This window comes from Furipterus horrens, unplaced genomic scaffold (assembly GCF_987537825.1).
Source record: "Furipterus horrens unplaced genomic scaffold, mFurHor1.1.pri manual_scaffold_8, whole genome shotgun sequence".
In the NCBI taxonomy this organism is placed as follows: domain Eukaryota; kingdom Metazoa; phylum Chordata; class Mammalia; order Chiroptera; family Furipteridae; genus Furipterus; species Furipterus horrens.
In genome coordinates this window covers 57,244,739-57,366,634 of record NW_028327178.1, presented here as the reverse complement: position 1 = coordinate 57,366,634, position 121,896 = coordinate 57,244,739, and the positions used below count along the sequence as shown (strand labels likewise).

At 38.5% G+C, this 121,896-nt stretch overlaps 1 protein-coding gene across 6 annotated transcripts; it reads left to right on the top strand.

Annotated features, from left to right (window-relative positions):
- Positions 1-362: 362 nt before the first annotated feature.
- On the top strand, positions 363-95,335 carry TXNRD3 (thioredoxin reductase 3). 6 transcript variants are annotated; one of them, XM_090285890.1, is made up of 17 exons: positions 363-729; positions 33,396-33,456; positions 34,211-34,234; positions 34,601-34,710; positions 36,529-36,633; positions 36,875-36,947; positions 38,315-38,434; positions 64,784-64,926; positions 66,285-66,400; positions 67,390-67,615; positions 68,823-68,915; positions 74,665-74,738; positions 75,304-75,460; positions 77,025-77,132; positions 91,037-91,132; positions 94,155-94,284; positions 94,499-95,335. In XM_090285890.1, exons 1-17 carry the CDS (start codon positions 574-576, stop codon positions 94,645-94,647), a joined length of 1,941 nt encoding a protein of 646 aa, XP_090142016.1. In that variant the 5' UTR covers positions 363-573; the 3' UTR covers positions 94,648-95,335. The 6 variants fall into 6 exon arrangements, with proteins under 6 accessions (XP_090142016.1, XP_090142017.1, XP_090142013.1 ...); XM_090285887.1 differs by having other exon boundaries at positions 508-729; positions 94,155-94,289; positions 94,499-94,633; XM_090285891.1 differs by lacking the exon at positions 34,211-34,234 and having other exon boundaries at positions 364-729; positions 94,155-94,289; positions 94,499-94,633.
- The last annotated feature ends 26,561 nt before the right edge of the window (positions 95,336-121,896 follow it).

Genomic DNA, 121,896 nt, shown 5'->3' with positions numbered 1-121,896 from the left:
TTCCAAAAGATTCAGACATTCAACCTCATTGAAGAATATATATTTTTAAAGTGGCTTGAGGGGCTGGTAGAGATTACAAGCCGTGGAAAATCCTCTACAGAGGCCACCCCTGGGTGGCATCACGGAGACTGTGAGGTCCCGGGAAGTGAACACAAAGCCGTGATAACGACGGTATGCAAGGTGAAGGTATGCACGTTTTGCACCCACATCAGCCTATTCGCCTACGAGGCGGTGGGGCAGGAACGCAGGAGTGGGCGGCACCGCCGGACGCGGCTGCACCGGAGGGCGGGGCTGCGACGGAGGCAGGGCTACACTGGGGGGCGGGGCGAGCGGCGGGCCGGGGATTTGTGGCTGGTGTGGAGGGTGGGCGGTGTTTGCGGTGCCGCCTTCCAACCTCAGCCCTGGGCGCTCCGCGGGATTAGCCGGCTTTCTGAGCAGGCCGGTTCCTGTCCGGCCGGGAGCCACACTGACGCCCTGGCGCAGCGGCAGGCGCAGCCGCCGCCGCCGCCGCCGCCATCGCGGGCGCAGACATCGCCGGGGCCGGTGAAGGTGGGCGGCGTCCACGGCGTGCCCATGGCGCTGCCCGGGCGCCGGGCCCGCCTGTCTTCCCCCGGGACCAGTCGCCAGTCCTCAGAGACGCGCGAAGAGCTGTGGCGCCGTCTGTTGGGCCTCATCGAGGGCAACCGAGTGCTCATCTTCAGCAAGAGCTACTGCCCCCACAGCACGCGGGTAGGCGCGGCGGGGCGGGGCCTGTTTGGGAAATACAGTGAGAGCCTGGGGGAGACCGGGTCGTCTGGAACCCCGCTGGTCCTTCCTTCTGCTCCCCCGGACCTCGGACCGGAGCGATGCCCGTTCCACTCTCGGAAGGATCCCGACGAGGCCCAGCGATAGCTGGGCGGGACAGAACTCGGCCCCTGTGTTCCGGGGTGGTTTACATGAAGCCAGTATCAGGACCTTTTGCTCTGTGGGAGAGGCGGCCACGCGAGCCGGGCTCCCGGAGCTACCGCAACCGCCTAGACAACGCAGAATTGTTCTGGGACCGCGGCCTGAGGGGTTAACCGCTTGTCCTTCCCCTCTGGTCGTTAGCCTGATGTGGGCTTACTTATCAACTGTTTATCCAGAAGAATAAAATATTTCTAAAAAGCGTACAACTAGAGGCCACGACTTGGGAATACGTAGTAGACTAGAGCTGAGGGCAGATCCAATTTCCTAACTGCTTGACCTTGACGAGGTTACGGAACTGCGCAGCCTTCGTTTACACATTTTGTAAAATGAACGCGAGGAAGGGCGGCACGAAGTGATGTGATTTCAGCTGTATTTCATAATACTTAGGGCTAACTGGGAATCAGCATTTTTATGGACAAATTTGTTCTGAGTTTTGAAAGTAACCCACTTAGAAATGAGCCTTCGGAAGACCATCTGAATAATAGGGACTTTTAATATTTTTAATTATACTTCTCATTATCAGAAAGTTGAAATGGAATATGAAAAAGCATAAACTATAGGGTAGTTTCATGAAATTATAGGCTTTTCAAATTTATTTTTAAGTTCCCATTGCTTTACATATTGCTTCATAAACCATGCATATACATCTTAAAGAATAAAGAAACTAGTACTCTGCAAGCCTCCTTGGATGTCTCTTCCTAATTATATTCTCTCTCCTTAGAGTGAACCACTATCCAAAATTTCTTGCTTTTCTTTGCATTTTTACCAAATACACATATACTCCTGAAAATATTTTTTTCCTTTTGACCTGTTTTCTACTTTATGTAAGTAGAATCATACCACATCTTATTGATTCTGCTGTTTCTAGAAAAAAAAGCAATACAGCTATGCCTATTCTTACACACATCTTTCAGTGCATATGTAACACTTTAGAATAAATATCTTGAAGCTGAATTGCTGCACCACAGAGTATACATGATTCTATCTTAACTAGGTGATGCCAAACTGTTTTACACAGCAGTTTTAGCAATTTACTCTCCCATTGGCAGGGGGTAACAGTTCTCCTTTGCTTCATGTTCTTGTCAACAGTTGATATATTTAATTATTGCCTGCATTCTGGCAATTATGAAATACTTCATTGTGGCTTTAGTTTTATATTAACTGATGAAGTTGAACATCTTTTCATGTGTTTATGGGTCATTTGCGGTTCCTCTTCTATAAACTTTCGGGCCTTTTGCTTTTTCCTCAGGTTTTTTTATTTTTGTACTGATTTGTACATATTTATATTTTGGACATTAATCCTTTGGTTATATGAATTGGGATATCTCCCAGATTTTTTTTTCCATACTCTTATGGGATCTTTTGGTTCACTGAAGTTTGCAGGTTTAATGTAGTTGAATCTATTACTCTTTTCCTTTAAGGTTTGTTAAAGGAGAAAACCTTTAAGGTTTTTTGTGTCTTATTTCAGAAACCTCTTTCTACTCTGAGGTCACTAGGATAGTGCTTTTCACACTCATCTTCTTTATTCTTCCTGAACTTGATGCTGACAATGAGTGTGGATCCTTTTCATTTTTTTCTTTTATGACTTATCAGTTCTCTCTGCTTCATTTATTGGGGAGTCCATGTTAATATGAATGCTCTCACATATGCATTGGTCTTTTTCCAGGCTTTGTCTCCTACCTCCATTTTTTTTTTTTTAATTAATTTTTTTTCCATTTTTTAATTGTTCTATTACAGTTGTCCCATCTTTCCTGCATTGGTTTTCCCTACCCCACCAACCTCACCCCTCTCCCACAGTCAGTCCCCACCCTGATGTCCCTGTCCATGGGTCATTTACATTAGTTCCTTGACTAGACCCTTCCCTTTCTTTCCCCCCTTTACCCCCTTCCTCCTCCTCTCTGATCACTGTTAGTCGGCTCCTTGTTTCCATGCCTCTGGTTCTATTTTGCTCATTTGTTTTGTTCATTAGATTCCTGTATTAGGTGAGATCATATGGTATTTTTCATTCGCCGCCTGGCTTATTTCACTAAGCATAATACTCTCTAGTTCCATCCATGTTGTCCCAAAAGGTGGAGTTCCTTCTTTCTTTCTGCTGCATAGAATTCCATCATGTAAATGTAGCACAGTTTTTTGATCCACTCATCCACTGATGGGCACTTAGGCTGTTTCCAGCATTTGGCTATTGTAAATAGTGCTGCTATGAGCTTAGCGCTGCTAAGTTCTTTTGAATTGGTATTTTAGGGTTCTTTGGGTATAATCCTAGTAATGGAATAACTGGTTCAAAAGGCAGTTCCATTTTTAGTTTTTTGAGGAAATTCCATACTGTTTTCCATAGTGGCTGCACCAGTCTGCATTCCCACCAACAGTGCAGTGGGGTTCCTGTTTCTCCATATCCTTGTCAGCACTTGTTGTTAGTTGATTTGTTAATGATAGTCATTCTCATGGGTGTGATGTGATAGCTCATTGTGGTTTTAATTTGCATTTCTCTGATGATTAGTGATGTTGAGCATCTTTTCATATGTCTGTTGGCCATCTGTATATCCTCTTTGGCCAAATGTCTATTCAGATCCTTTGCCCATTTTTTAAATTGGGTTGTTTGGTTTTTTTTTTTTTTTTTTGGTGTTGAGTTCTGTAAATTCTTTATAAATTTTGGATATTAACCCCTTATCAGACATATAGGTGGATATGTTCTCCCATCCTGTGGGTTATCTTTTTATTTTGTGATGTTTTCCTTTGCTGTACAAAACCTTTTTAGTTTGATGTAATCCCATTTGTTTATTTTTTTCTTTTGTTTCCCTTGCCTGGGAACATATATCCCATAAAATATTGCTACAAGCAATGTTCGAGATTTTGCTGCCTATGTTTTTTCTACAGTTTTTATGGTTTGGGATCTAAAATTTAGTATTTGAACCATTTTGAATTTGTTTATGTGTGTGGTGTAAGAAGGTGGTCTAGTTTCATTTTTCAGCACGTATGTGTTCGATTTTTCCAACCCCGTTATTGAATAAACTTATATGTGCTTGCTTCCTCTGTTGAATATTGATTGTCTATAAAGGTGTGGGTATATTTCTGGGCTTTCCATTCTGTCCACTGATCTGTTTGTTCTTATGTCAGTACCATGCAATTTTGATTACTATGGCCTTATAGTATAGTTCCATTTTAGGTAGTGTGATTCCTCCAACTTTGATCTTCTTTCTCAGGATCACTGTTGCTCTGTGGGGTCTTCCGTGATTCTAAATAAATTTTTTAAATGTTTGTTCTAATTTTGTGAAATACACCATTGAGATCTTGATAGGAATTGCATTGAATCTATTGATTGCTTTGGGAAATATGGACATTTTAATGATCTTAATTCTTCCCATTTATGAGCATGTTATGTGCTTCCACTTATTTGTAACCTTTCTGTTTCTTTCTACAGTGTCTTATAATTTTCCGAGTATAGGACTTTTACATCCTTGGTTAGGTTTATTCCTAGGTATTTTATTCTTTTTGAAGCACTTGTGAATGGAATTGTTTTCTTAAATTCCCCATTAGTTCGTTATTGGCATATAAAAATGCAACTGATTTCTGGATATTAATTTTGTATCTTGCTACTTTGCTGAATTAATTTTTCAGTTCTAGTAGTTTCTTGGTGGAATCTTTGGGGTTTTCAATGTACAGTATCTTGTCATCTGCAAATAATGACAGTTTTACTTCTTCCTTTCCAATGTGGATGCCTTTGTTTCTTCCTATCTCATTGCTGTGGCTAGCACCTCCAGTTCTATGTTGAATAAGAGAAGTGAAAGCGGACACCCCTGTCTTCTTTTGAATCTTAAGAGGACCGCTTGTAATTTTTCTCATTGAGTATCATGCTGACAGTGGGTTTGACATATATGGCCTTTATTATGTTTTATATGTTCTCTCTAATCTGACTTTGCTGAGAGGTTTTTTAATCATAAATCATGCTAGATTTTATCAAATGCTTTATCTGCATCTATTGATAAAATCATGTAGTTTTTTATATCCTTCACTTTGTTTATGTGGTGAATTGTATTTATTGACTTTGCAAATGTTGTACCAACCTTGCATTTTCAGAATAAATCCCACTTGATCATGGTGTATGATCTTTTTGATACATTGCTATATTCGGTTAGTTGATATTTTGTTGAGGATTTTGGCATCTATGTTCAGCAGGGATATTAGCCTATAATTTTCTTTCTTTGTAGTGTCTTTATCTGGTTTTGGAATTAGGATAATGCTGACCTTGTACAATGAGTTTGGGAGCCTTACCTTGTCTTGAATTTTATGAAATATTTTGAAAGAGAGAGGTGTTAGTTCTCCTCAGAATGTTTGGAAAAACTTACCTGTGAAGCCATCTGGTCCACAGTTTTGTTTGTTGGGAGTATTTTTTGTTACTGCTTCAATTCAGCAAGTGTAATCTGCCTATTCAGATTCTCCTGATTTCATTTAGAAAGATTGTATTGTGGGCAACCATTCCTCATGGTTTAAGGAATTGTAGACCCGGCCTGAGCATGACGAGCCGCTAGCTTTCTGGCCGCACTTGTCTGTAAGTCTCAACATAAGGCTGCGTGCGGAACATGACTGTTAACCACTCAGAGGGTTGCCAGGGGAATTAGATCAAAAAGCGCTTATTAAGCTCATTGTGCTTTAAAACTTACTCTGCTTTCCTTATCAGCAATGTAGTGTAAGCTATCTTTAGCAGGGAGTGTATGGAACCCTGCACCTGGTCCGAATGTTTTATAGACCTTGACTCTAATCAGTCAGTGTGACTCCTGAATTAGTGTATGTTATCTGTTACTGTAAAACACCTGAATATAATAGACAGTTTATGAATTTTAACCTTGTATCTCTCGTATGTATCCTCCTCAATAAAAGACATGAGGAATGAAGGTTTGGCTGCTGGTCTCCACTAGAGAGACAGTCACCTTCCTTCCCCCAGACGTAACAAAGTGTCCTGGGTAAAAGTTTGTTCCGCCGTGGTCACGAAACCTCTGCTGGGTAGAGCAACTTCCATCTGAGCCTAGGGTGTGTGTGGCACCTCCACCATATTGTATGTTTTTAGGAATTTATCCATTTCATCCAGTTTGTCCAGTTTGTTGGCAGATGGTTGTTCTTAATATTTTCTTACAATCCTTTGTGTTTCTTTGGTGGCAGTTGTTATTTCTCTTTCATTTCCTCTCTTTTTCCTTGATGAGTCTGGTTAAAGGTTTGTCAATCTTAATCTGTTCCAAGAACAAATGCTTAGATTCATTGATCTTTGGCATTGTTTTTTTAGACTATTTCATTTATTTCTGCTCTGATCTTTATTATTCCTTCCTTCTACTCACTTTGGCCTTTTTTGTTCTTTTTCAAGTTCCTTTAAGTGTAAAGTTAGATTGTTTATTTGGGCTTTTTCTTGTTTTTTTGAGATAGGCCTGTAATGCTATAAATTTCCCTTTTAGGATTGCTTTCCCAGTGTTTCACAAGTTTTGGATTCTTGTGTCCTCATTTTCTTTTGTTTCAAGGTGTCTTTTGATTGTTGTTGACCCATTCATTGTTTAATAATGTTATTTAGCTTCCATGTATTTGTGTATTTACCAGTATTCTCCTTGTGATTGATTTCTAATTTCATAGCATTGTGGTCAAAGAAGATGCTTGATATGATTTCAGTCTTCTTAAGTTGTTGAGACTTGTTTTGTATCCTAATGTGGTCTATCCTAGAAATATCCCATGTGCACTTGAAATGTATGTATATATTCTGCTGCTTTGGGGTGACATGCTCTGAAGATATCAGTTAAATCCATTTGATCTAGTGTGTCGTTTAAGACCACTCTCTTGTTGATTTCTCTCTGGAAGATCTATTAATTGAAGTCAACAGGGTGTTAAAATCCCTGACTATGACTGTATTTCTGTCAATCTCTCCCTTTCTGTCCATCAAGATTTTCTTCACTTATTTAGATGCTCCTATGTTGGATGCGTAAATGTTTACTAGGGTTATGTCCTCTTGTTGGATCTTCCTTTTATCATTATGTAGTGTCCTTCTTTGTCTCTTACTATAGCCTTGGTTTCAGATTGTTCGTTGTGGGATATAAGTACTGCTACCCCACCGCAGCTTTTTTTCCATTCTATTTGCATAAAAAAATCTTTTTAATTCCCTTTAGTTTTAGTCTGTGTGCATCTTTTGATCTGAGATGTGTCTCTTGGAGGCAAAATTTATATTGGTCTTGTTTTCTTACTCATTCAGTTACCCTATGTCTTGGTTGGAGTGTTTAAGTGATTTACATTTAAGATGATTATTTATTTTATTTTATTTTTTAGGAGGGGACCCCTGCTCTGTAACAATTTCCCTCTCTCAGACTTAAGATCCTTTATAATCTTATAAAGGACAATGGGCAAAGGTCTTGTGCTCCTCTACCTGCTTCAAGCTGGACATGGTCATATCCTACCTACTCTTGGGTCTAGAAATCCATAATAAGAGTGGGAGTGTGGAGGGGAGGGTGGCCTTCCCACATGGGGAAGAATCTTGCAAAGTCCAGGTCAGTTGGCTGTCCCAGGGCAAAGGCACGCTTGGTTTAACAAACTGGCATCCTTCTTGTATTCTGGGGGCAACAGGTTTGGCAACAGGGTTAAAAGGCATCATTAAAACCATAACCACTAGATGACAAAAGGCAGGGATTAATTTTTCAATGCCCCAGGTTAGGAAAAAACAGGCTTCTTTGGAGGAAGATGTGCAAGGCACATCACACCTGTCCAAAGCCCTTTGCCCACTATACTTAGTTTGGGCTGAGGGGAATATTTTAGGATTTCCCCCTTATCAGACCCATGGGCCCTTTATGTCCAAGACATTAGGACAGAAAAGAGAAACCAGTTTTAAAGTGAAGCCCACAGACCACCTCATACTTTACCTGCCCAACCACTTAGTTCAGCCAAACCATTGAGTCTCAGGAGGCAGCAATGCAGAAAGGATTAAGTGAGGCCTATACTTAGAGACAATCAGTCTGGTAATGAGATCATAGGCTTATGCCCTATGAAAACAGAACACACATGTTAATTTATGCAATATAACTCATAAACCAGTCTCTAAATCTGCGAGACTGCCTTACTGGTAAGACATCCAGTTGCAGGCATTTGACATTCTTCCTGTCTGTAAATTAAGCATCTTTGATGATGTCACAGACCTAGTTCAACTTTTAAATGAAAACAAACTTGAAATGAAAATAAACTTTAAAGACAGTTGGCTGCACTAGTTTATAGTCTTACCACAGAACAATGTGATTTTCCTTGAATCACGATTTTTCTCCTTAAGATTACCCTCCTTGTCATTAAAGGGACTGCATTAAGTCCAGTTTTAATTTATTTTGTTCATTTGCATAAGCACACAAGAGCAGCAAATGATCACATATGATCTTTAAGTCTGCTTTGCTGGAACTTACACGAGGAACCTTTAGGTTGACTTTCAGTCTGCCCTTCAGGGCATAGAAGCTGAGCCACATACCTGCCATCTGGCCTTGCCTGTAAAACTCATGCTTTTCCAGGTCTTTCAGGTTTTCTATAGTGCCTTAAGGTTCCTTCTAGCCATCTTTCAGGAAAGCAACTTGTGTTCCTGCCCCGGAAACACTGCCATGAACTGCACAACCAACCAAGGTACCTGACCTTTTCCCTCATGGGCTTTTATTACCTTTGAAAGTAAATCCCAGTTCCTCAGCGCTTTTTGGTAACAACAAGAGCCCAGGCATGCCTCATTTAGGCATGACATCCAGTCAAAATCATGGTTAACAAAACCTCTATTAACAACTGGTCTTGTTAGTTTTATGCAGAGAACCTTATGTCATTACTTACTTCTTCAGAATGCCAAATTCTGGAGGGATCTGGTAGGGAGAAAAATGTACCGTGTGAAGGAAAATCCGTGTCCTTCAAATATTCACTAAAATTGCATTTCCATACTTTACACCTTCTTTTGTCCACTCTCCTACAAGTGAAGTTTTTTTGGCCTGGGGCATGGGGTGGCATTTGCTGGTTTGCTTATTTATTTATTTATTTATTTATTTATTTATTTGCTTTTATTTTTATTTTTCTCCCCACTAAAAATTTTTGCTTATTTGTTTTCCTATTGCAATTGTCCCACTTTTTCCCCATTGCTTCCCCCCGCCCTGCCCACCCCTTCTCCCACAGTCAGTCTCCACCCTCTTGTCCATGTCCATGGGTCATTTATACATGTTCTTTGACTAGACCCTTCCTCTTCTTATCCCCCTTTTCTCCCTCCCCCCCTTATCAGTGTTAGTCTACTCCTTGTTTACATGCCTGTGGTTCAATTTGCTCATTTCTTTTTGTTGTTCATTAGTTTCCTATACTAAGTGATATCATATGGTGTTTGTCTTTTGTTGCCTGGCTAATTTCGCTAAGCAAAATTATCTCCAGTTCCATCCATGTTGTCGCAAATGGTAGGAGTTCCTTCTTTTTTTCTGCGACATAGTACTCCATTGTGTAAATGTACCACCTTTTTTTGATCCACTTATCTACAGATGGACATGTAAGATTGTTTCCCGCACTTGGCTATTATAAATAGCACTGCTTTGAATATAGGGGTACTAGATTCTTTTGAATACATGTTTCAGATTCTTCCAGTATAATCCTAGCAATGGAATTGTGGGTTCAAACGGCAGTTCCATTTTTAGTTTTTTGAGGAAATTCCATACTGTTTTCCACAGTGGCTTCACCAGTCTGCATTCTCACCAGGGTTCCCTTTCTCCACATCCTTGCCAGCACATGTTATTTGTGGATTTGTTGATTCGTCGTCGGCAGCCGTCCGTCTCGAGAGACGATGGTGTAGCTTCTTAAGAGTCTATCTGCACCGCCGAGAATGGCTGTGCAGTTCGACTTGGGAGTGACATGGTATCTGTCTCCTCCCGTGTTAAATCGACATATTGCAATGATGCTGGAGTGTCCTCTCCAGTGAAGCTGAAGCTACAGAGCCTGGGCAGGGTGATATGGAGGGTCTGCTGTTGCCCATGCCCGTCCATCTCGAGAGACGATGGTGTAGCTTCTTAAAAGTCTATCTGCACCGCCGAGAATGGCTGTGCAGTCCGACTCGGGAGTGACACGGTATCTGTCTCCTCCCATGTTGAATCGACATCTTATGATGACGCTGGAGTGTCCTCTCCAGTGAAGCTGAAGCTACAGAGCCTGGGCAGGGTGATATGGAGGGTCTGCTGTTGCCCATGCAGCAGACCCCCCCTCTCTTCGCAGCTGAAGGGTCCAAGGGAAAGACGGAGTCAATACAGCTTGGCTTCAGGTGCGCCGCAGGAGTTGCTGGTGTTGACTACAACGTCAAACCGCCTTAGGGACTCCGGCTCCGGATTTTCTGTTGGGGTTTACTCCCTTAGCCTTTCCCCTGAAGAGGTATGCCGCAAGGCAGCGGGGATTTGTTGATTATGGCCATGCTAACCAATGTGAGGTTGGTATCTCATTATGGTTTTTATTTGCATCTTTCTGTTGGCTAGTGATGTTGAGCATTCTTTCATATGTCTGTGGACCCTCTGTATGTCCTTTCTGGGGAAGTGTTTGTTCAGTTCCTTTGCCCATTTTTTTATTGGGTTGTCTGTCTTTTTGGTGTTGAGTCATATACATTCTTTATATATTTTAGAAATCATTTCCTTCTCTGAGGTATCACTGGCAAATATATTTTCCCATATGGTTGGTTCCCTATTTATCTTGCTGAAATGTTTTCTTTTGCTGAACAGAAACTCTTTAGTGTGATGTAATCCCCTTTGTTTATTCTTTCCTTTATTTCCCTTGCCTTAGGAGATATATTGTTGAAAATATTGCTACATGGGATATCTGAAACTTTCCTGCCTGTGTTTTCCTATAGGACTTTTATGGTATCACTCCTTATATTTAAGTCCTTTATCCATCTTGAGTTTATTCTGGTGTATGGTGTAAATTGGTGGTCTAGTTTCATTTTTTTACATGTCCCTGTCCAGTTTTCCCAGCACCATTTGTTGAACAGGCTCTTTTCACTTCATTTTATGTTCCTTCCCCTTTTTTTTCAAATATTGTTAGCCATATAGACCTGGGTTTATTTCCAGGGTCTCTATTCTGTTCCATTGATCTATATGTCTATTCTTATGCTAATAGCAAACTGTTTTGATTACAGTCGCTTTGTACTGTACATCGTTTGATGTCAGGTATTGTGATTCCTCCTGCCGTGTTCCTCTTTCTCAAGATTGCTGTGACTCTTTGGGGACTTTTTTGGTTCCATATAAATTTTTGAAGTATTTGTTCTAGGTATGTGAAATATGTTGTTGATATTTTAATCGAGATTGTGTTGAATGTATAAATTGCTTTGGGTAGTATGGACATTTTAATGATGTTGATTCTTCCCATCCATGAATATGGTATATGCTTCCATTTATTTGTATCTTCCTTAATTTCTTTCTTCAGTGTTATGCAGTTTTTTAAGTGCAGGGCTTTTACCTCCTTGGTTAAGTTTATTTCTGGTACTTTATTTTTCTTGTTGCTATAGTAAATGGGATTTTTTTCTAGTTTCTATCTGTGATATGTTATTGTCGGTGTACAGAAATGCCTTTGATTTCTTAATATTGACCTTGTACCCTGGTATTTTTCCGGATTCACTTCTTATGTTGAGTAGTTTTTTTGTGGAGTCTCGGGTTTTCTATGTACACTATCATGTCATCTTCAAATAAAAACAGTTTTACTTCTTCTTTTCCAATTTGGATGGCTTTTATTTTTTTTTCTTTTCTGATTGCTGTGGCTAGAACTTCTAAGAGTATGTTGAATAGGAGTGCAGAGAGTGGATATCCTTGTCTTTTCCTGATCTTAGGGGGAATGCTTTCAGTTTCTGTCCATTGAGTATGATGTTGGCTTCAGGTTTCTCGTATACAGTAGTCTCTCTCTATATAGCATTTCTCTTATTGTGGCCTCACTGTATTGTGGGATTTTAAAAATATTATATTTAATTATTATATTTAATTATTTATCGCGGATTTTTCACTATATCATGGGATTTTGCAGTACTGTTAGAGTTACATAGATTTAGAGTGTAGAATATGTTTAAGAACATAAGTAGTGTTTATAAAAGTGTGGAAAAGGTTAATAAGGATGTGGGAAAGGTTAATAAGGGACTGGGAATGGTTTATAATTGTGTGGGAAGGGTTTATAAAGCCTTAAAATATATATAAATACTGAAATAAATGTAAAGTTCCTACTTCGCGAATTTTCACCTATCACGGGGGCATCTAGAACTTAATGCCTGCGATAAGTGAGGGAATACTGTAAGACCTTTATTATGTTGAGGTATGGTCCCTCTATTTCCATTTTGCTGAGTTTTTTCATCATAAATGGGTGTTCTACTTTTTCAAATGTTTTTTTAGCATCTATTGTTACAATCATGTTATCTTTATCTTTCATTTTGTTTATGTGGTGTATTACGTTTATTGATTTTTGAATATTAAACCACCCTTGCATCCCTGGGAATAATCTCACTTGATGCTGGTGTATGATCTTTCTAATGTGTTGCTGGATCCGGTTTGCCAATATTTTGTTGAGGATTTTAGCGTCTATGTTCATCAGCAATATTGGTCTGTAGTTTTCTTTCTTTGTTGTGTCTTAACCTGGTTTTGGAAATAGGGTAATACTGGCTTCATACAGGGAGTTTGGAGTCTTCTCTCTTCTTGAATTTTTTGGAATAATTTGAGAAGAAAAGGGATTAGTTCTTTCCTAAATCTTTTGTAAAAATTCACCTATGAAGCCATCTGGTCCAGGGCTTTTGTGTGCCAGGAGTTTTTTGATTACTGCTTCAGTTTCACTCTTTGTTATCCGTCTGTTCAGGCTTTCTGCTTCTTCTTGATTCAGTTTTGGAAGAGTATTTGTTTCCAGAAATTTGTCCATTTCATCTAGATTGTCAAATTTGTGGTTCAGTTGTTCTTGGTAATATCTTACAATTCTTTGTATTTCTCTGGTATCAGTTGTGATTTCTCCTCTTTCATTTCTGACTTTGTTTATTTGGGTCCTCTCTCTATTTTTCTTGATGAGCCTTATTAAAGGCTTGTTGATTTTGTTTTATCTTTTCGAAGATCCAGTTCATGCTTTTATTGATCTTTTGAATTGTTTGTTTGGTCTCTCTTTAATTCTGCACTGATCTTGATGATTTCCTTCCTTCTACTCGCTCTGGACTTTTTTTGTTTTTGTTTCTCTAGTTCTTGTAGCTGTGGGGTTAGTTTTTTTATTTGAGATTATTCTGTCCCTTTAGGTAGGCCTGTATTGCTATGAACTTTCAGGACTGCTTTTGTTATATCCCGTAGGTTTTGGATTGTTGTGTGTTTATTATCATTTGTTTCCAAAAACTTTTTCATTTGTTCCTTGATGTCATTGTTAACGCCATCATTATTTAATAGCATGTTATTCATTCTCCGTGAGTTTAAATGTTTTGGGTTTTTTTCCTTGAGGTTGGTATCCAGTGTCAAGCTATTGTGATCTGAAAAGATGCTTGATATAATTTTACCTTCTTGAATTTGTTGGGGTTTGTTTTGTTTCCTACCATGTGGTCTATCTTTGAAAATGTTCCATGTGCACTTGAAAAGATTGAATATTTTGTTTCTTTGGGGTGAAAAGTTCTATATATATCAATTAAGTTCATTAGATCTAGAGTGTTGTTCAATGCCTCAATATCCTTGGTGTTTCTTTGCTTGAAAGATCTGTCCATTGTTGACAATGGGGTGTTAAAGTCCCCTACTATGAGTGTGTTGCTATCTATATCCTTCCTGAAGTCTTTCAAAAAATTTCTTATATATTTGAATGCATATATGTTCACAAGGGTTATATCATCTTGATGGATTTTTCCCTTAGGAATTATGAAATGTCCTTCTTTGTCTCTTTTTATGGCCTTTGCTGTGAAATCTATTTTTCTGATATGAATATTGCTACACCAGCTTTCTTTTCGTGTCCATTTGCTTAAAATATTTTTTTTCCATTCCTTCACTTTCAGTCTGTGTAGATTTTCTGTTCTGGGGTGGGTCTCTTGTAGACAGCATATATGTGGGTCCTGCTTCTTAATCTATTTATCTACTCTATGTCATTTGATTGGTGCATTTAATCCATTTACATTTAAGGTTATTATTGATAGCTACTTATTCATTTTGATTTTTTCCTTTTATACCTGTGTTCTTTCTCTCTCTCTTTTTCATCTTCTTAAAGCAGTCCCTGTAGCATCTCTTGTAATGCTGGTTTGTTGGAAGTGTATCCTTTTAGCCTTCTTTTGTCTGGATACTCTTTATTTCACCATTCATTTTGAATGAAAGCCTTTCTGTGTTGAGTAATCTTAGTTGTATGTCTTTGTTTTTCATTGCTTGAAATATTTTCGGCCATTCCCTTATGGCTTGTAGTGTCTGTTGTGAAATATGATAGCCTTACTGGAGCTCCCTTCTATGTCATTATCTATTTCTCTCTTGCTGCTTTTATGATTCTCTTTGTCTTTCAGTGCTGCCATTTTAATTATGATGTGTCTCGGAGTGGGCCTGTTTGGCTTCATCTTCATTGGGACGATCTGTGCTTCCTTGACTTGCATGACTTTTTCTCTCATCAAGTTAGGGAAGTTTTCTGTCATTGCTTTTTCAAACTTGTTTCCTATCCCTTGCTACTCTTCTTCTCCTTCTGGTATTCCTGTGATATGGATACTATTACGTTTCACGTTGTTCTGCAGCTCTCTTAAAACCTCTTCATTCTTTTATAGTCTTTTTTCATTTTCTTGCACTGTCTAGGAATTTCTTTTTATGTTATCCTCCAGCTTGCTGATTCGATCTTCTTCTTCCTCTAGCCTTCTTTTAATTCCTTCTCCTGTGTTCTTCAATTGAGAAATTGTATTCTACATTTCCTCCTGGCTCTTATCGACAGCTTCTTATGTCCTTTTTCATGCTGGTGTAATTCTCAGTAAGTTCCTTGTTGTTTCTCTGGAGTTCTTTGTAGCTTTCTTTCAGCTCACTGGGCTCATTGAGCATCTCTGTAACCCATGTTTTGAATTCAATGTCTGATAGTTTGCTGTCCTCTATTTCATTTAGCATTTTTCTGGGGATTCTTCTTTTCCTTTTGATGGGGGGTTGTTTCCCTGTCTCCCTATTTTTGTGACTCTTCTTGCTTGTTGCTGCTTCTTAGATTGATCTGTACTTCCTGGATTTTCCCCTGGTGGCATCAGATCGTGTACCAGTCTGCGCCTTAGGCAGGCTTTTGGAGACTCCCAGAGATCTATGTACTGCCTTTTCTGTCTTCTTTAGTTGTTAATCTATTTAATCTGTGATGAGCTGTCCGGCTGAAGCACTGAGGGTGGCGCAGATTAATTTTTGCGGGCGGGTCCTTTGCTTCCCCTCCAGCTGACGCCACTTAGAGGGGAATGGTCCCCCTGCAGTATGGGGAATGAGCGAGCACTGGGACTTGGTCGACTGCTCCCTCAGTTCTCTCCTCAAAACCAGCGCCCCAAACTCTCCTTAAGCATCTCTAGTCCTCTCTGCACTCCTTCTCCTTGAGCCCAGGGTAAGTGGGTGCCAAAATATTTTCATACATGATCAGTTTAAGAGCTCTTTGTCTTCAACTGTTTCTTTTAGGGCAGCAAAAACCCCTGTAGCTCTTAACTTTTCGCAGCTGGATGCTATTTTACTTTCTGCTTTGTTGCTGTAGGCTAGGAAGCCCAGCTGGGGGTTTAGACTCTGCTCTTCTCAGGGGCAACCTCCAGCTGCTGAGCTGTTTCTCAGTCTCTTCAGCTGCCACCCGTGGGAGCCTAGCCAGCCCTTTTGCACTTACTACCATCCACGTTGTGATGAAGTGGCCTTTTCTGTCTCTTCGTGGTTATAAGAGTTCTCTCCATCTAGTGTTCAGTTGGTTATTCCAGATGATTCCTCCACAGTTAAGTTGTAATTCCAGATTGGTCCTGGGAGGAGGTTAGTGTAGCTTCCACTTACTCTTCCGCCATCTTAGATATTCTCCTAAGATGATCATTGAGAGATATGTATTTAGTGCCATTATTGTTAGACTATTTTTCTCTGTTTTATTCTTTCTCTTTTCTTCTTAAAGCAAGCCCCTTAACATTTGTTGCAGTACTTGTTTGGTGTTAACAAACTCCTTTAGTTTTTTCTTGTCTGAAAAACATCTTATTTCTCCTTTGATTTTAAATGATAGCCTTGCTGGGTCAGGTTGCCTTGGTTGTAGGTTCTTGCTTTTCATCGCCTTAAATATTTCATGCCACTCCCTTCTGGCCTGAAATGTTTCTCTTGAGAAATCAGATGACACTATAAAGGTGCTCCTTTGTAGGCAACTACCTGCTTTCCTCTTACGGTTTTCAGTACCCTCTCCTTGTCTTTAAACCTTGCCATTTTGATTATGATGTGTCTTGGTGTAAGCCTATTTGGGTTCAACTTGTTTGGAACTCTCTGACCTTCCTGGACTTGTGTGTCTTCTTCCTTCACCAGATGAGGGAAGTTTTCAGTCATTATTTCTTTAAATAGGTTATTGATACCTTGCTTGCTTTCCTTCTGGTATTCCCATGATGCCGATGTTGTTACACTTCATGTTGTCCAAAATGTTGCTAAGCTCTCCTCATTTTTTTAGTTCTTTTTTCTTTTTGCGGCTCTGTCTGTGTGTATTTTTTTACCTTGTCTTCCAAATCACTGATTTAGTCCTGCTTCATCCAACCTATTGTTAATTCATTCCAGTGTATTATTTATTTCAGATATTGCATTATTTATTTCTGACTGGTTCTTTTTATGGTTTCCATGTCTTTTTTCATGCTCCCGAGCATCCTTATAATCATTACTCGAAACTATCTGATAAATTGCTTGTCTGCATTTCATTTAGTTCTTCTGGAGAATTCTCTTTTTCACACATTTGGGGTTTGTGTCCTTGTCTTCCCATTCTGGCTGCTTTTTTGTATTTTCTGCCTTAGCTGTTAAACTACTCAATGTTATAACCTTAAGCTGTAATCAGCAGCCCAGTTTTAGCACCACAAGGTGGCCCAGAGTAGTTCCTGTGGGCAGGGCTGTTGCTTCCCTTTCAGGCTGGTGCCATTGGGAGAGGAGTACTCTGCCTGAGAAAGATGGCTTTTGCTGTTTGGGGAATGACTCAGCACATGGATCCTGACAGCTCTTCCTTCAGTCCCTCCCCAAAGTCACCAACAATAGACTCTCCTCAAGCATCTCTAGTCCATTCTGCCCTACTTTTGCCAGAGCCCATAGTAAGTGGCTACTAACAAAATTTTGTGCATTGGCCCTTTAAGAGGCTATGTGTCCCCAGCTGTCTTTCCCTGGCATACAGAAACCCTGCTGCTTTTCATAGCTGGATGCTATTTGGGTTCCTTTCTGGCTCTTGTGCTGTAGCTTGGGGTTTAGACCCCATACTTCCTGGGGGAATACCCCTGCTGCTGAAATCTTTCTCTAGTACTTAGTAGTCACCCATGGGAGTCCAGCCAGCCTACTCACACCTCCACACTCCCTACCAGTCTCATTATGGTGAAGCGGTGTCTTCTCTCTGTCCGTGGTTCCAGCTAGTATTCAGTTGGTTATTCAAGGTGACATCTCTACAATTTGGTTGTAATTCCACATTGGTCCTGGGAGGAGGTAAGTGTAGCTTCCACTTCACTCCTCTGCTGTCTTGGATCTCTATTTTTTTAAGTTGTGTTTTGGAGTTTATAAAAGGGCCAAGAGATCAGAACTGTCGTTGTTCACTGCTGTATCACTGGGGTCTAGAATGTGGTTTGGGGCATGTTATGTGAGTGAATAAATAAAAATGATCTCAGAGGATTCGATTCAAACCTTAGCCAGCACAGAAAATCTTACACAAATATTTTGCTTTCTTTGTGTGTCAATATTTCCAGCAACGTGGCCACTACTTTGAGTACTTTTACATAACTGGAAAGCTCTTATTAGAATTTTTTTTTAATTGAGCCAAAATCTGTCTCCCTGAAACATTTACTCATTTTTTGAGGTGAGTGTTGCCCTAGTATGCGGAATTAAGAACCCTGCTTCTACTTAGATGGCAGATATTTCAGTTTTTTCCTTAAGTGTTTTTCTTGCCTGGCCAAGCAGCTCACTTTCTTATTTGTTCATATTGTCTATCTTCACACATAACCATTTACTAATACTGTTGTGAAGTAGTTTGACCATGAAACTCTTAAATTTACCACCTAAAATTTGACACCATATTCCACATATGTCCTTGCCTGTGCAGAGTCAAGTAGAGAGATTTGTTCTTTGATGTTATTTAACTAATGTTATTGTGTGCTTAGTGTTGTGGAGACACAAAAATGAATAAACCGTGGTCTTGCCTGCCAAGAACTCATGGTCTAATAGAGCTGTAATCAATAGCTTTCATTTGCGGAAAGAAGTACCAGTGGAAAACAAGTGCAATGAGAGAAAATCAATTGCTTCTGTAGGGAGTCAGAAATATTTAAGGAAACGATATTTAAGCTGACCCATGAGAGATAAACTGGATATCTGCAGGTTAGGAACATCTAGCAAAGGAAGTAGTATGCTCATCTAAGCAAAGATAGAAGCTGATGCAGTGAAAATAGTGGGGTTGAACTTAGGGTATATGAAAGGAAATCAGTAGAGTAAGTTGGAAAATGGCTGAAGTTTCAGTTTCAGAGTCATTAAGGAGGTCTTAAAATGCTGCTAAGTGTGGATTTAATGATGCAGGCAAAGAAGAGTCATCTCAGACTTTTCAGAAGAGGATTGAAAGGGTCAGACTTGTGATTTGAAATCTGGCAGTAGTATGAAGACTAGACTACATATGGTGGTAGCTAGGTGACTCAAGAAATTACCATTAGTCAGATAAAAAATAATGGCCCAAATTAAATAGTGAATAAAATGCCCCACTTTTTAAAAACTTTCCCCACATACATACGTATTCCCCCACATACATATGTGGGTTAAAAATGCATACTTCTATCGGTCAGTTGTTTTACTATTTTAACCATTTTAAAGTTGAGTAGCATTAAGTACATTTACATAGTTTTGCAGTCATCACCACAGAAGTTTTTTCATGTTCCCCCACTGTGGCTCTGTATCAATTATACAGCATTTCCCTATTCCCCCTCCTCGAGCCCCTGGAAATCTCCATCCTACTTTGCTGCACATAAGTGGAATCATGCAGTTTTGTCCATTCGTGAAAGACTTACTTCACTGAGCATAATGTCCTTAAGGTTTATCCATTTTGACTTCTTTGAATAGTGCTGCTGTGAACATGAGTGTACAGATATCTGCTTGAGTCCCTCTTTTTTATTCTTTTTGATATATACCCAGAGATGGAATTACTAGATTACATTTCTATTTTTAATTTTTTGAGCAAACCACTGTACTGCTTTCCATACTGACTGCAGCCTTTTACATTGTCTGTTAGGCCAGTTGATCTGTAGTGTTCTAGTCTTCTAGTTCCTTATTGATCTTCTGTCTGGTTGTTGTACTGTTTTTGGAAGTGGAGTGTTAAGTATCCTACCATAATTATAGTTTTGTCCATTTTCTCTTCAACTTGATCAGTGTTTGCTTCATATATTTGAAGCTCTGGTGTTTGGTTGATAAAGTTTTGTAATTGTTATATCTTCAGAAATATTAATCCTTTCATCAATATATAATGTCCTTTTTAGTCTCGTAACAGCTTTGACTTAAAGTCTATTTGTATTGTATAACTATAGCCATCGCTACTGTCTTGTTGATTACTATTTGCATGGAATATCTTTTCCATCCTTTTGCTTTCAACCTTTGTGTGTCCTTAGCTCAAAAATGAATCTCTTCTATACAGCATAATATTATATCCTATCTTTTTATCTATTCTGCCCATCTATGTCTTTGGATAGGGGTGTTTAATCTATTTACATTTAAAGTAATTATTGTTAGGGAAGGTTTTTGCCAATTCTAAAATTTGTTTTCTGTATATCTTATAGTGGTTGTCCCTTATTTCCTTTCTTACTCTCTTCCTTCTTGTTTAGTTGACTTTTTGTAACAATGCTTTTTGATTCCTTTCTTATTTCCTTTTGTGGATATTTGCTAATGTTTTTGTAGTTACCACAGAGGTTATGTATAACATACTAAAGATATGATCTATTTTAAACTGATACCAATTTAACTTTCATTGCGTTCAAAAACACCACTTATTTACAGTTTTACCCCCATTTATATTATGAATGTCACAAATTACATCTGTATAAACTTGTGCCATTTCATACATTTATAGTTTTTATGCTGTTGTCTTTTAAATGCTTATAGAAGATTAGAAAATGTAATTATGAACCAAAATTGCAATAATACTGGTTTTTGTATTTGTCCATGTGTTTACCTTTACTGGAGAACTTTGTGTTTTTATATAGCTTTGAATATTTTTCTAGCATTTTCTCATTTCAATTTGAAGGATTCCTTATAGCATTTCTTATAGAGAAGGCCTAGTATTAATACTTTTTTGACTTTTATTTATCTGGGAAAATCTTAATTTCTCCCTCATTTTTTAAGGACAGTTCTTTGCCAGATACAGAATTCTTTATTGATGAGTTTTCTTTGTTTGCTTTTTAAATATGTTTTATTGATTATGCTGTTACAGTTGTCCGAATTTCTTTTCCCTTTGTTCCCCTCCACCCAGTGACCCTCCCTCCCTCCAGTTGCCCCCTCCGCCTTAGTCCATGCCCATTAGTTGTGCATATAGTTCTTCTCAACATCTTCCTGTCTACTCCACCCCCTCCTACTATGCTTCTTAATTCCTGTACCATCTCCCTCCCTTTCCCCTCTTCCCCGTCTCCGCTGACCTCCCCACCAAATGTTCCCCATACCTTATAATTCTTTTTGCACTCTCGTTGCCTACTTAGTTTACCTTTGTTTCGATTCCCTAGCTTCTGTTGTTGGTTGTTGTGATACAGTTTTCATTTTAATGTTCATAGTTTTGATCCTCTTTCTCCTAAACAAGTCCCTTTAACATTTCATATAAGAGTGGTTTGGATCTGATGAACTCCTTCAGTTTTACTTTGTCCTGGAAGCACTTTCTCTGCCCTTCTATTCAGAATGACAGCTTTGCTGGATAGAGTATTTGTGGCTGTAGGATTTTGCTTTTCATTCCTTTGAATATTTCTTGCCAGTCCCTTCTTGCCTGCAGTTTCTTTTGAGAAATCAGCTGACAGTATTATTGGAACGCCTTTGTATGTAATTCTCTTCTTCTCTCTTGCTGCTTTACAGATTCTCTCTTTATCCTTAATTTTTGACATTTTGATTATAGTGTGTCTTGGTGTGGTTCTCCCTGGGTCCAGTTTTTTTTGGAACTCTCTGTGCTTCCTGGACCTGTTAAGTCTTACTTCCTTCCCCAAGTTAGGGAAGTTCTGCTTCATTATGTTTTCACATAATTTTTCAATTTCTAGTTGTTTCTCACCTTCTAGCAACCCTGTGATTTGGATGTTGTCCTGCTTATAGCTGTCCCATTGGTTTCTGAGCCTCTCCTCATTTTCCTCACTTTTCATTTCCTCTTTCTGCACGGGTTGACTGTTTGTTCCTTCCCTATGTTCTGATTTGTTGATTTGATCCTGGTTTTTTTTTCCCTCACCACTAGTTTTGTATGTGTTTTTGTTTATTTCAGCAGGACTAGCCTTCATTCCTTCCCCGTCTTGTTTAAAATCTGCTGTTAGGTCTGTAAGCATTTGTATTACCAAAGCTCTGAACTGTGCCTCAGAAAGATTTCCTATCTGCTACTTCATTAGATTAGATATTTGCTGTCTGATCAGCTGTGTCTCTATCATGATCTGTGCCATACTGACAGTTTTGTGTTTGCCTTTGCTTCCTTGGCGGGGCTGTCACAACTCCTACGCTATAGGGGGCGGAGCCCCGTGCACTCGTCACTGCCAGGTGACCCTTCTCACCACGCTGTGGTGCTTTGTGTGGGGGCGGGGGTTCAAGATGGATTCTAGCCGTTCACTCTGCGCTGAGAGACCGGGAGCCTCCTCCTCCATTCCCACGCCCTCCGGCCCTCACAGTTCGAGGCAATTGGGGTCTGTCTTCTCTGGTGTTGGAATCATGAGCTGACGGGTTTGGTCTGTAGCTGGGGGTGTTCACCAGGTGCTTCTCGCCTCCCCTTAAATACGGGTGTCTGTACTTACCGCCGTCGCCGCAGCTGCTGCAGTCGCCACAGCCAGCAGAGCTTGACCTCTCCATCCTGGCTTTGTCCCTCTTACCCGTCCAGACGAGCACCACTTGTTTATAATTTCATATGCTGGACTTCCATGTAGCTTTATTTTCTGGAACTTCTAGTTATTTCCGGTTTTGCAGTAGTTGTATTCCTTTTTAGTTGTGGAGGGAGATGGAGCATGTCAGTATAGACCTCCATCTTGGCTGGAAGTCCTTGATTGATAGTTTTGATAGTTTTAATTTTGAAAGTTTTAGCCATTATTTCTTCAAATAAGCTTTCTACCCTTTTCTTCTTCTGTAACTCCCACACTGTGTATATTATTTTGATTTTTATGTCACCAGTTCCCTTATTCTTCATTCATTTTTCTTCATGCTCTTTTTTTGTTTTTGCTTCTCAGACTTTGTGTCTTCAGATTTGCAGATTCTTTTTTTCTATCAGAGTCTGCTAGTGAATCCTCTGTTGAGTTTTTCAATTCAATTATTATATTTTTCATCATCAGAGTTTCTGTTTGGTATTTCTATAATATGGCTGATACTCTCATTTTGTTTATATAATGTTTGCCTGATTTCCTGTAGCTCTTTGTTTTCTTCCTTGAGCATAATTAAGACAGTTGTTTTATAGTCTCTGTCTAGTAATCTGTTCAAGATGGTAGAATGAGTAAATGGAGTACTCTCATTCTCCAAAAACCACATCAAAATTAGAACAAAACTACAGAACAGCCATCATTCAGAAGCTCCTGAAATCTAGCTGAATAGAGGTTCTAACTACAGATATAAAGAAGAAGACACATTGAGACCAGTAGGGGGGTGGGTAGAAACTCGGAATAGCCTGGTGTCACACTCATGTGTGGCAGATAAAAATTAGGAGGGTTATCTTTGCTACAGAGGTCCCCCCTTAGGAGTGAGGGGTCCCAGCCCCACATCATGTTCCCCAGCCCAGGATTCCAGTGCCAGAAAGAGAAGTCTTCATAATTTCTGGCTATAGAAACCAGTTGGGTTTGTGGTTGAGTGAGAAGGAGGGATTCTGGACACCCGAACCTTCCTTTTAAAGGACCTGCACACATACTTACTCAGACTCACTTGCTCTGAGCTCCAGCATTGAGGCAGCAGCTCAAAAGGCACCAGGGACATATAGCTAGGAACTGAATTGTCTGGATTGGGGCAAGGGTTGAAGGGTCAATGTTTTCCTTGACAGAAGTGTAGGCACAGGCCTCTGTTCCTTTGTTGAGCTTTCCCCTTGTACAGCCAGTAGGTGGGCACCATATCTGAATCACCGTCAACCAGGCTAATACTGTTCACCTGACTCTGGTGATTCTTTTGAGACTTTACAGCACCCCAAATGTAGGCCCACCCACTTCATTTTGAGTGGCTTTTTCCATACAAGCAACCTGTCTTGGATAATGCTGAGGATATACCCCAAATCTCTTAGTGTTCACAAACTACAGACAAGCAGCATCGGGCCTCTTAAAGCCCCACAACTCTTTCTAAGTGGCCCAGGACCAACACTAGCAGGTATACAAATATATACCTAGTTAGCCATTACAAGGAATTTGGGGCCTAGAAATTCTTGGTCATAGGCTCTATGTGTGGCCAAGAAAAGTCAACAGAATCTGAGAGGCAAGAGAAGGGAAGTAAACGCATGCTGAAATCTTGTTCGGGTTGATGTTATAGATACTTCCATTTTTTATGTTGATAGAAAAATATATATTAAAATAATTTAAAAAGTGTGCATGATCTCCAGATTAAAAATTGAATGTAGAACTTCCAAATAAAAGATTTGTTGAAGGGGGAAATGCACAAAGAAACAGCCTGAAACTTAATTTAAAACAAACAAAACAACAGCAGAAAATGAGAGGCCCAACAGAGGAGCCCTCTTTTACATATTAAAATAATGCTGAATAGATCAGATTTTCAGGTTGAGTAAAGAGCAAAATTTATTAACATGCTGCTTACAAGACTTGCACCTAAAATCAAAAGAGGTAATTGTTGAAAATATAGAACTTTTTAAATAGATGGGAAAATTTTTAATAGGTAAGAAAAGGTATCGGAGGTTCCTTTCAAGGTGGTGGCTAGGTGAAAGTGGTACTCAAATCCTTCCACCACCACACCAAGATTATGACTAAACTACAGAACAACGATCATTCAGAAAGGAGGGCTGCTGGAGTCCCAGGAGTACCTGTTAAAGGGCCTGTACACACTTCCTCAGACTCACTCACTCTGAGTTCCAGCACAGGGCACTGGGGATCAATAGGGGGGAACTGAGTAGTCTGATGTGGGGTAAGAGCTGGAGGGGCAACTTTCTCCCAGATAGAAGTACTGGCAGAGGCTGCTTTTCCTTTTCTGGACCCTTTATTTACAGATCCAATGGGGGGTGTCATATCTCAATATCTGTAAACCTAGCTAACACTGTTCACCCTGCCCTGGTGATTCTCTGAGACCCCACCCTATCCAATTTTGGGGCCTAACCCAAGTCATTTCCACTGGCATTTCCATACAAATGGCCTGTCTTGGCTCATGCTTCGGACTTCCCTAAAATGTCTCAAACAAGCAGCATCTGGCCTCAGTGTGCCTTGTATTTCTCCCCAAGTGGCCCCCAGGCCGGGCACTAGCCTCAGCTGGCCTTGCTTCACAGTTTGGGCTTTTCTGGGCACTACCAAGCCCAGCACAAGTAGCAGCCATCTGCAGATCACTTTGTAACTCATGCCGGGTGACCATGAGCAGGGTGCTTGTGTTCGATGACCTTGACCTGTGCCTCTTCGTAGGGCTCAGAGCCAATGCACCTAGTAAACAGCTTCAGCCCATGTCGAAGTACCACCCAACCTCTTTTACAAATAACACACTCAAGGGTCAGACTCAGCAGGCACCAGAGCCCCACTGAAGTAAGTGCTACTCTATAGGTTCAGCCTTTGCACAGCTGATCCTCCACAGTGTTCGCAGCTGGTCCTCGAACCCAGGTGGTCTAGGGGTAATTCGCTCCCACTGAGAATCCAGCAGCAACCGTGGGTCAGCTACAATTCGAGGTTTCACAGCTCACATGAAGGAAGCCCCTGGATTGCCTAATGTGGAGGATCTGCCACTTGACCCTATGGGACATCTGCTACATAATTTCAGTCTTCCAAGCTGAGAGACAGCAGCTCTACCTAATACATAGAAATGAATATTGGGAGGCAGCCAAAATGAGGAGATAAACATTTCCCAAAACAAGAACAAACAGAACGCCAGAAAAAGAACTCAACAAAATGGAGACAATTAATCTACTAGATGCAGAGTTCAAAACACTGATTAAAAGGATGATCATAGAACTTTTAGAGGAAGAGCAGAAGAACTTAGTGAGACAGGTGGATATAGGAAACATAAAACAACCAGTAGAAATGAAGAATACATTAAAGAGAAGCACCCATATTGTAGATGAAACAGAGGAAGAACTGAGAAATTTGGAAGATAAAGAAGCATAAAACACCCAATTAGAACAGCAGAAAGAATAAAGATCCAGAATAAATGAGGATAGTTGAAGGAGTCTCTTGGACATCTCTAAGTTTACCAACATTCACTTTATGTTAGTACCAGAAGGAGAAGAGAGAAAGCAAGGAATTGAAAACCTATGTGAAAAAAATAATGATGGAAAACTTCCCTAACCTTGTGAAGGAAATAGACATACAAGTCTAGGAAGCACAAAGAGTCTCAAAGAAGATGAACCCAAAGAGACCCTCAGCAAGACACATCATAATTAAAATGCCAAATTTTAAAGACAATGAGAGAATCATAAAAACAGCAAGAGAAAAGCAGTTAGTTACCTACAGGGGTGCACCCAGAACAGTGCAAGCTGATTTCTCAACAGAAACATTGCACGCCAGAAGGGATTGGCAAGAAATAGTCAAAGTAATGAAAAGCAAGGACTTAAAACCAAGATTACTCTACCTGTTAAAGCTATCATTTAGAATTGAAGTGTAGAAAAAGAGCTTTCCAGACACAACAAAGCAAACGAAGTTAATCACCAGCAAACCAGTATTAAAAGAAATGTTAGAATCTTCTTTAAGAAGAAGGAGGATGGGGAGGGTGAGGGGGAGTGAGCGCGGAGGTGGAGGAGGAAAGATAAATATGAATATAAAATGGCAATAAATACATATATTCAGCACTTATTTTAAGTGTAAATGGATTAAATGCTTTAATCAAAAGACAGATGGGGGCTTAAATGTTAACAAAACAAGACCCTTACATATGCTGTGTATAAGAGACTCATTTCAGATAGAAAGGGATGGAAAAATACATTTCATAAAAAATGGAAACAAACAAACAAAAGCTGGAATAGGAGTACTTATACCAGACAAAATAGACTTTAAAACAAAGGCTATGGCCCTGGCTGCTGTGGCTCAGTGGATTGAGTGTTGGCCTGCGAGCCAAGTGTCGCTGGTTCGATTCCCAGCTAGGGCACATTACTAGGTTGCATGTCAGGTCCCCGGTTGGAGGCGTGAGTGACAAGCAACCACACAGAGATGTTTCTCTCCCTCTCTTTCTCCTTTCCCCTCCCTCTAAAAATAAAATAAGTAAACAAACAAATAAATAAATTATTTTAAAAAAAATCAAAGGCTATGTAACAAGAGACAAAAAAGGAGCCAGCAGTTCTACATCTGGGTATTTTTTCAAAGAAATCTAAAACACTTAATTGAAAAGACATATACATTCCTATGTTCATCGCAGTACTATTTACAGTAGCCAGTCTGTGGAAACAACTTAAATGTCCATCAATAGATGAATGGATAAAGAAGAAGTGATGAAGATATACTATGGAATATTATTCAGCGACAACATGGATGGACCCAGTGGGTATTGTGCTGAGTGGCATAAGTCAGACAGAGAAAGACAACTGCTAGATTATTTCATTTCCATGTGGAATCTAAACAAACAAGCAGAGCTGAAACAGACTTATGGATACAGAGAACATTTTGATAGTTTCCAAATGGTAGGGATTTGGGGGTTGGATGAAAAATTTAAGGGATTAAGAAGTATAAACTGGTAGTTGCAGAATAGCCACGAGGATGTAAAATGCAGCAGAGGGAATACAGTCAATAATATTGTAATGACTATGTATGGTGTCAAATGGGTACTAGATTTATTGGGGTGATCATAAGTTCTATAAATGTCTAATCCCTTGGGATGTACACCCAAAACTAATATAATATTGTACATCAACTGTAATTGAAAAATAAAAATTATTAATGCTGTAAAAAAGAAGTCTTTAGTAAGTCTGAAAACTATTTGTTCATGGATGTTTTTGGAGATTTAATTTTGAATGGCCACGTTTTTTGTTTCTTTGTATGCATATGATCTTTTATAGAAGATACAGCAATACATAAAATAGATGTTTCTCCCACTCTTAGCTTGCTGAAAAAGACTTAACTGATCAGTGCAGAGTGAGGCTTAAGATCTTCCTAGATGTTTTCTGGGCATTTGTCTTCCATGGGCCTGTATTTGAATTTTTCATGTATCATTCCAATTCTCCTATGTACATGGCTGCTTCAAAGTATCTTAAATTTTTAAAAAGTCTCCCCTCTAGTGCTTTTTGGGGTGGTGGTGCTTAGCTTTGTATTCCTCTGCCTGTAGTCTCTTATCCCCAGGTGTCTTCAGATTTGTAGTTTTCTTTTGGTTTTCACAAACCATGCCCACTGCTTCTCATAGCATCCCCTAGCTTGAGACCGCAGCCGTTTTTGACTGTCTGAACTCTGAGTTAGGCATCTCAGGGACCAATCCCTCAGGCAATTTTTAAACAGACTAGAATGTTTGGATTCTATGCTTTCTCCATGGAAGGGTTCTGGGCTCTAGGCTTTGCTTTCCTCTTATTGTGCTATGCAGTACCAGGGAATGGGTAGGGCAAAATTTTCTACCATTTGAAATTTGCCATTTTTGTTATTGAACATATATTGGTTTCTGTAGATCCTTGACCACTTTTCAGAGTTTTTATTAATTTTTTTTACTTTGTAGCCTTTGATCTTCTTGGACAATGGAGATTGCTGTTTCTCATCAAATATGGTAGAGTTTTGGACATTAAGAAAAACATTTTTCTGCTCCTTTTTCCTTTTTCTGTTTTTCACACTATGCATACATTAATATGCTTAATGGTGTCCCATATTTCTCTGGCACTGTTTTTTTTCCGTTCTTATTTCTCTGCTTCTTCAGGTCGTATAATATCTATTGACCTATTCGCAAGTTTGCTAAATTTTCTGCCAGTTCAAATTAACTGTTGAGATGCACTAGTTAATTTTTCATTTTAGTTTTTGTAATTTTCAACTCTGTAATTTCCATTTGGTTGTTTTTCATCGTTTATATCTGTATATTGATATTTTCTGTTGGATTAGACATTATCATTATACCTTTTTTCATCTCTTGAAACAGTTTTCTTTAATTCTTTGAGCATATTTGCAATGACTGCTTTGAGTATTTAGTATGATGTCTGGGCCTGCTTTTTTTACTTGTGAATGGATCCACTTACCTGTTTCTTTGTACGTCTGGTAATTCTTTGTTGAAACCTGGACATTTTAGGTAATACATTGTAGCAAGTTCAAACACTGGACCCCTTCTTCTCTGTGGCTTCTTTTTGTTTGTTTGTTTAATTCTTTATAATGAGTGACTGGATTATTTTAGGGAAGCTTATTTTCATCCAAAGATGAAGCCTTTAATGTCATTTTCAGAGTGCATCCTTGAGTATGTATACGGTCACACTGGAATGACAGGGATTTTAACAGGACTCCTGTTGACTGTTTGTGTTATATTTTTTGTTTGTGGGCATCATACCCAGATGTTATGTCCCATTAATTTCAGGCTGGTTGTGTTTTTGTTTTTGACACTGCCCAGGAGTGTAAGTTGTTTCACACTCTTATCCAGTTAAATCTAGGCCTCATTGCAGAGATGGTTTTCATGGCAAGTTTGAGACTTTTCTGACCCTAGAAGTGCTATTCTTACTTTTGTCTTGCCTTGTTTTATTTTCTGGTAAATTCGTTGGCTTACAGGTTACCTTTTTGCTCTCATGAAGCTACCACCATCTTCATTGCTTATCACCAAAATTCCCATTATTTTCAAGAGCACTTTTAGACTTGAACTTCTCCACAGTTTGAAATAAAATTATTTCCTTTCGTAGGGCCTCTGAGCTCTCTAATCTTATGGCTTACCTTTTCCCCTAAGCATAATCTCTGAGACCTTGCTCCAGAACATGGGCTGGGAACAATGACCTGTTGTTTTGGAGTAACAATCCTACTTTACCAGCAGAGCTCTGGATGGTGCAGTAATGTATGGTCATCTTAGCTTACCTTTCCTAACCTGGAACCTCACCCTACAAGTGGGCTGAGGTAATGGTGATCAGGTCTCCAGTATTTTAAGCCTAGGGTAAAGCCTTTGATCTCTCAGTGCAGGCTGGGTGGAGAAAGAGGGTGCCCATGAATTTGGCTGTATTTGTCAGGAATGTAGCTTTTGCCACTCAGAGCTGTAGGGAAACAGAAATGCTGGTGGTCATTTCCTTCTGGTGACTAGATTTCAAGGACCAGAGAACCTCATTTCCTTAACTGCTCACTTGAAGTGGAACTTCCATCAAGCTAACTTAGGGCATAGGAGGGAGGGTATGGGTTGCAGCTTAAGTGCCTCATACTCTCCCAGTTTTTATTGATATCTACTAGATTTTCTTCAATACATGTTTCTTCATTTGCTGTGTGCCCTTAGGATAATTTTCAGAGACTTTAAGTGCTTGTTTTTAAAATAATATCACCTGTTATAGATGTTTTGTTAGGGAGTGAGTCTGCTAGTCTCCTTATCCCACCATCCTAGAATCAGAACCTCTGGGCTTTATCTTGAGCATTAAGGACCTTGAAGAGTTTAAGCAATGGTGAAAACTGGGCTTTGAAAGACTACTTCAGCCAAAAAACTACTTGACCTAATAAGTGAATTTGGCAAAATACCGGGATATAAAGTGAATATCCAGAAATTGAAGGCATTTTTGTATACCAACAAATAAACATCAGAGATAGAAACTAGAAGAAAAAAATATTCCATTTCCCATAACAACAAGAAAAATAAAGTATCTAGGAATAAACTTAACCAAGGAGGTAAAAGACTTGTACTTGGAAAACTACAGAACACCGAAGAAAGAAATTAAGGAAGATACAAATAAATGGAGTCATATCCTGTGTTCATGGATGGGAAGAATTTAACATCATTAAAATTTCCGTACTACTCAAAGCAATTTATAGATTCCATGCAATCCCTATTAAAATGCCAATAACATATTTCTGAGATCTAGAACAAATATTTCAAAATATATATGGAACCAAAAATGATCTCGAATAACCTCAGCAGTCTTGAGAAAGAAGAACAAAGTAGGAGGAATCACAATACCTGATATCAAACTACATTACAAGGCCACTGTAATTAAAAGAGTCTGGTACGGGCACAAGAAGAGACATATAGATCAATGGAACACAATAGAGAGCCCAGAAATAAACCCTCTTCAACAAATGGTGTTGGGAGAACTGGACAGGGACATGCAAACAAATGAAACTAGACTGCCAACATAAACCATATACCAGAATAAATTCAAGATGGATAAAAGACTTAAATGTAAGCCACAACACCATAAAAGTCCTAGAGGAAAACATAGGCAGGAAAATTCAGATATCCCATGCAGCAATATTTTCACTGATATGAGGCGGAGGTGCCTCACACACCCTAGGCTCGATTCAAAGTTGCTCTGTCCAGCAGAGGCTTCGAGACCACGGTGGAACAAACTTTACCCAGGACATTTTATTATGTCTGGAGGAAGGAAGGTGGCTGCGTCTCTAGTGGAGAACAGTAATTAGACCGTCTTCCCTCATGCCTTTTATTGAGGAGGATACACATGGGAGATACAAAGTCAAAATTCATGAATCATCAATAGCTTTTAGGCGTTTGGATTACAGTTGACAATAACAGATTACATGTACCAGTACAGAGGGCACAGTGACTAGTCTGTGTCAGGGTCTATCAAACATCTTGACGCCACACTGGCATTAGGAGCAAGGTTTCATACATTTCTTGCTAGAGATTATTTAAGTCTCAACATAAGGCTGCGCATGGAGTATAACGGAAAGCCACTCAGAGGGTTTCCGTGTGAATTGGATTTAAAGAATGCTTATTATGCTTTAGAACTTGCTCTGCTTATCTTTTAATATAACCTAAAGACAAACACAGCCAGAATGCCAGTGGCAGGTCATGCTCAGGCTGGGGCTACAATTCCCTAAACCACAAGGAGCGGTTCCCTACACTGATATATCTCCTAAGGCAAGGGAAATAAAGGAAATAATAAACAAATGGGACTATATAAAACTAAAGAGTTTCCGCTCAGCTAAAGAAAACATCAGCAAAATGAAAAGGGAACCAACCATATGGGAAAACATATTTGCCAATGATACATAGGACAAGGGTTCGATCTCCAAAATATATAAAGAACTTATACAACTCAACACCAGGAAGACAGACAATCCAATTAAAAATGGACAAAGGACCTGAACAGACACTTCTCCAAGGAGGACATACAGAAGGCCCATAGGCACACAAAAGAATGCTCAACATCACTAGCCATCAGAGAGAGATACAAACAAAAACTACAATGAGATACCACCTCACACCTGTCAAAATGGCCGTCATTAACAAGTCAACAAACTGTTGGTGAGGATGTGGAGAAAAGGGAGCCCTAGTGCACTGTTGGTGGGAATGCATACTGGTGCAGCCACTGTGGAAAACAGTATGGAATACTGTCAAAAAACTAAAAATGGAACTGCCTTTTGAACCAGCAATTCCATTGCTAGGATTATACCCAAAGAATCCTGAAACACCAATTCAAAAGAACCTACGCACCCCTATGTTCATAGCAGTGCTATTTATAGTAGCCAAGTATTGGAAACAGCCTAAGTACCCATCAGGGGATGAGTGGATCAAAAACTGTGGTATATTTACACAATGGAATACTATGCAGCAGAAAGAAAGAAGGAACTCCTACCATTTGCAACAACATGGATGGAACTAGAGAGAATTATGCTTAGTGAAATAAGCCAGGTGGCAAAAGACAAATACCATACCATCTCACCTAGTACAGGAACCTAATGAACAAAACAAACAAGCAAGCAAAATAGAACCAGAGGCATGCAAACAAGGAACAGAATGATAGTGATCAGAGGGGAGGCTAGAGGGGGAGAAGGCGGAAAAAGAAGAGTTTAAGTAAAAAAAGCTAGTATAAATGCCCATGGACATGGGTAACAGGGTGGGGATTGACTGTGGGAAATGAGATGGGGTGGGTAAGGAGGGGGAGAACAATAGGGGGGGCATGGAACAACTATAATAGAACAACAATTAATGTGAATAAATAATTAAATAAATAGAAGGCTACTTTGGCTGCAGTTTAGAGAAGTGGAAGGGACAAAGCTGGATGCAGAGTGAACTCCTAGGATGTTACTGATAAACTGCTTAAGTTAAGATAGTAACTGTTGGGAACCAGAAAGGTGAACTAGTTCAACATAGAGAATTGATTAAGACCTAGTAATTAATTGGATGGATGGGGAGTTAGTGTAGGATGGGAAGATGTTGCGAGAGAGAGAGAGAGAGAGAGAGAGAGAGAGAGAGAGAGAGAGAGTGTCATTAAAATGAGTCATAGTTAGTGAAACTAATCTACGTGAAAATGTAGATTCTGTTCTGGGGCCTGATTCTGAGGGTCTAACGAGCTGCTAGGCGATGTCAGTGCTGTTGTTCCTCTGTCCTCTATTTGAATAGCAAGGCCCTGGAGTTTCTTGTTCAGGCTATTATTGAATGGTGTCAGTGTGAATTGTTAATTTACTTGTCTATTTCCCCTACTAGAGGGCATGAATTGTGTCTTGTTCTTTGTTATATCTTGACAACATAGTAGGTATATGATGGATAAATATTTGTTGAATGATTTAATGCCTGTTGAAAGGAAATACAGAAAGAGGAAAAGGTATATGGAAAAAAGGACGAGTTTTATTTTGGGCATGTTGCATGTGAGGTGCCTGGGTACATTTCAGGTGAAGAAATATTTTTGATTGTCTTGAGTTCAGAAAAGGGATTTGGGCAAACGTTATAGAGTTGAAAGCTGAAGATTCAAATGATGAAAGAGGGGAATAGCTGGGCTGCGGTTATTCTGCAAAGATGTGGAGGAAGAGAATTTTTTTTTAAATGGGCCAGAGTTCGTATTTCTGAAGAACATTTATTTTGGATATCCCTTATTACTGTGTCCATATTTCAATTATGTTGAATGTTTGTGAAAGTAAAACTTAATTTTTGTTACAGGTTAAAGAACTCTTTTCTTCTCTGGGAGTTGAATGTAAAATCTTGGAACTTGATCAGATTGGTAAGTGGAGTGGTTAGTACACACTGTTGTTTTAATAAATGTCAGCAGGATTGACTTATTTTCATTTGCTTTGTTCATTTCAATTTACTCTTGTCTCTTTAGGTTAGATGAGCTTTTATAAGCTGCTGACATTGAAGTACTTCAGACATTTCAGATGTATTGGATAAATTTCTAGCAAAATAGATTAAACTGTAATAAAGGAAAAGAATCTGCCCCTATTTCCTGGCTGTATTACCAATGAGGGAGAGAGCATCAGTCTTTTAGCTTTACACTTTTGAATTCTTGTCAAACATGCATTAATTGATCTAATATTAATTGAGCACTTTACACATGCATGTGTTTTGTAGGGGTGGGAGACAGAGTGGTGAACAGAAAAATATTTATGTCTGCCTACATGGGACCTCACCAACTCCTTTTAGCTAGTCACTTTAATAAGTGACATGTTCTTGAATCCTTGAGACTTTTCTAAAGAGTATACCAAATAGGTAGTCTTAAGAAGTTGTGGCCTGGTTTTATTTTTAGGGATAGAAGACAAATTTTGGATTATAATCATAAAGATTTTTCATCCCTGGTTGGTGTGGCTCAGTTGTTTGCTGTGTCATCCGATAAGCAAAAGGTTGAAGGTTCAGTTCCCTGTTCTGGGTGCACAAGTGACCCCTGGTCCAGGCACCAGTCCCTGGTCTGGGTGTGTACAGGAAGTAGCCACTCGATGCTTCTCTCTCACATCTATGTTTCTCTCTCCCTTTCTCTCTAGAAGCAATGATAAAAGTGTCTTCGGGTGAGGATAAAACTATTTTTTTTTTCCAAAAATAATTTTAGGAAATATTTTCTGAGTTATTACTGTTGAAGCAGATTTTATATTGATATTTGCTCTTTAAAGAGGATTCTTAACCTATTTGTCTGGTATAATGATTGAATTATATATCAAAATCTAATTTAGAAGAGTTTATTTTAAAAGGAGTCAGTAGATGGGTCTTTATTTTCTAAGGTTTCTCTTAAGTCATTATTTTATAAAGTTATAAAACACACTGACTTTGTATGGGTGTGTACATGGGAGCATTTGAGTATTGTAACACTTAAGTTTTACTCACAAAGGTTTGGAACCTTTTCAGTGTTTTTATGTATTTAATTTTTTGTTCTTTAGATGATGGGGCCAGTGTTCAAGAAGTGCTGTCAGAGATTACTAATCAGAGAACTGTGCCCAACATTTTTGTGAATAAAGTACATATGGGTGGATGTGACCAAACTTTGCAGGTAATAATGGTATTATATGTTTTTTAATGCTGTTTGTTCAAGTTGTGTTTTTAAACATACTTAAAAGGGGATAAAATGGTTTTTAGGAGTCTGTTAGTCTTTTTGAAGTTGTAAGATGGAAAGCGTATAGGGTAGTTATCAGAAAATCTTGATTACTTTGATGGAAATTAGGTTTTCTACCAACTCAGACTTCAGAAACTAAGGAGAAGGTTTTAAGTGAGTTTGCCAGACAATCAGGTGGGCCACCTTGGAGACCTTGGTCTCTTCTTCCTGATGGGGAGAGAAACAATGGCTGTTCTCTCATTAAGGTTTAGTAAGATGAGGTCCATGCTAACATTTTAGGCTAGGGTAAGAAGAATTCCTGTCAAGGCTGCTAACACTGGGATCTTTGCAAAGTCCCATGCCTTTGAATTTTTGAGTCCTTAAAATGCAGTAATGAACAGAAATTAGTTAAGTAGTGGTAGATAAAAATTGATGTTTTATTAAGTAAGGTTCTTACTTTATGACTAGTTATTTACTTTTATTAAAATTCTGCTCTCTTGTATCCTTTATATATGTATGCAGATCTAGTAATTAGTATTTGATTACATATTTATATCTGAAATTTTAATTAAGAATTATGTTTTTCTTGGGAGAAAAAGAGATCTTCATTGTGTGTTAATCTATGATTAGCATTGTTATCTAGTAACAGCCTGCTTTATTAGTCGTAGAAGCTATAACTCAATTTGCAAGGTTGTAAGTACTATAATTATACTCCCTAAACACCTTTAGGAGTGTTGGTCTTGCTAATCCTAACACAGAAAATAAAAACAGGGTGAATGTGGTGAATATGGAGATGCAGAGATATTCACTGTATTTGAAGACTGAAAGACCTTTCCTTGGATGACAGATGCTTAGGAGACAAATTTCTCTAAGGGCACATATAAAGATCTTGTCGTTTTCCTGACACTTAAAAGTAAGGTGGCCAAGGGAGTCATTTTTAGAATGTGCCAAAAGCCTGTGTGGGCATCCATCCTTCAGTGGGCTGCATGCCATCTGTTGAGTCCTATAGTTTCATAGCACTTCCGTTGTGCTTCCCAGGATAAGTTGCTTCCTAGCATGGCATTGCTGAAACCAACATAATGGGACTGAGCAACTGACTCCATATAAGGAAAACTATTACTAAATCATATATTGAATCTCTGACTTCAACTAAGCTACTTCTGATCACAAGGAGGGCCAAGTGAACAAGAGGATATAGTGCAGAGCCAGGCTCATTACTGTTGCTAAAAGAAAAAGCAAAATGTTTGTGTTGAATAGGAAATTTATCAATAAGCTGCAAAATTTAGATCAATTTATGAGAAACCATGAAAAAATTTGAAGTTCATGTTTGCTGATGATGTGTAAGAACTGTTTTCAAAAGGAAACATGGCATATAGCACAGATAAAGAAAATACAGAGGATCTTGATAATGGCATTTGGCTGTTTTGCGTTCTTTGTTTTTTTGTTTGTTTGTTTTTTGCACTTGGATATAATATTTTAATGATTAGCCCAAGGAAACAGGCCCCCTCTGATAGATATAAAGTCTTGACCTCTGGGTCATTTGACACATGTCTGCCTATCAGGAGATAATGAACAAACATATACTTTGGTATATGGTCTAACTAGCTGGACCTTATTTGAATACCATGCAGATAAATTTACAATTCCAATTTACATGAAAACTATAGATTGTTTCTAAGGTTTTTATAAAAGAAAACTATGCTGATTAAACATAGGATAAAAATGAACAATTTAAAACAAGTCATACCATATTCTATCCTTTTATTTAAACTATAGGCACATCAGAGTGGTTTATTACAGAAACTTCTTCAGGAAGAGTCAGCATATGATTATGACCTCATTGTCATTGGTGGTGGTTCTGGTGGCCTTGCATGTGCTCAGGTATGAAAAAAATGAAACCTGAAGATAATTTCTGTGATGATTGGCATAAAAATTTATCCTGCTACTTAAAAAAAAAAAACGATTTGATGTTATAGCCTAAGTTTTTACAGTAATAGTTTAATAAAGAGAAAAAATCTGTTATGCTATAGACACAGCCTTTTTATTTAGGGAACAGAAAAATTAGGGGAGTGTCAGGAAAATGACAAGATCTTCATATGTGACTTTTCTTTTTTTTTTAAAGGAAGCTGCCATTTTGGGGAGAAAAGTAATGGTGCTAGATTTTGTGGTCCCATCACCTCAGGGTACATCCTGGGGTAAGCTGTTTTTCTTTGTTGTTCCCTGCTCTTTACATACATTCTTGGCTTTGTTTAATCTCATTGAATCCTCACAACAATTTCAGGAGGTATAACTAGTCTGTTTCATAGGTGCAGTGAAGTAACTGGCCTAACAAGTGCTGATTTGGAAAGATAGCATAGAAACAATTAAGGAAAATGAAAAAAAAATTCATAACCTAATATTCCAGCACTTTTGCCATAATAATTTTTGCACACACATGTTAATATTTTCACATAGTTGTGGTTGTTGTGTATCACGTGCACTTAAATTTGCTCTTTTTTTTTGTGCTTGTGTGTTGATTTCATAAGTGACTTTTAAGGTTGCATGATGGTCATTTTGAATTAGTGTGTATGATAGTTCCAAGTCAGTTTAATGAACTATACAGTCAGCTTTCAGCCCTGTGACTTTGCTGCAGATGAGAGTGCTCACCTTTCCATGTTCTTTTCACTGTAAAATAGAACACATAGATTTTGTGCTGGATATTTTCTGATTATGCTTCAAATCCGTTCATCATTGTCTCTACCCTGCTCTATGTCCCAGAAGGCTAATGAATTGGTAGGTAACTTTGCCCTCTGGCTTCTGGTTGAGCTTGGCCAGTTGGGATAATGGGAGGAGAACAGAAGGAGGGAGAAGAATGGAGTTGGTGGTGTATATTCCCCTGGGTTCCTCTCTCCTGGTTGCTGCAAGTTGGCTCCTCCCTCTGTGGAAGGCCATAGCCCTTGTCATGGCTGTCCCTCTTTGTTCTGTGGCACCTACTCAAGTGTACTTGTCCCTTTCTGTGGGGTTCGTGATGAGCCACTGTCAGTAGTTTGTTACTATTGTTCTATCCCACCTTGCCCACACCCCAGAAATTATTTCTCTATAAATTTTCCTTAGTTACCCAGTTTGAGGTTCTATTTCCTGCCAGAACTCTGCCAAAATATGAAAATCATTTTTAAAAATTCAAACTTACTCAAAAAATTATAGCCAAGAATTTCATACTAGTAAAGGTAATTTCCCTTGCAGTTGGACCTACTACTGGCTCAGAAAAGTCAGACTTACAAAGAGTAAAGGCTGGAAGTGGGGGTTCTGGCCCTTGGTCTAATTCCTTTGTAGGTCAGTCTCAAATGAAAGTTTTAGACACTGTCTCCAGAAAACTGTTCAAATGCACATTTAGATATTTGCTAACCATTGGGCCTCCTTCATACCCCTGTGGTTAAAAAGTTTGGCTTAATCATTTGCATGTTATTGTGGCTATGGTGTTTACCCCACAACCAGTTTGTCATTTCCATGTTTTAACACTAACTCTACACTTGTATAAACACACACATGCACAAAACATTAAAACTATTATTTTCTTTCTCAGGTCTTGGTGGTACTTGTGTAAATGTAGGTTGCGTTCCTAAGAAACTGATGCATCAAGCTGCCCTTTTGGGACAGGCATTAAGTGACTCAAGGAAATTTGGCTGGGAGTACAGTCAACAAGGTGGGTAACACTATATAAAAACAAAGATTGGGAGCCCTGGCTGGTGTGGCTCAGTTGGTTGGACATCCTCCCGCAAACCAAAAGGTCACCAGTTCATTCCTGGTCAGGGCACATGCCTAGGTTGCAGGCTTTGATGTTTCTTTCTCACATTGATGTTTCTCTTCCTTTCTTTCTGTCTTATTTTCCCCTCTCTAAAATAAAATAAAATAATTTTAAAAATTAAAAATAATATTGATAGAAAATAACAAATGAGTTTCTTAGAGAAAGACTTGTTATTTATATTTCTATAACTGAGTTTAAAATTTGTGTAATAAACATTCATTAGGAGCCTCCTGGGTGTCAGTCAGGCACAGAGGACTCAAGAGATGGTCAATTAAACCTGGCCCTGCTCTCATGGGCCTTACTGCCTAGGAGGGAAGTATTGCAGCGATAGCCATTACAAACCCTTAGGTAGAATGTGAGGGAGAATAATCCCTATTTTCAGATTTATTTCAAGTAAAAAGAAAATAGCAAGGGTCATTATTTGGATTTTTCTCCTATTATTGTGATAACATTTTGTTTTATCAGTGGTTATGTATGTAGTTAGTGAAAGATGGATAAAAAATTCATCCAATAAATGCTTACTGGTTAGGCTTTGATGATACAGATATGAGGAAAAGATAACAGCTGCTCTTAAGGAGCACGCAGTTTATTTGAAGAGGAGAGAAGCCATTCAGTGCACTCTTATTAATTTATGGTGCTGTTTTGAACATCAGCTTGAGGGGCACTTAATGTAACCTTGAGCGTTGGAGGAAGGGGGAGGTGACCCTTGAATTGCATCTTGAAGGTCCCAGGGAAGTAGGACATTTAAGACAGGGAGCAGCTTGACCCAAACTATGGAGAAGTGAGAAAACATGGAATATGGTTGGGGGAAGGGTTAGTGATTGGCTGGAATAAAGAATAGGGGAGGGATGTTGAGAGAAATGAGATTAGAGAGCTAAGAAGGTCCCAAAGGCTTGGAAATGCCTTTGGAGGATTTAAACTTTACCCCAAAGGTAGCAAGAGCTGTTGCGAAGTTTCAGCATGAAAAGAGTATGAACCACAGTTTGGATTTTAGATCCTTCTGATGGCACCAAGAATTTAGAAGGCTGGAGGTGGGGAGCTGCTGCATAACCCAGAGGAGAAATGATGAGGCCTGGATAAAGACCATGAAACTGCAGAAAATGTGAGGTGGATTTAGAGAATTTAAGGCATGGAATTGACAGGTTAGGTGTGGAGTGGAGATCTTATTAAAATAACATGAAGTTTTTTTAAAAAATTACAATAACCTGTCTCTTTCCCCAGAGATTTTGATCCAGTAGATCTGTGCCTGTGCATAAAGTTTCATAGATGATTCTGATACTTAAAGATGATTCCACAAAGCCATCCAGCTCATTGGTAGGATAGACGGTGAGGGAGAGAAAGGAATTTAGGAAGAGGGGGGACTGGATGAAAATTAATATATTTATTGAGATAGAAAACAGAGGCAGGTTTGTAGCATAATGAGTTACAGGTGGACACATTCCTTATTGACAAATTTTCCCCAGACAGTCAACTCATTGGAGAGCTTTTATTCAAACTATAATACCAACTGTTTGTAAATAAAATGAGGTCTTGCCACTTGGCAGTTTAATTTCTGGGTAGCCTTAACTTTCAAGAATCCTTTTCCCTAAATCCTGTATTATGTGTGGATATTCCACTTAAGGTCCCTTGAGGACATGCCAGTGGAATAGATATTTAGGGATGGTTTTTATTTGAGAGAGTTTTTAGAGTCACAGCATTGTAGCTGATAGTTGAAGTCTTAGGAATTGCTGAGATGGTCTGGAAGGAATATATGGATGGAAAATAATAGAAGACAGAGACAGAATCATGAGATATGTTAATACCTAAGTTAAGTGTGTGAGGTAGAGGAGGAAAAACCAGGAGAGTCCTATCATAGAAACCAGGAAGGGTTAAATTTTTAACAATGATTAGGGATTAGGGAGTCTTCAAAGAGAACTAATTTGAGTGAAATGCTTCAGAAAGGCTAAATGGGATGGGATTTGAATTATATACATTTCGAATTGGTAGTTAGGTAGTTCAGAAGTCTCTTCAAAATTAAAAACATTTATACCCTTTTTCTGTAATAATCAAGTCCAAGTGGAGAGAAAACATGGAATGCTTTCTTGGAGAGGAAAAAGGTCATGAAAATGGAACTGCACACCTGGCCGGTGACAAAGGGGACAGCTAGGCAAGGATGTGTGTAGATGATACCAGACAGCAAGCTATTCTCCATGAGCAGATGACTTCTTGGTGCATCAGCTTTGCATGTGCCCACTTCCTCACACTGTTGGGGCTGTGCAATTTCAGAGAGGAGGCAGCAGGGTTTTGCATCTACTTTGTATTTTCTCAGTGGCCAGTTGACATTCTTGAACTCTTCTAAGTGCTTAGTATTTCTAACTACTTTGTAATTTTCTTGAGGTGGTAAAATCTTATATATAAGATGTACCTAGTTAGCTATGACATGAAATTTGGGCTTAGCAATTTTTGGTCATAGGTTCTGTGTATGGCAAAAATAAGTCAACAGAATCTGAGAGGCAAGAGAAGGGAAGTAAACGCATGCTGAAATCTTGTTCGGGTTGATGTTATGGATACTTCCATTTTTTATGTTGATAGAAAAATATATATTAAAATAATTTAAAAAGTGTGCATGATCTCCAGATTAAAAATTGAATGTAGAACTTCCAAATAAAAGATTTGTTGAAGGGGGAAATGCACAAAGAAACAGCCTGAAACTTAATTTAAAACAAACAAAACAACAGCAGAAAATGAGAGGCCCAACAGAGGAGCCCTCTTTTACATATTAAAATAATGCTGAATAGATCAGATTTTCAGGTTGAGTAAAGAGCAAAATTTATTAACATGCTGCTTACAAGACTTGCACCTAAAATCAAAAGAGGTAATTGTTGAAAATATAGAACTTTTTAAATAGATGGGAAAATTTTTAATAGGTAAGAAAAGGTATCGGGGGTTCCTTTCAAGGTGGTGGCTAGGTGAAAGTGGTACTCAAATCCTTCCACCACCACACCAAGATTATGACTAAACTACAGAACAACGATCATTCAGAAAGGAGGGCTGCTGGAGTCCCAGGAGTACCTGTTAAAGGGCCTGTACACACTTCCTCAGACTCACTCACTCTGAGTTCCAGCACAGGGCACTGGGGATCAATAGGGGGGAACTGAGTAGTCTGATGTGGGGTAAGAGCTGGAGGGGCAACTTTCTCCCAGATAGAAGTACTGGCAGAGGCTGCTTTTCCTTTTCTGGACCCTTTATTTACAGATCCAATGGGGGGTGTCATATCTCAATATCTGTAAACCTAGCTAACACTGTTCACCCTACCCTGGTGATCTCTGAGACCCCACCCTATCCAATTTTGGGGCCTAACACAAGTCATTTCCACTGGCATTTCCATACAAATGGCCTGTCTTGGCTCATGCTTCGGACTTCCCTAAAATGTCTCAAACAAGCAGCATCTGGCCTCAGTGTGCCTTGTATTTCTCCCCAAGTGGCCCCCAGGCCGGGCACTAGCCTCAGCTGGCCTTGCTTCACAGTTTGGGCTTTTCTGGGCACTACCAAGCCCAGCACAAGTAGCAGCTATCTGCAGATCACTTTGTAACTCATGCCGGGTGACCATGAGCAGGGTGCTTGTGTTCGATGACCTTGACCTGTGCCTCTTGGTAGGGCTCAGAGCCAGTGCACCTAGTAAACAGCTTCAGCCTATGTCGAAGTACCACCCAACCTCTTTTACAAATAACACACTCAAGGGTCAGACTCAGCAGGCACCAGAGCCCCACTGAAGTAAGTGCTACTCTATAGGTTCAGCCTTTGCACAGTTGATCCTCCACAGTGTTTGCAGCTGGTCCTCGAAGCCAGGTGGTCTAGAGGTAAATCCCTCCCACTGAGATGCCAGCAGCAGTCATGGGTCAACTATAATAGCTCAACTCACCTGAAGGCAGCCCCTGGATTGCCTAACTCGGGTTAATGTGGAAACTGTGCCACTTGACCCTACAGGACACTTACTACATAATGTAATTTTCCAATCCAGAAAGACCTAGCAACTCTACGTACATAGAAACGAACACATGGGGGCAAACAAAATGAGGAAACAAACATGTCCCAAATGAAAGAATAGAACTTCAGAAAAAGAACTAAACAAAGGGAAGACAATCAGTCTACTAGATAAAGATTTCAAAACACTGGTTATAAGGATGGTCAATAAACTTATGGGAAGAGAAGAGGAACTTAGGGAGAACATCAACAAAGAGATAGGAAACGTAAACTTGGAGATAGAAAATATAAAAAAGAACTAATCAGAAATGATTAATATAATAACTGAAATGAACAATACAGGGAAGCACCAGTAGATTAGATGAAACAGAGGATCAAATCAGAAATTTGGAAGATATGGAAGCAGAGAAAACTCATTTAGAACAGCAAAAAGAATAAAAAATACAAAAATATTAGGATATTTTAAGAAGCCTCTCGGACAACTTCAAGCATACCAACATTCCCATCATGGGGTTGCAGAAGGAGAAGAGGGAGTAAGGAATTGAAAAACGATGTGAAAAAAGAATAATGGAAAACTTCCCTGACCTTGTGAAAGAAATAGATATACAAGTCCAGGGAGCACAGATTATACCAAAGAAGATGAACACAAAGAGGCCCACACCAAGACATAATTAAAATGCCAAAAGTTAAATATCAAGAGAGAATCTTAAAAGCAGCAAGAGAAAAGCAGTTATCTAGAAGGGAGCTGCCATAATGCTGTCAGCTGATTTCTCAACAGAATCTTTGCAAACCAGAAGTGATTGGCAAGAAATATTTAAAGTGATAGGAAGTATAGTAGCCCCTCTCTATATCGCGGTTCACTTATTGTGGCCTCACTGTATCGTGGGATTTTTTAAAAATTATATTTAATTATTTATCACGGATTTTTTGCTATATTATGGGATTTTGTGGTACTGTATACATATGTTGTTAAAGTTATGTAGGTTTAAGAGTGTAGAATAAATGTAAGGTTCCTACTTTGCAGGTGGCTCTGGAATGTAATGCCCACGATAAGTGAGGGAATACTGTACCTACAACCAAGATTACTGAGCAAAGCTATCATTTAGAATCGAAGGACAGATAAAGAACTTCCCAAACAAGAAAAGACTAAAGGAGTTATCACCACCAAACCAGCTTTACATAAAATGTTAAAGGTTCTTCTTTATAACAAAGAAAAAGGAAAGTTAAAAAAATATGACTAATAAAGTGGCAATAAATATGTACTTATCAACATTACCTTAACTGCAAGTGGATTAAATGCTCCAGTCAAAAGACATATGAATGATGACAAACAAGACCCTTACATATGCTGTCCACAAAAGAACAACGTCAGATTGAAAGACAAACACAGACTGAAAATAAAGGAATGGAAAAAGATGTTTCATGAAAATAGTAACAAACAAGCGCTGGGTAACACTACTTATACCAGACAAAATGGACTTTAAAACAAAGGCTATGTAACAAACAAGAGACAAGGCGCCAACAATTCCATTCTGGGTATCTAAAGAAACCCAAAACACCAAATTAGAAAGATATATACATTCATATGTATTATTACTGTATTCATATGTAGTATTATTTACAATACCCAGTATGTGGAAGCAACTTAAGTGTCCATCGATAGATGAATGTATAAAGGAGAAGTGGCGCAGATATATAATGGAATATTACTCAGTCATAAAAAGAACGAAATCTTGAAATCTGGAACAACATGAATGTGCCTAGAAGGTATTAGCTGAGTGACATAAGTTAGAGAAAGCCAAATGCCAGATGATTTCACTTATATGTGGAATCTAAAAAAAATAAATAAACAAGCAGAACTGAAACATAATCACTGATACAGAAAACATTTTGCCAATTGCCACCCTAGTGCTGGGCTGGAGGTTGGGTGATAATGGTAAAAGGATTAAGAATTACAAATTGGTAGTACAAAATAGTCACAGGGATGTAAAGTATAACATAGGGAGTATAGTCAATAACATTGTTAAAACTATATATGGTGCTAGTTAAATATTAGATTAATCTGGGCGATCATTTAGTAAATCATGTAATGTGTAGTCACTGGGATGTATATCTGAAGTTAATATAGTACTGTATGTCAACTGTAATTGAAAAAAAATGCTGAAAGTCAAGAATAAAGTTTTTAAAAATATATTAGGGGAATGCAAACAAAGCAGTGGCAGTTAATGCCAGACAGACAAACCACAAACTAAAAACAACAACAAATACAAAACTTAGAAATCAATGAGTTAGCACCTTCCCTAAAATGGAAGTGTTAAAGGGTGTATTTGAAACTACAGATAAAGTAGGCAGACCTTTGACAAATGTAGTTAATAAAATAGGGGAGAAAATCCATACAAATGTGCAGCATTAGATTTGAGAAAAGAAATATAACTAAAGATAGAGAAAAAATACAGTATACAGATTAGTGGTATGAATATTATTTTTATTTTTAATATATTTTGATTTTTCTATTACAGTTGTCCTAATTTTCCCCCCTCCACCCAGTACCCCCACTCCCTCTGGCAGGTCCCCTCTCTTAGTTCATGTCCATGGGTCATGCATATAAATTCTGTGGCTACTCCATTTACTATACAACTCGTAACATACTCCCTGTCTATTCTGTAACTACCAATTTGTACTTCTGAATTCCTACACCTTTCCCACCCAACATGAAACCATCCAAATGAGCTTCATATCTAAGATTCTGCTTCTGTTCTGCATGTTTGTTTAGTTTGTCTTTTAGATTCAATTGTCGATAGTTGTAAATTTATTGCCATTTTAATGTTCATAGTTTTGATCTTCTTTTTCTTAAATAAGTCCCTTTAACATTTCATACAATAATGACTTGGTGATGATGAACTCCTTTAGTTTTACCTTGTCTAAGAAGCACGTTATCTGCCCTTTCATTCTAAATGATAGCTTTGCTGGATAGAGTAGTCTTGGTTGTAGGTCCTTGCTTTTCATCACTTTGAATACTTCTTCCCAGTCCCTGCTGGCCTGCAAAGTTTTTTTTGAAAAATCGGCTGACAGTCTTAGAAACTCCTGTATAGGTAAATATTGCTTTTTTCTTGCTGCTTTTAAGATTCTCTCTTTATCTTTAACCTTTGGCATTTTAATTATGATGTGTCTTGGTGTGGTCCTCTTTACATCCATCTTCTCTGAGACTCTGTGCTTCCTGGACTTGTATGTCTATCTCCACCAAATTAGGGAAGTTTTGTTTCATTATTGTATCAAGTAAGTTTTCAATTTCTTGTTCTTTCTCTTCTCCTTCCGGTACCCCTAGGTTTCTAACGTTGGTACGTTTGAATTTGTCCTACATGCTTCTTACCCTATCCTTGGGGTTTTTTGTTTGTTTGTTTTGTTTGGATTTTTTTTTCTTCTTGCTGTTCTGATTGTTTCTTTCTTTTTGGTTTCCAAATCATTGATTTGATTCTTGGCTTCATCCACTCCACTGTTGATTCCCTGTTTATTTTTCTTTTTTTCACTTAGTGTAACCTTCATTTCTAATTGGATCATTTTTGCTGTTGACGTACGTACTCAATGAGTTCCTTGAGCATCCTAATAACCAGTGTTTTGAACTCTTCTTCTATAGATTGCTTATATCCATTTTGTTTAGTTCTTTTTCTGTAGTTTTGTTCTATTCTTTCATTTGGACCATATTTCTTTGTCTTCTCATCTTGGCAGCCTCCCTGTGTTTGTTTCTATGTATTAGGTGAGCTAATTTGACTCCCTGTCTAGTTGCATGGCCTCATGTAGTAAAGCACATCTGTAAGTTTGGTGGGGCAGAACCTTACGTAATCGCCAGGGCATGGTAACCCATGTGAACCAGGTTAATGGAGTCTCAGATATGCTATGGTGCTCTTTGGTTGTGTGTGGGATGCCTTGGAAAAGGGACAGTGGCCACTGTCTGGCCTCTGGAGTTTTATCAGGGAGGAACTGTACTCTTGGCACATTTCCCTGATGCCAGAAACTTCAGTTTCTTTCTGTATGCCACTGGTGCCCTTCAAGCTACTGCCCTGGTGCTGGATCCCAGAGGGAGGGAGTCTGCATAAGTCTTAAGTTCATTCATTGCAGACCCTTTAAGAGGAGTTGCCCAAGAATCCTGCAGTTTGTTCTGCTGCCCAATCCCCACTTGTTTTTTCTGCTAGAAAATACGAGGACTTATCTTCCTGGCACTGGAACCCTGGACTGTGTGTTCTGGTGTGGGGCTGGGATCTCTCACTCCTAAAATATCCCTCCCGATTTTTATCCATCACATATGGGCGTTGGACTGTTGGTTCTGTGTCTCAGTGTCTCCATGTCTTTGCCACTTATACCTGTCTAAGTGGATGTAACTTCTTTTTTCCTTGGTTTTTGAACTTCCATACAGTTCAATTTTCTTTAATTTTCTTTTTTGGTTTTTCAATTACAGTTGTCCCATTTTTCCCCCATTGCTCCCCACACCCAGCCCAACCCTTCTCCCACAATCATATCCGTCCTCGTTGTCCATGTTCATGAGTCACTTATACACATTCCTTGACTAAACCCTCCCCTTAATTATCCCCCTTATCTCCCTCCCTCTCCTCCCTATTGACTGTTATTCTGCTCCTTGTCCTGTTTAGTTCGTTTGTTTATGTTGTTTTTTAGTTTCCTGTATTGGTGATATCATATGGTATTTTTCTTTCTTTGCCTGGCTTATTTCACTAAGCATAATTCTCTCTATTTCCATCCATGTTGTTGCAAATGGCAGGAGTTCCTTCTTTCTCTCTGCTGCATAGTATTCCATTGTGTAAATGTACCACAGTTTTTTGATCCACTCATCTACAGATGGGCACTTAGGCTGTTTCCAGCACTTAGCTATTGTAAACAGTGCAGCTATGAACATAGGGGTGTATAAGTTCTTTTAAATTAGGGTTTTAGGATTTTTCGGGTACAATCCTAGCAGTGGAATCGCTGGTTCAAAAGGCAGTTCCATTTTTAGTTTTTTGAGGTAATTCCATACTGTTTTCCATAGTGGCTGCACTAGTCTGCATTCCCACCAACAGTGCAGTAGGGTACCCGTTTCTCCACATCCTGCCAGCACTTGTTGTTTGTTGATTTGTTGATGATGGCCATTCTGACAGGTGTAAAGTGGTATCTCATTGTGGTTTTTATTTGCATCTCTCTGATTGCCAGTGATGTGGAGCATTTTTTCATGTGTCTATGGACCTTCTGTATATCCTCTTCGGAAAAGTGTTTGTTCAGTTCCTTTGCCCATTTTTTAATTGGGTTGCCTGTTTTCTGGATGTTGAGTCGTATAAGCTCTTTATATATTTTGGAGATCTGTGCCCTGTCTGAGATATCATTGGCAGATATGTTTTCCCATATGGTTGGTTTCCCTTTCATTTTGCTGATGTTTTCTTTTGCTGAGCAGAAACTGTTTAGTTTGATGTAGTCCCATTTGTTTATTTTTTCCTTTATTTCCCTTTCCTTAGGAGATGTATCCGTGAAAATATTGTTACATGGGATATCTGAAAATTTCCTGCCTATGTTTTCTTCGTGGACTTTTGTGGAGTCACGGCTTAATTTAAGTCTTTGATCCATCTTGAGTTTATTCTCGTGTGTGGTGTAAGCTGGTGGTCTAGTTTTATTTTTTTGCACGTCCCTGTCCAGTTCTCCCAGCACCATTTGCTAAAAAGGATCTTCTCACTCCATTTTATGTTCCTTCCTCCTTTATCAAATATTAGTTGACCATAGAGGCCTGGGTTTATTTCTGGACTCTATTCTGTTCCACTGATCTATATGTCTGTTCTTATGCCAGTACCAGAGTGTTTTGATCACAGTGGCTTTGTAGTATTTTTTTAATATCTGGTGTTGTGATTCCTACTGCTGTGTTCTTCTGTCTCAAGATTGCTTTTGCTATTAGGGGTCTTTTTTGGTACCATAGGAATTTTTGGAGTATTTGTTCCAGGTCAGTGAAATATGTCATTGGTATTTTCATAGAGATTGCATTGAATCTGTAAACTGCTTTGGGTAGTGTCGCCATTTTGATGGTGTTGAGTCTTCCCATCCAAGAACATGGTATTTGCTTCCATTTATTTGTATCTTCCTTAATTTTTTTCTTCAGTGTTACATAATTTTCAGAGTACAGGTTTTTTATCTCTTTGGTTAAGTTTATTTGTAGGTACTTTATTTTTCTTGTTGATATAGTAAATGGTATTTTCTTTTTTGTCTCTGTCTCTGATATTTTAATGTTGGTGTTCAGTAATACCTTAGATTACTGTATATTTATTTTGTACCCTGCTATTTTGCCAAATTCACTTATTATATCGAGTAGTCTTTTAGTGGAGTTTATAGGGTTTTCTAGGTATACTATCATGTCATCTGCATATAATGATAGTTTTACTTCTTCTTTCCCAATCTGGATGCCTTTTATTCCTTTTTTTTTTTTTTTTTTTTTTGTCTGATTGCTGTGGCTAGGACTTCAAACACTATGTTGAATAGGAGTGGAGAGAGTGGACAGCCTTGTCTAGTTCCTGATTTCAGGGGGAATGCTTTCAGTTTTTGTCCATTGAGTATGATATTGGCTTCAGATTTCTCATATATAGCCTTAATTAGGTTAAGGTATGCTCCCTCTATTCCCATTTTGCTGAGTGCGTTCATCATAAATGGGTATCGTACTTTATCAAACGCTTTTTCTGCGTCTATTGATATGATTATGTGATTTTTGTCTTTTGTTTAGGTGATGTATTATATTTATTGATTTGCGAATATTAAACCATCCTTGCATCCCTGGGATGAATCGCACTTGATCGTGGTGTATGATCTTTTTAATGTGTTGCTGGATCCTGTTTGGCAATATTTTGTTGAGGATTTTAGCATCTATGTTCATCAGTGATATTGGCCTGTAGTTTTCTTTCTTTGTTGTGTCTTGACCTGGTTTTGGAATTAGGGTAATACTGGCTTCATAGAAAGAGTTTGAGATTTTTCCCTCTTCTTGGATCTTTTGGAATAGTTTGAGGAGGGTAGGAGTTAGTTCTTCCCTAAATGTTTTCTAAAATTTGCCTGTGAAGCCATCCGGTCCAGGGTTTTTGTGTGCTGGGAGATTTTTAATTACTGTTTCAATTTCCTTCTTTGTTATTGGTCTGTTGAGACTTTCTATTTCTTCTTGATTCAGTTTTGGAAGGTTATATGTTTCTAGAAATTTGTCCATTTTTTCTAGGTTGTCAAATTTCTTGCCATACAGTTGTTTGTAGTAATTTCTTATAATCCTTTGTATTTCTGTGGTATCAGTCATGATTTCTCCTTTTTCGTTTCTGATTTTGTTTATTTGGGTCTTCTCTCTTTTTTTCTTGATGAGCCTGGCTAAAGGCGTGTCGATTTTGTTTATTTTTTCAAAGAACCAGCTTTTAGTTTTGTTGATCTTTTCAATTATTTGGTCTCTATGTCATTTAATTCTGCTCTGATTTTGATGATTTCCTTCCTTCTTCTTGCCCTAGGCTTTGTTTGTTGTTGTTTTAGTTCTTGTACCTTTATGTTTAGATTTTTTATTTGAGATTCTTCTATCCTTTTCAGATATGCCTATTGCTATGAACTTCTCTCTTAGGACTGCTTTTGCTGTGTCCCATAGGTTTTCAGCTGTTGTGTGTTCATTATCATTACTTTCTAGAAATTTCTTGATTTCTTCTTTGATGTTGTTGTTAACCCATTCATTATTTAATTGCATGTTAATCATTCTCCATGAGTTTGGATTTCTTTGAACTTTTTCTCTGAAGTTGATTTTTAGTTTCAAGGCATTGTGGTCTGAAAAGATGCTTGATCTGAATTCAGTTTTCTTGAATTTGTTATGGCTTGTTTTGTGTCCTATCATGTGGTCTATCTTTGAAAATGTCCCATGTGTATTTGAAAAGAATGTATATTTAGCTTCTTTGGGGTGAAAAGTCTATATATATCAGTTAAGTCTATGTGGTTTAGCATGTTGTTCAATGCCCGTATATCCTTGGTGTTTCTTTGCTTTGTAGATCAGTCTATTGCTGATAATAGAGTGTTAAAGTCCCCTATTGTGAATGTGTTGCTGTTAATATACTTCCTGTGGTCTTCTAGTATTTTCTTTATGTATTTGGGTGGTCCTGTGTTGGGTGCATATATGTTTATTAGTGTTATATCTTCTTGATGGATTGTTCGTTAAGTATTATGAAATATCCTTCTTTGTCTCTTTTTATTGCCCTTGCTTTGAAATTTGTTTTGTCTGATATTAGGACTGGTACCCCAGCTTTTTTTTAATGTCCTTTTGCTTGGAATACTTCTTTATATCCCTTCACTCTCAGTCTGTGTAAATCTTTTCTTTTGAGGTGTGTTTCTTGTAGGCAGCAAATATGTGGGTTCTGTCTTCTTATCCATTCCGTTACGCTGTGTCTTTTAATTGGAGCATTTAATCCATTTACATTTAAATTTATTATTGATATGTATTTATTCATTTCCCTGTGTTCCTCTCCTCTTTTTTCTACTTTTTCTTAGAACATTTCCTTTAGCATCTCTTGCAATGCTGGTTTGGTAGAGATGTATTCTTTTAGTCTTTCATTGTCTGAAAAACTCCTTATGTCACCTTCCTATCTGAATGAGAGCCTTGCTGGGTAGAGTATTCTTGGTTGTACGCCTTTGTTTTTCATTGCTTGAAATATTTTTGACCATTCCCTTCTGGCTTGTAGTGTTTCTTTTGAGAAATCGGTCGATAGTATTATTGGAGCTCCCTTGTATGTTATTTGCTGTTTTTCTCTTTCTGCTTTTAGGATTCTCTCTTTGTCTTTGAATGTTGCCATTTTAATTATGATGTGCCTTGGACAGGGTTTTCTGGGGTTCCTGTTCATTGGGACTTTCTGTGCTTCTTGAACTTGAATAACTTTTTCTCTTATCAGATTGGGAAAATTTTCTGTCATTACTTCTCCTATCAGCTTTTCTATTCCTTGCTCCTCTTCTTCTCCCTCTTTTATTCCAATGATCCTGATACTGTTTTTTCTCATGCTATCCTGTAATTCCCTTACATCTTGTTCATATTTTTTCAATCTTCTTTCATTTTGTTGTATTGTCTGGGAATTTTTTTCTACATTGTCCTCTAATTCATTGATCCGATCCGCTGCTTCGTTTAGCCTGCTTTTGATTGATTCTACTGTGTTTTTCAGTTCAGAGATTGTATTCTTCATTTCTTCGTGGTTCCTTTTAATAGTTTCTATGTCCTTTTTTATGCTGGTGTAGTTCTCTGTAAGTTACCTGTAATTTACTTGGAGCTGTGGGTAACTTTCATGGAGGGTGTCGTAGTTGTTTTTGAGGTTGTCGAGTATATTGAGCTTCTTCATCACCATTTTTTGAATTCTATGTCTGACATTTGGGCTATGTCTATTCCATCTACCTGTCTTTCTGGGGATTCCTCTTTTCTTTTCATTGAGAGGTTGTTTCTGCGTTTTGCCATGTTGGATTCCTCCTGTTTGTTTTTGTTTTTTGGATTTGTCTGCTTTGACTTCCCACCTTTGTGGTATGAGATTCTTTATAGGAGATCTGGGGGTTTCGGTGGTGCAGTCTTTGATCTCCTAAGCCTGATGTTCTTAGGGTACCCTTTATGTTGTTTGTTTATGCTGTCTGGTTATATTTCAGATGCTCTTTTTTAGGATCTTCCCTCTGGCTAGTTGATTGAGAGTCACTCTGTCCACTTTGTCTTGAGTTCTTTTGTGGAGATGCTGTTAAAAACGAAAACACACAGCCCAGGTAGGAAACCCACACCCTCAAAAGTATCCCCCACCCGCTATACCACTATCATCAGCAAATTAGCCAGTATTAAATAAGTGTATAGAGATTAGGGCTTTTATACTACTGGAAGAATAGATAAGAGTTGTTTTTAAAGAGGAAAAATATGATTTTTGAGGGAGGGGATGATAGATTAATAATAGTAGCAATTAGTGCCGAGACTATGTAAGATAGGAGGTAATATTTATATGGTAATAATAAAAGAAAAAGGGAAGAATGCAGAATATTATAAGAAAGTGGGATTGTATAGTATTAGATTTATATAGTAATTATATTCTATTTATTTAGTGTGAAAGGGAGGCTAAACTAGGCAGACAAACTAAATAAACAAAAATTAAAGAGGAACGATGAGAAGGAGAGATAGTATGAAACAAAGAGATAGTTTTAAAATAAATTAAAAATAAGTAAAAGTAAAAATTAAAATAAAAAATAGGAAATTAAAAAAATTAAAATAAAATAGAATACAAATAAAAAGACTAAAACAGAAATAAAAGTTTAAAAGATATATAAAAGGAAAGTTTTTACTCAGTTCAGCCTTTGTGTGTCGTTTATTTTTCGGGATCCACAGCTGGTCTAATGAGGTAGGCCAGAGGTTCCTGTTCCTTGCAGCAGCGGTATGTGCCTGTGGTGGCCGGCACGGCGCATTCGTTTGGCACCTGTTGTAGCTGGCCAGAGTGCTTGTGCACACTCGCACATGCACATGCAATGTGGCCTTAGCACTAGCCTCAGGCCTGCTGAGCTGCGCCATGGGAGTTGGTTCTTTGCCCCTTGGGGCGAGGCCCCGGACTCTTGTCCACAGTGGAAGTGAGCGCCTGTGAGTCGCCGCCTTTCCTGTTCCTGCACCCGCCTGGATGGGCATGAGCAGAGCCCGCGCAAGTGGTCTGCACTCCAGCCTGGCACCCACCGGGGCTGGCCAGGGGTGTCTGCGCACGGTCTTCTGCGTGCCCAGTGGGCCCTCTCTGCGCCCGTTGGGGCACTGATCTTATGTCTATTGGGTTGTGTCCGAAGGGCACCTGGACATACAGCCCCGCGCACCTGGGCCTGTGAATGAGGGCACTTCCCTGTGTGCGCTCGCGCAACCCAAGGGGAGGGTTGGGGAGTGGGCGAGCGTACTTCTGCACCTGCGCTCCTCAAGAATGTCCTATCACCCCCTACCTTTCCTCCCCTCTCCGCAGTACTCGAGAGAAAAATATAAAGGAAAATCACGTTCTCACATGCAAAGCAATACACTGTGTCTTGTCTTTCAGCGTCAGATGCCACCTTGCCCAATCCTGGCTCTGCCAGGGGGCAGAGATCCATTCTCCTCCTGATTCCTCTCTGTGGAAGCCTGTGGTCGCCAAAAAGCCTTTGTGTACTTCCAGCCACAGCTCGAGGAGCCAACCCAGTCCGAAACCCTGTCTCGTCCCTTTTTCCTCTGCTATCCTCACCAAACAGGTCGTTCCCAGATGGTTTTCTCTAATCCAGCAGTGCCAAGGCTCGACTCCTGCCAGCGTTCAGCTTCTCACTGAGATGTTCTATCTGCAATTAGTCCAAACTACAGACGACTGTTGGGAGCCAGAAAGTACAGCCTCCCCTCACTCTTCTGCCATCTTCCCAGACTCCAGTTCGATTTTCTGATCATTCTGGGTGATATTTATTTTGTAATTCAGTTGTAATTTTTGCTGTTGTTTTGTGAGGAGTTGAGGCATATTTACCAATGCCTCCATCTTGACCGGAAATCCACCGTTTTTAGAGACTTTCGGCCAAGATGGAGGCCTAGACTGACATGCTTCAATTTCTCCACAACTACGAAGGACTACAACTAACGCAAAACCATAAATAACCAGAAGTACCAGAAAATAAAGCTACATGGAAGTCCAACGTATGAAGTTATAAACAAGTGGTGCTCGTACGGACGGGTAGGAGAGGCGAAGCTGGGGCGGAGAGGTCAAGCTATGCTGGTGGCGGAAGCAGGAGCCCCAACTGGTGGTGAGACTGTGGTAAGGACAGACACCTATATTCAAGGGGAGGTGAGAAGCACCTGGAGAGCACCCCTAGCTGCAGACCAAACCCGTCAGCTCGTGTTTCCAGTGCCAGGGAAGGCAGTCTTCAATTGCCTCAAATTGTGAGGGCCGGAGGGCATGGTGACAGAGGAGGAGGCTCCTGGTCTCTCAGCAGAGAGAGAATGGCAGGAATCCATCTTGGACCCCTGCCCCCACACAAGGGACCACAGTATGGTGAGATGGGTCGCCCGGTAGTGATGAGTGCATGGGGCTTCACCCCCTATAGTGTACGAGGTGCGACAGCCCCACCGAGGAAGCAAAATCTGCCAGGATGGCAGGGATAATGATAGAGATTCCCAGTCACTCAGCTGACTTGAAATCAAATACACGAATTAACGAGTGAACAGATAGATAGCCTTTCTGAGGCTCAGTTCAGAGGTATAGTTATAAGACAGCTTACAGAAATAATAGCGGGACTTAATCAAGACGGGGAAGGAATGAAGACTATTCCTCCTGAAATGAATGAAACACATACGAAACAAGTGGTGAGGGCAGGAAAACCAGGGATCAAGTCAACAAATCGGGACATAGGGAAGGAACAAACAGTCAACCAGTGCAGAACGAGGAAACAAAAAGTGAGGAAAATGAGAAGCTCAGGAACCTCTGGGACAACTATAAGAGAACAAACATCCGAATTATAGGGTTGCCAGAAGGTGAAGAAGAACAACTAGAAATTGAAAAATTATGTGAAAACATAATGAAGCAAAACTTCCCTAACTTGGGGAAGGAAATAGACTTACAGGTCCAGGAAGCACAGAGAGTTCCAAATAAGCTGGACCGAGAGAGATCCACACCAAGACACATTATAATCAAAATGTCAAAAATTAAGTATAAAGAGAGAATCTTAGAAGCAGCAAGAAAGAAGAGGATTATGTACAAAGGGATCCCAGCTGATTTCTCAAAGGAGACTCTGCAGGCAAGAAATATTCAAAGTAATGAGAATCAGAAATTTACAGCCACGATTACTCTATCCAGTGAAGCTGTCATTCAGAATAGAAGGGCAGAGAAAGCGCTTCCAGGACAAAGTAAAACTAAAGGAGTTCATTAGATCTAAACCACTGTTATATGAGATGTTAAAGCGACTTGTTTAGAAGAAGGAGGATCAAAACTATGAACATTAAAATGAAAACTGCATCACAACAACCAACAACAGAAGCTAGGGAATTGAAACAAAGGCAAAGTAAGGAGGCAACCAGAGTGGAAAAAGGCTTGGGGAACATATAGGTGGGAGGTCTGTGGGGAGGGGGAAGGGAAGGAGATGATGCAGGAATTAAGAAACATAGTAGGAGGGAGTGGAGTGGACAGGAAGATGTTGAGAACTATATGCACAACCAATGGGCATGGACTAAGTGGGGGGGCAACTGGAGGGAGGGAGGGTCACTGAGTGGAGGGGAGCAGAAGTAAAAGAAGTTGGGACAACTGTAACAGCCTAATCAATAAAACATATTTAAAAATTTTTTTAAATATCTTCTTGTAAAGGAGTATCTTCTGGGAAAATGAATGACCAGAATTAACTTGTACTGTCTAAGATAACATTGTTTAAGAAGATCCCATTCCTCAAGACAGCATAGATTTGTAAGCAAATTTTCTCAAAATTTTAAGGACCTCTGTTTCTATAATTTTGGGGGAATTTAAAAAATTTTTATTCTTGACTCTTATTTTCACATACATTACAGAAACAACTTATCAGTCTCTGTCCCCACAAAGTCTGAAATTTGATTGGTATTTCATGGAGTCTATATGTCAATTTAGGGAGAATTTACATCTCTATGATGTTGAGTCATCTAGTCCATGAGCATGGTACTATCTTTCATTTATGCAGGTTTTATTTCTCTCCATAAGATTTTTTTTGTATGTTTTATTCATTATGCTGTTACAGTTGTCCCAAGTTCTTTTCCCTTTGCTCCCCTCCATCCAGTACCCCCCTACTTCCAACAGTCCTCCCCACTTAGTCCATGTCCATGGGTCATGCATATACGTTCTTCTCAACATCCCCCTGTCTATTCTGCACCCTCCTACTACGCTTCTTAATTCCTGCACTGTTTCTCTCCTGCTCCTCCCCTCCCTCTCTCACCTGACCTCTCCATGTGTTCCCCATACCTATGGTTTTATTCCCACTCTGATTGCGTGGTTTGCCTTTGTTTCCATTCCCTAGCTTCTGTTGTTGATAGTTGTGATACTATTGTCATTTTATTGTTCATAGTTTTGATCTTTTTCTTAAATAAGTCCCTTTAACATTTCATATAATAATGGCTTGGTGATGATGAATTCCTTAGCTTTTCCTTGTCTGTAAAGTACTTTCATCTGCCCTTCCCTTTTAAATGATAGCTTTGCTGGATAGAGTCATCTTGGTTGCAGGTTCTTGCTTTTCATGAGATTGAATACTTCCTGCCAGTTTCTCCTTGCCTGCAAAGTTTCTTTTGAGAAATCAGCTGATAGTCTTATAGACACCCCTTTGTAGTTAACTCTGCTTTTCTCTTGCTGCTTTTAAAATTCTCTGTTTATCTTTAACCTTTGGCATTTTAATTATGATGTGTCTTGGTGTGTTCCTCTTTGGGTCTAGCTTGTTTGGGAATCTTTGTGCTTCCTGGACTTATATGTATATTTCCTTCACCAAATTTGGGAAGTTTTCCTTCATTATTTTTTCACATAAGCTTTCAGTTTCTAGCTCTTCCTCTTCTTCTTCTGGCACCCCTATGATGTGGATGTTGGCATGTTTAAAGTTGTCCCAGAGGTTCCTAAGCCTCTACTCATTCTTTTCAATTCTTGTACTGGTTCACTATTTATTTCTTCCTTGTGTTCCAAATCACTGATTTGAACCCCAGTTTCCTTCCCTTCACCATGGGTTTCGTGTGAATTTTTCCTTTGTTGCATTGAACATAGCTTTCTTCCATTTTGCATTTGCCATTAAGCATAGCTGTCAAGCCTGTGAGCATCTTTATCACCAGTGTTTTGAACTCTACGTCTGTTAGGTTGGCTGTCTCCTCGTCACTTAGTTCTCCCACTGGAACCTTGATCCGTTCCCTCTTTTGGGCCATATTTCTCTGTCTCCTCATCTTGACAGGCTCCTGTGTTTGTCTGCCTCTGTGTCTTCGGTAGAGTTGTCATACCTGTTCCATTGTAAGGGGCAGAGCCTAGGGATTCATCAGTACAGGGTGACCTGTTTCACCACATTGTGGCAATGTATGTCGGGGAGTGGTCCAATACAGAACAATGCTGCTTCCTCAGCACTTGCCCCCTTTCCAGGCACTTCTTCCACTTTCTTATGGGACTGGCGCCCCCCTAGCTGTTGCCCTGGCCATTGTTCCCAGAATGGGTGGGTCTCAGAACATTCTAGGACCACGGGGCCCTTTAAACAAGCAGACTCTGCGGAGAGATGGGCAGTTTCTTCCTCTGCCCCACAGTCAGAAGCAATGAGACTTTATTTTCCCTGGCACTGGAATCTTGAGCTGTGCGAACTGGTCTGGTGCTGGGAGTCTTCCCCACGTGTCCCGCCCTACTTTTCAAATATGTGACTGTGCTTTCCACTGGCTTGCCGCTGCCACAGCTGCTACAGCCACCACACCACATCCTCTCTGCCTGGCTCTGCTCCTCCTACCTGTCTGGATAAATATTTCTTCTTTATATCTTTCTTTGACTTCTATGCAGCTCGATTTTCTGGAACTTCTATTTGCCTCTAGTTTTGAGGTAGTTGTATTCCTTCTTAGTTGCGGAGGGAGATGCAGTGTGCCTGTCTAGGCTTCATCTTGTCCGGAAGTCTCTAGCTGATGGTCTTATTGGTGTCCTTTTGTAGGTAATTCTCCTCCTTTGTCTTGCTGCTTTTAAGATTCTGTCTTTATCCTTAACCTTTGGCATTTTGATTATGATGTCTCTTGGTGTGGTCCTCCCTGGGTCTAGTTTGTTTGGGACTCTCTTGTGCTTCCTGGACCCGTATGTCCATTTCCTTGCCCAAATTAGGAAAGTTTTCCTTCAATATTTTCTCACATAATTTTTCAGTTTCTTGTCTCCCTTTTCACCTTCTGGCAACCCTATGATTTGTATGTTTGCATGTTTAAAGCCATCCCAGAGATTTCTAAGCCTTTCCTCAGTTTTTTCATTTCTCATTTCCTCCTTCAGTACTGGTTGACTGTTTATTTCTCCCTTATGTTCCAAGCTGTTGATTTAAACCCTGGTTTCCCTTCCTTCACCACTAGTTTCGTGTAATTTTCCTTCATTTCACTTAGGATAGCCTTCATTTTTTTCCCTGTCCTGTTTAACCTTTTCTGTCAAGTCTGTGAGCATCTTTATCACCATTGCCTTAAACTGTGCATCTGTTGAGTTTGCTGTCTCTTCCTGTGTTAGGTTCACCATCTCCTCGTTGCTTAGCTGTCCCACTAGAACCTTGATTGGTGCCCCCTTTTGGGCCATACTTCTCTGTCTCCTCATCTTGCCAGCATTGTGTGTTTGCCTTCTTGATTTGGGTAAGATTGTTACACCTGTTATGTTATAGGAGGTGGAGCCTCAGGTATTCATTAGTTCTGGTAACCCATTTCACCACATTTTGGTGCTGTATGTCGGGGAGGGGGTTTTAGAGGGAACAGTGCCAGTTGCCGCTGCTTTTCCAGTCACTTCTCCCCCTTCCCGAACTAAGCAAGCTGCTTCCTTTTTGAGACTGGTAGCTTTTTTCTCTGCCCCAACCCCCACTGCTTTCACAGTCAGAAGCAATGTGGCTCCATTTTCCCCGGAGCTGTAACTGCAAGCTACGAGGTCATATCTGGGGCAGGGAATCGCCTGGTTTGGAGCTGAGATTGCCTCTCAGGTTTAAACCGTATGAATGTTTTTTGCCATAGCCACAGTCTCTACTGCTAGCCACGCCTGCCAGTATCATGCCGGCCAGCCATGCTGCCTGTAGCCTTGGAGACAGCTGTGCTGCCTGCCAGGCATCACCCCCACAGCCTCTGCTCCGCTCCTCTTTCTTTCCATCCCAGCTCTACCCATCCTACCTTTCTGGATGATTATTTCTTCTTTATTTCTTTGCTGAACTTCCCTATAGTTTCATTTTTCTGGATTTTCTGGTTTTTTTGTTTTTTTTTTTTTTTAGTTTTGAAGTGATTGTAAACTCCTTCTTAGTTACGAGGAGGTGCAGCATGTTTATTTACACCTCTATCTTGGCCGGAAGTTCTTTTTTTTTTTTTAATTTTTAAATCTTTGCTTTTTAATTATTTTTAAATTCTTTGTCACTATATATTAGGCATCCTGCCACCCCTCCACCCCAACCCCCTTTCCTCTGGCAGCCACTACACCACTGTCTGTGTCCGTGAGTTCCCATTACATATCTCATATATGAGTGAAATTGTATGGTTTTTAGCTTTTTCTGACTGACTTATTTCACTTAGCATAATATTCTCTAGGTCCATCCATGTTGTCGCCAATGGCAACATTTCGTCTTTTCTTATGGCTGCATAGTATTCCATTGTGTATATATACCACATCTTCTTATCCTATCTTCTGTTGAACACTTTGGTTGTCTCCATGTCTTTGCCACTGTGAATAATGTTGCAATGAACATAGCGGTGCACATATCTTTGTAAATACATGTTTTTGAGCTCTTCTGGTAGATCCTAGGAGAGGGTTTGCTGGGTCTTGTGATAACTATTCTTAATTTTTTTTGAGGAACTGCCATACTGTTTTACATAGTGGCTGTACCAGTCTACCTTCCCACAAGCAGTGAATGAGGGTTCCCTTTCTCCACAACCCCTTTAATACTTACTACTTGTCTTATTGATAATAGCCATTCTAACAGGAATGAGGTGGTGTATTTCATGGTAGTTTTTATTTGCATCTCCCTAATAGCTAGTAAGATTGAATATTTTTTCATATATATGTTTGCTATTTGTATGTCGTCTTGGGAGAGGTGTCTGTTCAGGTCATCTGCCCATTTTTCAGTTGGATTGTTTATTTGGTGTTGAGTTCTTTTTATATTTTAGTTATTTTTTGAAAATTGTAGCAATTTCTTTTTAAAGTTAAGCATATGACCCAGCAATCTCACTGCTAGGTATCCATCCAAGAGAAATAAAATCATATGTCCACTTAAAGATTTGTGCACAAATGTTCATAGCAGTATTGTTCATTTCAGCCTAAACTTGGAAATTACCCAGATGTCTGCCAACTGGTGAATAAACAAATTATGGTATACCCATACAATGGAATACTACTCAGCAGTAAAATGTGAGGGATGACTAATCAATACAACAACATGAATGAATCTCAAAATCATCACTCTGAGTTAAAATAGGCCAGACACAAGAGACTATTACCAGTATGATTACATTTATATGAAATTCTAGAAAAGTCAAACCTTTTGTCATTAGACAAAAAGAAGATCAGTGATTGCTCTAGCTAAGAAGAGGTTAAGGACTGACTGTAAGGGGTAAGACAGAACTTTTTGGGTGAAGCAAAGTGTCCCAAAACTTCATTGGAGTGGTGGGTACTTAACTGTATAACTTGAAATGGCTCGATTTTATTGCAAGTTATAGCTTAATGAAGGTTTGTTTTTTTTTAAGTGGGTTAATGAGATCTAGCTGCGTGACATTAACCAGTTTTTGTTTTCTCACATGTACATTCTTACACATTTGATTTTTAAAGCAATCACTTCTTTAACCTATTGCAGTTATTGGACTTACACATGATTTATTCTCACTAGAAGAAGAATCATGTAGTTAGCAATACTGGTACTTGTCCTGTCTCACAAGGTTGTTGTGAAATACCACATGAGATAACAATTGAGAAAGTGCTTTGGCAGCTCTAAAGTAGTATTATACAACTTTCAAAATATATGGTAGACTTCACATTTTTAAAAAACACATGAAATGTTTTTTCACATGAATAACTTGAGACTCTTGAAAACTTGAGTATCCAAAGTCAGTCTTTGCTCAGAAACAGAGAACCTATACAATGCTTACCTTTTTAACATCCTTCCTAAACCTGCTTTCTACTGACTTTTGATTTACGGGATGGCTTAATGTAGTATTATCTAAACTATACTTTCATCTTTCAAAAGAAAATACTAAAGAAATATTTAAAGAAAGTCGTTGGATGAGGATGGGAAGACATTTGTTTCCTACTGGAAAAGACCAAAACCTAGAAAACTGTTGTTGATTGAACACTTTCCCAAGAGGATCACAACTGAGATTTTTCTTCATCTAAAGTCAGTTAAATTTATTTTCATTTACTACTCCAGTTTCACATGTCTTACTGAATATTTACTAACGTGACCTGCATTAACACGGGTGGGTAAATAATTTTAATTCCAAAACTTTTTAAACCAGTGTAGTAGTCATTTCACACTTTCACCTGTTGCAAAATTTAACATTCTAATTTTTTCTTACTATCACTACACAACTGGGTGTTCTCTGCTATCCTGCCAGGTATGAGTGATATGTGACATTTAGCCTAGCTGTATATACAAGTTTCCACACCACAACAAGTATGAAAGCTGTTTTAAAATACATAATCTCTTCTTCAAATGCAGTTTGGTGACTAAATTTTACCTTGAATTCAGGTTTATATTATATCAGGTCTGACAATTTGAAAGTTTTTCTACCAGCAACAGGTATAGCACCCAAAATGAACAAAGCCTGTAGTCATTAAATATTTTGCTATCATTTTCAATTTTTAAAGACTCCTTTTAGTAACAGTTCCAAGGGGATGATTCTGTGGTCAGTCTACCACCATGCTTCATTTGATTCAGTCCTGCTTCAGTCTTGTCAGTAGTCACCATAATCTCTTACATTTCACATTTTTCCTTTGATAACATTGAGGCCATTGGGTCTGGTAATAGCACTCTCCAGTTTTAGCTTCCAAGAAACCTGAACACACAATCCAGGTCCTGTGCATCCCAACAGGGTGTACCTGACCCGTTCCTCTTGCTGAAGGGCTAGAACAGAGTAGGGGCCATGCTGGCCATAGCCAGGCCGGGGTTGCTCCTCAGGGTGCTTGCTGGGCCCCCACTTCCAGATCCGCCCTGCCACCCCCATGGGTGCCTCAGTCATATCAAGTTCTTTATGTATTTTAGATACTAAGCCTTTGTTGCAGCTGTTGTTTGCAAATATCATCTACCATTTGATCAGTTGCCTCTTTGTTTTGTTGTTGGTTTCTTTTGCTGTGCAGAAGGTTTTTAGTTTGATATCCCATTTACTTATTTTTGTTTTTACTTCCCTTGCCTTTGGGGTTCTCTATAATTTAAACTGTGTAGGGCTTAGAAAAATTGGAAACGTTTATTTTTTTTTTTGAGGCTGACCTGTTAATACAGAAGTATAGTGTAAACACAGAAAATTATATAGCCCATTGAGGTGCCAAAACTCTAGAAAAAGTATTAGCAAATCCTCTGTAGCACTGTGCTAAAAGAATGCACTGTACTTATGAGGGTTTATTCTGGAAATGCAAGAATGAGTCAACGTTAGGAAATCATGATAGGAGTACATAAGACCCAAATGATGACCTGGATTTCAGCTCCGAAGGCACTTGATAAAACTCACATCTGTTCTTGCTCTTTAAAAAAACTGTTAATGAAAAAAGCAAAGAAATGGATACTTCTTTACATGATGAAGAAAAATCAGAAGCAGATAATTAATGAAGATTTTGAGGCATTTGCATTAAAATCAAGAATAAGACACAGCTGCACACTTCCACTATTAATACCTTCATTGTTTTGGTGCTTCTGGCTAATGCACAAAAAAGGAAGAATAAAAAAGAAAAAATGTACACATTTGAAAAGGAGGAGAAAAATATTTTCTAAGTTTATAATATTAATTGTATGCAATATACTTAGAATGTACAACATAGCACTAATGTTAAATATATAATGGAAAATTGCAACACAAATGATAAAATAACTTGGAATGAATAAATATATCTAGGAATATACAGAATGTATAAGAAAAGAATATACAAGCATAACAAAAAGTATACTGATTTTTTGGAGGGGATGTCTCAATATTTTGGAGACATTATCTCAAAATTAATTTGTAAATTTATGTAAGTCCAGGAAATATCTCAATATTTTTTTTCTTTTTGGAACTTGACAAATTGTTCTAAGTTCATTTTGAAAGGTGCGGGTAGTTAATCTTTGAGAACTTATGAAATGACTTTTCTCATCAGTGTTTAAAATTAGATACTGTTGCAGGAATATACAGATTAATAAAATAGTAGAACAAGTGGTTCCAAAGTGCCAGTCCATGAACTTGCCATATTAAAATCTCCTATGGGAGCTTTTTAACTGTAATGGTCCTGAGGTCCTATTCCTGATTGCACAGGTTTGAGGTGGTCCTAGGACCTGTGTATTTCAATATGTTTCCCAGGGGTCCTGGTTTGTAGCCATATTTGGGAACCTCTAATATATAGAATGTCTTTTACAACAAGAATCAGAAACAAGAATATGAAGTGTGGATTTAACTGGTGAGGTCCTTGGGATAAATGGTAATGTAGTAATCAGAATGACCCTCCAGATTGCAAAATCTTAGTTGACTTTATTATATGCACTGTTATCCTAGACTTCTGAGCCATAAACAGTTACATTAGCCAAACCTCTCTGCACTGTGACCTCTTTTCCTTGCCTGCACCATAATGTTCTGTGTTTCTGATGAGTGGTGGGGACTTTCTAGATGGGATGAGTCTCAAAATATGATCAAAGGGTGAGGTCTTAGTTGTCTGGGTTTGTCTTCAGGGATCTCATCTAGTTTGATGGGAGTCCTGGACTGGCTTCTGCTTCTTATAAACATGGTGATGCATGGAGACAGTGTCTCCTTTGGGAACCAGCAACAGCAGGTAAGGTGAATGCCTGGAAATAAATTCCAGCTAAAAGATACAGGGATGATGAGAAATCTGATCCCAACAATTTCCATCCAACTTCAACAGGAAGTGGGTAAGCATTTCAATGCAAATGGTGTGCAATTGTGTGTGCTAACCACATTTATTGTAGAGAAATGTAGGATTCACTATCATAAAACCACCACTGGGTGAACTGAATGTGAGTAGCCTGGGCCTGTCTAGGAAGGCGAATGTGCAATGCTCACTGACCTGAGGCCTGCTTCATGTGGAAGGGCACGTGCAGCAGGCCCTCACAGAATGTGTGTCTCCTTGGGTGCTTTTGAGTAGAGATGATCTTCCTGCCTCATAACTTGGCATGTGTTGATATAGGGGAGCTAGATTTCCTCACTCTCCTTTGTGAATTCTTTTCCCCAGTTTTCCTCTTTTAAAAACTATGCTTTTTTGCGTATGTTTTGTAATATAAAAGAGGAAGAAATATGAATCATAACTGGTATAAAAAAATTTAAGTTGCTAATTATCTTCTGTTCACTTCATGATTTTTAAAGCAATATATCATGTGGCTCATGTGTGGTTGGTTATATGTAGTTTACCATTAATAGTAAAATTCACTTTATGACTTCACTCTGGTTATTTTCAGTGAAGCACAACTGGGAGACCATGACAGAAGCTATTCAAAACCACATTGGCTCTCTAAATTGGAGCTACAGGGTGTCTTTGAGAGAGAAGGCTGTGGCCTACATAAATTCCTATGGAGAATTTGTTGAGCATCATAAAATAAAGGTACTGTTTGAATATTTTGTCTTGTTCATTGCTTTCCTTTACTACTGCTTGTACTTGCCTTGAACTGAAATCCCATGTCACATGTTAAGTGCATATGTGGCCATGCATGCACATGTATTTCCTCCATTGTTTGTGGATTTCACATGTCTAGCTAAATTAATTTCCTTTTAAAGAACTCTTAAAGCTATTCACCTTTTGATTTCATTGCCATATTATAAAAGAAAATGTTTAAATAGTACAAAAATAAAAATTTTAGTGTTAATTCTTTTTAAAAATGAAACCTTAATTAGAACTTCAATATATATTATTCATAAAAGTAACATCAGATTAGTGTATTTTATAAATTTATATTTGTAATGTTTATTATAAGATGAATATGTAAGGAAAATGAGACCATTTGACGAGCACAAAACTTTTAAATTGGAGTTTTAAGAAACAATCAAATATTATCCTCAAACACCTAGTTTATTTTGGTCCTCTGCTTTTATAGCATAGTGTGCAGTGATCTTGATCGGATTTGAGGTTATTTTGTAGTCATTTCTTATCTCTAGAAAGGTGTGAGGTGCTCCATTTAAAGTTGCTCCTTTAGAGCCATACATGTGCTAATTTGAACTATATCGTTCATATGAAACATACTAGAAATGCAAGTCAGTCAGTTTTAGTTCTCAAACTGTCATATAGTTAGTTGAATAAACGTGCATTCCCAGGCATACCTGCCTCTCCTATGCCTTCTCATTTAGTGATACCAGCATATCTCCAGTTACTGCAGCAAGAAATTTCAGATTCCTCCCACTTCACCCTCACAGCTTGCACTTGTTTGTCTGTTGCAGGTCCCTGTCTCCAGGCTGCCCTCCTTCCATCCCACTGAAATAAACAATGAACAACCTTTGCTGGTGCTCCATAGCTTGACTTTTTAGGATGGCATAGAAGGATCTTTACATTTGGCATTAATCTGTGTGACTTCACCTCTGACACATACCCTCCTCTCCTGTCACATACCCTCCTCTCCTGTCACTTCCAGCCACTTGCTGTTCCCTGGACCCCAGCTGCTTTCAGGCCTATTTGCATTTTTATGTACTGTTCTCTCTTTAGATTTCCATTTCCCTAAAATCTTTTCACTTTTCTCACCTCCACTTGAAATGTTATCACCTTTAAAGCCATCCCCGCTATGGTCTTTTGGTTAATATTTTGTGAAGACTTATATTTTCTATGCTGGTGCTTATCACATTGCATTATTATTTTTGCATCTTTGTTCCTGTTGATGGGAAGCTCCATAGAGGGTAGTAACTAGTTTGACCATCGTGACTGGTACTTTCCAGTGTTGGCTGAAAAGTGAAGTTTACATTTCTTTTTTCAAGGCAACCAATAGGAAAGGACAGGAGACTTATCATACTGCTGCAAAATTTGTCATAGCCACAGGGGAAAGGCCACGGTATTTAGGAATCCAAGGAGATAAAGAATACTGTATTACTAGGTAAGATTAAATAGCCCATTTAAACAGTGAATTGTATTATGTTCATGTGTTTCCTGTCTTGTTTCACAAAGATTTGAATTGATGAATAAAGGTATATACAATACAAGAAGCTACATAGTTAACATAATAGAGCAAAGAAGAAATAAAATTAGGTAAATAATAAGTTTAATTTATGCACAAAAATATGTTATATGTTTCTAAATAATTGCTCTGGGAATTTGGCTCTAAACTTCCTAGAGGCCAAAGAGAAGAAGCAAATGCAATTAGCTTTAGGTTGTAATGTCTAATATAGTAATAATGAACCAGCTGATCAGGAGAATCATGACTGTTTCTAAAGAGGACAATGTATAATGTGGTACAATGACTTTTAAGCTTCTTTGACCAGATGCACATTAAGAAATGTATTTTTCATTGTGCTGTTTTTCAGGTGAACACACACACAGCCAAAACAAAATAATTTCTTCTTATCACATATAATGTAGTCTAATATTTTCTATTCTTTTATTAAAAAAATAACTTTGCTTGTGCCCTGGCCGGTGTGGCTTGGATGAATAGAGCATTGCCCCATACAATGAAAGGTTGTGGGTTTGATTCCTGGTCAGGACACATACATAGGTTGAGGGCTTAATCCCCAGGTGGTGGGGCACCTACGGGAGGCAATCACTTGATGTTTCTCTCATATCAATGCCTCTCTCTCTCTCTCTCCCTCTCCTTCCATTCCTCCCTCTCCAAAAGCAATGAAAAATATTCTTGGGTGAGGGGGAAAAAACACAAAACTTTGCTAGTAATTCACTAATTTGATTTTGAAAATATTGAGATATACTTCTTCCTCCACAGGAGAAACTATTGCAAACTCCAAAAGGCTATTTCTTTTAGTGTTTCTTCATTCAAGCCCCAACTTGTAATTCAGCCAACAAAAGACCACTGAAACCAGTAACTCATTTCATTTTTATTGCCTACGTGTTCTTTTTCTTATTTTTATTTTTCAGTGATGACCTTTTTTCTCTGCCTTATTGCCCTGGCAAAACATTAGTAGTCGGTGCATCTTATGTGGCTCTGGAATGTGCAGGATTTCTTGCTGGTGTTGGCTTAGATGTCACAGTTATGGTGCGTTCAATCCTTCTTCGTGGTTTTGATCAAGAAATAGCAGAGAAAGTGGGTTCCTACATGGAACAACATGGTGTTAAGTTCTTACGAAAATTTATACCTGTGATGGTGAGTCTGAATGTCATTTGGAATTTTTTCTTTTTTTTTTTTTTTAATCTCTTTAGCATTTTATTTTACCTCTCCTTCATTTCATTGAGTAAATTGGTCTGTACTCAATAGGAAACCTTAAAAATAGTGTGCCCACCCCAGGCCTACAAAACTGGCTCCCATTTGTCCCTGTCTTCTTTGATAGAGAGAGATCTTTGCTCCTCTCAGCCCAGATTTCCTCTTCTCTCATTGTTTTCTCATCTTCTCTGGGACTTCTCATCTTCAGGGTCTTCCTTTCTCCTCCATCATGCCCTTCAGTGTTGCTCATCTTCAAACAAATAAGCCCTTCCTCCCCTCTCTGCTTTTCTGGCTGGGTCCCCATTTTTCTTTTTCCTTTTACAAGAAAACTACCCATGTTATTTCTCATTTCTTACCTCAGTTCCCACTGCCTCAGACCCTCAGGTGCTTCCCTCCCTGCCACTCCTTTGAAACTGCTTGTCGATTCTGTATCACACTCCCTGCTGTCAAAGCCCATGTTACAGCTCTGTCCTTATCTTACTGGGCCTCTGGCAGCATTTGGTGAAATTGACATTCTTTCCATTTGAAATCCACTCCTCTCTCTACTTTTCTTGCCCTACAGCCTGTGGTTCCATCCGTACTCAACTTGTAAATATCAAAACACCTGGTCCCTCCTCCCTCTTCACCTCTCTTCCTTTTATTCCTAGGCAGTCTTCTTTAGGCCCACATTTTATTATCTTAATGCTAATGGCTCTCAGATTTATAGATCCTGCTCAGGCATCTCTCCTGAACTCCACACTCATTTATATAGCTGCCTACTGGATATCTCCACTTGAATTCCTCGTAAGCATTTCAGATTTAACAAGACAAAATTGAAACTCTTGATTTTCTGCCTTAGTATATTCCCCTGCTAATCTTTCTGTCCTATCTCCATACTCATTAAACAATACTACAGGTTAAACAATTTATTAAGCCAACACCTTAGTAAGTATCCCTTCATTCTTCCATTTATGCTACCTCCAACTAATCCATTTACTTAGTTCTACCTCCAAAATGTATCTTGTGACAGTGCTCTTTTCTCTCTCTCTCTGCTTAGTCCAAAAATCTAAATACATACACACATACACATTCACACTCATGTGTACTCCCTAGGACCCATTAATATTCTGTCCCCTTTAGATAGAATCATTACATAGTTTATCTTTACTAGGTTCAACAGTTGGAGAAAGGTTCACCTGGAAAGCTGAAAGTAGTGGCTAAATCCACTGAAGGACCAGAAACTATTGAAGGAGTGTATAACACAGTAAGTTTTTATTTTAGAAGCAGTAAGTGGTCGAATGCACTCATGAATTAGCACAGAAGACACTTATGGGAAAATTATACCAGGGTTAACTTTTTTTTGGATTCTTTGTAAGAGTATAGTAAATGTGGAAGGTAATTGGTCTGTTGACATTTGATAATGGTACATGAAGAATACCATGGTAAAATGCATGTGTATGTGTAACTATGCATAGAACCAAATCTAGAAGCAGATATACCTGACTGTTACTAATACTTAGTTCAGGAGCATTAGATATCTTATACATTTCTGCATTTAAATATTTTTGCAAAAACCCTGAACCTATTTTATAATAAAATATAAATATATTTATATATTTTAATTTTATATTTACACATTATGTATTTTTATTTTTTTAAATTATTTTAAAATATATTTTTATTTAAAAAATACTTAATAAATGGGCCCTGGCTGGTTGAGCTCAGTGGATTGAGCGTCGGCCTGCGAGCTAAGTGTCGCTGGTTCGATCTTCCAGTCAGGGTACATCAGAGAAGGAAAACTCTGACTCCAAAAAACCTCCGCTGCCTTGCGGCATACCTCTACAGGGGAAAGGCTAAGGGAGTAAACCCCGACAGAAAATCCGGAGCCGGAGTCCCTAAGGCGGTTTGATGTTGTAGTCAACACCGGCAACTCCTGCGGCGCACCTGAAGCCAAGCTGTATTGACTCCGTCTTTCCCTTGGACCCTTCAGCTGCGAAGAGAGGGGGGGTCTGCTGCATGGGCAACAGCAGACCCTCCATATCACCCTGCCCAGGCTCTGTAGCTTCAGCGTCATCGCAAGATGTCAATTCAACACGGGAGGAGACAGATACGATGTCACTCCCGAGTCGGACTGCACAGCCATTCTCGGCGGTGCAGATAGACTCTTAAGAAGCTACACCATCGTCTCTCGAGACGGACGGCTGCCGACGACGACGACTTAATAAATGACCCATGGACATAGACAACAGGGTGGGGATTGCCTGTGGGAGTGGGGGGATGGGGCAGTGAAGAGCAAAGGGGGAAAAATTGGGACAATGCAATAGAACAACAATAAGAAAAGAAATTTTTTAAAATTTAAAAAAATAATTGTATTGACAAGAAAAATATAAAATCATATCAGAGATCTTAATGATCACTGAATCACTGCCCTCACCATTTTCCTTTCTATATAAGGAAAGTTTTTAATACATGCATATCTGAAATGTTGTGCATAGAGTGAAAAAAAATATTTAAAATATCCAAAAAGTGTGAGCTGTCCATGTACTATTTTGGATGGCAACAATTCTAATTTAAATTGCTGATATTTGGATGCCAACACTTCCTTTGTAAACTGTAGTTAATAGTTTTAACACCAACTGTACATTTATGTTTTATATATTCTTATACATATGACTTTTTAGTTAAAAAAGTAAGAGTCCAGTTAAAAATATATTAGGAAATAAAATACTCTTATTTGATCATTTATCCTTAGATTAATTTGACTTTCTTTGTACATATTCATATTTGTGAATAACAACAGTTTTGTTTCCTCTTTTCCACTGTTTTCCTTCTTTTTCTTGCATAAGTGTACTAGCTGGGACCTCCAGTACAGTGTAAACCAGAAATGGTGATGGCAACCATTCTTGTCTTGTTCTCAATATTGAAGGAAAGTTTTCAGTGTTTCATTATTTAAGAATAATTTTTCTGTAGGGTTTTGGTAGATATTCTTAATCAAATTAAGGAAGTTTTCTTCTGTTTTCTGTTGTCTGATGGTTTTTGGTTATTTTTTTGTTTGTTTTTTTGTTTTTTATCTTGAGTGTATGAGTTCAGTTGTAACAGTTCCTTTTGTAGCTGTTGATAAGCAGAATTTTTTCTTTAATTTGTTAATATGTTGAACTGCATTGATCTTCTAATCTTCCATCAACTTTTTATTCCTGATATAAACCCAACTAGGTAAAGGTCCTATTTATATATGGTTGGATGTGTTTATTTAGGATTTTTGCATTATATTCATGAATCATGTTGGCTTATAATTTCCTTTCACATATTGAACTTTCAGATCTTGGTATCAAGGTTATTCTAACTCATGAAAGAAGTTTGGAGTATGTTTCCTCTTTTTCTTTTCTCTGGAAGCATTTATGTAGTATCAGAACATCCTTTGTATGTTTAATAGAATTCATTGATGCAACCATCTGAGTCTAGAATTTTATATATATGGTATTTTACCACTGATTCATTTTTTTAACAAAGGACATTTAAGGCTTTCTATTATTTTCTTGAGTTACTTTAGATTAATTACACTTTTCAAAGAATTAGTCCATTTCATCTAAGTTACCAAATATATTGATATGAAGTTGTTCACAATATCTAAATTAGTAAATTGTTTAATTTTGTAATGAGGTATAATTTACATGTAGTGAAATGTACAGGTCTTAGATGCATAGTTCAGTCAGTTTGACAACTGCACATGTTCATTTAATCCACACTCCTTTGAAGGTAACAAAAAACATTTCTGTGAGTTTAAAAAGCTCTTATGTCCCTTCTCACTTCCTGACCCCAAGCAGTCCTATTTTGATTTGTCCCCATAGACTAGTTTTGCCTAATTTAGATATCACAGAAATGGAACCATATAGTAGGTACTCCTTGGTATCTGGCTTCTTCTATTCAGAATAATGTTTTTAGGATTCACCCATGTTGTTGTATGTGTCCATAATTCTTTTTATTGTATAAATTGTATGAGCATACACTTGTATGACTATACTGTGGTTTATTAATTTTCCTGTGGGTGGACACTTAGGCTGTTGCCAGTTTGAGCTAAATGTGACTTAAACTCCTGTGAAGATTTCTGGTATAAGGCCTTTTGTGGACATACATTTTCATTTCTCATGCGTAAATAAATACCTAAGAGTGAACCTGCTTCTTCTAGCATAGTTTCTATGTTTAATTTTTTGAGAAACTGTCCAATACCTTCTAAATGATTATATCATTTTATATTTCCACCAGCCATGCATGAGAGTTTTGGTTGTTCCGTATCCTCACCAACATTTGAGGTTGGTTGGCTTTTTTCATTTTAGCTATCCCAACGCATGTGTAGTGGTATCTTACTATGATTTTAAGTTGCATCTTCCTGATGACTAATGATGTGGAGCATATTTTTCTGTTTTAACAGTCATTCATATATTTTCCATTATGAAGTGTCTTTTGAGTCCTTGGCTCATTGCCTGTTGGGTTATTTGAAGTTCTATTCTTGAATTTCAGGAGTTCTGTATATATTTGAATGTATTCCTTTCTTTAGATATATGTATTGTGAATATTTCCTTCCCATCTGTGACTTGCCTGTTTATTTTTATGGTGTCTTGTGATGGGCAGTAGTTTTAAAAATTTTTATGAAATCCAATTTATTAACTTTGTTTTATGGTTAATGCTGTGTACTCTAAGACGTCTTTGCTTATCCAAAGGTGGTAAAGATAGTCTATATATTTTTTAAAGGTTTTTAGTTTTATCTTTATTTTTAGGTTTATAATCCACCTTGAATTAATTATTGTTTATGGTGTGGGGTAGGAATTGAGGTTCTTTTTCTTCTATATGGGTACTTAGTACCCTTTGTTGAAAAGACGTCCCTTTTTCCATTAAATTGTTTTGGTGCCTTTGTTGAAATTATTTGACAGATTAGCTGTCAATCTAGTTCTGCACTCTTTCTTCTATTTAGCATTTGTCTCCTTTAACCAGCACCACATTGTTTTGATTACTGAAGCTTTACAATAAATCTTAGGCCAGGTACAGTAAGTCCTCCAACTTTGTTTAGGTCCTTTACATTTCCATGTAAATTTTAAAAACAGATTGCCTTTAAATAAATACCTTCTGGGATTTTGATTCGGATTGTATTGATTACATAGATCAGTTTGGAAAAACTGACATCTTAATGATATCAGTGTTTCTAATACTTGAACATCCTATATTTTTCTTTCTTTACATATTCTTTAGTTTCAGCAATATATTAACATTTTGCTCTAGAGGTCTTTCATGTATTTTGCTAAATTTATCTTTAGTATTTCATGTTTTTAAGCTATTGTAAATGATATTTAAAAATTTTAAACTTTGGGTTAGTTGGTAGTTTATATAAATACAAATGAATTTTGTATATTGACCTTGTATATTCTTAGGATTTTGTTTGCATATGAAACCAGTTTGGTTTCTTCTTTACAATCTATATGCTTTTCATTTCTTTTCCTTGCTTGTTGCACTGGTTAAGACCTCCAGTGCAATGCTGGATAGAAATTATGAGTTCATTTTTTCATCTTGCTCTGATCTTAGGGGTGATCCTAGGTATTCAGTCTTTTATGATTGCTAGGGTGTAAGCTGTACTTTTTTTTACAGATACCTTGTATCAGGTTGGGGAAGCTTCCTTTTATTCTTAGTGTGCTGAGGATTTAATTAAAATCCTCAAGGATGTTAAGTTCTATCAAATACTTTTTCCATATCTATTGGGATGATTATTTTGTTTTCTCCTTTATTATTAATACAGTGAATTACATTGAGTTTTGCATGTTAAGCCAAATTTGTATTTTTGGGACAAACCTTATTTGGTTATGATCAATTTCCCTTTTTATATATTGTTGTATTTGATTTACTAAGATTTTGTTAAGGATTTCGCATCTATGTTTATGAAGATACAGGCTTATTATTTTATTTAAATACCTTGTTTGATTTTAGTGTCAGATGTTTATACTGGTCTCATAAAAAGAAGTTGGGAAGGCTCCCTTCTCTTTTGTCTGGAAGAGTTTGTATACCATTAGTGTTACTTCTCACTTATGTGTTCAATAGCCTTTACAAGTAAAGTCATCTGGGTCTGGAGTTAATTAACGAGAAGTTTGTAAATTGTGAATTCAGTTTCATTAATGAGTATAGGGTGTATTAGTCAGCGAAGGCTTCCATAGCAAAATATCGCAGATTGAGTTGCTTAACAAAGGAAATTCAGTTTCTCATAGTTCTGGAGGCCAGAAGTCTGAAACAAAGGTGTCAGCAGATTTAGTTTCTTCAGAGGCCTCTCTCTTTGGCTTGTAGATGGTTGGTTGCCTTCTCCCTGTGTCCTCACATGATTTTTTGTCAGTCTGTGCTGTGTGTGTTCTAATATGGACATGAGTCATATTGGATTCGGGCCTACCCTAATAGCCTCATTTTACCTTAATTACAACTTTAAAGGTCCTGTCTCCTAATACAGTCACCTTCTGAGGTATTGGGGATTAGGACTCCAACCTATGAATTTAGAGGGGGCGGGTACATAATTTAGCACATACAGATTTGTATGTAAGTTTAGTAAATTGTGTCTTTCAAGGAGTTTATTTCAGGGATGTAATGTACAGCATGGTGACTAGAGTTAATAATACTGTGTTGTATATTTGATGTTGCTAAGAGAATAGATCTTAAAAGTTCTCATCATAAGAAAATAATTTGTAACTATGTATGGTGACAGACGCTAACTAGACTTACTGTGACGATCATTTTGCAATATGTACAAATAATGAATCATTATGTTGTACACCTGAAACAAATATGTTGTGTATCAATTATACCTCAATTAAAAATACATTTTGACCTAAAAAAAATAAGGAATCTATTTCATCTAAGCTGTCAAATTCTTTGACAGGGGCATTTATAGTAGTTATTAGTCTTTTAAATTGTCTGAAGAATATATGATGATGTTCCTGCTTTCATTCCTGATATTGATAAATTTGTGTTTTTAATCTCCATAGGTTTTGTTAGCAATTGGTCGTGACTCCTCTACAAGGAAAATAGGCTTGGAGACTATTGGTGTCAAAATCAATAAGTATGTACATGTGGGATCATTGCATTATTGATGAACAAAGCACAATGTTTCTACAAATCAACTCTTAAAATTCTCATTTAATTACTAAGATGCAAAATTTTAATGTTTTGTATTCATTTTATAGTAAGTACTGTCCCAGCTCTATGTTATCAATTTTTTCATTAATCAATCAGTAACTTTATTGTGTGCCTTAAAGAGCTCATGCATAAGTTTAAAAAATAATTGAGGAAATGTATTCAACTACATCTTATTTAGACTGAATTTTATGTCCTTGTTCAGACAAAGAGAAAAATTTCCAAGTTCTTTAAGTGTAGTTGTGAGGGAAATCTGGGACTCTCCTCAACATCCAAAAAACGAGCATTGTTTCATCAACCAGCAAGGTGGTTTCTTTTGAAGCTACAGAAGCCTTTTATATTGTAAGCCATTGAGACAATTAATGACCTGAAGTGGATGAATTCTTAGAGCATGGTTATAGCTCTACGTAATTAGTTCTTTTGGAAGAGTGTTAGTCATCCAGCAGTATAGAATTAGTCATAATACATTTTTTCCAATAAAAATCTAATAGGAGTGGCAAGATTCCGGTAAATGATGTGGAACAGACCAATGTGCCCTATGTTTATGCAATCGGGGATATTCTGGAAGGTAAACTGGAGCTCACTCCTGTTGCCATACAGGCAGGCAAGCTGTTGGCTCGAAGACTTTTTGGGGGTCGTATAGAAAAGGTAAGTTTCTTACTGTTGTTTTTGAGATGATGTCTAAATAAAATTATGACTTAAAAAAATCAGTACAAATAAAACTTGTGTGCCTGTTTTGCTAGTAAAAGATTCTTCACAAATCATTTGCAGTTGACTTATTTACTAATGGTTTTCAAAAATATTTTTTTAGTATCTGCCCTGTGCAAGATGTTTAGCTGGGTGATATACAAAGAACTGGCATGATTCCAGCACCAAGGGGCTCACTAGGTAGATGGGAGTCATGAGTAAGAGGAGGAGCAGTTAATTCTGACTGAAGGGATAAAAAGAGGCCTCTCAGGTTGTCAGTTGCACTGTCACAGAGTCAGGGGTGAGGCACTGAGAGAGGATCAGGATGCTGGCCCTGGCTTAAATGCCTATTCAGTGTGTGAACTTGGTCAAGTTATCTCACTTCTCTTCACCTCAGTTTCACCATCTCCAAAGCTGATGGTGTGAATCAGGTGAGTTCTACACTTTTCTTCACCTTTCATAGTCTTTGACCAAAGATTTGGGATAGGCTTTATAATATGAGTAATTTAAAACTGAGGGAGCAAGGGCTCTTTTGATAAGTAGGTAACTCAAAGAAAAGCCCAGAACTCTTGGAGGAGTTCATGCTCTGCTCCATCAGGAGCACTGTGGACATGGGGAGGTGTTGGCAGGTAAAGACTGACTGGGGAAGTGGTTTTACTGGGTAGATGTAAGGAATGCTAACTGTTCTGTTGCACACAAAGGAAGAATTATCTCCTCCACAATACCCACAACATTTTGAGATGTATGCAGGCAGAGCAATTAGTGATAGAGGAGTACAATTAGAAATGAGGCTAGAAAATTCATTTGGTGCCAGATTGTCAGAAATCTGTGATGCCACAATAAAGAATCAGTAGGGTCTTCTCTAGGCAGTAGGAGCTGTTGAAGATTTTTATTTTCCCTAATTTTTCATTTAGAAAGATGGCAAACCTCAGAAAAAATAGTGACAATTACCCATATTACTGTTTTACTCAGATTTCCCAGTTATTAACATTTTCCCATTTTTGCTCTCTCTCATTTTTTTTCCTGCTGAGCTATTTGAAATAAGTGGGAGACATCAATGATGTTTTGCTCCTAAATACTTCAGCATGTATCTCCTAAGAACAAGGGTATTCAACTACATAACCACAATTCCATTACTGTAGCTGAGAATTTAAAAAATATGCAGTAATATTTATATTCCCTCAGTTGTCATTAGTATGCATGCACATGTTTTGATTCACCTGGCTGTTGTGACTCCTGAGTCACACCTTTTCCTCTACTGAGTGGTTTTCAGACCAGAAGTTTGAGGTTAGGGATCTGGGAGAGCCAGTCCTGTTCATTCATCACTGGCTAGAGCATGGTCTCTGCCCTGAAATTGGGCTCACTCCATCTCTAGTGCAACTTAGAATTCTCTGAAATGGTGATTTGTCATCAGAATCAGTTACACTGAACTGGACTGACTTACTTCCCTTTTTTAAATGTATGTGATAGAAGATTTTGTTGTAAAAAAAAATCACAGAATAAGAGTATGTAATTTATCTTTCAGTGTGATTATATTAATGTTCCAACTACAGTGTTTACTCCTCTGGAATATGGCTGCTGTGGATTATCTGAAGAGAAAGCTATTGAAGTATATAAAAAGGAGAATCTAGAAGTAAGATTGTATTTTGTTTACTTTTTAAGAATCTCTTTTAATCAACTGTCTTCTCAATCATTTTTTATTTTGCAAGTTATTATAATGGTTATATTGTAGAAAATCATCCTATTTTAGGACAATTAGAAATTAAATACAGTGGTACCTTGTTACTCATCATTAATTCATTCCAGAATTCATGATGAATGCCAGAACCAACCAGTACTAAATGGGAGGTGTCATCACTCATACAAGTTCTAGCAAGTGCAGTGAGTCCTGGAGCAAGAGCCAAGTGCTGAAATATTGTCAAATTGTGATGAGTACAGGGTTTGATGAGTTCTGAAGCCAACAAGAACTTGTAATTTAAATCCTGTCTCTTATAAACTAATAATAATACACTTAGGGGAAGAGAGTAATATAATGTATGCATTAGGGCTTTTGAATTACAAATAGCAAATGTCTACTTGCATAAGCTTACACAAGGAAGCACACATTATTAGCACATGGGAATGCAGGAATGTATCAGAGTCTTAGGAAGGGATAAGAACCAGGAATTGGAAGACCATCTCACCTCTTTTTTTTCCTTGCTTGGGGCTTATGTGTATGTTTGTGTATGCGCATGCAGTTCATTCCTCTGTTCCTATAGATAGACTTTATTTGTTCCTGGAATGCATATAGCAGTCAAAATATGGCCTTTCTTTTGCTCCTGAGTCTGCTGATAGTTCTGATCTTAAGAGGAACTGATTGGCTTCTGTTTCTCAGTCTCAATTCTAAATTAATGGGAGAGGACCTTTGATTGGTCTGAGTTGTGTCTGCCATCTAACCACTTCCATTTGGCATGATAGTAGCCAGACTCGTGGAGTATCAACATGGCTCTGGGAACCTGGGCAATTCCCAATGTTGTTGTGGGTTGTGAGCCATTCAGAATCTAATGTCCTTCACATGCTTATTTCAACCTCCCCTTCACCACTGCCCTGTTTAATCACATCCTTATAAATATTTTCTTATATTTTGGTGGGTGGTTTGATTATCTTTTTTCTGCACACCCTCCCAACGTAGAAGGGATAGGGAGAAAAGAAGAGAGTTGGAGAATTATTACTACTTGAGGTTTTAAGCAAAAGAAAATTGAAATTTCAGTTCTCTCCCTTAAAGATATTTTAATTTATTGCTGGGAATTTCTTTAAACCATAGCCCTGATATTCCCTAGTTAAATGACCTAATGACTTACTGAAACTCTTACTTATACTTCTGGTATTGGGGAAATGTATGATTAAAACTTTATAATGTTATTTTAGTTGGATGCTCTCAATGAGACATTTATGTTTTAGAGGACATTGTTGATCAGTGTTTATAATTAACTCCTTGTGACCATGAGCCATTGTTTCTGCAATGGTGAATTTTCACTGGAACGCAAAAATTGATGGTAACAATTACAGATTTAACGCTTAGTTGTAAAACTTTTTGAAATTAATGAGAATTAAAACACATAGGCAAGAAGAATATAGAAGGCCATATTCTAGTTAAAAGAATATTTTTATAGGAAAAAGTTACCCAAGTTTATGGGAATTTCTTTAAGGTCTTCGTTCTTATGTTCACTGCACATCAACTCACCTACTTTCTTAATTTCTTTATTTATTGCATTTGACGAAACTGAAAATTTAATGTATTGGTATTATTTTCAATTTCTGTTATAAAGAAATTGCAGGAAACCTCTCAAAAATACCTATATGATACTTTTTAAATGAGGAAATAAACTTAAAAAGAGAATGAGGGTAGGACTTCTGGCCAAGATGGAGGCCTAGACAGACATGCTGATCTCCCTCTGCAACTAAGAAGGAATACAACTTCCTCAAAACTAGAGACAACCAGAAGGTCCAGAAAATCGAGCTGCGTGGAAGTCCAACAAATGAAAATATAAAGAAGAAATACTCATTCAGACAGGTAGGAGGGGTGGAGAGGATGTAGTGTGGTGGCAGCAATGACGGCAATGGCAGGCTGGTGGAAAGTGTAGTCACACATTTTTAAAAGTCGGGAGGGACACCTGGGGAGTGTTCCCAGCCTCAGACCAGACCACACAGCTCACGGTCCCAGTGCCAGGGAAAATAAAGCCGCATTGCTTCTGACTGTGCAAACCAGTGGGGGTTGGGGAGGAGGAAGAAACTGCTGGTCTCTGAGCAGAGTCCACATGTTTAAAAAGTCCCCACAGTCCTAGAATGTCCACAGACACACCCACTTTGGGAACGACAGCCATAGCAACAGCTAGAGAAGTGCCAGTTCCATATGGAAGTGGGAGGAGTGCCTGGAAAAGGGGCAAGTGCTGAGCAAGCGGCATTGTTCCCTTTCAGATCACTCCTGCACACACAGCGCCACAATATGGTGAAACAGGTCACTCCGCCCCTTACAACATAACTAGAGACAACCAGAAGGTCCAGAAAATCGAGCTGCATGGAAGTCCAACAAACAAAAATATAAAGAAGAAATACTCATCCAGACAGGTAGGAGAGGCGGAGAGGATGCGGTGTAGTGGCAGCAATGGTGACAGTGGCAGGCTGGCGGAAAGCGCAGTCACACATTTTAAAAAGTGCGACACCTCAACCTAACACACTGAGGCAAACAAATACAGGAGCCTGTCAAGATGAGGAGACAGAAAAGTATGGCCCAAAAGACAGAACGGATCAAGGTTCCAGTGGGAGAACTAAGCAACGAGGAGATAGCCAACCTAACAGATGAAGAAATAGCCAACCTAATAGACGCAGAGTTCAAAACACTGGTGATAAAGATGCTCACAGGCTTGACAGGTATGCTTGAGTACGGCAAATGCATAAGGGAAGAATTGAAGGCTATGCTAAATGAAAAGAAGGAAAATCCACACAAAACCAATGATGAAGGGAAGGAAACCAGGGTTCAAACCAGTGATTTGGAACACAAGGAAGAAAAAAATGGTCAACCAGTACAGAATGAGAAAACGAGAATTGAAAAACATGAGTAGAGGCTTAGGAACCTCTGCGACAACTTTAAACATACCAACATCCAAATCTTAGTGGTGCCAGAAGGAGGAGAGGAAGAGCAAGAACTTGAAAGCTTACATGAAAAAATAATGACGGAAAACTTTTCAAATTTGGCGAAGGAAATAGACATACAAGTCCAGGAAGCACAAAGATTCCCAAACAAGCTAGACCCAAAGAGGACCTCACCAAAACACATCATCATTAAAATGCCAAAGGTTCAAGATAAAGAGAGAATCTTAAAAGCAGCAAGAGAAAAGCAGAGAGTTACCTCCAAAGGGTTACCTATAAGACTATCAGCTGATTTCTCAAAAGAAACTTTATAGGCAAGAAGGGACTGGCAAGAGGTATTCAATGTGATGAAAAGCAACGACCTACAATCAAGATTATTCTATCCAGCAAAGCTATCATTTAGAACAAAAGGGCAGAGGAAGTGCTGCCCATACAAGGTGAAGCTAAAGGAGTTCATCATCACCAAGCCATTATTATATGAAATGTTAAAGGGACTTACTGAAGAAAAAGAAGATTAAAACTATGAATACTAAAATGACAACAAACTCACAACTATCAACTGAATCTAAAGAAAACAAAAAACAAGATTTAAGCAAACCAGAATACGAATAGAATCATAGGTATGGGGGTCATTTGGAGGGTTATCAGCTAGGAAGTGGAAGGGGGAGAATTGGGGTAATGATGCAGGGATTAAGAAGCATAATTGGTTGGTACAAAATAGACAGGACGATGTTAAGAATAATACAGGAAAGGGTGAAATCAAAGAACTTACATGCTCGATCCATGGACATTAACTAAGGGATGTGGGATTGCTGGAGGGACGGGGTATATATTGGGCAGAGGGGAACAAATGGGAAGAAATTGGGACTACTGTAACAACAGAATCAATACCACATACTTAGAAGAAAGAGAGAATGAGGGTAGAAAAAATAAGATGATGTAAGAAGAAAAGTTAATTTGTTCATTCACAAAATTAATGCTATAAAGTTTTATAGACCTGATCTAGGATTAAGCTGAAAAATGAATTTGACTCAAAGCTTCCTACTACCTGACTAGAAGAGGGAGAATTGGGAGATATTTCTTCATGTTTTTATGAAAGGGGCATTGAGATATGGTGAATAATATTCCTAAAGTATCTCATTAGTAAATACAATACATAATGGATTTACAGGAGTGTTTCTTATTCGATTCAGAACTGCAGTCCCATGGCATAATGCAAAAGCACAATATAATAAGTTAATTTCTATTGGTGTGGACACTGGCTTAAAAAAATAATACAAGGGCATCAACAAGAGAAATAAAAGTAATCCCTTAAAGGGGCCAAAATTGGGCTATACTCTCTGGTGGCCCGATCTAATACAAAATTTTAGAGTACAGCCACACCTAGGAGATATTGATGGTTCTGTTCCAGACCACCACAATCAAGAGAGTATCACAGCAAATGATTCACACAAATTTTTGGTTTTCCAGTGTATATAAAAGTTTTGTTTACACTGTACTGTCATCCATTAAGTGTGCAATAGCATTTGTATCATAGGGAATAGGAAGGCCCAAGCAGCATTGAGAACACACATATTTATCAATTAAATTTGCCATTTTATATGGGCATGGTTTATGGTGCTCCAAAGTAATAACAGTGACATCAAAGGTCAAGATAGGGGTTTAGGTAAACACAACTCGCTTCCTCACACAACCACTGCAAAAATTACAACTAAACTACAAAACAACTGTCACTTAGAACCATCAGAAAACTGAGCTGTACAGAAGTCTGACAACCAAAGAATTAAAGAAGCCACATTTATTCAGATGGGTAGGATGGGTGGGGACATGGAATGGAACTGTCCCATACCCAGATGTGGTGGATAAAAATTGGGAGAGCTACCTCAGGAGTGAGAGATCCCAGCCACATACTAGAACACCCAGCCCAGGGTTCCAGTGGCAGGAACATAAGTCCCCATAACTTCTGGCTGTAAAAACCAGTGAGGATTAGGGCAGCAGAAGAAACTGCAGGATTCTCAGGTGTCTTCTCCTGAAGGGCCCACAACAGACTAAGACTAACCCAGACTCACTCACGCTGGGCTTTAGCACCAGGGTAGCAGCTTGAAGGGCACCAGTGGCATACAGGGAGGAACTGAAGTGTCTGGAATCAGGGTGAATGCCAGAGGATAGCTTCTTCCCAGACAAAGCTCCAGGTGCCACTGTCACTTTTCTTCTCTTTTTTTTTTTAGGGCTTTTTGGTAACAACCAGAACCCAAGTGTGTCTCCTTCAGGCATGACATTCCAGTTAAAGTCATGGTCAACAACTAGTCTTATTAGTTTTATGCAAAGAACCTATGTCATTACTTACTTCTTCAGAATGCCAGAAGAATCAGGGAGAAAAATATACAGAGTGAAGGAAAATCCTTGTCCTTCTAATATTCACTAAAATTACATTTGCATGCTTTACATTTTCTTTTGTTCACTTTCCTACATGTGAGGGGTTTTTTTAGGGGGGGGGTTACTGCTCATTTATTAATTTGCTTTCATTTTTTTTCCCCCACTAAAAATTTTTGTTGGTTTATTTTTCTATTACAGTTGTCCCACTTTTTCCCCTATTGCTTCCCCGCACCCTGCCCACCCAGTTGTCCATGTCCATGTGTCATTAATACATGTTCTTTGACTAGACCCTTCCCCTTCTTACCCCCTTCTCTCCCTCCCATCTCCCCCTTTGTTACTGTTAGTCTACTTACTGTTTACATACCTCTGGTTCAATTTTGCTCATTTCTTTGTGTTGTTCATTAGTCTCCTGTAATAGGTGGTAGCATAAGGTATTTTCCTTTCGTTGCCTGGTTTATTTCACTAAGCATAATTCTCTCTAGTTTCATACATGTTGTGGCAAATGATAGAAGTTCCTTCTTTCTTTCTGCTACATAGAACTCCATTGTGTAAAGTACCAGTTTTTTGATCCAATCATCTACAGATGGGCACTTAGGTTGTTTCCAGCACTTGGCTATCGTAAATAGTGCTGCTATGAACATAGGGGTGCATAGGTCCTTTTGAATTGGTGTTTCCGGATTCTTTGGATATAATCCTAGCAATGGAATTGCTGGTTCAAAAGGCAGTTCCATTTTTAGTTTTTTGAGGAAATTCCATACTGTTTTCCATAGTGGCTTCACCAGTCTGCATTCCCACCAGCAGTGCACCAGGGTTCCCTTTACTTTGCATGATCACCAGCACAAGTTGTTTGTTGTTTTGTTGATGATGGCAATTCTGACTGGTGTGAGGTGTTATCTCATTGTGGTTTTTATTTGCATCTCTCTCTTGGCTAGTGATGTTGAGCATTTTTTCATGTGCCTTTGGACTCTGTCCTCTTTGGAGAAGTGTTTGTTCAGGTCCTTTGCCCATTTTTTAATTGGGTTGTCTGTCATCTTGGTGTTGAGTCCTATAAGTTCTTTATATATTTTGGAGATCAATCCCTTGTCTGAAGTATCATTGGCAAATATATTTTCCCGTATGCTTGATTCCCTTTTCATCTTTCTGATGATGTTCTCTTTTGCTGAGCAGAAACTCTTTAGTTTGATGTAGTCTCATTTGTTTATTCTTTCCTTCATGTTCCTTGCCTTAGGAGATATATCAGTGAAAATATTGTTATGTGGAATATCTGAAATTTTCCTGCCTATGTTTTCCTGTAGGACTTTTATGGTGTCATTGCTTAAATTTAAGTCTTTGATCCATCTTGAGTTTATTCTGGTGTGTGGTGTAAGTTCGTGGTCTACTTTCATTTTTTTGCATGGGCTTGGCCAGTTCTCCCAGCGCCATTTGTTGAAGAGGCTCTTTTCACTCCATTTTATGTTCCTTCTCCCTTTGTCAAATATTAGTTGACCATATAGACCTGGGTTTATTTCTGGGCTCTCTATTCTGTTCCATTGATCTATATGTCTGTTCTTATACCAGTACCAGACTGTTTTGATTACCGTGGCCTTGTAGTATCGTTTGATATCAGGTATTGTGATTCCTCCTACTGCGTTCTTCTTCCTCAAGATTACTGTGACTATTCGGGGTCTTTTTTGGTTCCATATAAAATTTTGAAGTATTTGTTCCAGGTTTGTGAAATATGTTGCTGGTATTTTAATAGGTATTGCATTGAATCTATAAATTGCTTTGGGTAGTATGGACATTTTAACGATGCTGATTCTTCCCATCCATGAACATGGTATATGCTTCCATTTATTTATATCTTCCTTAATTTCTTTCTTCAGTGTTATGTAGTGTTCTGAGTACAAGTCTTTTACATCCTTGGTTAAATTTATTCCTAGGTACTTTATTTTTCTTGTTGCTATAGTAAATGGGATTTTTTTTCTAGGTTCTATCTCTGATATTTTATCGTTGGTGTACAGAAATGCCTTCAATTTCTGAATATTTGGCTAGTTTGCCAAATTCACTTACTAGGTTGAATAGTTTTTTCGTGGAATCTTTAGGGTTTATATGTACATTATCATGTTGTCTGCAAATAGTGACAGTTTTACTTCCTCTTTTCCAATTTGGATGCCTTTTATTTCTCTTTCTTGTCTGATTGCGGTAGCTAGAACTTCTAAGACTTTGTTGAATAGGAGTGGGTAGAGTGGACATTCTTGTCTTGTTCCTGATCTCAGAGGGAATGCTTTCAGTTTTTGTCCATTGAGTATGATGTTGGCTTCAAGTTTCTCGTATATGGCCTTTATTATGTTGAGGTATGCTCCCTCTATTCCCATTTTGCTGAGTGTTTTCATCATAAATGGGTATTGTACTTTATCAAATGCTTTTTCAGAATCTATTGATATGATTGTGTGGTTTCTGTCTTTCATTTTGTTTATGTGGTGTATTATGTTTATTGATTTGCAAATATTAAACCATCCTTGCATCCCGGGGGTGAATCCCACTTGATCGTGGTGTATGATCTTTCTAATGTGTTGCTGGATCCGGTTTGCCAATATTTTCTTGAGGATTTTAGCATCTATGTTCATCAGCGATATTGGCCTGTAGTTTTCTTTCTTTGTTGTGTCTTGACCTGGTTTTGGAATTAGAGTAATGCTGGCTCCATAGAAAGAGTTCGGGAGGCTTCCCTCTTCTTGGGTTTTTGGGAATAGTCTGAGAATGATAGGAGTTAGTTCTTTCCTAACTGTTTTATAAAATTCACTTGTGAAGCCATCCAGTCCAGGGCTTTTGTGTGCTGGGAGTTTTTGTTTACTGCTTCAATTTCACTAGTTGTTATTGGTCTGTTCAGGCTTTCTGCTTCTTCTTGATTCAGTTTTGGAAGATTATATGTTTCCAGAAATTTGTCCATTTCATCTAAGTTGTCAAATTTCTTGTGATACAGTTGTTTGTAATAATTTCTTATAATCCTTTATATTTCTGTGGTATCAGCTGTGATTTCTTCTTTTTCATTTCTGATTTTATTTATTTGGGTCCTCTCTCTTCTTTTCTTGGTTAGCCTGGTTAAAGACTTGTCCATTTTGTTTATCTTTTCAAAGAACCAGCTCTTGGTTTTATTGATCTTTTGAATTGTTTGTTTAGTCTCTGTCATTTAATGCTACTCTGATCTTGATGATTTCCTTCCTTCTACTCGCTCTGGGCTTTGTTGTTGTTCCTCTAGTTTTATAGCTGTAGGGTTAGATTTTTTATTAGAGATGCTTTTATCCTTTCTAGGTAGACCTGTAGTGCTATGAACTTTACTCTCAGGACTGCTTTCGCTGTATCCCATAGGTTTTGGATTGTTGTGTGTTCATTATCATTTGTTTCCAGAAATTTTTTCATTTCTTCCTTGATGTCATTGTTAACCCATTCATTATTTAATAGCATGTTATTCATTCTCCATGAGTTTGAATGCTTTGAGTTTTTTCCTTGAGGTTAGTTTCCCGTTTGAAGCCATTATGATCTGAGAAGATGCTTGATATAATCTCAATTTTTTTGAATTTGTTGAGGTTTGTTTTGTGTCCTACCATGTGGTCTATCTTTGAAAATGTTCCACATGCATTTGAAAAGAATGTGTATTTTGCTTCTTAAGGTTGGAAAGTTCTACTTATATCAATTAAGTCCATTTGATCTAGAGTGTTGTTTAATTCCTCTATATCCTTGGTGTTTTTTTACTTCAAAGATCTTTCCATTATTGACAATGATAAGGTCCCCTATTATAAGTGTGTTGCTGTCTATATCCTTCTTGATGTTTTTCAAGATTTTTCTTACATATTTGGGTGCTTCTATGTTGGATGCATATATGTTTACAGAGATTTTTATCTTCTTGATCGATTTCCCCTTTAGTATTATAAAATGTTCTTCTTTGTCTTTTTTTTATGGCCTTTGCTGTGAAATCTGTTTTGTCTGATATCATTATTGCTGCCCCAGCTATTTTTTCATGTCCATTTGCTTGAAATATTTTTTTCCATCCCTTTACTTTCAATCTGTGTAGATCTTTTGTTCTAATGTGGGTCTCTTGAAGACAGCATATATGTGTGTCATGCTTTATAATCCATTCAGCTTCCCTATATCTTTTTATTGGTGCATTTAATTTATTTACATTTAAGGTTATTACCGATAGGTACTCATTTTCATTTTCCCCCTTTGTACTTGTGTTCCTCTCTGTCTCTCCCTGTTTCTTCATCTTCTTAAAGCAGACCCTTTAGCATTTCTTGCAATGCTGGTTTGGTGTAGATGTATTCTTTTAGCCTTCTTTTGTCTGGGAAACTCCTTATTTCACCTTCCATTTTGAATGAGAGCCTTTCTGGATAGAGTATTCCTGGTTGTAGGTCTTAGTTTTTCATTGCTTGGAATATTTTTGCCATCCTCTTCTGGCTGGTAGTGTTTCTATTGAGAAATTTGATGATAGCCTTATTGGAGCTCTCTTGTACGTTATTAGCTGTTTGTCTCTTGCTGCTTTTAGGATTCTCTCTTTGTCTTTGAATGTTGCCATTTTAATTATGTGTCTTGAAGTGGGCCTGTTGGGGTTCATCTTCACGGGACGCTCTGTGCTTCCTTGACTTGCATGACTCTTTCTCTGATCAAGTTAGGGAAGTTTTCTGTCATAAGTTTTTCATACAGGTTTTCTATTCCTTGCTCCTCTTCTTCTCCTTCTGGTATTCCTGTGATACGGATATTATTAGGTTTCATGATGTCCTGCAGCTCTCTTAAAACCTCTTCATTCTTTTTCAGTCTTTTTTCACTTTGTTGCACTGTCTGGGATTTTTTTTTTACATTGTCCTTCAGCTCGCTGATCTGATCTTCTTCTTACTCTAGCCTTTTTTTAAATTCCTTCTACTTAGTTCTTCAATTCAGAAATTGTATTCTTCATTTCCTCCTGGCTCTTATTGATACCTTCTATGTCCTTTTTAATGCTGGTGTAATTCTCAGGAAGTTCCTTGTAGTTTTTCTGGAGTTCTTTGTAGTTTTCTTTGAGCTCGCTGAGCTCATTGAACTTCTCTATAATTCATGTTTTAAATTCCATGTCTAATAGTTTGCTTTCTTCTATTCATTTAGCACTCTTTCCAGAGATTACTCCTTTCCTTTCGATGGTGCGTTTCCCCATATCCTCATTTTTGTGACTCTTCTTGTTTGTTGCTGCTTCTTAGCCTGATCTGCACTCCCTGGATCTGCCCCTGGTGGCTTCAGATCGTGTACTAGTCTGGGCATAGGCAGCCTACTGGAGACTACCAGAGATCTACTGCCTTTGTCTATCTCCTTTAGTTCTTAATCTATTCAATCTGTGATTGGCAGTCAGGTTTAAGCACCGAGGATGGTGCAGATTAATTCCTATGGGCAGGGCTTTGCTTCCTCTCAGGTTGACACCACTTGGAGGGGAATGGTCTGCCTGCAGTATGAGTGAGCACTGGGATCCAGTTGGCTGCTCCTTCAGTTCTCTCCTCTAAGCCACTGCCCCAAATTCCCCCCAAGTGTCTCCAGTCCTCTCTGTCCTCCCTCTCCTTGAGCCCAGGGTAAGTGGATGGCAAAATATTTTTGTACGTTATCCGCTTAAGAGCTCTTTTTCTCAAGCTGTTTCTTTCAGGTCAGCAAAAAACCTGGTGGCTTTTCGCTTTTCACAGCTGGATACTATTTTTCCGCTCTGTTGCTGTAGGCTGGAAAGCCCAGCTGGGGGTTTTGACTCAGCCCTTCTCAGGAGGAACCCTAGTTGCTGAGCTGTTTCTCTGTTTTTTCAGCTGCCACCTGTGGGAGATCAGCCAGCCCTTTTGTGTCTCCGCACTTCCTACCAGCCACGTTGTGATGAAGTGGCCTTTTCTGTTTCTCCGTGGTTATAAGAGTTCTCTCCAGCTAGTGTTCAGTTTGTTATTCCAGATGATTCCTCCACAATTAAGTTGTAATTCCAGATTGGTCTTGAGAGGAAGTTAGTGTAGCTTCCACTTACTCCTCTGCCATCTTGGAAAGCTCCACTGCCACTTTTCTGAGGCCTCCCCATACAGCCACAGAGCAGTTGCACCATATCAAAGACTTCCTAACCTAGTTCACATGTGATGCCCTGCCCTGGCAATCACCTAAGGCCCCATCCCATCTAATTTACAGGTGTGCTTTACTACATTAAGCCACTCAACTGAGACCGGGAGTCAAAGCAGCTCTACCTAACACATTGGAACAAACACAGGGAGGCTGCCAAAATGAGAAGACAAAGAAATATGACCCAAATAAGAGAACAGAACAGAACTCCAGAAAAAAACTGAACAAAATGGAGACAATGTATAGATGCAGAGTTCAAAACACTGGTTATTAGGATGCTCAAGGAATTCACTGAGTACTTCAACAGCATAGAAATGGACCAATCAGAAATGAAGGTTACAGGAAGTGAAATAAAGAAAAACTAACAGGAAATCAACAGTGGAGTGGATGAAGCTGATAATCAAATAAATGATTTTGAACATAAGGAAGAAAACATTCAATCAGAACAGTGAGAAGGAAAAAGAAATCAAAAAAACAAGGATAGGGAAAGGAGCCTCTGGGACAACTTCAAACATACCAACATTCAAATCCTAGGGGTGCTGGAAGGAGAAGAGAAAGAGCAAGAAATTGAAAACTTATTTGAAAAAATAATGAAAGAAAACTTCCCTATTTTGGTGAAGGAGATAGACATACAAGTCCAGGAAGCATAGATAGTACCAAATAAGTTGGATATGAAGAAGACCACACAAAGACATAACATAATTAAAATGCCAAAGGTTACAGATCAAATGATCTTTAAAATGATCTTAAAAGCAGCAAGAGAAAAGCTGATAGTTACCTACAAGGGAGTTCTCTTAAGGCTGTCAGCTGATTTCTCAAAAGAAACTTTTCAGGCTAAAGGGGACTGACAATAAGTATTCAAAGTGATGAACAGCAAGGACCTACAACCTAGATTACTCTCTCCAGCAAAGCTGTCATTTAGAATAGAAGGGCAAATAAAATGCCTCCCAGACAAGGTAAAGCTAAAGGAGTTCATCATCACCAAGCCATTATTGTATGAAATGTTAAAAGGACTTGTTTAAGAAAAAGTAGATCAAAACTATGAACATTAAAATGGCAACAAATTTGCAACTACTAACAATTGAATCTAAAAATCAAACTAAGCTAACAAGCAGAACATAATCGTAGATGCAGAGCTCATTTGGATGGTTACCATTTGGGAGGGAGAAGGGGTAGAATGGGGGGAAAGGTGCAGGAATTAAAAAATACAGATTGGTAGTTACAGAATAGGTAGGAAGATGTTAAAAACAGTATAGAAAAGTGAGTATCCAAAGAATTTATATGCATGACCCATGGGCATGAACTAAGCCTGGGGAGACTGCCAGAGGGAGTGGGGGTTTTGGGTGGAGGGTGGCAAAGAGGAAAACTTGGGATAACTATAATAGCATAATCAATAAAATATATTAAAAAATAAAAATAAAATATTTTAAAAAGATAATCGTTCATACATCACCATAACAAATATAATAATGAAAATGTTTAAAATATTGCAAGAATTTTCAAAATGTGACAAAGTGAGCAAATGCTTTTGGAAAAATCGCACCAATAGAACTTGCTCTACACAGGGTTGCCACAAAACTTCAAGTAAAAAAAATGGCAGTATCTGCAAAGCACAATAAAATATGGCTGTACACTTGAGCACAATCATCTCGCTCCCACTTCCCACCATCACAAAAGAGTGTTTTACTGCATATTGCTAGCCCAGGAAATTTGAAGTACTGTTTCTACTGAGAGCCTATCACTTTTGCATCATTGTAAAGTCAGAAAATCATAAGTTGAACTGTTATAAGATGGCGACCATCTTTAGTTTAGAATACATTTTTTTAATCCTGGCACCAAACATTAATCCATTGTTTTCTATATGGAGAGATTAGGAGAAACAGCACTGGGAAAATGTAGTTGCTGCAAGCAGGATGGGGGTCATGTTGTGTTTTCTTCTGGATCTTAGGTGATTGAGCCAGATTGAGGAGCCTGAGCTGTGTACTCAGAGTGCTGTCATGATGGCTTTCAAGTAGCATAGGTAATGTTCTTAATATATTTTAATGGAGTTTAAGTGTTTTATCTTTTCTGCTTTTCCTAGATTTGGTTTGAAAATGACCTTGTAGGCAGGCAGTAAACTTGTCAAAGGTAGGATCTAAGTCTTTATTTACCTTTTCAACCCACAGAGCCTAGTGCATTGTCTTGGATAGTGGTATTCTACAAATGTTTGAAGACTGAATTTAGTTAACAGGAGTTTTGTTTTTTTTGACTAACAGTGGAGCAAAACAAAGGTCAACATACTTGTGCAGCTGATATTTTAGGAGCTCGGGTCCAGATGCTCTGATCAGATACATAAAGTTGGACTCATGGAATTTTAAATTTATGAAAGCTGATACAGAGATTATCATACTTACATAAGTAAAGAGCCTATATGCTAATCTTAGCTTATTTTTCTTTTTTCTTGTCTTCCAGGTATATCATACTTTGTTCTGGCCTCTTGAATGGACAGTAGCTGGCAGAGACAACAGTACTTGTTATGCAAAGATAATTTGCAATAAAGTCGACAAGGTATGTACAGGAATCCCCCGTATAACATGGTACTTCTATAACACAGTTTCTCTCTAACACAGTTAGAGAATTGGGGAAAACTATAACATGAAATTAGGGAAACCCCCATATAATACTGAATGTGATAGAATTTTGGACTGTATTAATCTAATAAACTCATCCATTAAATAAATAAAACCAACAACATTAAATGTGTGTTGGAAAAATAGATGGCCAGAGTCAATTCAAAGTGAAAATCTGATTGAGCCAGCAGAAAACAGGATGGATGCAATAGTAGAACTTGCTAAGTCTTTAGAAGGGGAAGGTTTTGACGATATGACTGTAGAAGATATCCAAGAATTGCTGGTAGAAGAAGAAACTGATGAAGCAATTTTGGTGGAAATGACATCTGGAATGTGCAAGCATAACTTAGGGGACAATAACACTGAAGAAAATGAAGAAGTGAAACAGTTGACTCTAAGAAGCGTAAAGAAAGGCCTGGACTTAACCAAATAGTTAGCATATTTCTTAAATGAAGATCCTTGCACTGAAAGGAGCACAGAGTTTAAGAGAGAACTTCAAAAGTGCTTAACACCATATAATGAAATTTATAAAGATCTCTCAGTTAAGAGCAAGCAATCTAAAAAATAACAGATTTTTTGCAAAAAGTAGAGCATAGAAATCAAGATAATGCTGAAGAAAGTTCAGAGGATAAGGATATCTTGTCAAAAAGAAAACTTGGTTAATAGAGCTTTGTAGTGATGATGAAGAAAACATTACTTAATTCATATTAATATGTAATACTTTCATTGAAAATAGCTTTAATAAAGATATTTCTGTTAATTATAAAAATATAATAGTATGTTCTTTTAATTTTTGGAACCTAACCCCCCTTTTTGTACTAGTTCTTTGTTTCGTATAACATGGATTCGCATTACATGGCATTTGTTAGGAACCTAACAACCGTGTTATGTGGGGGGTACCTGTAATATGATTGGAAGCCAAAATGCTGTAGTTTTAAAATGTAGCATTTATTCTAGTATTTGGGTTTTTATAATCTCCTAAAAGGTAGTTTTCAGGGAAGACATAAGTCCTTCAAATTATTACCCAGTTAATGTGTTTGCAGAGGTTGACCAAGTGATAGATTGCAACTGAGGCTTACCAATAACCTTCTCAAAGTTATCACTGAAAGTTCTTTCTTCCCAAACCTACCTAACCCAGCATTAAAACTAGATCATCTGTGAAAATTTTTATTCATCAAGTAATAAAATGTAGGGTGTATGTTTGTGTGCATTTTTTAAAGTGAATGTGAAAAAGCCTTTACAAGGAGATGCTTACACAAAGTGAAAACTAGTTAATTAACTATTTCCAAATGAAGCCTTTCATTAAAGAAGAATCAGTAGGGTAGAGAGCCTATTGTTGCAGGCTTCTGCCTTCCTTGCTGTTGAGGTGAGCAAGAAACTGTTAACAGATGCCCTGATTATCAGAGTTTAAAGCACTGTTTATTTAGGACTTGTTTTATAAAGAACACTGAGGGTAGACAGCCATGTCAGCACTTGGTTCCTCCCTTTTTAAGAGTTTATAATTTATCTGGGGAGATAAAACATAAAATTATATACATATGAACAGCAACATCTGACATTTATATAAAGTTTACAGAGTAATCTGAGGTTACTGTCATGAAGTTGTGGGTGCCTTTCCAAAGGGAGCAGGCAGAGAGTAGGCACTGAGGCCCCTGAAAGTGGGCAGGAATGGAGTTTGATTGAGTTGCTGCCGAAACCAAGATTCTCAGCTTTCATATTATTTCTGACCTCTTGACAGAGTTGTTGACTGTGGATGTCCGACCTGACGCAGAATTTCCAGGTCTATTTACCCTCCTTTTTGAACCCCATCTCTGTCCTTTGCCACTCCCCGTGCTCACCCTCAATCCCCATTTGTCCCCGCACAATTGCTCGCGGTCCTCAATAAAGCTATTTACTTTCTTTCACTCCTGTCTAAATTTCTGTTTCTAGAGGGCCATCCTACTACTATGTATTTTACTGTAGCTGTGTGTTAAAAATTGTGAATGAGGTCTTCCCTTTCACAGAACCTGCCTTCATTTTCATTTTTAAATGGGGATTTTTATCAGATGTTTTTACCGTGTCTGGGCTGCCTGCCTTTCCCAGTTTACTGTATGCTCGATGCACCACCTCAGAGATTCCAATTCAGTCCCCTTCTGTGGGGCTCCGGAAACCGCACTTTTCACCCAGAGCCCCTGTGGACTGTGACTACCCTTTGAGAACATTGCTTCTGGAGCTCTCCATTTGAGCACCCACAAGTACATGTGTGTTACGTGGCTGCTTTGAACCATTGTTTTTTTCTCAAATATGAGGAGGCAAAGTTTTCTGCCAGTCCAAAGACCTCTGCTGCCCTTTCTCTCTATCTGTTGTACACTCTTACTATTGAAAATTGAAACAAAAAACTAGAGTCTGATGAGAAAACACTGACAGAAGGATAGCCTAAATGCATTATACCTTGGAAATTCGCTGTGACTCTTTCTTTCTGTCTCGGGTCTACTCATCAGATGGGCCTCGCACCTCCCAACATGCAGTCCCACACCAACTACTCCTTGATCTTTCCTTAGTTGTTAGGAGTCAGGCAACTCGCTTCCTGGACTGGGATTCACTGTAATGCCAGTGAAACCTGCTGCCTTGGGATTATTCCAGTGTTGGACTTTAATTCAGATTTGTATGTTGTTATTTAGCATTATCTCATCATAATTCAGAAATTTCTACCATACACACTAATGTGTTCCTTTATGCAGTGGGTAAATTGCTTGTTTCTAGTAAATTTGAGTGCATATTACTCTGAATGTGCATTTATTGGCTCATTTAAAAGATTCTTGCAGTGGCCCAGTTTCATGGTAATGTTCTCTACTGTGTTCAACGTTGGTTCTTTTTCTCTAGTAGATATTGTCAGTTTGAACTATGAATTTGCAATGAATAGATTCCTATTTAGATAGTTAACCTACTGATCTTCCCTTTGTTTTGATTCTGTATTAAAGAATCGGGTGATAGGACTTCATATTCTTGGACCGAATGCTGGTGAGGTTACTCAAGGATTTGCAGCTGCAATGAAATGTGGGCTCACAAAGCAGCTACTTGATGACACTATTGGAATTCACCCCACATGCGGTGAGGTACATATAGAAATGGGAGGTTTTTTAAGCTGATTTCAGTTGATGTAGTTTGAAAAACTATTATGAAGCACATTGTCAGAAAGTTTTTGTATTAGTAATTATTTTGCATAATTTAAAGGAGACTAGATATAATATTCAGAATGTGTTTTCTTAAAGCAATACTGAAATATTGTTGGCTAAACACAAATTTGTTCCTTCCTTTCTTACAGGTATTCACCACTTTGGAAATTACAAAGTCATCAGGACTAGACATCTCCCAGAAAGGCTGCTGAGGCTAGATCTGCTGCTGTCTAGTTTCCCTTGTCAATTCCCATCTCTTTCCAAGATTAGAACACTCTCAGATCATGTGAGTCTGTGATCAGGACACCTGCTCTCATGCATAGGCCCCAGTGCAAGGCTTTCTTCACAGCACACAAATGAGAATGTAGACAAGGAGACAGGCAGCAGCAGGTGTCTACTCAGCAGTCTCAGCTGATGGGAGAGGCAGTTACACTGCTTCCTTGATGTCTTACTTGGAACCCCTTGTGAAGTGAGCTAAGACCGATGCTCTCCCAAATCAGAACTGAGCTTCCCTCTGAAAGACCTTTTAATCGCATACTAATCTAAGTCAACTTTTCTGTTTGCTAAGGTTTTTATCCCCTTGCTTTGATGTTCCTGTGAAAGTATTTTCTCAATTATAAAACTATAAAATAGCGATCTTCCAGTGTGTGAGTATGGAAGGCACATGTGGTCTCTGGTAAGTAGTGTCTGTGGAAATGCCCTGAAGTAGCAGGCTGCAGAGGACTGCGGTGCATTAATAGAAAGTTACACACACTAAATAGAGTTTAGTTAGCTGTTTTCTCCTTTAATTATATTTTTATCCACTGTCAGAAACCTGCCTCACACTTCATTCACCCTCTCCTGGTTTCCTGATGATAACAACCTTGGAGTCAGTTATTCTCCCTTTAGTGTCTAGACTGAACAGAGTACCTTATGTCAGAGAGAAATGCTTTGTATTTCTTTGTCATGTTGATCTTAATATAATATAAAAGGTTTTCAATACTGTATTATATGAACTGTATTTAAAACTTTTAAAATGATTCAGTCTACAATCTATTTAATTATAGTCAAATACGGTAAATGAACAGATGATATTAGGAGATCCCATTTGAATGTATACACCTGTCAGCATCTAAAAGGCCCTTGCAATGGGAGGCCTATCTAAGGTCCTTGGAGAATTTTGTTTTCTTGAGGAATATAGCACACAGCAGTCCATCTCAAGGCTCTCGTAGATAGCACTTGCTCTCTTGAGCACTGCACTAGCCAAGAGCCCACTGCCATAGGATTGGATAGTTCTATGGTCAGAATTTCTAGAATATATTTTAAGAGAAAAATTGAAGCCAATAAACAATTAGAGAACTCTTAGATCGGACATTTTCCTACCCTTTCTGGAGGCAGGGAGTGGAGCGGGGATAGGGACCCAAAGATTAGGATCCCTATTGAGTTGTTTTTTTATTGGGTGGAGTAAACTATAAATATCACTGTCAAAAAAGTGAGGCAATGTGTAGTAATTGCTATAATGAGGTAGAAACAGTGCAGTGGGAAACAGGAAGGTGTTATTAATTTCCATTGGATGTGGGGTAGGAGTGGGATAATTGAACAGAGTTTAATGAAATATAGTGCAGCTATATTTGAACTGAACTGTGAGGGATGAGAAGGATTTCAAAGATATGGAGAATGCTTTGAATTATACTTTCAACAAATTCAACTAAAATACTAGATTAAATAATTTAGAAATGTTTTGTTCCTCTATTGCTTAGCATCACATGCACATACACAACCAAGGGTTTCCAGAACCCCAGATGAAATGAAATCAGGAACCATGGAAAACTTGAGTTCTGCCTTGCACGAGACAAAGGACGATAAATCTAATGCCCAGGCCTGCCCTGGGTAAAATTTCTAGTAAGACTTTTGTGTAAGGCTGAAACCCCAGTGGGCTATACCCCCCAGTGGAAGGGTGATTGAAAAGGACTCTGCCTTACAGAAAGGGGCAGCAAAAAAATTTGCCTGTCTTCTCACTGGCATGAGTGGAAGAAAATAATCCACCCAAAGAATTTGTAACCACTCTGCAAGTTATAGACCATTGGAAAGGGTACTTATCTTTCTTTAGCAAGGAAGACAAAGGCTTGGATGTAAATCTGTCTGTAACTGCTGCCTCATACCCTTCTGCCCTGCTTCCTGCACCATCATCCCCAACTTTATCTTTTTCCACCTTTCTTTTTTCTCCTCTCCTGGGTAAACGTGAGCTCTCTATAATGGTGAGAGATCTGTTTTACCTGGAAGGTAAACCTTGTATGCATCTAATAACATAACAGATGCATAGACATCTATAGGGAAATATTAACATCCTCCATTATAGTAGATATTTTAGTATGCCTCACTAATTTATTAGATTTAAAAAACCAGTAAAGGTACAGATTTGGATAGCACAATTAAGCTTAGCTTAATGAATTTATAAAGAAGACTTTAACAGATATTTCCTCATTTCAAACACACATGGAATATTTATGGAATTTGCTATGTGCTGGCTCAACAAATTTCAAATGACTGCTATATAGAGATGGGGCAAAAGAACTTTAGCTGTGGGACTAACACTAAGAACCCAGAGACCTTAAAATCTATACAGTATGATGAAAAGTGGAGTATGGAGGTATTGTGAAATGAGGGGTTAATGGGAGGTCAAGCTAGAAAGAGCCAAGTTAGAGTCAAGAACCAATCACAAGAACAGAATTGTGAAAAGATTCTTTGAAGAATAATAGACTTGTGAATGCCTGGTCTCATGATTTAGTAGATATATGAATAATTAATTGTTTAACCTTTCCTATTCTTTGTTTATTAAGTATTGACAATATTGCCTGCACAGACTTATAACAGTTGAATACATTTATTAAGTTTCCAACATATACCATATCAATGTAGAGTACCTTGGCATCCATGTTGATAAATAGGGGCCCTATTTAAGGAAAAAAGGAAAGCTCTTATAGACACATAATAGTATAGCCAATAGATAGAGAGGAGACCTATTGACAAATCAGTGCTTTTGCAGCCCTGGCCAGGTTGACATACCCCTGGCCAAGGATTTTTTTTTAAATATTTTATTTTCAGAGAGAGAGAGAAACATCAGTGCTCAAGAGATACATTGATTGGTTGCCTCTCTCATGCCCCCACCTTGGGACCTGGTCTGCAACCCAGGCATGTGGCCCAACTAGAAGTCAAACTAGCAACCCTTCAATCTGCAGGCTGGCACTCAATCCACTGAGCCACACCAGCCAGGGCAGGATTTTTTTCCTTAAATCCGTGCTTTGGCAGACTTCACTGTAATAGGCAGCCTCTGAGTTGGGCCTCAAGTTGGATTCTCCAACTGTGGGTAATCACATCCTCGTGTAGTCCCCTGTTATAATGGACTGTGGTTGGTCTGTATGACCAGTACTATGTGGCAGAAGTGATGGTTTGTCACTTCTAAAATTAGGTTATAAAAGGACTGGCAGCTTAAGCATTGGTCTCTCTCATGCACTCTCTTGGATCACTTGTTCTGTGAGATGGTAGCTGCCATATCATGAAGACTCAGGAAACCCATGGAGAGGTCCAGAAGGTGAGGAACTGAAGTCTCCAGCCAACAAGAAACTGAAGTATGTCAGCATCCATGTAAATGAGCTCAGAAGTGATATTTCCCCAGACAAGCCTTCCCCTAGCCAGAAACTTGCCTTCATTTTCTTGAGAGACTATGGGCCAGAACAGTTCAATTAGGCCACTCTCAGATTTCTGACCATCAAACTGGGAAAATAAATAACTTATTTTTCAACCTACTATGTTTTGGAGTAATCTGTAGTTAGACAATAATAGATAATATGTTCATGAAAAATTAAAATTGGTACAAATTTTATCAGATAACTAAAATGTCTTGGAATTTTTTTCCTAGGGCAGGCAAAATAAACCTTATGCAGATTTTGGATTTCAACAAAGAGAGATTGAAGCTCAGACTTAGCACTGAACTTCCCTCATAATTGCAGACAAGGAAACCCTAAGCAGGGAAGCCTAAGGGGCCTTAGTGGAGAACCTTCTGAATTTGTGGTCTTGGGATTTGGCTGTGATGGGACCCTGCTAAACTTTCTTGGAGCATCTATGATTATCAATGATCATGAAATATAGCTTAGGAAACCATTCAGCTTAGCAAGGGAGAGCAATACCTTGACAGCCTCATCTCAGAAGTAGAGAAGTGTCCTTAGAGTGTTGGGTTGGGGCTAGGGTGAGTCAAGGGGTGTTTATATTGCAGAGATAGGTTAGTGGCTCTGGGGAGAAGTTGGTCAGAATTTGTGAACTAGTTGCTGGAACAGTATCAGTGGTCTTTAGAATTTGGAATATATGAGACCATATTGAGTTCCTGTTACTGTAGTCTTCTCTAGGAACATACAAGTCTGAATGTGCTCACGTTAAAACAGCTCAAGTTTTGGTAATTGTGTGAGGTTTTTGAGTAATAGTACAGTTTTTCAAATGGGTCTAGGAATGGAATGACAAAGATACCTGGTGGGAATTTATTGCAAGAGATCATCAAATATTTATTGAGATTTATGCTTCCACCCATGCTGGAACAACAAGTACTAGACTTAACATTTCTCTACAAACAAACTGGAGGAAATGAGGAACTGCATTCAGGCATGGAACAATGGACATTGCAGAACTGATTCCTGAGAGAAGGGAAACCAATGAAGTGATTCCCTACAATTTCTCCAACTTTATGCATAGAAGAAATTTTCAGACTACAACCACGAGGGTAAATCCAAACAGAGCCTGCCAATCTTGCTAAATAGGGATAGAAATTGGAATTCGTTGTGGAAAAGAGAGAGGTGGGAGCTGTGCAGAGAAGAGATCCAGAAATCTGCAGCAAGATCCCCTGAGTTTACTGAATTCTAACCCACATATCCTCAGAATAAAATTCTAGAAGGTCAGGGAAAAAGTGATGGAGTAAAAACTGAATTGCCACAGGTCTCAGAAGGTGAAGGAAAATTCTAACTGACCAGCAGAGGAGTGTCCTCAGTAACCTTGCTGAGGAATTAAGTAGAGACCCCATAAGAAGCCATGCTTTAGTAGTAGAGTCGAGCTATCCCAGGAGGCAAGTCTACTGTAGACTCACCCTAACAAAGTTTAAAAGTAGGCCTTAATGGGATCAAGAAAATTCGGAAGTCACTGCCTACAAAAGTAAGCACAACCTTAACACTCCTTAAAGGAAGACAAAACACTAAAAAATGCAAAGACCATAATGTCTAATACCCAATAAAAAATTACTAGGCATGCCAAAAAGCAGGAAAAGGAGACCCTTAAGAAGAAAAAACAGTGAATAGAAATAGACCCAGAATCACTATGTGCTTGAAATAACACAAAGATGTTACAGGGAAATGTGAACATAATTTTAAAAATGGAAAATACTTAACCAAAAATAATTTGTAGGTGAAAAATAAAGCCCTGGTAGGTGTGGCTTGGTTGGAGTATCATTATATATATATAAAGTGTCACAGGTTCACTTCCAGGTCAGAGCACACCCAGATTGCAGGTTCAATCCCCAGTTGGGGGGTTATGTGAGAAGGCAGCCAATTGATATTTCTCTCTCTCACTCTCATTCTTTTGCTCTCCATTCTCTTAAAAGCAATGAAAAAATGTCATAGGTTAATTATTTAAAAAATTAAAAAAAAATACAATACCCATTTCAGGAAGTCCCATAATCGTTAGTTTGGTGGCTTGCTGGAAGGACTCACATGTCTCAAAGTCATACTCATGCCTAAATTTTATTACAATAAAGGGTAAAGTGCAGGGACAGGAAACAAAGCATAGGCAAGTGTTAGGTCGTGTTCAGATTTCCAAGTCATATCTCTACAAGAATCATACAGATGGACTTTTCAACTGAACTGCAAAGACACGTTTCTACACCCAGGAAAGTCTATACATGACTTAGAGTTAAGAGTTCTTGAACTAGTCATATAGCTGTGATGTGGACCAGAAATCAGATACCAACTGTACATCATAAATGTTCATGTTTAAAAACATCCTGGTGCATCTAGACCTACTGCTTTAGCCATATATAATAATAATTAACCAGTAACTATGTCAGTATTTCATGAATTTAATTTTCATGGCTTAGAGATCACAGCCCTGGCTACAGAGATGAGTAAAAGTGGGTAAAATAGACTTCACCAACTATTCCTTCACAATGCCAAAAAGAATAGTTCATTGGATATGATCAATAGTGGATTAGACACTATAGAAGAAAAAAGTAATGAATTAAAGACATGATAGAAACTAATGTAAGGACAGAAAGGAGGCTGAAAAATAATAAATATTTAGATTCCATGAATTCTGTAACATTGTCAAATAGTTTGCTCTTAGAGTCCCAGAAAGGGAAAGGAGGCAAGAGGCAGAACAATATTTAGAGAAGAAATTTATAAATTTAATGAAAACTATAAGCCCACATATCAAAGCCTTATAAACAAAACCTCACATTAAATGCCTGTTTACCTCAGTACATCATGTCTGGTTTCCAACAAAAATATTATAAAGCATATTAAAAGACAAATTTTGAAGAGACAGCAAGCATCAGAATCAGACTCATGGCAGAGGTATTGAAATTACTGCACAGGGAATTTAAAACAACTGTGATTAATATGCCAAGGAATCTAAAGGAAAATATGGGCAACATGCAAGAAAAGATGGGTACAATAAGAGAAATGGAAACCAAGAAAAAGAAGGAAATGTTAGAAATAAAAAACAACTGGAATAAGGAATGTCTTTGATGGAATCATCAGTAGCGTGCACATGGCCAAGGGAAGAATTGGTGAGACTGAAGATAGATTGATAGAAATGCTGAAATAAAAAGGGAAGAAAAAAGAATGAAAAAAACCTATCCAACAATTGAGACAATGTCAAAACCTATAACATTTAATACCAGAAAGAGAAAAAAAGTGAGAAAAAGAAATATTCAAAGTAATAATGTCTGTGAACTTTCCAAAATTACACCACACCAAGCTCAGAGAACATCAAGGAGGGTAAGTGTCCCCCAAAAACTGCACCTAGGCAAACTGTAGGAAGGAAGCCAGAGAAAAGGAAAGAAACCTTATCTATAGAGGAACAAGGATAAGAATTGCAGCTGACATTTTATTAGAAACAATAAAAGCAAGAAGAGAGTGAAGTGAAATATTTTTTGTATGTTTTGATTATGCTGTTACAGTTGTCCCAATTTCTTTTTCCTTTGCTCTCCTTCACGCAGCACCCCCACTCCCTCCAGCAGCCCCCCCCACTTAGTTTTCATGTCCATGGGTCATATAAGCATATAAGCTCTTTGACTACCCTTTCCTGTACTATTCTCAACATTCCCTGTCTATTCTGCACCCTCCTACTATGCTTCTTAATTCCTGCATCATTTCCCTCCTCCCCCTTCCCGCTCCCAGCTGATAAACCTCCAAATGATCCCCATACCTATGATTTTGTTGCCACTAGTTGTCTGCTTAGTTTTTGTTTTTGTTTTTTAGATTCTGTTGATGGTTGTGAGTTTGTTGTCATTTTAATGTTCATAGTGTTGATCTTTTTCTTAAGTAAGTCCCTTTAACATTTCATATAAGGTCCTTGTGATGAACTCCTTTAGCTTTACCTTCTCTGGGAAGCACTTTATCTGCCCTTCCATTCTAAATACCTTTGCTGGATAGAGTCATCCTGGTTGTAGGTCCTTGCTTTTCATCACATGGAATATTTCCTGCCAGTCCTTGCCTACAGAGTTTCTTTTGAGAAATCAGCTGATAGTCTTATAGGTAACCCTTTGTAGATAATTCTGTTCTTTTGCTGCTTTTAAGATTCTCTTTTCATACTTAACCTTTATCATTTTAATTGTGTCTTGATGTGGTCCTCCCTGGGTCTAGTTTGCTTGGGACTCTCTGTACTTATGGACCTGTATGTCCATTTCCTTCCCCAAATTAGAAAGTTGTTATTCATTATCTTCTCACATAATTTTCCAATTTCTTGCTCTTCCTCTTCTCCTTCTGGCACCCCTATGATTCGGATATTGGCATGTATAAAGCTATCCCAGAGGTTTCTAAGCCTTTTCTCATTAAAAGAAAATCTTGTTTTCTCTTTCTGTACTGGATTTCTTCCTCATGTTCCACTTAGTTTATTTGAACCCTGGTTTCCTTTCCTTCACCGCTAGTTTCGTGTGGATTTTCCTTCATTTCACTTAGTATAGCCTTCATTTCTTCCCTGTCATGCTTAATCTTTTCTGTCAAGTATGTGAGCATCTTTATCACCAGCTCTTTAAACTCTGCATCTGTTAAGTTGGCTCTCTCTTCATCTGTTAGGTTCACTATCTCCTTATCACTTAGTTCTCCCGGTGGAACCTTGATTGGCCCCTGCTGTTGAGCTGTACTTCTCTGTCTCCTCATCTTGACAGCTTTCTGTGTTTGCCTCTGTCTTAAGTAGAGCTGTTGCACCTGTTACAGTGTAAGGGGCAGAGCCTTAGGTGTTCATCAGAGCTGGTGACCCGTTTCTGGTGCTGTATGTGGGGGAGGGGTCTGAAAGGGAACAGTGCCACTTGCTCCGCACTCGCCTCTTTCTGAGGTACTTCTCCCTCTTCCCATTCTTAACAAGCTGTCTCCATTGAGAAACTGGTAGTTTCTTCCTCCTCCTGCACTGGTTTTCACAGTTAGAAGCAATGCGGCTCTATTTTCCCTGGTGCTGGAACCACAAGCTGAGCGGTCCAGTCTGGCGCTTGGATCGTCTAATTTGGGACTTGAATTGCTTCCTGAGTTTATAATGTATGACTACTTTTTGCCATGGCTGTAGTTACTGTGCCGCTAGCCACGCCAACAGCTGCTGCTGCCACCAAGCACTTCCCCCACGGCTGCTGCCACTGCACCACACCTCATTCTCTGTCCTGGCTCCGCCCCTCCTACTTTTCTGGCTGAATATTTCTTCCTTATTTCTTTGCTGAACTTCCTTGTAGTTTCAATTTTTTGGATTTTCTTGTTTCGTTTCTGTTTTTGTTGTTGTTTTTGTTTTTTTCTTTTTTAGTTTTAAAGTGGTTGTAAATACCTTATTAGTTGTGAGGAAGATGCAACATGTCTATCTATGCCTCCATCTTGGCCTGAAGTCTGAAGTGAAATATTTTAAGGGAAACCACAAGCCTAAAATTCCATATCAAAATTGTCATTCTAATATGAAGAGGATATGAAGATTTCTAAGACAATGTGAATTGATATAGTTTTATATGAAAGTTAAAAATCTATATTGGAATGTCTAGGACAATCACTCAGTTTCAAAAAGAAATATAACGTGTGAAATGAGCTAAAATGGAATGAAACAATGTCAAAACCAGAAAAACAAAAGGGGCACAAAAGAAACAATAAATGCAACAAAAAGAAAAGTTCCATACATGATAGATATTAATCCAACTAACCCAATTATATCAATAATCAACTAAGAATGTGAAGGGTCTAAATATTCTTAATTATAATGAAATTATTTTTCTGATGTTTGCTGATGGCCTCTAAGCCTCACTGACCTCTTTCATTCCCTCTTGTCTACATCTGGAAAAGCTGATAAGAAAGCCCAGGTGTTTTCTTTGTTGCCAGAGGAAGTTCAAATTGTGCAACCGACCCCATGCATGGGAATCCTCACCCCTGTCCACAACCTTACCACTATAAAAGCCCCACTCCCATGTTTCTTTGCTTTTTCAAGCCATTTTTTGATCAGATTTGGAAGTGTGCTCTCTCAGAAAGACTCTGTATATGAGTAATAAAGCTTTTTATACCCTCTTGGGCTGTGTGCAAAGTAATCATTCTCAACAACCAAACTATATTTTGGGTCAGGATTCATTCTGTTTCTCTGAGGTAGCCACAGTAATTGATGCATCAAGCAAGCGAGTCCAGACAATGAATACCACCACTGGGAAGTTTTTTGCTTTGGCTACCTACAGGTGAGCATGTACTTTGAGTTGCTGCTTGCTGATAAGCTTCCACTTTGAGCTATGCTGCTTTGTGCTGTATTTGCTTAGTTTTCCTAACCTCTGTTTAAGATTTTACTGACCTAAGTCAATATTTGATTACTGCCATTTAGGAACAGGACTCTCCTTAAGTGGCGTGGGGTCAAGTGTATTGATCTGGATCTGTGTATCTCAGATTGAATCATATGTGCAGCGGTCCCCAACCTTTTTGGCACCAGGGACTGGTGTCATGGGAGACAATTTTTCCACGGATGGTTGGCAGCGGGGGGTAGGGAGGTGGGAGTGAATAGAGCTCAGGAAGTAATAGGAGCAATGGGGAATGAGATGAAGCTTTGCTCCCTCACCAGCCACTCACCTCCTGCTGTGCAGCCAGGTTCCTAACAGGCCATTGACCATTACCCTGGTACTAGGGGTTGAGAACTCCTGGGTTAGAGCATTGTTTTTACAGGCCAAGGTCAAGCTTCAATCCCTTGTCAGGGCATGGAGCACATACCAAAATTGACCACTAAATGCCTAAATAACTGGAACAAAAAAATTGCCATATATGAGAAACCTGAAACCAACATCATACTCAATGGACAAAAACTGAAAGCATTTCCTCTGAGATCAGGAACAAGACAAGGATGCCCACTCTCTCCACTCCTATTCAACATAGTCTTGGAAGTTCTAGCCACAGCTATCAGACAAGAAAAAGAAATCAAAGACATCCAAATTGGAAAAGAAGAAGTAAAACTGTCATTATTTGCAGATGACTTGATAGTGTACATAGAAAACCCTACAGACTCCACTAAAACACTACTCAACATAAGTGAATTTGGCAAAATAGCAGGGTACAAAGACAATATTCAAAAATTAAAGGCATTTCTGTACACCAACAATAAAATATCAGAGATAGAAACTAGAAAAAAATCCCATTTACTATAGCAACAAGAAAAATAAAGTACCTAGGAATAAATTTAACCAAAGGGATACAAAACCTGTACTCAAAAAACTACATAACACTGAAGAAAAAAATAAAGGAAGATACAAATAAATGGAAGCATATACCATGTTCATGGATGGGAAGAATCAACATCATTAAAATGTCCATACTACCCAAAGCAATTTATAGATTCAATGCAATCCCTATTAAAATACCAGTGACATATTTCACAGATCTAGAACAAATACTTCAAAAATTTACATGGAACCAAAAAAGACCTTGAATAGCCACAGCAATCTTGAGAAAGAAGAACACAGTATGAGGAATCACAATACCTTACATCAAAGTATACTACAAAGCCACTGTAATCTAAACAGCCTGGTACTGGTATAAGAACAGACATATAGATCAATGGAACAGAATAGAGAGCCCAGAAATAAACCCAGGTCTATATGGTCAACCAATATTCAACAAAGGGGGAAGGAACATAAAATGGAGTGAGAAGAGCCTCTTCAACAAATGGTGCTAGGAGAACTGGACAGGGGCCTGCAAAAAAATTAAACTAGACCACCAACTTACACCACACACCAGAATAAGCTCAAGATGGATCAAATACTTAAATGTAAGACGTGACACCATAAAAATCCTAGAGGAAAACATAGGCAGGAAACTTTCAGATATCCCATGTAGCAATATTTTTACTGATACATCTCCAAAGGCAAGGGACATAAAGGAAAAAATAAAAAAATGGAACTACATCAAACTAAAGAGTTTCTGCTCAGCAAAAGAATACATCAAGATGAAAAGGGAACCAAGTGCTTGGAAAAACATTTGCCAATGATACCTCAGAAAAATTTATGTTTATCTATCTTCATTTCTCTCTTCAAAATAAATTTATAAAATAAACATTTAAAAAATATTAAAAGGCAGGTGATTTGCTTAAACCACACAGCAGTAAAAATGAAGAATATGGCCTGTGGCCTAATCCCACTAGCCTGGGGTGAAAAACTCCTGTCTGCTTCCTCCTAACCCGCACTGTCTCTAATGGAACATAACAGAGTGAAGAGAGTGTATAGGGCTTTGTCACAGTGGATTTAGGGGGAACGCAGTGAGAAGATACTAGGGCTGCATTCTTCTGGGAGCCTTGCAACACTTCCCCACCATCGTGCTTTGGTCCTCAACCTCACATGTTCAGTCCCTGGGAAATAAGCAGTTCCCAACCATTTTGGCACATGGGAACAGTTTCGTGAAAGTATTTTTCCACCGAAAGCGGGGTGGGGGGAGGAGAGAACAGGAGACAGAGCTCAGGTGGTAATGCGAGGGAAGCTTTGCTATCTCACCTGCCTTCATCTGCTGCTGTGTGGTCCCAGACCCTAACAGGCCATAGCCCAGGGGTTGGGAACCTGTGGTACATGACAAGCATAAGCCATAACTGAAGCTAGACTCAGGACAATGCCTCTTAACCTTTGATCATTGGTTTTGTGTTTTAAGCAGGCATGGATGCCCATTTTATAGAATGCTCATTGGAAATATTTTGCAATATATGGGCGTATCGATATGGTTGCTCATGTGGAGAAAGAGCAGTTACTGTGTAGCATCTGAGGTTCTATGCACTCACTATGAAATGCCTTTGCTGCTGCTACTGCTCCTAAACCTCTACAACAACCAAGAAGGATCCCCATCCTTGAGCTTATTTAAAAAACATACAAACAAATAACCATAGCACACCTGTGCCATAGCCAACGGATTAATTCTACCATTGTCATCTAAGAGTTCCCTAATCCTAACAATACTGATTTGAGACTCTTAGAGGAAGAAACATATAAATATAAGCAGGATAGGGAAGATACTATCACTGAAGTAACCACTAAATAGAAGTAAAGAAAGGAAAGGAAGAAAGGGAGGAAGAGGAGAAGAAAGAAAGGGAGGGAAGGAGGAAGGGAAAGAAGGAAGCTAAATATAAGGGAAGAGCAAAACAACTAGAGGTACAAAATTTGAATCAATTGGAAATCTGAAGTTTACTAAGAAATTTACAGAATGGAAAAAAATTTACACAAGAAAAATATTGGCATTGGATGGCCTTTTTCCTTTTACCATTTTAAACATTTTTAAATGCACAATTCAGTGGCAATGAGTACATTCACAATACTGTGCAAAAACAGTCACCGCAATCCATCTCCAGAACTTTTCCATCATCCCAAATAGAAATTCTTAACCAGTTTAGTAATAACTCTCCAATTCCTTTATTCACAAACCCCTGATAACCTTTACTGTATTTTCTATATGAATTTGCCTATTTTAGTACATCATATAAGTGGGATCCTTTTGCCCTTTTGTATCTGGCTTATTTTACTCAGCATAATGTATTCAAGGTTCACCTATGTTGTAACGTATAAGAATTTCATTACATTTTATGCCCAAATAATATTCCATTCTATGGATATACCACATTTTGCTTATCTTCTAATCTGCTGATGAACACTTGAGCTGTTTCCACCTTTTAGTGAAGTGTTAGTAATGTTGCTAAAAACATTGTATTTATCTGAGTCTCTACTTTTAGTTCTTCTGGATATATACTTAGTTGTGGAATTGCTGGATCATATGGTTACTCTATGCTTAACCTTTTGGGAAACTGCCGAACTCTTTTCCACAACAACTACACCATTTTACAGTCCCAAAAGCCATTCACAAAGGTTCCAATTTCTGCTCGTTCTCACCAGCATGTTATTTTTCATATTTTAATAATATCTATCCTAATGGGCGTGAATTATTATTATTATTATTATTATTATTATTATTTGCATTTCCCAAATGATGAAAAAATCTAATAAGTAAAACATCAGGCAAATTGCAGTTGAAGTACATTCTTTAAAATACCTGACCAGTACTCCTCATAATTGTCAAGGTCATGAAGAACAACGACAGTCTGAAAAAGTATCATAACAAAAAGGAGATATGACAATGTAATGTGGTATCCTAAATGGAATCTTCAAATAGAAAAGGACATTAGGTAAAAACTAAACAAATCTGAATCAAATATAATAATATATCAATGTTGGTTCCTGAATTGTAATGTGTGTCATCCTAAGAAAACTAGGTGAGGGGGTGTATAAGAACTCTGTATTATCTTCTGCCTTCTTATTTTGGTAAATCTAAACTGTTCTAAAGTAGGAAGACTTTATTAATAAAATGAAAAAAATCCTACATACATAAAAAAGATAATAGAATATTTCGAATAACTTTATCCTAGTAAACTCAACTTTGAGAAGATAGGCAAGTATCTGGCAAGACACAAATTACCAAAATTGATTAAGAAGAAATAGGAAGTCTGAATAGCATTGTGTTTTTTAAAGAAATAGAATTTACAATTTTAAACTTTCCTACAGTGAATAATCTAGGATGAGATGGCTTCGCTGTCAAATCCTGTTCAGCATTTAAGGAAGAAAAAATACATCCTACACAGATTTTTCATAAAATATGTAATGCATTATAATGAACTTTAGTTCAGCAGTGCAGGATTGATTCAACATATAAAAAGGGAGAAAAACATAATAGTTATATAAGTAGATGTAGAAGACAAAATTTAATACCTATTTATGATATAAACTCTCAGCAAACTAGGAATAGAAGAACACATCCTCAATCTAATAAAAGACCTCTACAAAAAGAATCTACAGCTAACATCATACTGAGTGGTGTAAGATGACTGAGAACAAGGCAAGGAAGCCAATTTTCACCATTTATAGACAGCATTATAGTGGAGGTTCTAGGCAATGCAACAAGGCAAGAAACATAAGTAAAAAGCGAACAAATTTGAAAGGAAGACATAAATTGTCTTTATTTGTAGTATATCATTGTGTACATAGAAAATCCTAAGAAACGTACCAAAAAACCTTACTAAAACTTCTAGGTGAATTTAAGAAGTCAAAGAACATGAAGCTAATATATAAAATCAATAGTATTTTTGAGTACTAGCAAAAAATCACTGTGAATTGCAAATGAGATTTTAACAGCATATAAATATGAAATAATTAGGGATATATTTAACAAAATATGTATACTAAAACTATAAAACATTGCTTAGAGAAACTAAAAAATATTATATAAAAGGTACTGTTTTCATAGATTGGAAGAGTCAGTATGTTGTCATTCTTTTCTTCTCAAATTAAATTTTTAGATGCCATGCATTTCTACTGACACAAAAAAAGTTCTCTTAATTTTCTTTCATCAGAGAATGTCTTTATTTCACTTCCATTCCTAATGGATATTTTTCTTGGATATAAAATTCTGGGTTAATAGTTCTTTCCTTTCAGCATTTAAAAAATGCCATGCCAATTACTTTTAGCTTCCATGATTTCTAATGACAAATCTGCCATAATTTAAATTATGGTTCCTCTATAGGGAATGTATTGATTTTCTTTGTCTGCTTTTAAGAGTTTGCCTTTGGTTTTAAAATATTGATTATAATGCATTTAGAGTTGGATTTCTTTGAGTTTAACCTGTTTGGGGTTCACAAATTTCTTAAATCTGTATATTTGCACGTTATAAAAATTTTTCAAGTTTTCAGCCACAATTTCTTCAAATTTCTGCACTCGTTTTCCTCTCCTTAGGTATTCTGATGACAAATATTGGGTCTTTTTTTTATTGTTCCACAGTTTCTGGATCTCTGTTAACTTTTAAAACTTTTTTTTCCAGTTGTTTAGCTCGGACAATTTCTACTGATCTCTCTTCAAGTCCACAAACTCATTTCTCTGTCATTTCCATTTTACTATTGAGTCCAATAATATTTATATTGATTATTGCATTTTTTAGTTACAAAATATCTATTTATTCTTCTTTTGTCTTCTATTACTTTCCTGAGTATTTTAGTCTTTTACTAATTTCAAGAGTTTTTTCTCTTATTTGTTGGAGCATTTCTATAACTTTTGTTTTAACATCATTGTTAGCTAATCTGTGTTATTTCAGTTTTGACATCTATTCATCATCTTTTTCTTGCAAATAGAGATTTTCTTGGTGTTTCCTATACTAGTTATTTTGAATTGTATCCCAGACAATTTGAGTATTATGTCTCTCTTGGTCTTGTTTTATCAGGCAATTGACCTAACTGGGTTCAGTCTGCATATTTGAACCAGAATTCTTTATTGTTGTTTCAATGTCAGTTCCATCCCCCATTTTCTTTCTACCATTTACTTTTCAGAGGTCTCAAGTTGATACTCTGCATTTAGGTTTGATAGCTGCATCCAGTGGAAGAGACAGTGTGGAGTGTGCTAGTTTTGTTTTGGTTTGTTTTTTTTTTTTTTTTTACCCAGAACTAAAGCCTCCCAGGATTCTTTAAAAAAAAAATGTGAAAAATTGAATTCAAGATTTATCTGGGGACTCTGGCCAAGATGGAGGCATAGGTAGACACACGGCATCTCCTTCCACAACTAAGAAGGGATACAACTACCTCAAAACTGGAGACGACCAGAAGTTCCAGAAAACTGAGCTGCATGGAAGTCCAACAAACAAAGATATAAGGAAGAAATACTCATCCTGATAGGAAGGAGGGGCAGAGCTGGGGCAGAGAGGATGCAGTGTAGCGGTAGCGGCTGTGGCAGCAGCTGTAGCTGGCTGGCAGAAAGCACAGTCACACCTTTTAAAAAGTAGGGAGGAATACCTGGGAATCACTCTCAACACAAGACCAGACTGCACAGCTCATGGTTCGAGAACCGGGGAAAATAAGGCCTCATTGCTTCTGACTGTGAAAACCAGTGGGGGTTGGAGTGGAGGAAGAAACCGCTGGTCTCTCAGCAGAGTCCATTTGTTTACAGGGCCCCCAAAGTCCTAGAATGTGTTCAGACTCACCCACTCTGGGAACCATGGCCAGAGGAACAGCTAGAGAGGCACCAGTCCCATATGAGAAGTGGGAGAAATGCCTGGAAAAGGGACAAGTGCTGAGCAGGTCATATTGTTCTCTCAGATCTCTCCCCCACTTACAGCGCCACAACACAGTAAAATGGATTGCTCCATACTGATGAATACTTAAGAGTTTCCCCTTACAATGTAACAGGTGCGACAGCTCTACCTAAGACACAGAGGCAAACACAGGAGCCTGTCAAGTTGAGGAGACAGAGAAGTATGGCCCAAAAGAGAGAAAAGATAAAGGTTACAGTGGAAGAACTAAGCGACAGGGAGATAGCCAACCTAACAGATGAGGAGATATCTAATCTAACAAATGCAGAGTTTAAAACACTGGTGATAAAGATGCTCACAGACTTGTTACATATGCTTGAGTATGGAAGAAGCATAAGAGAAAAAATGAAAGCTATGCTAAGTGAAACGAAGGAAAATCCACATGAAACCAATGGTGAAGGGAAAGAAACTGGGGTTCAAGTCAATGATTTGGAATGTAAGGAAGAAATAACCAGTACAGAATTAAGAAACAAGAATTGTAAAAAAGTGAAGAGAGGCTTAGTAACCTCTAGGACAACTTTAAACGTACTAACATCCAAATCATAGGGATGCCAGAAGGAGAAGAAAAAGAGCAGGAAATTGAAAATTTATGTGAAAAAATAATGAAGGAAAACTTTCCAAATTTGGTGAATGAAATAGATGCACAAGTCCAGGAAGCACAAGGAGTCCCAAACAAGCTAGACCTAAAGAGGACCACACCAAAACACATTGTAATTAAAATGCAAAGGGTAAAGATAGAGAATCTTAAAAGCAGCAAGAGAAAAAAAAGAGAGTTACCTACAAAGGCGTTCTCATAAGACCATCAGCTGATTTTTCAAAAGAAACTCTGTAGGCAAGAAGGACTGGCAAGAAGTAGTCAAAGTGATGAAAAGCAAGGACCTACAACCACGATGACTCTATTCAGCAAAGCTATCATTTAGAATAGAAGGGCAGATAAAGAGCTTCCCAGACAAGGTAAAGCCAAAGGAGTTCATCATCACCAAGCCCTTGTTATATGAAATGTTAAAGGGACTTACTTAAGAAAAAGAAAATCAAAACTATGAACATTAAAATGACAACAAGCTCACAACTATCAACAACAAAATCTAAAAAATAAAAACAAAAACAAACTTAGCAGACAACTAGAGTGGGAACAGAATCATAGGTATGGGGATCATTTGGAGGTTTATCAGCTGGGAGCGGGAAAGGGGAGAAGGAAGAAATGATGCAGGAATTAAGAAGCATAGTAGGAGGATGCAGAATAGACAGGGAATGTTGAGAATAGTACAGGAAAGGGTAAAGTCAAAGAGCTTATATGCATGACTCATGGACATGAACTAAGGGGGGGCAGGACTGCTGGAGAGAGGGCGGGTGCTGGATGGGGGGGAGTAAAGGGAAAAGAAATTGGGACAACTGTAACATCATAAGCAAGAAAATATACTTTAAAAAAATCTGAAGATGCAGTAGATCTCTAGATAGCTGAAACTATCTTGGAAAATAACAGGGGACTTACATGATGCTATGGTATTGACCGAAGGAGAGACAAATCATAGAAGCAAATTAGAATCCAGAAAGAGACCCACATATAGTGGTTAATTGATTTTTGGCAAAGGTACTAACGTGAATCGATGGGAAGGGGATTATCTTTTCAACAAAATGAACTGTGTTCTGGAATGATCGGGCATCCATGAGGAAAATGTCAACTTTGACCCTATTCTCAAATTATAAACAAAAGTGAACTAAAATGGATTGTAGTAAAAGCTAAACTGTAAAACTTCTAGAAGAAATCATGAGAGAAAACCTTCATGATCTTGGGCTAAACAAAGGGTTATTAACATGTATTAATAAAAAGTATGAACCAAAGATAAAATAATTGTCAGTTGTATTTCATCTAAATTAAAATCTTCTTTGAAAGACAGCATTTTGAAAATGAGAAGGTGAACCGAAAATCAGGGGAAAAATACTTATAATGCACATATTTAACAAAGGACTTGTATCAAAAATATATAGTTTTCTTATGTCAATAATAAGAACAACAATCAAGTAAAAAATGGGCAAAAGGTTTGAAGAGACACTTCACATTTAGCCAACAAAGTGTGCACTTCACCAAAAAAAGAAAAAAAAAAAAAACACAAAAATGTAATTGGGTATGGGGAAATGCAAATTAAAAACACAATGAGATACTACTGGTATACATCCACTAGTATAGCTAAAATTTATACTGACAATACCAAATGTTGATGGGGGTGTGGAGCAACAGAAACTCATACATTTTTGGTAGGAATATTAAATTGTTCAACTACTTTGTAAAAGAGTCTGGCAGTTCCTAATTAGGTTAGTCATACACTTAGCACATGTCTCAGCAATTCAACTCTTAGGTATCACGCAAAAATGTCTATGTTAATATTCATAGCTGCTTTAATAATAATAGTGTAAGATTGTAAAGAACTCAAGTGTCCTTCAAAAGATGAATGAACATATTGCAGTAAATTCATGCAATAAAGTATTATCAACAGTAAAAATAAATGAACTACTGACAAATGCAACAACATGGAAATATTTTAAGATCATTATTCTGAGCAAAAAAAGCCAGGCCAAAAGAAATATGTATTACTTGCATATTTTCATCCATGTGTATAAAATTCGAGAAAAGACCAATCTAATCTATAGTGCTAAAAAGATTAGTGGTCGCCTGGGGATGAGGGTCATTTATTGTGAAGGGACAAAAAGGGACTTGGAGTAATAGAAAAGTTCCAGATCTTGATTATGGTGGTGGCTATATGATTGCATAAATTTGTCAATTCATCAATTAGAAGTCAGAATGAATATTTAAATGAGTGCACTTTATTGTATTTACATTACATTTCAAAACTGATTTTTTTTTTAATGCCTAAATATTTAATGAACATTTACTAAATGGTAGACACTGGTTGGGTGAAAAGAAAGCTACAGTGACTGAAAAGAGCATGAGTCAAGGAAGATAAGGATCCAGGTAGAGGGGTAGGTCTGCCCATTGGTAGACTGGTAATTTTATGAACACCCCTGATTAATCAATAATGTATGCCATTAGCACTGTGGTTTAATTCTTCAATAACAATGTAGTATGCCCCATGTGAACAGCATCCAGGAAGGAACATATGGGATTAGCACCCAGCTCTAGTAGCAGCTTTATTTCTGCTATTTGCACCACCCTCTGTGAGCTCCTATAAATTGAACCAAGTCACCCAGATTTCTTCCTCCTCCCACCTTTCCACTTCCCCCCAAATTCAAAGATAAAATGTGATTGTCACAATTTGGGGAGTGATGAGTTTCATTTCAGCACTTCTTTTTTGTCAGACCTCCTGCCAAATAAGTGGGAAAAATTTTAATTTATTTTGGCTTTCCCAGGAAGAATGTTTCTACCTCATGCGTGAATGCAGGATGGCCTTTTTGTACTTGTTTGCTCAGTGACATAGATCTTCTGGTGAAATCACTGCTGGGTATTGGTGATGCTATGCAGTTCAAGTGTGCTGTATAAGAAAATGCTTTCAATGTCCCACCCATGGCAAACATTCTGTGACTATTGTTGCAGACCGCCTTCTTAAAATGCAAGTTTCCTCAGTCTTTTCTTTCATGTGATATCAATGACCACAGACTCCCCTGGAGGCTGTCTGATTACACTGGTCAGGAAAGTTTTCTACACTAACTTACCTTTATCTCCTTCTAAGTGTCTGAACCCTGTGATGACTTTGTAAGGGAGTGTATATGACTCCTTCAACTTAAACTAAAAGCCAACTTATTCACCATCATTGACAGCCATTAGCTAGTCTTGTGGACTTGTGAAGTTAAATGATCAGTGTAACTGCTATGGTGTGGTCAAATTACCATTGTTTATTCAGCCTTTGATGAGACACACTGGTTTCAGAACCCATGGTGCATGTGAGTCTGTACCCTCAGAGAGTTTACAATCGATTGGGAATACCAGACAGTCAACTATAAAATTATTTTTTTATCTATAGGGAAGGAAATGAATATTGAATTCTGTAATGAACCAGAGTTATGTTTGATTCATACATTTATCTAATCTAATCATCTCAATAACACTAAAAAGTACAAGTGAGGAAACTATATCCATAGCGAGCCAGGTTCCACTACTAAACCTGCTGACTCCAACTGCTGCTTTTTTCTACTTCACCAAAGTGTTAGAAAGAATGTTGGGGGGGGGACCAAGATGGCCGCGGAGTAGGAACAGTGTTCTCAGCTCGCTCCTGTTAAGGAGACAATCCAGGAGGAACAAACTCGGGGAGGAATGACTGAGTGAGTGGGAATATCTGATAACATGAACGGGGAGGAGATCGTGGGAGCAGCGTGGAGGGGGGTGGAGGGGTTTATCACAAACTGCAGGCTGAGTCATTCTGAGACTCCGTGCGTTTGCAGTATCAAGCCGGAGAGCTCACTAGCCGGGAGTGAATTCTTGTAGGGAGTTAGGGAGAGGATTTGGCCGAAAAAGCCAGAGGAGGGAGAGAACAGTGAACAACCAGGACTGGGAGAAACTGTGTGACCTGAGTCTAGAGAGAAACATCCTCAGCTGCAACCTCCGTCGGAAAGCTCGGCATCCCGGGCGCGCCCAGCACTAGCGCTAGGGCCACAGAACAAAGGAGCAGTTTTGGGGCAAGGAGACTGGCCGCACAGAAAAGCTGTTGTGGAACTCCGGACCGGGGGGAGAACTGTGTTCTTGAAATCAGTGTTTGCTCTTTAGTCGCGCTAGAATCCCACAGAACAAAAGGCAGGTTTGGGGCTAAGAGAGAAATAGGACGTGCAGGGTGTGTAAGTAGGGAAGAGAGCGGAGGCGGAAGTTCTGGAGGGGAGACGGTTTTAGGGCAAGGAGAAGGGCCCGCAGGGAAGGGCTGCTGCGGAGCTCCAGACCGGCAGAGAGCTCCGGGGAAGGAGAGTGCTGCGCTGACCGGCCACACTAGAGTCCCACAAAACAAAGGGATGGTGCTGTGGTGGGAGGAAAGATAGAGCGCGCAGGCCGATAGACAGGGAAGCCAGCGGAAGCTGTAGCTCGGAATAGAGAAAGTTTTGGGGCAAGGAGAAGAGCCCACGCGGGAAAGCCACTGCAAAGCTCCAGACTAGGGGAGAGGCTCTGGGCAGGAAAGGGCCACTGGGCCCGGCACTTTGACCGACTGTGCCAGAGTCCTGCAGAACAAAAGGACGATCTTGAGACAGGGAGAGAGGTGGGGTGCGCAGGCATATAGACAGGAAAGAGAGCAGAAGCTGTAGCCTGGGAATAGAGACAGGACCGGAGGCAGGGCGGGGATTGCTGGCAGGCACAGGCTGGACCAACAGAGGGAAGGAGTAGCTGGACAAGCCTGAGGCGGGCTGAGGCTGCCTCAGGAGGGAACAACTAAAGGCAGCTCACAGCAGAGCGGTGGTAGGCCCACGAAAAAAAGACTAGCAACCCCAGAATCAAGCAGAACCCTCCCACAGCCAGCCAACCAACCAGAAAAGATTTGAAACTCATGGAATTTTGAATAGGAGCAGACTCAGGAAGGAAGCAAGGAAAAACCAAAAAACAAACAAACCAAAAATACCCAGAGACTGTGCATAAAAGTTGAATTGAGTTAAAATCCTCATTCTTTTATCTCTCACTCTCTCTAACTACCCCTACCGTCAGTCCCTTCTTATTCTCATTCCTTTTCTCCCCTCCCCTTCCCCCCTTTCTCTCCCCTTAGCATTCTCCCCTGCATCCTATTCTGTTAATTTTATAATTTTAAGTTCTCTCCCTTTCTCACCCTCTCCTTTCTCTGCGCTACGCACCTTCAACTTTATTAAATTTCTTTCTTTATTTTGTCCCCCTTCAGTCTACATTCATTTTTCTTTCATCTCTTGTTCTTATTTTCCTTCTCTCCCTATACATAATCTCTCTCTCTCCCTATTACACTTTATATTCTAATCTCTTAATATTCAAATTATAATTCTAATCTATCCCCCTCTCCCTTTACTCTCCCATTCTTACCCCTTCTCTTTTTCTACCCCATCCCCCCACTTCTTTCCCTACTTCTTGTATTTCTCTCCTTCATCCTATCTTTTGCCAACTCTTCAATTTCAATCCTCCCCTCCCTAATATCTCCTCTTCCTCCTGATTCCCTTCCCTCCTCTGAGCTCTTTTCCTCCCAAATCCTCTTGCTTTCCTATCTCCTATTCCTCTCTCTCTATATTCACCTTTTCTCTCTATCTTGCAACTTTATATCATGTTTTAATCTCCTAATCTTTTTTATAACATATAATTTTAAAAAGAATTTTAATCCAGTCCCCTCTTTTCTACCTCCCCTTCTTCTTTTGTTCTCTCTCCTACCCTTCTCTTCTCTACTTTCTCTCTCTCTTTCCTCTCTCCCTTCCTGTCTTGCTATTTTCTACTCTGTATTTTTATCCTTAAAAAATTCTCTCTCAATCTATTTCCTACCTTCTAACCTCCCCAGCCCTCTCTTTCAATTTCTGGCTGTCTGTCTACCTGGATGTCTGTTGTGTCTACCCTACCTCCCACGCTAATCATATAGTACATACCGATTATATAATCCTAATACTATACACTTCCACTTTCTCTCTCCACACTGTAACCCTCCCCTCCTTTTCAAACAGACAGTGTAAGTGTTCATTGCTCTCTTACATAACCTTGATCCCAATTGCTAATATTAATACTCTATCAACTTCCAGCTCAAAAATTACCCTTCCTTCATTTAAAACAACTCCTTTCTGTTTCTCCTACGAAATAAGAGTCCCAGTATCTCCACAAGTATATTAACACGGGCTCATTTGCAGCCTATAGTGGGATTGTATTTGGGGGAGACATTGGAGGGTGTGGGTTTCTTGCCTGGGTTGTGTAATTATGTTTTAGCAGCACCTTCACAAAAGATCTCAAGACAAGGTGGGGAAAGTGACTCTCAATCAACTAACCAGAGAAAAAGATCCACCAAAAAGTAGCTGAAATACAAACAGACAGATTAAAGAAATATCATCAAGGACAACACAGACGGAGATCCAGGAGGGCGGAGGAGTAAGTGGAAGCTACACTAACCTCCTCCCAGGACCAGCCAGTGCTGACTCAGCCCCAGTACAGCAGACAGACCATCCCCCTCCAAGTGGTGCCATACTAAGGGGAAATAAAAGCCCTGCCTACAGGAATTAAGTTGCCACACCCACGGTCCTTAAGCCTGACGGCTGATCACAGATTGAGTATAGTCACAACTAAAGAAGAGAGACAAAGGCAGTAGATCCCTGGAAGTCTCCAACAGGCTGCCTAGGGCCAGTCTGGTACATGATCTGACGCTACCAGAGGCAGATCCAGGAAGAACTGATCATTCTAAGAAGCACCAACAAACAAAAGGAATCACAAAAATGGGGAGACAGAGAAACAACCCCCCATCAAAAGGAAAGGTAGAATCCCCAGAAAGAGTGCTAAATGAAATAGAGGGGAGCAAAATATCAGATACAGAATTTAAAACATGGATTATGGAGAAGCTAAATGAGCTCAGCAGAAACTACAAAGAACTCCAGAAAAACTACAGTGAACTCCAGAAGAACTATAAGGAACTTACTGAGAATTATACCAGCATCAAAAAGGACATGGAAGCTATCAATAAGAGCCAGGAGGAAATGAAGAATACAATCTCTGAATTGAAGAACACAGTAGAAGGAATTAAAAGCAGGCTAGAGGAAGCAGAAGATCGGATCAGCGAGCTGGAGGACAACGTACACAAAAACTCCCAGACAATGCAACAAAATGAAAAAAGACTGACCAAGACTGAAGAGGTTCTAAGACAGCTGCAGGACAACATGAAACGTAACAATATCCGTATCATTGGAATTCCAGAAGGAGAAGAAGAAGAGCAAGGGATAGAAAACCTCTTTGAAAAACTAATGACAGAAAACTTCCCTCACATGAGGAGAGAAAGAGTCACGCAAATCCAGGAGGCACAGAGGGTCCCAATGAAGATGAACCCCAACAGGCCCACCTCAAGACACATCATAATTAAAATGGCAACATTCAAAGACAAAGAGAGGATCCTAAAAGCAGCAAGAGAAAAACAACTAATAACATACAAGGGTACTCCAATAAGGCTATCATCAGATTTCTCAGCAGAAACACTACAAGCCAGAAGGGAATGGCAAAAAGTATTCCAAGCAATGAAAAACAAAGGCCTACAACCTAGAATACTATACCCAGCAAAGCTCTCATTCAAAATGGAGGGTGAAATAAGGAGCTTCCAAGACAAAAGAAGGCTAAAAGAATACATCTCCACCAAACCAGCAATGCAAGAGATGCTAAAAGGTCTGCTCTAAGAAGATAAAGAAACAGAGAGAGACAGAGAAGAACACGAGTACAAAGGGGAAAAATGACAATGAATAAGTACTTATAGGTAATAACCTTAAATGTAAATGGATTAAATGCTCCAATTAAAAGACATAGGGTAGCTGAATGGATTAGAAAGAATGACCCACATATATGCTGTCTACAAGAGACCCACCTTAGAACAAAAGATCTACACAGACTGAAAGTAAAGGGATGGAAAAATGTATTCCAAGCAAATGGACATGAAAAAAAAGCCGGGGTAGCAATACTTATATCAGACAAAACAGATTTCACAGCAAAGTCCATAAAAAGAGACAAAGAAGGGCATTTCATAATACTTAAGGGAAAAATCCATCAAGAAGATATAACCCTTATAAATATATATGCACCCAACTTAGGAGCACCCAAATATGTAAGGAAAATTTTGAAAGACTCCAAGAAAGATATAGGCAGCAACACACTCATCGTAGGGGACTTTAACACCCCATTGTCAACAATGGACAGATCTTCAAAGCAAAGAAACACCAAAGATATTGAGGCACTGAACAACACTTTAGATCAAATGGACTTAGTCGATATATATAGAAGTTTACACCCCAAAGAAGCAAAATATACATATTTCTCAAGTGCACATGGAACATTTTCAAAGATAGACCACATGGTAGGACACAAAACAAGCCTCAATAAATTCAAGAAAATTAAAATTATATCAAGCATCTTCTCAGATCACAATGCCTTAAAATTGGAAATCAACCTCAAGGAAAAAACTCAAAAACATTCAAACTCATGGAGAATGAATAACATGCTATTAAATAATGAATGGGTTAACAATGACATCAAGGAAGAAATCAAAAAGTTCCTGGAAACCAATGATAATGAACACACAACAACCCAAAACCTATGGGATACAGCGAAAGCAGTCTTAAGAGGAAAGTTCATAGCAATACAAGCCTACCTAAAAAAGCTAGAAGAATCTCTAATAAAAAATTTAACCCTACAGCTACAAGAACTAGAGGAAGAACAACAAGCAAAACCCAGATCAAGTAGAAGGAAGGAAATCATCAAGATCAGAGCAGAATTAAATGACATAGAGTCTAAAGTAACAATTCAAAAGATCAACAAGAGTAGAAGCTGGTTCTTTGAAAAGATAAACAAAATTGACAAGCCTTTAGCCAGGCTCATCAAGAAAAAAAGAGAGAGAACCCAAATAAATAAAATCAGAAATGAAAGAGGAGAAATCACAACTGATACCACAGAAATACAAAGAATTATAAGAAATTATTACGAACAACTGTATGGCAAGAAATTTGACAACCTAGAGGAAATGGACAGATTCCTGGAAAACTATAGTCTGCCCAAACTGAATCAAGAAGAAGCAGAAAGTCTGAATAGACCAATAACAGCTAGCGAAATTGAAGCAGTAATCAAAAAACTCCCAGCACACAAAAGCCCAGGACCAGATGGCTTCACAAGTGAATTGTACAAAACATTTAGGAAAGAACTAACTCCTATCCTCCTCAGACTATTCCAAAAGATACAAGAAGAGGGAAGACTCCCAAACTCGTTCTATGAAGCCAGTATAACCCTAATTCCAAAACCAGGTCAAGACACAACAAAGAAAGAAAACTACAGACCAATATCGCTGATGAACATAGATGCTAAAATCCTCAACAAAATATTGGCAAACCGGATCCAGCAACACATTAGAAAGATCATACACCACGATCAAGTAGGATTCATCCCAGGGATGCAAGGATGGTTTAATATTCGCAAATCAATAAACGTGATACACCACATAAACAAAATGAAAGACAAAAACCACATGATCATATCAATAGATGCGGAAAAAGCATTTGATAAAGTACAACAACCATTTATGATAAAAACTCTCAGCAAAATGGGAATAGAGGGAGCATACCTAAACATAATAAAGGCTATATATGAGAAACCTGAAGCCAACATCATACTCAATGGGCAAAAACTGAGAGCATTCCCCCTGAGATCAGGAACAAGACAAGAATGTCCGCTCTCTCCACTCCTATTCAACATAGTCTTGGAAGTTCTAGCCACAGCAATCAGACAAGAAAGAGAAATAAAAGGCATCCAAATTTGAAAAGAGGAAGTAAAACTGTAATTATTTGCAGATGACATGATAGTGTACATAGAAAATCCTTTAGACTCCACAAAAAAACTACTCAATCTAGTAAGTGAATTCGGCAAAATAGCAGGATACAAAGTCAATATTAAGAAATCGAAGGCATTTTTATACACCAACAATAAAAACTCAGAGATAGAAACTGAAAGAAAAATCCCATTTACCATAGCAACAAGAAAAATAAAATACCTAGGAATAAACTTAACCAAAGAGGTAAAAGACCTGTACACAGAAAACTACATAACACTGAAG

Bases quoted from the DNA above. Each gene is read 5' to 3' on its own strand.
- TXNRD3 (XM_090285890.1), top strand. From the start codon at position 574: ATGGCGCTGCCCGGGCGCCGGGCCCGCCTGTCTTCCCCCGGGACCAGT. The intron at 34,711-36,528 runs GTAATAATGGTA...TTTAAACTATAG, and splicing joins GATGTGACCAAACTTTGCAG to GCACATCAGAGTGGTTTATT. The intron at 77,133-91,036 runs GTAAGATTGTAT...CTTGTCTTCCAG, and splicing joins ATAAAAAGGAGAATCTAGAA to GTATATCATACTTTGTTCTG.